This window comes from Ammospiza nelsoni, chromosome 16, assembly GCF_027579445.1.
Source record: "Ammospiza nelsoni isolate bAmmNel1 chromosome 16, bAmmNel1.pri, whole genome shotgun sequence".
Taxonomy (NCBI): Eukaryota; Metazoa; Chordata; class Aves; order Passeriformes; family Passerellidae; genus Ammospiza; species Ammospiza nelsoni.
Window position 1 is genome coordinate 8667216 of NC_080648.1, and position 143249 is coordinate 8810464.

A 143249-nucleotide genomic window follows, 5' to 3' on the forward strand; every position below is an offset into this window, starting at 1 on the left:
GAGCAAAGGTCTGAGCACAGCAGACTGGCATGGGATGGAAGGATGTGAATTTACAGTCAGGTGAGGTGGAAACAAATTTCCCACCTATTTTTGGGAACAGAAGGAAGGTTGGAATGTTGGATGGGCACATCAGGGGCTAAAGGACAGAACCAGGGAAGATGCCATCCTCTAGTAATGTTACTGTTCCAGTGGCCAAGCAGCAGTCAGGGAAAGCATCCTACAGCCATTGCACCATGCAGCAACCTAATATCGAGTCATGATAACTCAGACAGTTCTAAGCCTTCCACAGCACCTCAATTCTTTTATTATAAAACACCCAGCCACTCCTTAGCAGAATGCAGTGAAGCCATCAAGTCCACCTCACTTCTCCTTGAGTTCTCAGGCCCTGATGTGCAGAGCTCTCCTTCACATCAGGAGCGCTGCAAGGGCCATGACTGCCACAGTTTGATCTGGACTTAATTAAAACACAAATGACACTGAGTGAACTGAGGGTCACAAAGTGTGGAGAGTGTACTTGGGCTGTGTATCATGACAAGAATTCCAACACTTATTATTGCAGAGGAAATGGAAAAAAATACCCAAGACTGGAAAACCCTCCTATTTGATAGCTAAATGAATTCTCATTTCAGAAACCTGGAGTAACTGAATAAAGTCACAGTAAAAAAACATGAAAATAAGAATTTGCTGGGCCAAAATGAATGTGTGGGGATAAATTATACCATCTTCCTCTTGACTTGCTATTGTTTAGAGAGGCTTTCTTGGGAGAGGTCTGATACTAGAAACACTGTTTTAAGCCTGTTAAATGTTACATTACAATTTGTGTCAATTCAAAGAGAGTACAAGATGATGTCTCTCCTGCCTTTTCTCTTCCCTCATTCTCCTAGCCATGCAGTAACAGTTCTTGGATAATACCAACATGCTTTCACAAACCTCTGCAGTGTTTTACAGCCCCAGAACCTGAACACAACAGTTTTGAGCACAGAGAACAACTGAGACTAAATCTATGAGAGAAATTGCACAGCATGGTTGAAAACACCCTAACATTGACTACAGAAGTTCACCAGCAGCTCAGGAGGAGCTATTTCCACGAAGGTGGGCAACAGTGCAAAGGGCTGCATGAGCCTGGGTGGCTAAGGATGCTGAAACAGGGTCTGAGCTGCACATGGGGAGGCAACAGAGGTTTGGATGCTGAGAGTTTGAGTGACAAGAGAAACTGTGCTGAACTTGGGAAAAGACCCACGGCACTCAGGGATGGAGGGTGCCAGGGCTGCAGCACAGCCAGGGTCAATGGGGCCTTTGTAGGTGCTGGTGTCACTGCTGCCCTGCCAGGCACAGCTCAGCCCTGCCTGAAACAAGGGGAGCATCTCCAGCACATCCTGTAATCAGGATGGGCTTTCTAAAGGAGGTACTTTTTTTTTTATGGGTATAATCTCCTATTCAGTACCTCATGTGCAGCTTCCTGGAAGCTCCTGGGTCTGCTCTGCCACAGGCAGAAGTCACAGTGCTTATGGGAACAGCTGGCTGTGGAGTGTAGGGTGGGAAGGACCACCCTCTGTAAGTACCTCCCTCCTTACCCATGACAGGCAGCTGATGGCTCACTTAAACGAAGAAGCTAAAGTCTAAGTTAGTTTAGATTAACCCTGCCCTTAGAACCAGCCTCAAGGCTGCGGGGGAGTGGCAGCACTGCTGCCAAGTGCCCCAGGAATCTGCCTCTGCTCCCTGGCAGGCACAGCTGAATGTGCCCCTCTGCTCCCTGGGAACCACAGCTGCTGTGGCAACTCTACCGAGGAGGGATGGCAGAAGAGACAGCCCAGTGGGGTTGGGCCAGCAAATGACAGCTAACCCACTAAACAAGCCTAATGGCACCAGGGAAACCCAGTCCCCTCTCTCAACAGAAGGAACATTTGTCCCCTGGGGTGTTCCTGGCCCTCCCTTCCAGCTTTGTTTCTGCTGAGCACTGAGACAGCATCCCAACCCACGTCCAGCTGTGCCCCCCATTCCCAGGGGAGCTGGCAGATAAATTCCTGCCTGATCAGAACCTGCACCTCTGTGCTACACAACACCCATGTGTTTCCACAAGGATTTTCAGCTTTACCCAGTGCTGTACCTCCCAGCCTTCCCATGGCAGGCATTTGCTCCTGCTCCATCAGCTCCACACTAGGATTAAACTACCAGGACAGTGGGAGCAGTGGCAATTGTGACAGCAGTGGCAGGAACAGTTACAATGGTGATGGTAACAAGGGATCTCCCTGCTGACAGCCTGACCTTAACCCTCCTCCCTGTGCCACAGGCAGCAGTGACTCCTGGCTGCCTGGGGACACAGTGCTGTATCCTGTTCATAGCACTGACTTCACTTTATGCCCTTCTCAACTGTTTTTTCCCCCATTAAACCTCATGGGGTAGGAAAGACCAGCATTAACTAGTGTTGTACAATTTTAATCTAGCTCACATTACAATCTACAAATTGTAATGTTGATACCAGGGGTTTAAAACCAGCCATAAATATATATTTATACAGACTTTAAAGACAGCAAATCTCAGTTTCCCCCCTGAGACCTGCATCACTCATCCCCATAATCTGCCCATGCTGTTGCCTTTCCTGAAACCCCCGTGTCCAGTGGGAGCCTCTGTGGGGTCCCCTTCCCATGGAGTCCCTTGTTCCCTGCAGGGTCCCCAGGCCATGCAGCTGCTGGGTCTTTATTCCTACACTCTCCATAGTAAAGAAAGCAAAAAATCTTCCAAAACTTAGGTATTTATCACTATCTCAACATTAAGAACAATGATTTTATGGCTAATGGGGCTTTGGCACCAGCCAGCTCCTCTGCTCTGGTCCCCCTGACACTCATAGTACCTGGAAATTGCTGGTTTGCTCCAAGGCTCTGCACGCAGGTGTGCACTGACCTCTCTGCAAAGGGTGCAGAGGGAGGCAGAGATGAACCCAAATGCCTTCTGTATCACAGACCTGCTGCTGCTAAACCCTGGACACTGCCTTGAATGTTTCCTCCAAAGAGGAATGAAATGGATGTTTATTTAGATTCTTCCTGCTCTCTTCTTTTTCTCTAAACCTACAGAAAATATAGGCTTGAAGAATCACAGAGCAAAAAACCAATCGTTCTGGCCTAAAGTAGGAATTTTACCAGTGCAGGTTTACCACTGTCTAATTAAATAATCCAGGTTCATAGGGAAAAAAGTAACAGTACATTAAGCAAACATTGAATCTAATGCAAATATATTCATACCCAAAATGAAGGCCACCACGTAGTTAGAGATCTGTCCCATCCCCACAATGAGAAAGAGCACTGTGAACATCTCCCAGCTGGTGGAAAAGATCTGCAGGAAGCTGAAGCCAGTCTGCACAGCCATTGTCAAAAAAAGGATATTCTTCCTTCCAAACCTTTGGTAAAGAAAAAGATTATTAGTGAAACAGCATGGATTTACGATGGGGGCTATGCAAGAGGGCACATGGGAGAGCAAACATCCAATCTCAAGTTTGGCATCTTAGCACAAGCTGAAGTTCTGTTCATCTTAAAGAATTTTATTATTTTCATATGCACTAAAGAATATTAAAATTTCCAAGACCCACAAGACAAACAGAGAAGAAAAGCCATGAGCAGAAACTTCAGAAAGCCACGAGACAGAGATTAAGGAGACCAGGCAACAGTACAATAGGGAGACCCATGCAAACTGCAAGCCACACACCTGAAAGTGAGGAAATGATGGATTTTAGGCTACTGGCACCTATACTTTGCAACACCATTATGCTTTGAGTGTGCTAGGTAGCTTTGTCAGCTGGTTATGGTCTGAGTTGCCAGACACACTGCCCCCTTTGTCTTACCTGTTTCTCTGCATTAGGATTATGTGGCTTGTGGTCCTGGAGAGGCAGGACAAGCTCAGGTTTTCATACCTGTGGGCACAGATGCTGCACAGGCTGCCTCACCTGCTGCCTGCAGCAACCCCTCACTTGGAAAGGGTGGCAGGCATGGGGAAATCGCTAAGGGACAGGCTTAGATCACAACTCTTTACTGACAAAAGCCCCAAATAATCCAAGGAAGCTCATGTGGGAAGGCATGAGCCAGGCTCTCAGTGGCTGTGCTGCCACCAGGGCACACACACTTCCTCAAATGCTCCCACTGGGAAATGGCACCACTGGGATTTAGTGATTATCTCATCTCCCTTTCAAACAGTAACACCATCTGACTTCTGCACTGGGGCAGGAGTCAGGAGATTAAATTCAGATCACATGGAATTTAATGCTGGAGGCTTTAGGATTAAGACTCTCAGTGAGTTTTGAAACCCCTCCACTAAGCACCCAGAGGAACACTGCTACCTTATGACATCCTCATTTCCTGAGAGCAGTCAGAGCAGGACCAGAGATCTCATCATATGGCTATGGACACAGGACTGAATGGAGCAGAGATTTGCACAGGAAATGTATATTCTGCATTCAACACTTGCAAGGCCAAAACCTCCACACTGCTGAGACAATTATCAAATGCCTGTAATTACTTTTTTACATTTATATCTAGTGAGATGCTATGACAACTGCTATCACTTTCAGGTTAACTTTTTTCCTTCCTCTCACATGTCCTTACTCTGTTTCCACCAAACCATCTCTCCTATGCAGATTCCATTCAAAGGGCAAATTCCTATCTTGCAGCTCTAGGAAGGGATTATCAGTTAATGTGCAACAAAACCAGCATCTCTAAACTACTAAAAAGACTGGATAAAGAAACAAATGGGAAGTGGGTTGTGAAGGGAAACCCACTGCATCAATCTGCAAAGCAGCCACATGGGCTCCTTGTGGAGATCAGTCCCTGGGCTCTGAAATGCCCAAGAGGGAGAAATCCTTCACCTGGGAGAGACCAGGATGGGATTTTTGAAGAAGCCAGGCCAGTAACCTAATTCAGATCAGAACTCAGAGCACTGGACATTTCACTCCCTTTGTTTCTCAAAACAAATGCCCGAGGTGTGCCCTGCCCATGGCATTACCTGTCTGAGAGCTGCCCCGAGATGAAGGAGCCGATGAGGACCCCCACAAAGAAGAGGGAGGTGGTCAGTGGGGCTTTCCAGTCGTCCTCACACACCAGGTTCCACTACAAGAGAAAGTTCTGTGCTCAGACACAGCCCCAGTGCTGTGCTGAGCCTCATCCAGCACAGGGGCTGCTGGCTGGAGACACACATATCTCCATGCAATGGAATTCTGTTTCCCACACTTCCACCCATCACCAGCACTGTTTTCTTGGCCAAGGTCACTGCTGGAACACCCTGCTTAAAGCACAGGAAAAAGAAGGGAAAGTGATTTTCTCCCCAGGCAACTCCATGAGAGCACCAGCAGCTGTCTGACACTGCCCCATTGCCTCTGGCCAGCAATGCCAAACCTGATGGGAGCCCATGTGTGCAGCTCAGGGGCTGTCCTGGACCTGCTTCCAGTACAATCCTCCCATCATGTGCCCACCAGACCCCTGGAGCTGGCTCCCCATGGTCCAAGATGATTCCACCAGTGAAACAGAGCAATGGAGAAGGGTAAAGAACCACCCCAGCTAAGGACAGCTCCCAGTTTACCTCTGCCAGCACAACACCAGCTGCATCTCTATAACTTCTGGGTCTGACAAAGCATGTGTAAGCAGACACACAGAATGAAATCTCTTTTCTTGCACTGATGTGTTACCAAATTCTGTTCCACCCCACCAGCTGCACCATTGACTTGCCACCCATCACTCACAGCCTCATGACTGCAGCTGGCTGTGGTTGCAGACTTAGGATAGGAGCCAGTGTGGAAACTTCCACCTAAAACTACTCATAACCTCAGACAAGGTTTCAAAAAAATAAAAATGGCATCATGAGCCTCTGTCCACTGAAGTTAGAGCTGAGCATGTCTCTGCCAAGGCTTGCTCCCTTGCTGGTGACTAATCTCCTGGCTAAGGCATGTCTGCCAGGAGCACTTAGGGAGAGGCTTCAAACATGTCACTCTCAGATCAGATAATTGTACCACAATGGTAAGCTAGTTAGATCACAGATTAAAGCATGGCATCATTTTAATAATTAGCCACGCTATCAGAGAGCAGGGGCATTGCCTGTACCAGCAGCCACCGTTTCCTCAGAGAATGGATGGGCCAAGCACAGGCAAAGGCTTTGTGATGGAGCAGAAACCTGCCATCAGAGCTGCTCAGCCTCCTCACTCAACTGCAGGCAACAAGGAGCAGCCCTTGTGTTAGAGAGACACCCAGGTGCTGTCTGATGGCACCACAGCCCTGCCAAAAACAAACCACAGTGCATTGGTGGGTGAGCTTCACAGCTGCTGCAGAACAGGCAGGAAAACCCCAGAACAAGGGGGAAGGTGGTGTGCTTTGATGCAGTTGGCTTTGGACTATAATTTAGGCAAGAGATGCAATTAATGCCTATTTTCAGACAGAAAGAAGTACACTGCCATCAGAGGGGAGTCAAGTTCCTCTGCCCTTTGCCCAGCCTGCAAAGTAACACCAGCTACACAACAAAAAAAGAAGTTGAGGTTAAATACACAGCCCATACCTCTTCCTGAGAAACACACATGTCTTCAATGCAGGAACAAGGAGACCTGTGGACTAAAATGTGCCTCCAAGACCTTGATCTGATTAAGAACAAAGAGAACCCTGTGGCAGAATTTTCTGTAAGGTATTTTCTTGTCCCTGCTGGGAAGGGAGAAGTGGTGATGTGTGGGCCTGTCTGGGCACACACCTGCACTTATCTGCACTGTGTTTTGAGTAGGTGGAGGTTAGCATGTGGGTCAGGGGGCTCTGGTACATTCAAGGATGCTACCTGTGAAAAACAGATGCAGGGATCTGCTTCACCTGTGAAAGGAAACAGATTTCTGTAAAGAAAGTCAGTAGAAATCAAGTCCAGTATTTAAAACAAAGCAAAATTCAGCAACAAAAACCATGGCATTCAAAGTGCACTGCAGAGGTCTTTCACCTCATCCTGCTGCACCTTCCTTGCCCCTCTCAGGGAAAGCTGTTGAGTGACAGCATGGCAGAACCTGCAGCTCATACAAACTATTGTCAATTATCTGTACTGAGCACCTTGCTCTGGGCCACCAGCACAGCACCTGCTCCTGGACCTTCAGACTTGAGTTGCTCGAGGTTAAGGATCAATGTTTTCAAAATGTCTCCATGGTGCCAAAGGCACTTTGGCTGTAAAATAAACCCAGCTAAATAATAACTTGCCCATGAAGCTGCATTACCTCCTTGGTGCCAAATGCCTCCTATCCAGGTGTTTGCTCCACTTTTTCCCATGATATACCCAGCAAAAATTCACTGTACAGGGTCAAGTCTTCCAGACTTGGGGGGATGTATAAAAAGCACACAGCAGCTGGCTGTCCAAAGAGGGGTTACTGTTTACAGGAACTCACTGCATTTGGCCAGAAAACACACAAACACATCAAATCCATCTGACTTTAAGTATACTTGAAGCTGCTGAGTGAACAATCCACCTATTTTAGCTCCAATATCACATGGTACCTGAGCAATACAGCCCTACCCTACAGCTACACCTCATCTCCCAAATTCCAGCTTCCCATCCCCACAGGCACTCACTCTGACTGAGGCTCATGCACAGTGATCAAACACATATAAACATGGTAAGGTCTCAGCTGTGCTTCAGTGTGTAGGGAAAGGTGAAATGTAGCTTGTTTTACCCCTTCCTCAGAGCTGCATCCTTCACAGACAGCACCAAGCACTCCACAGCTACAGGAGCTCCAGCCCAGCCACAGCAAAACTGCCTACGGCTAGAACTTCCAAAATGTCTCTACTGGGCTGGCTAATTATACATTAACCAGAAAATAAGTAATTCTGTAATGTCCCTAGTAAAGCAAACTGGGGAGCAAAGTTCATGTAAGATTCCAGGCAAGGCCTCTGAATGCTAGGAATAAGAGCTGTTCACGAACACTGTTATTAAATCATTTTATTCCCATCAAATCCCTACAGCCCTCTCTGACAAGCTCCCAGGTACTGCAAGAGCCAATTCTGCTAAGTGCTGCTGCCAGGAACACTGTAGATGGAGGAGCTTTCTGAAAAACTGAAATTGCTGGAGAAGGTGCCCTGACTGCCCCAAGTGCCCCCCTGCCAATCAGAAATCACTAATTAACCCCCTGAGTACAGCCCATTCACATCAGAGGAGAAAACACTAGTGGAGCCTTGTGTAAATGGGTGGGGCTGCAAAGCAGGGAAAATCTGAACTTGTTTCCAAGAGTAAAGCTGACCATGAATAACTCGAGAAGTGTTAATTATTCACAGATGGCCCCATCCTGCTCCCTGGGTACCAGGTCCAGCAATGACACCAGCTCTGTTCAGTGCACAAGTGACAAGCACCAGCACCTCCATACCTGAGCACAGGGTGGGCTTCCAGGGTGGGCAGGGCTGCTCTCCACTGATGGAAAAAACCAGAACAGAACAGAAAAGACCTTCAGATGCCTTCAAACCACAGCAATTTCTACCCAGTCTCTTGCCTCTGCCAGTCCCAAAGGCTTCTGGTTTCTACCATCACTAACATCAGGGCCAGGGCTGGGACAGGGACTGAGCAGGACGACCCAGGTGACAGAGCAGTAGCCCCAGCAGAGCCTCTGGCACTCCCTCTGCCCCTTGCAGGGGCTCCAAAGTGGTGTCTGGGATACATGCCATGCCCCAGTGCTGGAGGCAGCTCAGGGGGTCCCCAGAGAGCAGTGCTGGTGACAGCCTGGCTCAAGGGAACTGACTGGATCCTAATGCCTACTCTGAAGGGCAGAATCAGTGCTTGTCCTTGAGCCTCTAATTCATGTTTGATCTGAACATCATTATCTGGAAGTAAAAGAGAAGCAGATTAGTTCCAGAAAAGAATACCAATGTAACAGACCCCAGGAGCCTGCAATAGGAAAAGGAAACCCTGCAGCCCCTTCAGCTCAGCCAAGGGATCACTCTGGACCCCACAATGACTCACATTTCCACTTACTCACCATTACTCTTACAGCCCCTTTCTTACATCAGCCTGTCCCAAAGATCACCTTCACTTCCCCCCATCATCTCCATTTTAATACCACCAAAATGTCTCAGTCTGGGATTCTCTGGTCCCAGGGTTTAGCATGTCCTCACAGACCAAGTAACACAGGTGCTGAGCTGGCATCTCCCACTTGCCTTCAAGCAGCATTTAATAACAGGATTAAATGCAACTGAATGAATCAAATGAAGTCTCCAGCACTTAATCCTGTACCATCAAGTTCTGTTCTTTAATTGAGTTCTGAAGCTATTTCTTCACTAAGCTCTTCTGGTGGCCTGTCCTGGCTTGTCTTTCCTAATACAGAGAAAAATGTTTGGTACAAAAATAAGCATCTCAAATTTGTCTAAACTGCCCCTTTCCAGCATTTAATCAGTGCCTGTTTTCCTTGTTTTGAAACCAAATTCTGCATTTTTTCCAAACGTCCATGACAATTTTGAAACAAAGCAAGTATCCTTTTCCATCTGGCTTACAGATGGGAACCTGGCACTTGGTTTCCATCTCTGAATGTGCTATTGCCTCTCTGGCACACCCCAGGCCCCCAGGCAAACCCCACAGCTATGTCCCATCCGAATACTGCACAGAATGCACTTGTCTGGCATCTTCCAACATAAATGATTTACTGTTCATTAAGAAGAATCACATTTCTCCTCCTTTTGCTTCATTTACTGCCTCTCCCAGAGCACGCACTGACTCTAAAACAGAGATAACAAGTTCATAGAGACACCAGGATAAACTGACCTCCCTCTGGCAGTGAGAGTGGCATTGTCTGTGCCAGTGGTGGCCACCAGGCACCTGCCTGGCAGCCGTGCCAGCCTGTGGGTTATGTGGGCAGCAGCTGTGACAGCCAGGCATGTGGGCAGCAGCCAGGTTTGCCCATGGCCAGGAGCAGGGCAAACCTCCCACGAACCCCTGCATTGATCTGATAGTGTGAGGGATCTCCAGAGACTGAGTACCAGTGCCAGCACAATGGCAAGTGTCACATGCGCCAGTGGTGCCCCTTTGAGCAGGTGACAGGAGGCTGACACCTCCTGCCCATATGCCAGGCACATGGCTGAGCCTATGCCTGCCCACCCCTGGCACGGACCCTCCTCCTGTGTCCTCAGGGCACAGACTCCTCGCCTCAGCACCAGAACCTTTCCTGGCTGTGCCATCCTCCGATGCTATTTTGGTGGCAGATGTTGCTGCTGAGTCACAGGGACCCGTGGGGAGGGATCCCCACCCTTTCCCTGTCACGCTCCCGAGGATGAGGAGGGTGGCCCCGGGCTGAAGGATCGCGGATCCTGCCTGCTGCCACCGCCTGCCACGAGGGCGAGCCTGTTCTTCCCTGAAACCCCTTACACAACGGGAACAGCAACAGCGCTCCTGCAGCTTCAGAGGAATCATCTCCCTCCTCCAACGGAGCTCCCCGCTCCGTGCCAGCGTTACGGAACAGCGCGGCTCTGCCTCCACACCCTGGCACGGCCGGAGGACACAAACAAGTGCTCACATTGCCCGGCACCACTGATGTTCCCCCGTGACACTGTGCACAGATGATGCCACTGCAGACAGAGCCTGACAAGCCGAGGGGACAGCCAGGCCAGGCTCCCGCAGGAGTGACCGCGGCACCTGCCGCCCGCCGGTCCCAGCGCTGACCGCCACGGAACACCGGCGCTCCAGGGAGCGGGGCAGCGAGGGTCCGCTCTGCTCCAGCCCCGGACAGCTGGGGTGTGTTTATCTGAACCTATCCGTGTCCCCATTCAACGCTGCACCGAGGACATGGGGCCATTCCATCACATAGAAAACTACCGGGATGGTCAGCGTGCGGCAGGAGGAAACTACCGGGCTTCAATTTTCAGCCTCTGCCTCCCTCTCCACACAAACCTGTCCCAGAGTAAAACCAGCTGACAAACACAGCTGGAACGGCGAGGGCGCGCAGCTCTTTCCTCAGCCTTTACCTCTCTCATCCCTCCCGCCCCTCGCAGCATCGTGCCCACCCAGACCCCTTCCCACAGGCACTTCACCCGATGGTTCCTGCTCCCACTTCGCCTTCCCCCGGGCAGAATGACAGGCCCCGGCCCCAGCACGGCCCGGGGTAGGGGTGTCACCGCACCTCGGTGATGATGGTGGAGCGATAGACATCGCGGCTGTACTCCCAGCCGTCCAGGCACGGCTCCTGCTCCAGCGCCTCCAGCTCCACGTCGGAGCCGGGTCGCAGCCCCAGCGCCGAGAAGTTGGCGAGCGCGGCCAGGCGGTAGCGGCGGCAGCGGCTCGGCACCTCCTGCCCGTCCCGCAGCTCCAGCGGGATGCTGGCGTTGCGCCACTCGCCGCTCAGGTTGGCCCCGCGGGGCACGACGCACCGGTGCTCGGGCGTGCCGGCCAGGAACACGACCGACATCCCGTTGAAGCCATTGGGAATGATGCTGGCGCTGAGCAAAAAGAAGACGAGGCGCTGGAAGCGGCCCCATTCGCCCAGGAAGGCGGTGGCCGCATCGTAGTCGCGCATGACGAGCGCGGAGCTCCGCGGGTCTTCCCCGGAGCCGCGCTCCGCGGAGGCGGCGCGGGCAGCCCCGCCCAGCCCGGCCCGGCCCGGCCCGGCCCGGCCCCCGCGGGGCGGCGCGTCCCGGCCCGGCCGGAGGGCACCGGGGGGGCTCGGCCGGGCCCGAGCCCTGCCGACCCCGCCTCCCCGCGGCGGCATCCCCGGAGCCTTCCCCGGGCACCGCTTCTGCTCCGCCGCCGGCTCCGGAGCTTTCCCTAGGAGGCGTGTCCGGTTTTTTTCCATTTATTTGCCTGGGCAGCCGCAGCCGGAGCGGAGCGGGTGGTGCCGGTACCGGCACGGCGGGACCGGGCTGCTGTCTCGGCAGCTGCTGCCGGTGCGAGATCAGCGCCTGGTGGGAGCGCGGCGATGATTCCGCCGCCCCCAGCCTTCCCCGAGGCCCGAATCCCTCCAGTCGGCGAGCCAAAACAGGCTGTCCCCTGTATTGGTGCTGCAAGATGGAGGCACAGCATCGTACCACCCCCGCGGGAGCGGAGCACAGCCGGGCATCACCAGCACCGTTAATGGACGGGCAGCTGGAACAGGAGCCGTCAGCTGGGAGCTGCCGGGCCGGCGGGGTCTCTCTGCCCGACTCATCCCACCAAAGGTAGCGACGTCAGTAATGGGAGCCCTCCTCCACACTGGCACAGAGGAAAAACAAGGACCAGACTGTGCTTTAGGAATCGAACGTTCTCACAGCCCCTGAAATCCCGTCCCTAATGCATCCCAGTGCTTTTTCCCAGCAGTGTTTACCCTCGGCAACAGACAAGGTCAGCAGCGTCTGCTCAGGGAGCCTGCAGCAGCTCTGGCCCCGAGAGAGGAGCTTTTAATATTCCCGTCTCCTATCCATTTACTATTCCTGCTCCACACGTGACTCTGGCTTTGCCCACAGTCCCATACGTGGATAGCTGTCAGAGCCATTTCAGAAATCCGAACAACGCTGTCATCTCCTGAAATGACTCAGGGAGCCCTCAGAAACGCGGTGCTGTCTGAAACGAGCACAGTGCTTGCCCTGCTCGGACAATGCAGCTCCCTGGAGCTGTGAGCAGGGTGCCCGGGTCGGGCTGAGCCCAGAGGAGGATGCCCCTGCGCGATGTGCGAGGGCAGGCTGGGTAGCATCGCTCCAGCAGAGATCACAGAGGGCGAGGGGGAGTGTGGGAAGGAAGCAGGGAGTGGAAGCCGCGCTGCCTGGGGAGGAGAAGCTTTTGGCAACATTTATCTGCCAGGCAGCGATCTGCTGCTGCTGCTTTGGATGTGGGCGAAGAATTCATGTCATGGGAAGCTTCAGATATCTCCTGTTTGGAGAGGACATCCTCGTGCCAGGCCTGGGCTACTGAGCAGTCTAAGCTGTCCCCAGTGATAAGAGCAGGGTGGTGGCCAGCTGGGACGGATCAGGCGTTCCCAGGCAGCAGCCCTCCACCTGCCCTGCCCTGCGGCTGTGCAAGAACCACAGTAAAATGCAATGCATGCCTGCTCCCGTGAGGAAATTAGGGATGTGGAGTGTATTGTCTTAAGCATTAATGTTAATGCAATCTTAGCAATTATTCAGTCAACAGTAATTTATTACAGAGGACTAATTCGCAGAGCTCAGAAATAACTGTGGTTAGGCTGCAAACTTAGCATATCAAAAGCGGTAGACACAGACTCAGTAAGTGGTAGATGATGTGCTTAGGTTTATCTGGTTTGCAGATGCATGCTTAGCATATTAAAATTGCATGTGTCTGACATGAGAACACCACAGGGTTTTCTCTTATACTGTGAACCTGCATAAATTAGCAGCAATAGAATCCCTTGTGTTCTAGCCAGCTCTGCCACAGCACCACAAGCTCTTGCTGCAATCACCATAGACCAGAGCTTTTGCTGGGTGTTCCCCAGCTTGCAAAACCCACTTGTGATCTAACATCAGGGATGCTTTAAACCAAGCACAGAGATTATGAAAACTACATGAAACAGTGGCCAGTGAATGGCTTGGACTGTTGTGGAGCAAATTCACTGTAGGGGAAGGACTAGTCCTGGTTCTTGCAAATGACCCTTCTTAAAGAGGTCAGTGCATGTGTCCAGAGAAGGACAACAGAGCTGGGAAAGGACCTGGAGCACAATTCTGATGAGGAGCAGCTGAGGGAGCAGGAGGGGCTCTGGAGTATGGGAGGCTCAGTGGGGACCTTCGTGCTCTCTACAACTCCCTGAAAAGAGGAGTTGGTGAGGTGGGGGTTGGTCTCTTCTCCCAAGGAACAAGAATAGGAGAGAGGAAATGGCCTCAAGTTGTACCAGGGGAGGTTTAGGTTGGATGTTAGAGAAAATTTGTTCGTGACACTGGTAGTGGTGTAGTCACCATCCGCAGAGGGATTTAACAGGTGTGAAGATATGGCACTTGGTGGCATGGTTTAGTGATGGGGGCTTTGGTAGTGCTGGAGGCTTTTTTCACCAAAACAATTCTGTGATTTTACCACAGCCTTATAAAACACACTTTCAGCTATTAGGTAAAGAGCAGTGTGTGGGAAATGAGCTCAGATTTAAATCCTTTAAATTGAACCCATATGCCAAGGAGCCAGCAGAGAAAAGGAGGAGCACTTTGTTATAGGGGGAGATGAAACAAATCTTTGAATGCCTGAGACACCACCTCTAGTGCAGGCACTTGGTTCTTGTGGAGGCAGGAAGCTGCTCCAATGGCTGCTGGATGCCACAGCTGCCCCCAGCTGTGGAGGAGCCCAGCTCCTGCTCGTGCAGTCACATTACCCTTACCCAGTGTCCCACTGCTGGCATCAGAGCTCCTGCTCTGCTCCAGAGTGGGGTGGTGCTGCCCACAGCAGCTCTGCTCTTTCTGCCAGGGCAAAAGCCCCTTTGAAGGGACCCTCTGCTGTGGTGGGACAGCTGTGCCACTTTCCCAGTAGCCATCTGGAGAGATGGGAATTAAGAAAGCACAGGATAATTTAGAGTTCTGTGGATTGCCTAGCACTGGGATCACATGGAAATTTGCTTATCAACAGGGCAAATCAAGGCCCATTTTGTATGTGAGCTGCAGTGTCTCCTCTGAGGGGCTCTGTGCCACATGCTGGAGCTCCTGTGCCACTCTGCTGGAGTGTGGCACAGCCCTGCTCTGGCCAAAGCCCTCCTGCCTACCTGCTGCCCATGCTGGAGCTGGTGATCCCATCCATCAGGGTCACATCCCACTGGACCAAGAGGACTTGGGAAAAGTAATCTTTGGCAGTCTTTAAAAAGGCTCTTGGCTCATCTCAGCCTTTCTGCTCTCCCAGCAGTTCAGTGCAGGTACCCCTTGCAGCAGTGCCAAGAGTTGCCTGACGCTCACTTGAATCCAGCCTGTGGGATTTGGAGCTCTCAGGGGCATTATGGCCACCACTTCTCAGCTCCTGGTAGTGGTGAATGAACTTCTCTCCTCCTAAGCAGGGCCCAGCAGACAAACATATGGTGTGAATGATTTTTCATCTTATTTGTGGTAGGAATCCTGTAAAAGAGATGGAGTGAGGATGCCTGTCTTTAGCAGGTGTGTGAGGATTTGGTATAAACCCTCCCAGAGCCCACCTTCTCAAGGGCAGTCAGCTTTCTCAAGGCTATCCACCAGGCAGGAAGGACTTCAGGAATTTTGCCTGGTGCAATGTCACTCCAGCAGGGGAAGGGACATTGCTTTGGCCCTGGCGAGGACCAGCACTTGCTTCCTGTGCAGCAGGAGCACATCCTGCTTCCCTGGCCCCCAGCCTTCGGGTCGGAGTCAGTGATGTGGGTCAGGGCTGCATCGGAGCAAGGAACCGCCAGAGAAGAGAGGAGATGCTCAAGCCCATCACTGCGGTGTGAAACGACCTCTCCCGGAGAGATCATTGCCGGACGTTTCCCGAAGTGCTGCCCTCTGGGTGGATTTGGATGTTCTCGCTCAGGAACTTCCTCACCGTGCCGGGACTCCTCACAGAGCGGGCTCTTGTCCCAGCCTGCTGGAAGCCGCTGGATATTTCAGTTTTCATCACTAGATGGAGCAGGAGACAGCACAGCGCAGGGATGGAGCTCTGCCTTGTCCCATGGCCCTGCAGCCAGACCGCTCCTCTGCCCCTCATCCTCTCCCCACATCCTTTACAGCCCCCTGCAGCCCATCTGCCCCTCATCCCCTCCCCACATCCTTTACAGCCCCCTGCAGCCCATCTGCCCCCCCACACCCTTTATAGCCCCCTGCAGCCCAGGCACACCCATTTACCACCATTTCCCCTACAGATCCCATACATTCCTCTGCACATCGTGTATCCAACGCCCTCCTTTACATCCCCTGCACTCCCCCAGATGTGGGGAAAACCCCTGGGATGTGCTGCCTGGGGAGCCGGGATTGTCCATTCCAAGGACAGGTTGGACACCTCTTGGGAGGGTCATGGTAGCTGGTGCTGCCTGGGGACAGGAGCAAGGTGTAAGTGGTCTCTGGAGAGCCCCTCCAGCTGGATTTTCCAGTGGTGGTGTCCATGCCCCACTGGTGAGCCCAAGCCCTCCCAACCCACGGTCCCACAGTGCCAGCAACTTTGCACCTCCTCAGGGTCCATCAATTTGAGGAAGACACACTCATCACTGGCCTCCTGCAACCCTTCAGGTTTGGGAGTGCAGGACTAAGGTGCTTCTTCAGAAAGTAGTTATTAATAAAGGCAAAAGCCTGAACCAGGCTTGAGCAGAACCTTTGCAGAGTAAAGTGTGGCCCTGTGCACTTGAACTGCCCTGAAATCAGTTCTGGCCCAGCCCAGGCCCTCCCCACTGGGCTCCCTGCACGAGCAACTGCTTTAGGACTACCTAAAAATTCAGAATATTTAAATGTCCTGGGGGAGAAGCTGGTCCTAGCTGGAAGAGCTCTGAGAGTGTTTGCTGGGGAGAAACAAACAACTTGCAGATAAGTTTCTCTAGAATCAGGAGCAGTTTTCTGGGTTTTACTATATGTGTAAAGGGAAGATTTTTTTCCTCCCTAAAGTAATGAAAATAGCTTATTTTATACATGAGAAAGGGAAGAGAGGGAACTTTTCCAAAGAGCTACTTCCCCTCAATCCCCCTCCTATGGCACAGGACATTTATCCTCAGATAAATGGACAAGCTGAGATTTTTTCAGTCCCTGGGGCAGACCAGTAGTAACAAAAGCAAAGTTAAACAACTCCAAACAAAAGCTGCAGCAGAGTGGGGTGTGGTGGTGGAAATGATGCCTGGCTAAGTAAGAAACTTTAATGATACATGGAAAAAGCTAAACAATTAAAACTTGCATCAGTCTGGCCCTGGTCCCACCTCATTTAGTTAATAAATGCTGTGCTTCATCACGGTGGAGCTTGTGCTCTTTTTTCCTGAAGAGAGGAGGCTCCCAGTGTTGGGCTGGTCAGAGTAGCTGTGTGGGCAGCAGAGGGTCTGGGGGGCCCCAGAGCTGCCCAGGCTCTCTGTACCCCTCAGTCTCACAGTGGGGATCACTCCAAGGGGCTGAAGCCCCCTAGAATCAATGCCCAGGGGAGAAGGGCTGGGGATGGTGGAGGCTAAACCACAGAAATACATCCAACACATGTGTGTGTTCAAGGGTGAATAGAAAACCACTAATTGGAGAGTCATAACCATATTAATTATTTGAATATGTGTACAAATTAGACATAGAGTCACACAGACCCACACTGGAAACTTTTTCTTTCCCCTATGGAAACTTTTTCTGCCACATGCAGAGCCTCAGAGGTTTTGTCTTTTAAATGTTTTAGGCACATACAGACAACAATTTCCATATGTGAACAGTTGCCAAATCAAACCTTTTAGGTTAAATATTGGAGGCACTTACCTCACACCCCTTCTGACTTTCCCATACACCAGTGGTTTGAATCCCAATCAACTGTTAAAGCCAGACCCACAGAGACTGAGCTACAGAAGCAAACATCCCTCTGACACAGCTGCTAACCCCAGCCTGCCCTCCCCTCCCACTCCCCCACACTCCCACCACCCAGTGGGCTTCTGTACTCCAAGGGCCAGCAGTAACCTCTCCTTGGGAAGGCCCAGCTCACTCCAGCAGTGACAGCAGCAACACCCCAGCACTGCAGAACTGTGGATTCCAGTCTGGTGACAGCCTGGGACATCAGGTGGGAGAAGGATCCCTTGGAGTGTCACTGTGGCTGATTAAACATCACCAAAACCACCGATTCTTCAGCCTTGTGCAGGAGTAGAGGCAGCAAAGCTCTGAACCATCACAAGGTGAGCTGGGTCCCACTGGTGGAGAGGAGCCAGCCACACAGAGACACAGTGGCCTTTCCCACCTCCACACCTGATAGGATGTAGGATCCCAGGAAGGTCTCAAGTCAAAAAAACCTCACACCAACTCCCCCAAAACATAGACCAAACCTCAAACAAGGTCTCAATGAAATGTGGAAAGCAATTCACATTTGCAATGGCATGGAGATGCAATTTGTATCTCCAAGATGCTTTTTGAAGTTTATCCAGTGTCCTTCTCACCTGGATGCCAGGGGACCCCCACACATACAGACCAGGCAAAGGCCAAGTGATGTGAGACAAAACCCATAATACAATTTTATTTTTTGTTTCATACAAACAGTACCCTCCCCACATTTTACAGAGTTTAACAGCATTATCTGGTGACAGAGAAGGTGACACTTGTGGCTGCTCCTGCAAGCCTCACAACAGGAACAGGGTGGCCTGAAGCCAGGAAACCATGTGCCCTGAGATGGGCCTGTGTGAGGCAGCTCCAAGCTCTGCAGGGGGATCAGGTGAATGTATTACTCCTAAGAAAGGGTATCATGAGATGCCATGTGGAAATATTGATTTGAGGGAACTTGGGATCATTAGAAGAACAGCTCCATGCCCAGCATTCCCACTGGTGTGGCAGCCAAGCAAGACCACCAAGGGTGCGCTGGCAGCAGCCTGCTCAGCTGGGTGTTTAAAATGAGGGCAATGAACCCACTTATGAACTTCTTGGTGCTCCCTGTATCAGGGCTGCAGATTCCTGGCATCCTGCAGGACATGGCCACCATGCAGATGGGGACAAGAGCCTCAGGGAGTGACAAGCACCACTGGCAGCTCCAACTGCCTGCCTGGAAACAGGGAAGGGCATCCTGTGCCATTCATGTTGGGAGTCTTCCATCATGCAGCTGGGCTGTATTCAGTCCTGGATTTTGGTGAAGCCTGAACTCTCAAGCTACAGGCACCAGAGCTCAAACCAACAATGTATAAGGATAACAGAGGAATTCAGAATAAATGTTTCTGACAAGGGCACTCCAAGGAGCTCCAAGCAGAGCCCTGCAAACCAGGGCAGTAATACTTCCCACCTGATTACCACCTCCTCCTTTACACTTGTCCCAAACATTCCCCCCTTCAGAGGGTCCAACTGACCAAGCAAGGCCATGCAAATACAAGAAAAACGTGGTTCAGAACTGTGATAAAATTTCCACATTTCTTGTACTTTAATAATTAAAAATTCCTGATGGCAGAAGGAGGAGAATGTCCTCTGGATGTCCCCCTGCTAGCAGGAATGCACAGAGCCAGCATCCCTGTGGTACCCAGCTGGAGGGGCGGCAGGACATGGGGCAGGAGCTGCTGTGTCTCTGTAAAGCACTGCATGAAGAGGTCTAGATGAACACCAGTAACACCCTAAAATCCCTTCTGGGGTGCGGAACCTGTAGGAAGAAATTACCTGCTCATCTAGGATCATGCTCCCAATCCTGTGCCAATCCCCAATTTTCCCTCTTATGGAGAGCCAGGAGAGAAAGGGGTGCCTTGCCCATCACTCCATTTCTTATTTTCCTTTTCCATGGAAGGAAAGCAAGCACAAGCATTTATTTTTCTCCCCCACATCCTTTCTCTCTCAAAATAAGGAGGAAGAAGACTGAGGCTGTTGCAAAGCAGAAATAACCTCGTGGTACCAAAGACACAGCTCCCATCACTTTGCACAGCAGTACCCAGCAGCTGAGCAAGTCAGCTCCCTCTCTCCTTCCTCTAACATGAAAAAAAACCACATTTCTCTAACAAAGAAACATTTCAAGAGCCACTAAATCTTTTCCCTGTCAAATAAAGTGGATGATGGACCTGGCTGAAAGCACAGCCTTAGGAGATGGGTATAAACACAATCCTGCTGCCCTGGGACCTGGGGCTCACCCAAGCTCTGGTTACTCCCTAAGTGCCTGGAGGGATTTTATCACCCCCTCTCTGCTGGGAGGCAGACCCAGATAGTAGCAATCTGAGGATTTAGAAATAAAGGACTGTAAAATTACAGCAAAAATTGGGGAATAGTCACAATGGCCAAAGCAAAGGCAGCTGTGGGCAGAAATGTAGGAGGTGGGGATAATCAAAGGGTGCTCCAGACTGCTGCAGTGTCCTTTCAAGGTGTGCTTGAGTCATTAGATAACAGAATAACAGAACTAGGAGTAGAAGGAGGAAGAAAAAGGCCTCATGACACACTCAGTGTGGAGATCTCTTGGGAACTTGAATCAGTCCTTGGCAGCCTCAAACTGCACTGCCCTGGTCCAGAGAGTCTCACTGTAATTACTGTTTTAAGAGACCACCCTTCCTTGGCACATCTGCTGGGATGCAGCTGAGTGAGGCACCCACTGGTATTGTCCTGACTCTCAGGGGTTGGTTTTTAATCACTGGGCAGCCACAGGACAGGAGATTAGGGTCAGGACATAAGAGACAGCTTCTTTTGTTAAAGTGCCTTATTTTCTTTGAGCTTTTTAAAACATCTTCTAAAACATCTTCAGTAGAAGGAGGGCACAAAAAAAAAAAAAAGGAAAAAAAAAAGGAATACAGGTTTTATATGAAAGAGAGTAGAGAATTAATCAATATTTACACAGATCTTGGATAAGATTACAGCACAGACTAATAACCCAACACAGCAAAAAGCAGAGTGTCAAAAAGAAGGGCAAAACCTGTTTGAATGCTTTCAACACCATTCCCCGGAGATCCCAAGTGTAAACGGTTTTATCTAGGAAAAGGCATTTGAACTTGGGCTTTGGTCATGGGGGTTGATTACAGCCCCAGTGCTTGCAGCTGGCAGGAGGACGTGGGTGGGCCACTCCACCTCTCCAGAGCACAGCCCAGCCTTAGACGAGTTCAACTTTGGCATTTGGATAAACAGCCACCACGTCATATCCTTCGGGGGGCTTAACCCTCTCCTTGGCGTGTGTCTCGCAGTACAGCTGCTCCTCGATGAAGAAATACCCCCTCTGCTTCAGGTTGAGGCCACAGTCGTCACACATGAAGCACTCGGGGTGGTAGAGCTTGTCCCGAGCCTTGACGATGGTGCCCCTGCGAGAGATCCGGAGAGCTCGAGTGAGGTGGAGGAACGAGGAGCATGAACAGCTTTTCCCGCTGCCTCAAGTGAAACAGTAAAGTGGAGGAAAGCAGCGTGCAGGGACATGTAAGGGTGTTATCAGGGGTTCTCAGCCCACCCAAAGCTGCCACCTCACTCCAGGTGTGGCTTCACTGTGCTTCTGCAGGCAGGGTGCTCCACACCCAGCAGCACTGCTCCACAGCTTGGTGCAAAACAGAGCCCTGAATATCTACATTCAGCCTGGATCTGAAAATCATCTGCAAGGACTGGGGCTGAGCACTTGCAGACACTGACTTGTGGAGCAGACCCTCACTCACAGCTCCAGCAACAATACCACTGCAGGCATGTGCACAGCTCACACTCAGCCAGCAAATTTGGCTTGAGCAGGATGTAAATTACAGCAGAACATAAATTACAACAGGTCATAAATTACAACAAACAAAGCATAAAACCACCTATACTATCTGAAACAAACATCCATCTGACAGAGAGTAACTCTTCAAGAAACAAACAAACCAGCTTTCTTCTTCTCAACATTCAAGGTGTTTCTCCCACAACCCTTGTAAGGCAGTGAACGAGTGCTTGGTGCTGTGGTGCTATTCATAGTCCCTGGGCAGCTACTATGATAAGCAGGGCACAAACCATCCCATAAATCATCCCTTGCGAGATTCCCTTAAAAGGGGCAATCCAAACTGCATTGCTCAGGTTTAGATATGGTTAGAAAAAGCCAGAAAGGGATTCAAGGTATTCTGCTATAAATTCTAGCCACGTCCCAGTGTCACTGTCCCCACTGCACAGAGGCCCTGGTGAGGCAGGACACTTACACAATGCCATTCCTGCAGCGGGTGCACTCAGGGAGCATCTGCAGCCCAGACATGGGGCCACCAAGCTTTGGCACCGGGGACTTGATGTTCCGGGGGTTGCTCAGTTTGTCGAGTTTTTCACCTGCCAAGAATTATAAAGACACAGATTAAAAACTTGGCCTCTCAGAGCTGTTTTTTTCCCCTCTTCTTTCTTCTTCTTCCTTTTTTTTTCCTTTTCCCTTACAGAGTCAGATGGAGCCTGCATGTCATAACAGGACCTGCAACTCCCTTGGAAGTTCCAGGACAGCACCAGGTCAACAGACGTAGACCTTGTCAAAATGCAGAGCAGCTGTGATCTAGAGATGAGAAGTTAATTTGACTATAATAGTACTTAGTTAAAAATCATAAAGTGAAGAGCTCAGAAAAGTCACTCCTCCCCATCCCCCCACCAAAAAAAAAAGTTCCATCCATGAAAGAATTTCAGAGAATGAGGCAAATTGAACCTAACAATAATAGAATCACATGCACTTTTCTTCCTAGAGCACACATTTAAGCTCAAATAACATAAATCAAAATACTGTGATAGAAGATAAGGTCTTCTGAGGCACCAGACCTCCTTTAATGAAGGTCCAGCAACAGGAAAGGAAGCAATGAAGATTTTGTGCATATGAAAAATATAATAGCAGAATTTCCAGTGTTGCTGCTCCCACTCCCTACAGACCCTCTACCATCTGCCCTCCAATTCTGGACAACAACAACATGCTTGTTGCCAACTCCTGGGGTCCTTAAAAGCTTCCAGTATTGACTGCATGGTTTTCCACAGCTGACAACTGACTGGGGTCTGTTTGGCATATATTGATCTATGGTTCCTCTGTGATTGCCTAAGGTCATAGAAAGGAAAGGCTCATGAAGAAGGACCACCTGGCTCACAGTTTGGAAAAGCAGCAGAGGAGCTCTTGGATGAACAAGTCTTCTCCAGAGTTCTAATATGCCACACACTCCCTGAGCTTCCAAGGTGTTTCAGTCCAGGGTCCATTGTAAACATGGGCTTCAAGTCCTGATGCCCAGAAGGTCTCAGTAGGCCACAAGCACTTTCTGACCTAGGTACCTGCACATACTCTGTGCCAGTTTTGGCAGCTTCAGAGCAAAATCCAGTGTTAAGTGCCTCCCATGGCTCCAGAAGCATCTCTGCCTTTCCTAAAGGGAATTTTGAGTACCTGGAGCCTGATGCATCATCACTGCTGGTTGCTCACAGCCCTGAGGCAGGGTCACACCACAGATACATTCTGAAGGGCATTACTCAGAAAAGAGACCCCTGCTCTCCAGGAGTGTTTATTGTCCTGGGCCCAGATGGGAAGGAGGGTGCACCCCTGACTCATCCCCTGGGGTGCACAGGCACCTTCCCACCACAGCCCCCCTCTCCAGCCATGGCTCTGACACAGAGGCCAACGCTGCCAGCAGTGCCAGCTGAGGGGGTAAAACCAAAAGGACCAACTTCCCACCAGACCCCACCTCCCCAAAACACAGCACAGTGTTGGGCAATGCTCTATGAAAGAGCATGAATGCTCTATGAAAGAGCTTTCATACATGCAGGAGTGACTGCCCAAGAGCAGAGCAGGGCTACTCCACCAGAGGAGTACTTGGCTGGCTCCAGCCAAGCACCTTGGTGAATCCTTCCGCTGCCTTGCTGGGAATAAACTGAAGCAACTGCTCAAGCTGTTGGCTTCTCCCAGCATGAGACACAGCATGCTTGGACTAGACAGGCTCATCTGCCAACATTTAACAGTTAAGCTGTCACTGCCTCTCATGCAGAGTGCTTGCATAAGCTGCTTAAAAAAGGAAAGAAGGGAAAAAAAAAAAAAGGGATTTTACAGCAAAATGAACCCTGCAGAGAAAGCTGCTTCCCATCTTCTTGAACTGTGTATCATTTCCTTCTATTTACCAGCCCAGTCTCATGGTGATTTATGGTCTTCAGCAAGGCAGTAAAATGCTTTAACTCCACAGCCCCCATCATGCCATCCATGTTATGGTTGGAGTTTTTTGTCCTTTCTGGGTTATGGGTGTATATGAGGGTGGGTGGGCACTGCTCCCTAAGGGTGTGGGATAGGGCTAAAATGCTTCCAGTAGGAATACATTCTATATAAAACAGATTGTTGTCCAAGACACTCAGCTCCTTGGGAGAGGAGAGCTTGACTTTAAAAGGACAATGCAGAGCAGGCTCAGGTCAAAATGTGTAATTTTAGGCTTAAGGATAAAGGAGCAGGGGTGGCAGCTGTAAAACAAACCCAGCAGGAACACTTAGGATTGAAAACGTGCTGGAACATCACAGAGCTTCATGCCAAGCAGAGATGCTTTTCACCTAATTTCTCATCCCTTGTGAAATAAACAGAGTTGGAATGACCAAGGCATAAGTGAGGCTGTGCCAGCAGCAGTCACACATCCCCTTCACACTACTGAGAGGAAGAATGGTGGAACCCAGGTGACAGTGACTGCTCCAGCCTGTCCCATACTGGCTGGTACCAAAAGCAGCCTGTCAGGCTGCAGTCAAACACACAGTGTTGCACTGGTGATAGGTTAGAGCCAGAGAATGCTGATGAACACATATCCAGGACTGGCTGCACAGTCCCAGGATGTGGGGATTTGTCCTGGCACCTCTTTGTTCCCCAGCCTTTTCTTTCTCCCTTCCTCTTAGCACTGGGTTTCTGCCAGCCCAGTGCTGCAGGATGCAGGGGGAGGCAGGAGCAAACCAGCAAAGCTTGAATTTTGCTCCCTTTCCCTGGGACAGAGAAGGGAGGAAGGCAGCAGCATTACTAATTGGGATTAACACAATCACTTCCTATTTACTTCTTCCTAACAAGGTGACTGGAGAAGAAGCAGATTTGCCCTTGCTCCTGGAGGTCTTGAAGGACCTGAAGGTCCAGCTGAGGCTGGTATTTAACATCCATCCAAGGGCTTTAATACTGCCAATCCAGGGGCTGTATTACTAATATAAAATACAATAATATACCCAGTGCTTCTGAGGTTGATTCTATCTCATGCTTTGCAACTATGGCTCAGTCCCACTGAGAAAACCAATACTGGTGGAATTCCATGATGATCAGAAGTTACCTGCAATTGTGCTTCTTGTGAAGCAAGAATCAACATCCTTCTAGTCAAAGAACAGACTTCTCCAACATTTGACACAAACAAACTGAAATGCAACAGCCCAACTCACTACCTCTCACGGCTCCATAATGAGATTTACAGCAGTTGGTCTTTTCTCATAAAAGATATGTTCCTGGATTCACATGATTGCAGTATGGGGCCCTTGGAAGGAAACAGAAAGAGGGGTCTTGCCCTGTAAGACTGTAAAGCAAAGCCTAAAAATTTGAACATAAAAGCCCCAATAGACTTGATGATGAAAGGCAAATAAAATAAAAAAGAAGCTGAAAGGTATAGATTGGGGATCTTATTATTTAATGTGTTAACAACATGGGCAGGAAGCTGTGACAGACCTGAGAAGTGAGCCAAGAGCTCCTGATCTCTATCCCTGCCTTGCTGAGGACCATCCCACGTCCTTATGCAAATGCCATTTACTTAACCAGACCAGGTTCTCCAACAGTGATCTTACACAACTGCTTAGGGCCATCACATCTCATAAACCATCTCAGAAAACAGCTGCCACGCTGCTTACAAATCCAGCTTTCACATGGTGCTCAAGTCAGCCACAAAATCTGGTAAACAGGAGTATGTGAAACACTGATTTGAAGCCTGCCATCCCAGTGGGTCTCCTCACAGGAGGGTGCTTGGGTGCCAACCCCCTTACCATTCTCACTGGCCTCCAACATGCCCTGCAAGTACCGGAAGGATCCAGACTGCTTTGGCTCTGAAACAGGCTTTTCATAATCCTGGAGCATCTTGTAGACATCGGACTCCACATCAATCCCATTTCTGTTCCGTGGGAGAGACTTCACGGGGTCAATGCTGGTTTAAAGCAAAGAAAGAAAGGCTCAAGTCAAACAGAAACAGCTACTGTCAGCTCATCAGGGAGGTACTGAAATGTCCACATTCCCACAGATTCAATTAAGCACCTCTGTTTTCATGTGTTTCCCTGCCTGGAGGTATGTCTGGCACAGGAACAGTTGCTGAACCGAGGAGGTTAAACTTGTTCCCTGTTGGGCTCCCATTGAGCAACACAGCAAGGGCTGGCCCAGTTACCAGATGCCTTCAGGAAAGAAGGCAGCTGCTTGCAAATGCTGTAAATTGCTTTGCTACCCATGGAATTTATTGATAAAATGGGAAAAAAACATGCATTTCATTAACTGTGTAGGGCCAGAGCATGCACCCACCCCTTGTAAGGGCATCTGGAGAGCATGTGCCACGCAGGACAGCAAAATCCCTCACCACCCACAAGTGCTTCCTATGAAGCTGGTGTTACTGTAGGTACATCACAAACACAGAGCACAGCTTAACTGAGAAAACCACCTCACCAGGGAGGGGGACACTGGGGCTGCCCTGTAACCCCCACCTCCTGCCTTCAGCCTGGAGCTGCTCCTGCTCTGTATGAGGAGCGTTTGGGATGCACAGGCAACAAATAGCAATTTAAACCATTATTTCAGTCCAAAACATCAAAAAATGAAAAGCATGGTCTGGAATCAAATATATTTCAGGTATATGCTTAAATGTCCTGCTGAGAAAAGCTGAATCCAAGTGCTGTTGTGCTCCAGAGGCCCCAACACACAGCACAGCTCCAGGGGAAGGGGCTCCTCTTCCTTTTTATAGAGCAGGTCATCAAGGTCATTATAAAACCAGTAAAAACAGCAAGAGCCCTGAACTCCATCAGCTTCACATACTTTAGCTATCATCTGGATCATTTTCTCCACCAGTGTTATATTCATGTCTGCTTAAACAAATAAACAAAAGAAATAACATTCACTTTCAAAGAAAGAAAGAAGGAAGGAGAAAAAAACTTCCAGCAAAAGTCACTTTCAGAGAATGGCTACAGCTCCATATTCTGGTAGTGACTCTCCAGCAACTCTGCTCCCTGTGGGAGGTGAGGACCAGCCTGGGTGGTGCAGAGCCATGGACCCATCCCTGTGACTCCCAACCAGTCCAAACGCTGCAGGTGTGCTCCCAGCAATTCTCTACCCTGCTACAGCTCACTCCTACGTCAATTCACACATTGTCAATGGCAAAGGGCAGGTTTTGGCCAGCTGTGTTAATTTGGCACAACCTTGTTTGTTGGTAGCGGCAGGGAGGGACCCCACAAGGGTAGCATCTGTGAGAAGCTGCTGAAAGCTTCCACCATGTCTGACAGAGCCAATCTCTGATGGCTCTGAAGTTGGACATGCTGCTGGCCCAATTAGAGAAGTTGGTAACACCTCTGTGATGACATATTTAAGTAGAAAATCAAAACGATGCAGGGGCAGATTTTCCAGGGATAGTGAGGCACTGCAATGGGGGTCCATCCCTGGCCCGGCTTGTGGCGATACACGGCCATGGCTGCCACCATCTTGGCATGGCCCGCGGTGAGCCCTCCCCTGCCTGCCCAGCCATGCTGTGGGCAGGGGGGCAAAGGGGCACCAGTGGCTTCTCCTTCCCCGTGCCCTGCAGGCATTAAACAGCGCCGGGGCCGCGGCCGCCACTGCTGGAAACATGGCGGCAGGGCCTGGCCTGCGGTGAAAACACGGCCAGAGACTCCCTCACACAGAAACTAGACAAAATCGACCTCTCAGTGCTGTGGGATCCTACAAAAATTTTTGAATTAGTGGAACTTGTTGGCAATGGTATCTATGAGCAGCAGCTTTTCTTCTAGTCAGAGAAGAGGAAGAAATAAGGACGCGTGAGGGAAAACAACATGGCGGCACCAAGGTCAGTGGAAAAACAAAGAGGGGGAGGAGGTGCTCCAGGTGTTGGAGCCAAAATTCCTTTGCAAGCTCTGGTAAAGGCTATGATGAAACAGACTGTCCCCCTGTAATGCAGGAAGTGCACAGGGGTGTAGAGATCCACTCACAGCCCATGGGAAAAGTGCTCACAGCAGAGTGGGTGGATGGCAGAGAAAGCTGAGATCCAGTGGGAGACCCGAATGGAGAGAGGGCTCCTGCTTGCAGAGACACAGAGAGGGGCCTGGCTGCCAAACTAGAGCAGCCTATCCTTAGGACTGCACCCTGTGGATGAGTGACCCAGGCCACAACAGTTTTGGGAACACTTGTTTGCCTGTGGGAGGGACTCACAGCATAGCAGAGAATAGACTTCTCTCCCTGAGAGAACAGAAAATCTCAGGTGATAGGTGATGAGCTGGCCAAAACCCCCACACCCTGTTTTGTCCTGTGCTGTCACTGGGAAAGGAGGGCTGGGGGGGGGGGGGGGTGGGAATAGGTGTTTTAAAGGCTTATTTTACTTCTCATTAGCCTCCTTTTACTCTGTTAATAATCAATTTACTTTATACCTATAAATTTGAACCTGTTTTGCCCTTAGAGTGTTTTCTCCAAGTCCTCATCTCAACTCATGAGCCCTTTGTTATTTCTTTTTCCCTCTCCTCTACCCAGCTGAAAGCAAGAGAGGGTAAGCAAGTGATTTTAGTGGTGCCCGGCATTTGGCCAGGGTCAAATCATGACACCAGCCCAGCCTCATCAAAGAAAATGTACTGCAATTCAAAGAAAATGCCCTCCTACCCCAATTCTACTCAAAGACCCAAGTGAATGTCCTTGCTTTAGGCTCATTTGAAGAAAATACCAGATTTTGTCCTCTATTTTTTGTGCAGTTCTCCTCTTTCCAACTTCAATAACTCTCCCAGAGCAGCACAGGGAATGAGCTGGCTTGCTGCATCACTGAAATGCAGATTCATGCAGACACAGAGTTCCCAAGCTGAAAATAAACTCTTTTTGCGATACAGACATTACTTTCTTGCAGGATATTTTGCCAGTTTGGAAGAACATAAATCAGATCCTCATAAGCCATGTGAAAGCATCCCAGTCCACAACCTGGCTTGTCTCAAAGTCTGAGTTATTCACCCAAACCATTCTTGGCTACACAAAAGCCTTTTCTTTCCTAGGAGCATTATTTATTTCTCAGCCTCCCGGACAGCTGCACTGAGCAGATCTTACACTTATAAACATCCCAGTTACTGGAGTTCATCCTTTCAGCCAGTATCTCCAGCTTCCAGAGCAAGTATTGGCTCCTAGGTCTGTGGCAAGGTGATCCCCACTCCTAGGAGCACAGCACCCTCCATCCTGCCTTGGAAATACACTTTGAAAAAACAAAGTATAAACAAAATATTATTGTCTGTGACACTCACAGAGCCATGGAATTGTTTAGGTAAGAAAAGCCCTCTAAGATCATCAAGCCAAACCATTCCCCCAGCACTACCAAGGCCACCACTAAACCATGTCCCCAGGAGAAACACCCACATGTTAAGTCCTGTTAAGTCCCTCCAAGTATGGTGACTCCACCATTGCCCCAGGCAGCCTGTGCCAGGGCTTGACAACCTTGTTGGTGAAGAAATTTTTGCTAATATCCAATTTAAACCTGTCCTCCTCTTGTCTTTCTTGGCATTAATCCCAGCTGGGAGACTGTACCTAGGGGACACTAATCTGCCTACTCACATCAGCAAAAGAAGGATCTTAACAGAGATCTGGAGAGTGAGCACCTTCATCAAGATGCAAACCTGAGCATTGCTTCACAAGCTTCAATTTAATGTTGCGGTTGCTACCTATGTAATTGTTCAGAAATTGCCATCTCCAAGCCTTTTGATTTTTGCTTTGTTTTGTTTATTTGGCTAGTTTCTTTTCTCCTCCCACCTACACTTGACCAGCCCATCATCCCGATGGACTTGGCAGAATTAAGTCAATGGTTAGAGAGGATGATCTTGAAGGTGTTTCCAACTGAAGTGAGTCTAGGATTCCATGACCTCAGGAGCACAGCAGCCTCTGTGCACTCCCTGAACCTTAGTTAGCAGGAGCAGCAGCAGATGCAGAGCCAAGCCCTGCCCTGCTCCTACCTGTGTGCAGGAGTGATGTGGAGTCCACTCAGTTGGCCTGGAAGGGCTGACTCAGAGCTGTTGTTCGTGTACAGCCGGGTTGGTTGGTGATGCTGCATGTTCAGCATCTGCTTGCTGTCCACAGGGCTGCCCCCAGCTCCATGGGGCATGGACCTCCTGCTCTGGGCAGGGCCACTGTCCTGGAAGAGAAAGAAAGCAGAAAACATGAGATTTATAGTGTGTGATACACATGGAGGGGCTGTGTTTGGACATGCAGTTTGCAGTAATAACATTTTGCGTGTGCTGTGGAAAACAGAGATGTGCAGCAGGAAAAGGAAAATTCAGCCTTGACCTGCAGTTAAATTGTGCTGAATCTACACAGCTCCCCTTGGTCCCCAACCAAATGAATTTGCTGTTTCTCCATGGTGAGCCACTGCCAAATATTCTGCATTTATTTCTCCTGTATTTATTATATATTTAAAAGCATATGTGCTGTTTCTTTAAAAGAAAGGCTGTGAGTCTACTTCTTATTCCACATTCCATCACTCTGAGCACACCTGCTGTGCTCCTGACTTCAGGGCCATCCCTTCCATTTCTATCAGCCAAACAGGATAAACCCAGGCTAGGCAGCTCCACAGGCCGGATGGGAACCCCCGAGGCCAAGGGATCAGTCCTGGGATTTTCACTTGCAGCCACCCTTGTCCACACAGATCCATGTTCATTTAGGAAGGTTTTCTCCCCAAATAAGATTAGTCATTTACAGTGTGAGAAACACATCAATCAAGGGTTTAGCTTGATATTCATATTTCCATTTGCTTTTTAAGTCCCAATGTAAACTGTGGAAATATTTTTGTCATATGACCTCAAGTCAGGAACTCAGATGCCATTAAACGACAAATTTTCCACATTATTTTACCATTTTACCGATGTCAAACATTACCTATGTGTTATTCCACACACATGGAATTCCACATACATGGGTGTGCTATTAGTCAGTCCCATCCACACCCATAAACCAAGCAATACCTACTGCTAATGTCACCTGAGCCAGGCTTTGCCTGCAAAAACTCACTATGGGGAGAGAAGCTAACCCCAGCAACTGGGAAAAGCAGCAGGAAGCTGGACACAGCCCATGGACACACGTTGGCTGCTATTTCCAGCCATCTGAGTCACAAACATGCCTGGGCTGATGAAAGACATAGATGATGTGTAAGAGGCAGGAATCTATTTAACCTGGTTTAATTTGTTCTAGGGCAGCTCCCCAACACAGCTGCCTTCCACCAGCTTTTCAGTAGATTGAAGCTGATAAAAAGCCAAGCAGGGAAATAAAACACCATCCTGTGAGCAAATAATGAAGTGTATATTGTGAGGCTCTGATACAAAGCTTATTTTTGACTAAAATAATCCAATAAATACTAATTAGAAACAAGTGTCTATCCCTAGTGCACAGGAGAACACACTGGCACTCACAAACCTTGTAAAAACCAACAGCTAAGAGAAGTAACAACCAGATCCTGCTAGAAAAGGAGCTTGAAAGTCCAATTCTTCAGTTCTTCCTAAGGCAAAATGTCCATTGATACAACCAAGCTTACTTAAGAACAACAAGATGGTGTCTTTGAGGTTTTTTTCCTACCATCAGCTGAAAGCCTGCAGCCTTCAGCAAGCTCCCAGCAACTCCCCCTGCCTCAGAAGCTGCCTGGAGCCCTCTTGGCACAGTTCCCTCCACACCACACATGCACAAACACGTGGGGAAAACTGCTTCCAACATAGTAACTTCAAATTGTCTATTAAAAAAGGAATTTTGCTGCCAGGAATAATATAATTTTAACTGTTCCCCAATTTATAGTCTTGAAAAAACCCAACCATATGTATACACACACAAGCAGGCTATGTGTTCCCAATTCCCAGATTTTGATTATTATTTCAAGGGAAATAAAGAAAACACTCAACTATGCTGCAGAGAGGAAAAGAAGGATCATAAACATTTTTTTGGGATAAAAGCAATGGCCCATATGGGTGGAAGCACTGACAGCAATGCTTTTAGAAAGCCATCACCTTTAATTATCTGGGCCAGATTCACACTCAGTCCAGGGTGGCTGCAGGAGAGGGCTGGGTCCTCTCCTCTGACCTCACATGCACATTGGTGTCATCCAGACCATGGAACTGGCAGCTGTTTCCAGAATGGAAACCTCCTCCAGACCATCATCTCCATGGACTTGCTTAAATCCAGAGTAGTTTGTAAAGCGTTGCCCCTTCGTCCCTGTTAAGCTCAGCAATTTGTACATCAGGACCAAATGTTGCTATAAAGCTAAAACTTATTGCTTGGGCACTCTCCAAAAGGAGGCCCTTGATGGAGGGGAGGAAACAGAGCCTTCCTGCACTGCCTGGCAGTGCCACCAGCTCCCTGTCCCTGTGGGAGGAGGATGCTCATGGTGGTGGCAGCTCACCTTTGCTCAGCCATGTTATAAAGCCACAGGTGACCCAGCAGCATCCAAAGGGATCAAGAGGCTCCTCCTGCACCACAAAATGCTGCTCCCAGGCCAGAGCTCAGTCTCCTCTTCCTCTCAAAGGCAGTGAGACCTCTGCAAGGTCTGAGTGCAAAACACTCACACATTCACCCTCAGAAACCCAGAACCAGATGGATTTCTTTCCAGTTGTCAAATTCAAGATCAGTTCAGATTTCTCCCTTTCGAGGCCTAATTTGCTTTTCTTTGCTGGATTTTCTTCCTGCTTTTTATGGCCTTTCTTAAACTGTGCTTGCAAACTCTTCTCAAGAGCTGGCCTGTGAACTCTTACCAAGGAGAAATCTTTCAGCCTACAAACCAGAAACTCCCAATTTGTTTTCTCATGCTTGGCTGTTTTTGCAAAAATGCATATTTTTGCAAATGCAAAAATGCATATTGCATATTGCAAAATGTCCTATTTGTCTGTGGAATTCTGCACTCTTTGGCGTGCAGCAGTGTGATGTGGGACCCACACCACCACAGACCAGACAAAATGAGACAAGACATTGTTGGGACCCCATTGTTGGATGGGTGATAGTTCCACCTAACCCCTGTCACTCTCTCTCCCCCAACCCCCCCACTTCTTTTTCTCTCTTTCTTTTCTCTTTCTTTCTCTTTGCCTCTTTTACTATTAAATAAAAAATACATCCATTTTTTGGCACCAATATCTAGCCTCATTTGGTTTTAATCTAGTTTTTGGGTATATTTTGAACCTTCAAAGTTCTTTGTGGTTTATACACAGAGACTCAGCTTTCCTCACTTTTCTGGGTTTAAACTGGATCCTAACAAATGTATACCACAGTCTGAAGGAAAGCCTTATCCATCACATCCTTCTCACTACACTCCTTTCACAGCTGTCACCTAAATATCAAATAAGTTTTTCAGATCTCTCTAAGTAAGAGACCAAATTCTTAAAATCAGACGTTCTTTTTGAAAAAAGGCTGCAGACAATGTTCACATGAAACATAACTCAAGCTGGAGCCTGGTGGAGCCCCAGCCTGCCCATATTCCCAGGACAGGCTGTACTGCACAAGGGCATGTAGTGACAGGACAAGGGGGCATGGCTTCACACTGACAGAGGGCAGGTTTAGAGGGGATTTTAGGGAGAAATTCTTCCCTGTGAGGGTGGTGAGGCCCTGGCACAGGCTGCCCAGGGAAGCTGCGGCTGTCCCATCCCTGGAAGTGTCCAAGGCCAGATTGGACGGGGCTTGGAGCAACCTGGGATAGGGGAAGGTGTCCCTGGGCATGGAAGGGGTGTGGAACTAGATGAGCTTTAAGGCCCCTTTCAACCCAAACCATTCTGTGATTCTGCATAGCACAAGGCATAGCCCACATTTAACCCAGGGACAAATCTCTCACACACAGAGCAGTAACATTTCTCCACCTTGGAGCAGCCATGTGGATGGATGGCCATCAGCAAGGCTCCTATTGATGTTTCCTCCCACAGCTCCAGGGAGAAGCTGCACCCTCGTGCAAATTAAAGAGCTCAGGAGAGACTCGAGCTGTAATGCCAGGGCTTTAACCTACCTGGCTCCCCAGCAGTCTCTTAAAAATCCTCAGCAATGGAAAAAAGTTACCTAAGACTGTCAAGATTAAAATGTGTTTGCATTTATTTTGCCCGCACAGTGCAGAGAGCACATTTCTAACATCAAGTGTGTGAGGGGCATTTACCCAGCAGGCAGAGGAGAACTCTGTATGAATGTCTTGGTAGAAGAGCCTTGAAATTTCCTCCTTTGCCCAGCAGCAGCAAGCTCCTGCCAGGTGACCACCTCACTAGAGCTAGGCTGAACAACAGCCTAAACCCTAGAGAGGACTGTCCTAGATCCAGGTGTTCAGGGTCACCTTCCAAGCTCAGGAACAGGAGGGCATTGCTCAGTGCAGGTGTTGGACTGATGCCCAGATTAACTTCCCCACTGACAGAAAATAATGCCCACTACAGATGGAAAAACACCCTGGAACCATCACAGCAAGTGTCCACTGCCCTCCTGTCTGCCTCCTTTCTCCCACAGAAGAGGCTGCTGCTCCCATTCCAGTCTGTGTTTCCACTGAATCACTTTACTCACAATCTGGTGTTTGCCTTACAGGACAAACCTGGTGAGCTTAACACTGACAGACTATGCCCTGATCTGTTTTCCAGCTTACTGTCACTCTCCTCTCTCTGAGTTGGGGAATTGTTGCATTTTCAGGTGTTACCATATCACACGTTATGATTTTCTTTCCATAATCATTATCAGCTGCTAATTGAAACTAAAAATTTCACTGGCAACAAGCTAAGCTTCAGGCTACAAAAATATTACATGCTTAAAACCAAAAGGTGCCTACTTCACCAGCATGGCTTATCTGAACACTTCCTTCTGTAAAAGCCAGGATAAGGTACACCAGAAAACACAGCAAAAGCAACAGGATGATATACTGTTTCATTTTGGATTGTCCCAACCTTTTGCTTTTCCTTATTAATAAAAAAGATAAATTCAGGTAGATTCAAAAACATGTCTCAGCCTTTCCCAGCCCTCTGTGGCATGAGCTGCTTTAGGGGATGGAAGCAGCTGCTTCAGCCTGATCATCCTGAGGGACCACAGTGAGCATCCCTCCAGCATCCCTCTTTGTGCCACTGGGGATGGCTCTCTCCACTCAAGTGACCTCCAAGAGCAGTTAATTCCTCTTAAGTGAGACAGAATGAAAAGTGAAAGGGGATAAGCTGTTTTTCCTGATGGACAAGAACAGAACCACTGAGCTACACCTGTGCTTCCAAACACCTGGCACTTCTGAGTACACAACAGCAGTTTCCTTAGCTGTGTTAATGCAGTCATCACTGAAACTGATGTTATCAAGTAAATAACACAGTATATGTCTGTGCTAGCACTTAATCCAACAGCATTTTGTTTTGTCCCAAACCAACCCCCACTGTTATCATTTCAGGATAATTCCTATGTACCTTCGATGAGAACAAATTATTCAAGTTACCTGGACAGAAGAAAATACTATTTTGAAGTTTCCATTCCCATTTTTTCCCTCCTTCATCCTAATATTGTTTTTGCCTCTTTCATATATCAGGACTATCAAAACTCACTTAAAGATGCTAATTTACCTATGACACACACAGAGAATTTCACATAAAAGGTTACAGCTTCAAGATGTTACAATGGTACTTGAAAACTCCTTTGCTTTCAAATGATGCAATATTATAAAACAGCCAAAAGAAAACACAAGTGCACATGCTATGTGTGTGTAACCTTTTCACCCAGTAAATTAGATTAGTGTTTTTTGTAGCGTAAAACCCCAATATCTGGGTGTGAAATGCTGCCTGAGCACCCAGAGCTCAGGGCTGATGTACCCACAGTGGCTGTCAGCATTCAGCATGCTTCTGCTATTGAATCAGTCCTCAAACAACGAGCTGCAAGTTCCCATGGAAGGGAGCCGGGTTTGTGCCAGGGCATGAGCTCATCCTTTGTTTTCCCCAAAGCAGACATTTTCCCTCCTTCCTCAGGAGAGTGCTGGTTGGTGTCCCTGCTGGCTGGGACTGGGGGTCACAGCAGGAGCTTTCCCAGAAGCAGGCATGGCCCATCCTGCCCCAAGAGCAGGGGAGGAAGGATGGTCAGTCTCCCTGAGAAAGGAAATTCCATCTCTCCAGCCAGGAGGCTTTAACCCCCAGCTCACAGAACTCAGCATGGCTCATGCCAGGCTTTTGCAAAGAAGTACATAGAAGTTTCCTGCTTGGCAGCAACCCACAGAAAACTTAAAACAACACTCCATCTAATTAAAGTTAACTTAAATCCATTACTCAGTTAATTAAATAAGGAGACATTCACCCCTAGTAAAAAAAAAATAAATTATATATAATCTAAAAAAAAGTAAATATGAGCATATTTAATACATTTTAAAGGTGTTAAAATCAGTTCTAAGGCACAGGATAGCAGCCAACTACCCTCCCTGCTCTACCATGAGACACCACTGCTGTCCCTGGGTGCCCAGAGCTGGGGCACCAGAGGCTCAGACTGCCCTGAAGCCCACATGTGATTTCATTTATGTACTTAGGAGCAAGCAGGATCAGCAGTGATACTATTTGTGAAGTCAGGGCAAGTATGAAAAGCTCCCAGGAATGATGCTGCAGAGCCCATGCTGGGTGGATGCCATGTGCAATGAGAGGTGGCAGGTCCTCAGCCCTGCAACCACACACACCTGAGCCCCTCTGACAAGAGCAAACAAAGGTGTGTTCACATTTCCACTGGCCTAGCTCACACCCAGCACTGCCTGGATTAGGCAGCTCAAACAGTTACAATAGATGCAAAAGTTTATCCCAATTCCTCTTCATCCCATTCTGGCTGGCATTTTCACACAGCAAGCCACACACCTTGCACCTGATTTTAGTCAGAGCAAACTAACAACAAACTTCTGTGGACTGAGACCTGGGTGTCAAGAACAGAGTAACACATAGGAAAAATAATTGGTATATGATGAGCAGAAACAGCCTTCTCATTGTTCCTGTGCAGCTCCCCTGGGGCTGTGGCTCTTCTTCACTGCCCAGAGCTCACCCTCCCTGTCAGGGGGTCAGGATGGGAAAGCTCAGGACAGAGCACAAGAGAGGAGCAAGAGTGCTGCTGCACCTCCCTCATCCATCCCCTGAGAATGACATGGGGCTGCTCTGCTAGCTCAGCAGCACCAGGACACCATTCCCCTGGATAACTGTGGGAAGTGCCTCTGCTGTCTGCACTGCCAGAGGAAACCCAGCCTTTCATCCCATGGAGTTATTTCAGCCAAGCATCCAGGTTTGGGAGGACTTGCATCCTATTCCAGCTCTGGCTACGTGCTGCCAATTTAATTTCTGCTGCAATTATTCTCCCACCCACACACTTGATCTATTGTCAGTTAGCACTGACAGAGTCCCCAAAGCCCAGAGCCCACATTTCCAGCCCCCCTGGGCCAAAGAGCTGCCAATTCTGGCAGTTTGGGAATGAACAACAAAATAAACATCCTCTGCATGGCAATATTTTGACTAGCAAGCCCATGCTACAGGAAGTCAATAACAATGGGATCTCCAGAAACTGATGGATGGGTGCCACCACTCCCCCTGTCTGCTGGGGAGGAGTGGCTGGGACCAGTGCCCACAGGGACACCAACACCAGGCCAAGTGAGACTGGGATCCCAACATGTCAGCAGTGATGTCATGTCTGAGTGATGGAAATCTTGAAAGTGGAAAGCTCTGAGCTGTGCCCAGCATCCCTGTAGGTCCCACCTCCACCCATCTCTGGGTCCAACAGACAGGCAAGCCCTTCTTTAGGTTGCAAGTCTGAGCATCACTGCATTTGTGGCCTCCTCTGTAGGTCCCTCCTGCTAAGGACAGACTCATCTAGCAAAACCAACTGATAACCAAAGTCTGCTTTTAAAAATAATATTTCCCCAAAGTGACTCACTCACCTTGTTCAGTGCTGTTCCTGCTCATTGTGAAAAAGCAGCTCTCCAGTTCCTGCTTCTACAGTTTGAGGGCAGCTATTTCCCACAGTCATGGCAATAACCAAAGTTTTAATAAGGAGGACTGATCACATTCTTGGACTCTGAGTAGGGGTTTACCAGAAAGCTCAACTGAGAAACCACAACAGCTTTAGAAAAAGGGGAGAGGAAAACTCACCAGCTACTCCACACCTTCCAAGTTCTCTTGCACAGAAGGTAACTACAAATTTCACTGCCTTCAAGACAAAGATTACACCTAAAAACCTAAATTGTAATAACAGAAATACAGATTTTCCTACAAATCATTCAGACTGAGGCATTCTGCTTATGCTCACATGTTTCAGTCAAGAGTTACTGTAGTCATAAGTCAAGATTTTCAACAGATCTTTATCCAGTATGATGAAAAAGCATACAGAGCAAAACCTGGAAGAAGAAAGGAAATGTGCTCCCTATTACTGCAAAGGCCACTTGGGGTAAAAATCTCAAAACCTTTTTCAGGGACAAACCCCCAAACTCTTTTTGTGATTTGAGGGCAGAATTCCAGCAGAACTTTTTCCCTGTTTTTTAAAGCATATTGCTTTTTTCCAGATGCAAGGAAGTGCACCTAAAGGTTGCACATAGTGAGCCAAGTTATTACTTTACAATGAGATTTTTCCTTCTCACAATCTCGTACGTGCCTTTGCCAGAGGGGCTGAATGAACACAGCACAGGACAGCCCTGGGTCACCTGGCACTGCTCCACAGGGACCCCAGCCCTGCCTGTGAGCTCTGCTCCCAGGGGATTGGCACCTGCAGCAAAGATTGGCTCTCTCTGGGGGCTGATGGTGACCCTCAGCCTCACACAGGTCAGAGGACATCAGTGATAACACTGATAAGATATGCACAGCTGCGGGCATGTGCTCCAGGCTGCCAGCATGAACCACACTGGAGGCAGTTTGGGGGAAAGAGTCAACCAACACACCTTGGCTGCAAGCACAGCAACGTGGAGGTGTGCAGGGAACCACCTTCACCTCCTCTCTGGGAAACCCAAAAAGCCACTAAGGAAGACAACACATGGATATAGGCACAAAAAAAAAAAAAGAGCAAGAGCAGGAATCTGCTGCCTGTAGTTGTGTACCCTTGTTCACACACCTCTCTCAGTGCCCTACCACAAACACATCTGCCTTGCACACCTACTCCCCAGATTTATATATATTCAGTGTAGGTCTGGATTCAGAATAGTCCATCCCTATCCCCTTCATTATATTCTATAAAAGTGTCTAATTTTTAAAAAGATCCATATGTAACATATATTAATAGTCAGATTCAAATCCAATCTGCATTAAACCTCAGGAAGTTGTAGCTGGCAGTGGAACTGCTGCACATTTGTTCCTCATTTAATATTCTTCATAGGTAAAGCCTAGTAAGAAAACATATCTGTCAAAAAAGATGGCTGTAATTGATAAATGAAGCAAACATGGCCAGAATGCAGGGCCCAAGCTCACACATCAGCCAGTGCTGTGAGTCAGGGAAGGAAAGACAAACAGCCCCGTGTGCTGCTGGTGTGTGGTACCAGGCAGCTCTGCCATTGCTGCTGGTGTGCTGTGCCTCTGTCCTGGGCAGAAATGCAGAATATCTGCAAACTCCTCATCGCTGGAATGGCCAACAGACCCAATGTCCTCACACTCTGGTCCATTTCTTATGGGGTTTGGGGGATCTCACCCTCATCCTGATCACTCAGTGGGCTCTCTGCTGCCAGGACTTTCTCCCCATTCCTCACTGAAGGAGACTTCACACCTTACAGCATCATTCCCTCTCTTCCACCCTTGCAGTTCTTGTAATCCTTCTGAAGTGAGCCAAGGGAGGGCTGAGGGGGCACCCTGGAGCCCTCATCAGGACACTCTAAAAGCCTCTCTGGAAAGCTGAGCTAAACCAGCAGACCCTGCACACAGGCATTTTGTAAGGGCTGGAGAAAAAGCATGGAAAAGCACATGACATAAACCACCTCTGTGGAGGAGACAGCCATCTGAGCAATATTTGAACACTCAGCATCAGCCAAAGGGAGCTCACATGCTTTGGGGGCAAGCACAAGGGATTCTGTCAGCCTGAACTGACAGACTCTGATGTTCTGAAGGCTGCAGGCAGCCCCAGGGCCTCTGCCCTGCCCTGGGAGGGGTGGCCAACCTACAGCAGTGAGAAGCCTCAGCAGGCTCCTGCCCTGCCATCCATGACCTCAGTGCCCTGGGAAGGCTGGCAGCATGTGCACCAGCCCAGCACACATTCAAGGGGGAGCCAGACTGCAGGAGCTGCCCTCTGCCCATCTGTCCTCCTGGTCTCCTCCTTGTTCCCCAGATATCTCCACAACATGGACCAGCACATGCAAAAATTGACAATCTGGTACCTTATAAGAAGAGAGGGAGAAGAGAAACCCATTCCTCTTTCCATCAAGAAGCCAAAGGAGAAGAATGAGAGTCACCTCTGACCTTGCTAACAAGCCATCAGAGATGGGTAGAAAAGATGGGAAGACCTGCTCAGCTCCATCCACCACTTGGCTGCTGCAGGAGACAGGGCAGTAAGGCAGGGCAGGACACAGGTAGAAGGCTCCAGGGAACAGAGCTGAGGACAGAGGAAAGAGAGAAGCTGCAAAACAGAGAGAAGGAGTGAGAGAAAAAACCCAAAACAACACAAAAGATGAGAACATTCCAAAAAAAAAAAAAAAAGAAAAGAAAGCCACCATCATGGGAGGTGAATCACTGTCACGGGATTGGGAGGGCGCAGCAGATGTTGGAAGCAGCCAAGGTAGAGGCACACCAGCTGAGGCAGATGCAGACAGACCCTGGACATGCTGAACCCTGGGAAGGGCAGGCGCTGGACAGTCAGAGGACTCCCAAGAGCTCCATCCAAAACAACACTAACTCTGAGCTTGGTCACAGCCTCACAGGGTCAGTGCTGGATGCCACCCTCCACGTGCTGCCCAGCCATCCTGTGTCCCCAGCAGGCTGATCCAGCAAAGCCTGGCCTGGCTGGAAGGCAATGACACAGATGAGATCGTGCCAGTTCTGCTCAGGATCTGGCTCACCATGGAACCAGCTCAAGAAAAGCACAGATAGACCTGCAGAGAACTTCAACATCACACATGGAAACTCCTTCACTTCTGGAAGGAGCACAGGCAGAGCACAGGGCTTTCCAGCCTCCAGACATGGATGTCCTCTCCCCAAAGCAAGCTGGGAGAGCAGCAGAGTGGGGCAGGGCTGCAGCTGCCATACCTGTGGGTCTGGCTCGATGTTGATCCGGTATGCTTGAGCCTTGCCATCTTCCAGGACAGGGGAGGACCAGGTCTTCCCTTCAGATCTGCAGTGGGAAATAAGGTAAACTCTACTTGAATTGCTTTTGAGAAAGCCCAAATCAAAGCGCTCCCCCTCAAACAAACAAAACACACAAAAATCCCAAAGAAAGAAACAGGCTCCTTAAACAAAACAAAAAAGCAATTAAACAAATTAAAAAAAAAAAACCAAAACAACAAGCCAAAAAAAGAAAAAGCCAAATATATATATATATAGCATCTATTAATTCCTTGGCAGGTTTATATTATATTTGCAATTGTGCAAAATTATCCTCAGAAACATTACAATGATAAATAGAGAAGATGACTTTCATTCTATTAAAGCTCAAAACCATCCTTGAACTACAAGGTTCCGTCTTAGTTTGAGGTTAAAGAGACAAACTTATTTTGGTTGAAGAAATCAGAACACGAAATCAGAACACAGGCTCTTGGTGGCTCCTGTTTTGCACATTCCTGGCTTTGTCCCTTTATTCTGGCCCTGAATCCAGAAAGTATTCTGATTACACATGTGTATAGATTATATATATATATATATATAATATATATATATATATATATATATATATATATATATATATATATACACATGCTATCCCTGGCAGGCCTGTGTACTAGACCACATCAGGAATTCCATAAACACCTTTCAGGGAGAAGGCTTTCACCACCCTGTATGAATCATCCTGACCCTTTCAACAGTTGCCAGATAGAAAAAGCCCTAAAAATACAGTTTCCATTCCCAAATGCATCTTCAGTCCTGCCAAGGCAGAGCAGAATACTGTCACTGTCCAAAGATTTTCCATGTGCCTGATCATTTTTTCCCCACAAAGGCATCTGGGGACACAGCTGGAATGTGATCTCCAGCACTGAGGGTATGAGGGAGTCCCAGGGGCCCGGGCAAGGTCCAGCAGGTACATCCAGACTTCTCAGGATGCAAGAAGGTTAAGCTGGAAGATGGAAACTCGAGTAAGTTCAAGATAAAGCTTTCAACATGGAAACTGTTCTATTTATCATCACACTCTTTACATGCACCACTTCACAAAAATAGCTGTTGTTCCATGGGCACAGATGCATCCAAGCATCCTTTGTGGACTCTCACCCCTGCCACATACCATGTTTGCTTTCAGTTAAATTATCTGCAGAGTCCAAGTTTGAAAAATAAGGAGCATGATTTTAACCCAGGAATTCTCGAGGAGATTTTACCTTTGGTATTTTGCAGCTACACAAGTCAACATACAAAGCTGCCTTTACAAATCTACCCAAAACCTACCAAATGCAGGGACTCCCACTGACTTGAACACACTTTGGATCCAGCCCCTGAGGATTTCAGCTTTTTTTCCTCACTACTGCTATTACAGCTTTTTCAACAGGGAGTGATTACTCTCATAGCTAGGTATCTTGTTCTGGTAATTTATCTTTAGTGTTATTATTTGATTTTAGGCTGGGACAATTCACTTATAAATTAGTCTGTCCAACTGGGACAAAGGAAACTGTTTCTCCCAGGAACATCAGCATTCCCAGCAATCCCCACTTGCTGTTTGCCATGATCTGGTGCTGTGTACATTGCTTCCACATTGAAAATCAAATCTGGAGGCCCAGAACAATGGAGATGCCTAATTGCATAGGCAGGGATCACCATTATTATTTCTGTGCTTTCCCCTGCACTGAGCAAGCCTGAGGGGAGCTCACAGTGCCCTGAGGAGGGTCCATGACAACTTCCCCCTCTCAGCTCTGGAGCCCACATGCCAAACACAGCTTAAAGCATCCCCAAAGACTTCAACCTGCCAGTAAATAAGAACACAGCTTCAGCAAGTGATTCTGATTGCAGAAGATAAGAGCAATAGCAGTAAATTCATTCTGTGTGAAGGTATGGCATTTAGTCACCAGCACTGCCAGCACACCCAGCTCCCCATATCCCTGACAGAGATCACACTGTCTGAGCAGAAAACAAATAAACCTGTGCTTTCCAAAAGGCATGATGGGTATGTTTACACTTACTGACAGACATGGACAGACTTCAGTTTACATGGAGAAGCCCATTCATGGTTAATGCTTTAATGATTAAACTCAAGGTTTCACTATCAGTTCTGCAGAGTGAACAAGTTCTTGGTATAACTGAGACCAACTCTGACAGCTTCCAGCAACAGTGTGAACAAAGCCAGGCTCACATCAGCCCCAGCTTCCACCTGAACTACACTGAAACAAGCTGATACAGCACAATCTGGGCTCCACCTGGCACTTTGAAAGGCAAAGCTAAGGCGAATGGGAGAACCACCAGCCTCACCAAAAAGAAAGTCAAGTTGGAAATTTAATGAGCATTTATGCTTACACAGAGAGACCTCCCTCTTTTCCCTGGGAACAGCAAAATACCATGTAATCTGAAATAATCCAAATAATTAAGAGATTACTCTGCCTGAGAGAACAACGCTACAGACAGCTACTGCAGGAGGGGCTGATGCTTGGAGCTCACACCCCAACCCCAGCTGCCAGGAACATCCATCCCATACTCACAGGACCAGCAGTAGGGGGGTCTCCTGTACCCTCAGAACACGCCCCAGGGCAGTGGGGACTTGGGGGCCAGCAGAGACCCTCACCCCAGGAGCAGGTTCACCCTACCAACAGTCAGAGCTTTGTGTTTAGGCAACAGCAAAATCCCAACACATTTCTCATACGTCACAGGCAACAGATCAGGCATCACTCAAATGTTCCAAGTTGTTTAATTTACAGTTCAAGGACAGGAAAAGTGTTCTCAGATGTGCTATAAGGGATTAAAGGCAGTTATGTGGAAATCATTACCCTGCACTTACACCACTCTGCTCTCTTAATGGCATCCAGGACAATCCCAAGAAAAATAACTTGACCTAGGTTCGTGCAAGGCCTTCCACACAGGGCTTGGTAGGAAATGGACCCATAAACAGGACATCACTAAAAAAAAACCCCAAAGTTGCAGACACCTTTTATCCCACCATTTGCTTTCTAAGAGTCTCAGTCATTCTCAAAAGATTACTTGCATATGCTCACATATTTTACCAGAATGTTTTTTCACCTGGTAGTGATCTGCAAGCCTCACTCTCAAGTTTGTCAAGCTGCTTTTAAGTTGCAAGAATTCCTGTGTCTTACCAAATTTCTTATTTCTCCATCCCCTAAAAACTAACATTTATCACCTGGGGAAGTGCCAACCTGGATCCAGGTCACTGCTGTCACCATGCAGCCACAAAACACCAGAATAATCACATTGCTATTTTCATCCCCTTTCTTTGGGGGTGGCTCCAGGGTCCTGCCCACCTCCTGACTGCTCTTCACCTCCCACTATGGCACATCACTGTGCTCACAGCTGATTGTTACCACTGATATGGCCATCAGCCTTCCAGAAGCAGAACTCAGTCCAGAAGCAGCTACAGCTGATGCCTCAAACTTCCCAGGCTTGTGAACCTCCCCCAATAACTGTGGGGTGTTGGATCCATCCTCTGCAGGGCAGCTGAGCAGCACAGGAGCTGAGCTCTGCTCAGCGCCCCAAAGGACACAACTCCTTCAGTCATTGTGAAGGAACTGCAGGATTTCTCCTTCTTCATTCCTCTCAGCTGAAACCATTGTGTATTGCTCTGGAAAGCTGCCGGGTTTCCTCTCTAATAGTCTTCAAGGAGCTCCAGAGGGGAAGCTGTGATTCACTTTTTCAGTTGTACTTTTACTGGAAACTTGAGAACATACATTGTCATCCTTCCCATCTTCCAGCAGCTTGCCTGTGCTGCTTACAGCTAACAGACCCCAATAAAATCCCCAGGAACTGGGGGAGATGGGAGGAACATCAAGTACGTGAGGTTCCAAGTCCTTTTGGGGCTACATGTCCAGCAGATTCATTACTGGGCTGTCTTACACAGAAACTGTCAGAGAAACTCCTTCTTTTTACACAGAGCAGGAACAGATAATCTTAGTCAATTCTCCAAGCAGACTCAGCAGTGGCATACATACCAAACCAAGGGGGAACAAACTGCTTCCAGGATTTAGTTTCGATAGAAGGAATCAAAGCTGAATCTTTAAGGATTTATTCTTTGACACCACAGTCAGGAAATAAATTCATCTCAACTACCCTGGGGTTCTTGGCTGCACCTGGGGCCAAGCAGATGCTCCCAGTTGTCCAGCACCCACCTGGCCCTGTGCACAATAGCCCCAGGGCTGTCACCAAACCAAAGGGCTGGAATTGGATTGGACTGGAAATCATAAAAGTGTGAAAGTTGAAAAAGCCTCTTAGACCATCAAGCCCCACTGCTACCTGAGCATTGCCAAGCCCACCACGAAACCATGTCCCCAAGTGCCACATGCACATGTCTTTTAAATCCCTCCAGGTATATGAGGTCCCTGGGCTTGAAAATCCTTTCAGCAAAGAAATTTTCCCTAACAGCCAATTGAAACCTCCCCTGGCACAACACACTAACTTGCCTCTTAAGGAATTTGTTGTGTAACTTGGAAGCAACTTCACAGTGAGTAAAAAGAACAAGTTTTATACCAGGTGTTTGTGAGTAATACTTCATGGTGCTGCTCAACACCCCGGATCTTTCTCCAACCAGCTGCCACGTAACTGGCCTGACCCTTCCTGCACTAAGGCAGGCAAAGTACAGCTCGTGCTACCTTGGCTTGAGATTCAACAGCTGGGAAGAAGATGATGGAACAGCTGCCTAATTTATCACCAGAGCAGCCTGAACCATCCTGCTGGATCTTTATCAGCACCATCACTGCCTTCCCCACAGCCTATGTGAACTAAGCCCATGTGAACTCCTGGCCTCCCATTCTGGAGCCATTAACCACAGCCTGAACATCCAGCCCTTGTTCCAGGAGTGCCCACACCAAGTAATTCCTCACATCTTACATCAGTGCCCACATAGGCATCAGTTACATAAATCAACTCCTTTCGTAAACCAATGAGGATTTTCAACCACTTTGTTTCAGAACAGTAAGGCCACTGTGCTGCTTTGCCTTTCACTGCCCAAAGACAGACTTGCACATGTTGGGGAAAAGCAGGATCCAAAAGATCCAGGGACAAAACACCCACTGACTTCAGGGACGTCAGGGCTCTGGCCAAGAAAAGGAGGCAGAAAATGGAGGGTATGAAGAAGGAAGCAAAACCCCCTCAAGAGATTTGTCCTTGACAAATGACAAAGAGATTTGAAAAAAGGAAATATCTGCTAGTCCAGCCTGAGAGCAGGGGCAGCTTCACAGACACCAACACTGACTGTGGCTCCAGGGGCACAGGAGAGCCATGGAGCCCAGCATGCTCAAAAACCTGTGACACCCTCTTGCCAGCAGTTTTCCCAATGTGGGCACAGGGCCAGTTTCTTCAGGAAAGCTGCAGCACAAGACTTCATCCTCCCTGGCAGATGACAAAAGGTTCACAAAAAGCTGTGGGGCTCGCCCTGGCCCTCTGGCACAGATGGGCAGGTCTGGACAGTGCTGCCAAGGGTTTCCTGGTAGTCTGTGTCAGCAGGAACAGCAATGCCATGAGGTCTCCCATCCCACACCCAAGGTACTTTCAAGCAGTGATTTCAGCAAAACACAGCTCCAACTCCATTTTATGGCTGCCTTTATTTGATGCATGACACTTGGTCTGGTCAGGCCACTCAGTGACTCCCCTTTCTTGTTCTCCCCACATTCTGACTTTCCTACTGAAGTTCCTATGTTTTCCTACTGAAGTTCCTATGTCTAAGGGCATTTACTGACCAGCGACTGAAAACAAAACCCATCTTGTTCTCTGGCTCAGTAACACAAAATGTCAAGGGTTGATGGAGAAAGGGCATGGAATGAAGCAGACCAGAGGGCACCATGGGGATGGAAGAACTGCACAGTTCCCTGCCCTCCCCTTCCCTCATGCCTGGCTGAAGGAATCCTGCTTTGACAAAACAGCTCCTCACTAAAGACATGCAACAAACAGGCTTCTAATTGCAAATGTATTTCAGACAAACACATTTAAAAATAAATCTTTTGTGTTGGCTTGCAAACTGTATTTTGTTGAAGGCAGCATACAGAAAAGATGTTTGAAGAGCAACCTCAGCCCAGAGGAAAAGATACTAACCCACACCACCACAGGCAGAGCTTTGTTGAAGCTCAGCCTCAGAGCAGGGTCCAGGGTGTTGATCCACAGCTGTGACAAACAGCAGTGGCTGGACATGCAGACAAACCAACAAAACCCCTCATTATTGGCCCAGGACACACCTCCCTGGGCAGTACCAGGTCACCCCATGTTCTAGGAGGCAGATCCTGGAGCAGGGATCTACTCACACTAGGAGGGAATGCCAGATGTGCTTCCAGCAATGACTAACAGCTGGGCAACAGGATCCAACAGGTCACTTGGGAGACAGGAGAGACATCCAAGAACCAAGTGACTGTGCACCCACTTTGGGCCAAACTAAAAATAGACTAAAGCTCACCACTGGAGCTGCTGTCCCTACTGCAGAAAAAAACCAAACTACTCAGTTTTTCCTGTCAAGAGAAATGCCACTCTCATGGACATCTCTGGGCGCAGCCAAGGTGAGTTCTGCCCTTGGAGAAGCCACCAAGCAGTGTTACCTCCAAGAGGAGCCACCCCAAGCTGAACAGCTTCTCACGTCACCATCTGTTCCTGCCTTGTAGAACCTATGAGACACAAAAGTCTTTAAAATCTGTGCTTATAAAGACTTTAAGGCCTGACAAAACCATTGCAATCCTACTGCTTAGCAAAGGCCAATCATGTCACCCACAAACCCTGCACCACTGAAAGGCTGTGGGCGACCACCAGCAACATCTGCTAGAAAATTCACCTCCTCTGGACACACCACAAGGTCTCACTGCTAAAAATATCCACACCTTGCTAGGTGCAGTTGGGAAAAACAACCTGAAGTCACAGATCCTCCACACAGCATCTTCCAGGTCACCCTGAGGTCATGAATGAGCATGGAAAGGGAAAGCAAGCAGACAGATCATCCCTAACCCCAGCAAGGCACACACCAACACTGCTGTGACCTCTGTGACCACAACCTCTGCCCTGGGCAGGAATCACCGCCCAGGAGAGGAGATGCACCCACACAGAGATATTCAAGGGTCCAATCCAAGCCAAAAAACAAACATCAGTTGATATCAGGGGCTAAAATGTAAAGGTGGGAATTCAGTCCATCAGTTCACACAGCAGAAACACTCATCTGTGAGAATAAACACCTCCATGCTGCAGGTGAAAGCTGCTTTCAGGAAAATGTGGTTCTAACTCCCAGTGAAGCTGCTCTGCTGCCAGACCACCACAGCAGTGGTGGCTCACCAAAACCTCCTGTCACTACACAAGGATTTTCACCTCGTCTGAGAGCTCCAGCAGCCTGCAGGCAGTCAGGAAGGGAACTCTGGTCCTGCCCTGGGCACAGGTCCTCCTGGGGGTAGAAAAATCACCTGTCTCCCTAAAACTGCTCCAGACAGAAAGCAGAACTACTGCCCTCCTTGGCTATGGGAAACTCCACCTGTCTGAAGGGGTTTTGCTTGCTTTTCTTATCTTCTTCCTTTTGTAATACTGAAGCCACATCATCTGTACACCATGAGCTGAGCTCAGGGGACTCTGCTTTAGCCAGGCAGCTCAGAGATGCCTGTCTGAGGAACCATGAGGAATCACTGAGGGTTTGCTCCATTTATGGCAGCGCTCCTTCCCCACTGCCCAGGCATCCAGTCAGAGCTACATGGTTTTCCAAGAAAAGTATAAACAGTAAATGATAGCTCTTTATATCAGGAAATGCCTCTTTAATCTGAAGTGGAAAACTATATTCACTTATTTTAACTTATGCCAGATACTATTAGCCATTTGTGAACCTTATAAGGAGTGCTCATTTTGCTTGGGTAATTTGTGATTTTGCTATAAAATTAATTCCAATAGAAATCCAAAAAAAGACCAAGAAAATGAAACCAAACAAACAAAAACCTACAACACACACACACAAAACATCCCAACTATAAAAAAAAAAAAATAAAAAACCCAATACCAAACTCATGCCTTCATTTTGCTTTGAAATACCCTAAAAAGCAAATCTGGCAGGACCTTCAAATGTTTTTTTTATTGAACAGATGCTTAAAATGATGGGTGAATGTTAATGAAGCAGAAGGGTTTGCCCAAAGGACATTTTGATTCCCATGCTAGTCTTGCTTGAGTTGACACAACCACAAAGACTCAACTCAGGCCACAGCATGGAAAAGCTTTCCAAGGTACAAATGATAATCCACATGTAAAAATGAGCTGAACCCACTTTTTCTACCAGTGAACCACTAAAAATAATTTTGTTTTACTGTTTTTGAAAACACAGAACAATTACCCAGGCCATGGGGATGCTCCAAGAACCCAGCCTGAGAGTTCTTCTGCTCCAGGGCCAGCCAAAAGCCCTCTGAACAAAACTGACACAGGAGCACACCAGAGAGAACCAACCTGTTCACAGAGAGCAGCAGCTGGTCCACACAGGCTTTGATCTTGTTTTGAGCTTCTAGATGTGTCATGTTGTCTGTGTTCTCTCCGTTAATTGCCAGAATAATGTCTCCTGGGCACAGGTCTGCCATGGCTGCTTTACTGCCAGGGTTAATCTGGGGAAAAAAAAAAAAAATGTTACTTAAAAGAATGCTGGGGTTTTTTGAAAAGAAGTCCAGTTTCTTGGAGTAAGATGCAGGTAAAGGGAAAGATATTTCTAGAGATTATGTGTTTTCTCTTCACCAACAGCACCTACCTGGGGTTGGATGTCAGAGCTCTCAGGTCTCCAAGGGCCATGCCCTATAACAACACTCTTTGAAATAAGGAATTTCAGTCAACTCCAGCCACTGTGTGACCAGGTCCCCTCTTCACATTTGTCTCCTGCTTGAAATAAATGCAATATGCTCTTTCCAGAGAGATGCTTCACACTCCTTTGGCTTGCAGGCCTTTCATGATGCTGCAAGAGTCTGTCCCTAAGCAGCACATGAAACCCTCCTCTGGTTAACCACCATCCCCCTGGCTGGGGGAGAGGTTACGTTTGACATCACTTCTTCTGCACTGACATCCAAATGACTTCTCTCTTTCTAGCCCTGCGTGGTCACAGCCCCAGAGGGATTCAGCAGATATGGCACTTGGGAACATGGTTTAGTGGTAGCCTTGGCAGTGGTGAGGTAACAGCTGGAACTGAGGATCTTTAAGATCATTTCCATCCTAAACGATTCCATGATTTTATTCTATAAATACCACACAGCTCTTTAAGCCTCCACAATTCTTTCCTTCTGGTTTTGTCAGAGTGCCAGAACCTTATAAAACTTCTAACTTCTTTCCTGAGGAACTAATGACAGGTCCAGGTACAGTCTGTGGTCAGCAACAAGACCAATCCTAGTGCCCATAAAAGAGGTTCTTGAGAAATTACCATTTCATTTACATCATTCTAAATGTGGTTTTAATTTTACAGTAATAGAGAATGACGCAAGGCATATTCAGAACAGGTAAACATGTCTGGTTAAACTCTATGCTATGTGCTTTCCCCCTAATTTCCTCTTCAGTTTATTCACAGCATCTGCTAACCAAACACATTTTATCAACTGAGAAGTTATGGCATGCCTGACTTTTGGTTCTTCATGTGTCACTACACTAAAGCAAGCTGGTGCTTTTGTTCTGTTTACTCTTGATTTACACAAATGGAATTCCCTGTCTTAGGTGCTGGGTCTCTGCCCCACCCTGCTTGAGAAACCCAGACAACAGGAGCACTGCTGTACCCACCACCTGCCCTTGGCTTGCAGCAGTGCATGACAGCAACCATGCAGACCTGGCGTAGTTATTCAGGCAGTAAGACCAAGTGGGGCAGTTCCCCAGTGCCCAGAAGCCCCCAACCACACCTCATCATTAAACAGATGGTTTTTTTAGAAAGGGGGCATGCACATGTACATCCCAGCTTTCATCTTGATTTCATACAACCCTACAATGGCTTGCAGGATTAAAGATCACCTTGTTCCAACACAGAGCACATTCCACCCAGGTTGCTCCAAGCCCCATCCAGCCTGGCTTTCAACATTTCCAGGGACAATTTGTTCTGTTTTTGTAAGGAATTAGAAGAGGATTTAGTCTTACCACAACAGCCCCAGTATAACACTGCACTGCTCCCTGCAAGAGCACAGCTCCTGCACCACAGAAACACAAACCTGAAGGTGTTTGGCAAGCTCCAAACCACTTCTGACAGTTAAGCAGAACTGGCAGCCCAAGTTACAGCTTTTGTTGCATTGTCAGAGTAAATCAGTATTTGCCATTTGCCCTCCAATAGTTTCAGCTGGGCTGTTTGGCTCCACCAAACCCGCCCAGACCAACTGCTCAGGGGCAGCCCTGTGACTCAGCTCAGAGCAAACAACAGGAGATGGCTCTCAGCTCCACACACATTAGCTCTGACACAGGACATTTCAAGCCAGGACAGGATTATTTTTCCCCTGGCATTGTTAGGGGCTTTCTGACCCCTGTATCCATTTACAGGACATTAGGGTCCTATTACAGCCACAGAAGCTGCCAGACTCATCAGAAAGTCAACCTAAAGCTCAACCAGCACCTCCAAAGAAGCACCTCCATACTCTTGCCTGCTGTTATCTGCTTCCCCCAGTGTTCATCACACAGCTCTGGCTGCCAGCAGGCTTTTAGACCTTCAGCTTGACCCAGGACAGCTGTATTTTGTTCTTGTCTATTCGGTGCTGTCTAGATGTCTGATGGATTTTTCCCCCTGTACTGATCTTAACCACCTTGTAGCTTCCTTGAAGAATAAGCTGTTCACAAATGGGACTTTTAGCTGTTTCCTAATTTAAGCTTCTGCTGTATTTCAAATTGTTTTGGCAGTATTTTCATATTAGCATTTTATGTTTGCTGTGGAGATGACTGAGGGCTTGAAATGGAGCTGCACTCCAAGAATTCATCTGAGATACAGCATCAGTGACTAAACAGCTTGGGAATCATTACTGTAATGTCTGTCAGGCCCCAAGTTTGTATTTTAGTGAATAATATTTAAAATACTGTAGACTAAGTTCTCCTGACCCACAGCTGTGCAAAGCCATTGAGACCAAACACTGCACATAAAGCCTGACAGGTCTGGTTATGGGTCAGTGCTGTGCCTGAATCCAAGTGCAGAGGTTCTACCTGCTTTGGACATGGCTTAGTGGTGACCTCAGCAGTCCTGGGTTAATAGCTGGACTCAATGTCCTAAAAATCTTGTCCCACAAAGGACTCTGTGATTGTATGACATTGGAGCCTGGCAGTGCGCAGAGGTGTTGGGATGGAGCTTGGATCAGAGGCATCATCTGTGCCTCCCTCCAGAGAGCCCTCAGGTCTGCCCTGAGCCAGAACCACAGAGTGTATGACTTCAAGGAAGCACACACGAATCTGAGAGTAATCAGGCAGGCTATGAAGCGAAAAACAGTGCAAAGAAAACCTGCACCAAGTCACTGCAGCCCTGTGCTCTTGAAAGGCAAACATAAACCCAAAGCCACATACAGCAGACTTGGGGTGAAGTTGCCCAACACAGACATGCCAGTTCTGCAGAAAGGGGAGAACACCATCTCTCTGTATCTTCCTGCCCCAGGAGTACCATCCAGCCCCTGCCTGTGTGCCATCCCTGGTGCTCAGCAGTTCTGAGGCACAGCCTGGGATGCAATCCAGAAGAGCTGAATGCTTTACAGAATCACAGAATGGTTTGGGGTGGAAGGGACCCTAAAGATCATCTTGCTCCAACACCCTGCCATGGGCAGGGACACCTTCAACTATCCCAGGCTGCTCCAAGCCCCATCCCACCTGGTCTTGAGCACTTCCAGGGATGGAGCAGCCACAGCTTCTCCGGGCAACCTATGCCAATGCCTCACCATGCTCACAGAAATAATTTCTTCCTCATACCTAATCTAAATCTTTCTTACTTCAGCTTAAGGCCATATCCCCAAGTTTTCTGTAAGTGAATCAAAGCAATTCACAGGAACAGGTCCAGTGCAGTGGATCTATCACCAGGGACCATTGCAGGGCTGGGTGAGCTCCTTGTGAGATGGTTAAGCAGATCCCAGTGCTACCCACCACCTTAGCACTGCTCCATTTTCAGCAGGAAGGAACCAAGCATGAACTATGTGCAGAAGCAGTTCATGTGCTGGGAGGTCATTGGCACCAGTGCTTTCCCAGCTCCTTTTATGCCCAAAGAAGCTCTGGGGTGTTCTCAGCCGTGCATGCACAGCACAGTCGCCGCTCTGAGACGCACGCCTGCCAGCTTCACTGCTCTCCCAAAATTAAATAAAGAACAACCCTCTGAGTTTAACCCCTCCACATAAACAGCAGCTACTTCCTCGCTTCTTGCTCTCAAAAAATGAAGATGCTTCAGAAAGCTTATAAACAGAAAAGACTAAAGAAACAAACCACTTGGCCAGCAATGCTATGGTAGAGCAGAGCACAAGGGGGTGTTTGCAGAGCACTTGCCCCAGGTAAGCAGCTCCAGGCTCTCCAGATCCCAGAGAGCAGCCCCTCCTCACACAGCATGCCTGTGTAGGGTGTGTCCCGCAGGGATTTGTTCCCCTAGGGAGCCAGAACTTTTCCCCTCTTTTCTAATAAAAATATTGTTCTTCCTAATCCCCTTGGCATATGTCTCATTTGTGACATCTTTCCATGTTCTCCACATAGCATTGTGCTTCAAAAAATACCAGAGGTCCAGTACTGGTGCCTCTCTCAACCCCCTCTATTGTTCCAGGAAGAAAAAGACGAATTTAAAGAAAGAGCTCCCAGAGGACAGCACTTCTTTCACTGCCCTCTGCCTCTTCAGCCACCACAGAAGGTTCAGTGACAGCACTGCAAGCATCACCTCCACACCATGCCTTTTGCCAAATCATCCACCAGAGAACTCTATCTCATTTTTAAAAATTGGCTGTGTTTATTAAGTTTTTTCAACTATACTCCTCACTGCTTTTTTCAGGATTATCACCCACCTCTCCTCTCAGGCAGTTACCCTCCAGCAGCCCCTTCCCCAGCCAAGTGCATACTCTGATGCTATGAAACAGATTGGGATAGTCCCAAAGGCAGCAGCAGCTCTCTTATCTGACCACTGGAGCATCACCAGGATTTACTGAGTGCTGGCATCTGACAATGACAGGACATTAAAATAAAGTACATTGGGGCAACTGCCTTGTGCTTAACCTAAATTGGTTGGTGTTGGAGCCATGCAGTCTAATTTAGCAAGCAAGATTATTTGCACCAAGAGAAGTTTGCTCTTGAAACACAGTGTTCTACCATGTGCCCTGGAGCTTGGCCACAGAAGGGAGCCAGGGCTGGGAGAGCATTCAAACCAGGGTGAAGTCCCCATGCCTGCATCCCTGCCCTCACAGGGATGGGAGCCCTGCCCACCACAAGGATGGCTCTACTCAGAAACAGCTTTGCTCAAGCCAACTTCAGAACTGGGCAAATACCACAAGTTGAACCAATCAATAGTTTAGTAAAAGGTTAATTTGTAATATTAACTTAATCCCTTTTCATTTCTACTTTTTCCCCCACAAACCTGCATCTGAGGTCACCTGTGTAGGACTGAAGGATGAGGGATGCAGCTCCTCACTCCCTGCAAGACCTCAGCACAACCATGGGAAAGATTAGGTTAGTCTTTATTCTCACAGAAATTTTTTATCCAAATCAACAAAAGGTGCCTATTCAGGCCATTCCCACCTACACAATGAAGGCAGCTTTATCTCTGCCACATCTTCACTTTATTAAAGGTGTACTCTAATGCATCCCATCAGTGAACAAAGCCAGGATTTAATGGGTTAAAAGGTGCAATCCCAAACAAGCCTACACAGACCACAGCACTCTTCTCTTAAATCAGTGGTAGTTTGTTGTAGGCAAGGCTGGGGGAATTCTCTGTTCTGCAACTGTGATCAAAAGGACCCAATTAAAGTCTTTGAGAGACTTTCATGACAGTGTGACAAAATTCTCAGCTTTTAAACAAAGCCTGTCTGTTCCATGCTATGGGGAAGGGAATGATCTTACATAGCTACATCTTTTAAAACAAGATGAACCAAGAGTCAAACAATTAACTAATGAAAATAAATTCTCTAAACCCTTTAAACATTCTTTCCAGGGATTCTCTTCAGCTTTTCAAAGCATCCTGCCTTGAATTCCTTGCCAATTCATTTGCATTTTTCTAGTTGCTTATATAAAAGTCTGATGTATCAAGGCATTATTTAGATAAGCTCACAGCCCAGTACATGAAGAACACTGTTCATGGAATCTGAATTCATTTAACTACTGGAGAAAATAAGTTTAAAACAATAGAAGGGAAAGAATCAAGTATTATAAAAGGCAAGACAGTCAAAAATCCTTTTGAATCCAAGTACTAATGGATCCAAATCCAAATTTAGAAATAGTTTCATAGGGCAGATCCTAACCCAGCCCAAAGTACGAGGTCTCTGTACAAAGAAGAGGCTGAGAATCAGTGAAACTGGACATGTGTTTTAGAGCACCAGCCACTAACCCATGTGCAGAGCTCAGAACATGGATTGAGAAAAACAAGGAAGGGATCCACAAGGATCACCTGGTGTATCTTGTCACCAGCTGTCTTGCTCAGCCCAAGGGCACACAGCACAGCTCTGGGAGCACTCCCCATGGTCACAGCCACCAGGAGCCCCCTCCTCCACAGACAAGTTAAAGGTTCTGTGTTTCTTTAGTGCACAGAACAGCCCCACTCAGCAATACAGCTGCCACTACACTTAAATCTGCTCTGTGTTTACTCTGCCTTGTTAGGGAGCAAGGCCAGGGAGGGAGAGCTGCCCTGGGGACACCAGTGAGCCCCTGGTGTGGGTGTGCTTGGAGCACCACCCCAGTCCCTCAGGTACCCCACCTCTGCACAGACCAGACTGAGCAGCATCACAGAAAGTGTTTATGGCCAGAATTGCTTCATCTCCTTCAGGAGTTTAGGAGCCAGCTCTCCAGTGAAGTTTTGCCCCTCAGACACCCCTCAACAAGCAGCAGGGCTTCTCGAGCCCCTCTCAGGAACAAGCCTTAAGCACTGTACAGAAGACATAGAGGAATTGCTTAGAGTTTGCCTTCCAAACCATCTGCCTCTTGGCCAGAAAGGCAGGCTGACACTTTCCTTCCCATCAAAAGCAAAGTGTACACACAGTGATCTCCAAAGAGAAAAAAAATTCTTCAAGATAAAAAGTTTCATCCAGTTGGTGAGCATACCTGAAGTTTCCTTCTTGCAGCACACTCAGGTGTTAATCACAGAGTGAAGAGATTTGTGCCTTTGCCAAACAGCTGCTTTATTGGTCAATGTCAAGTAGTTTGCAGGGTTTGGTCTTTTGGACCAGAACCTTTGCATATGCTAAAGGTTTTTGAAGTGTTTTGTTGCTTATGGTAGACAACAGCTTTCAGAGCAGGGTCAGCATCCTGCAAACCTCCCCTCTGACAATCTCCTCTGTTATTATCAACCAGTCCTGGAGTCAACTGCTCAAAACAGCTTCTCTTTTAGCTGTGCACTGCCCATATCTAATAATTAAGAATATCAACTTAAAATAATCTTCTTTACTCTGGTATATTTTGTTTTCTGAAGCTTGGGCTGTAAAATGTCATTGCCACATAATCTGCTATCAATCCACACAATATGTAAAACTACTTAAGGCTTAATGGGTGTGAATGCAAGTTTCTCTGGTTGTCAAGAAGGATTGAGTGTGGCTGTGAGGCATCTTGATGGTGTTTGGAAAACTCATTGCCTGAAATCCTGTTGAACAGAACATTTTTTTTAAATACAGCTGTGTTCTCTGTGGGGAGAAATCAAAATTTGTTTTGGGCTTCTCCTGGCTGGAAAAGTTCCTCAAAAGCCACACTGGCTTGACATCTTTGCTGTTGCTCAAGTAAGATAGTGAAACCTGTGTTTGCTTGAAGTTTTTGTGTAAATTCTGAAGTAGAAACCAAACACAGCCTTATCTAGCAGGGCCTGGGGCAAGTGGGGTGTTAGGGGCTGTGTACAAACCCACTACACGAACAAGCTCAGTGAGATACGGGGTTTGCTCTGGCACACATCTGGCACTGATAACAAATCAAGCAGAGTATTTTTCTGTGAACTTGTTTGTTTTAACCTTTTCTATCAACACTGCTAGATCTTGAGAGAGCTACTGTTTTCTTTCACACTTCAGAACCTGTGGTTACAGATGACTTAAAAATAAAAAATGTTTTTACTAAGTGGGGATCTGAGAATCACAAATCAAGGTATTTTGAGAGCTCAGAAACTGGAAAACAAATTCAGTTAGAAATACTATATTGCTCCTTCTAGGATTTCCTGTGACAGGTGTTTCATCCTCAAGCTATCAAAAATGAAATTAAATTGCATTGGTCTGCATTAATTCTACACAGCTCATAATGACATATTTGTATAAAAATTAAGGGACTTACCCAATTTCAGGGGAACCAGGATTATAACCATCTGTTTTGTTACATAGCAAAAAGTTTAGGAAAAAAAAAGAATAATTGCACATAATTCCCCCTGTATACCTCTTGCACCAACCGGGCTGTTCTAGTAAGCCTGTTATCTAACTATCCCCTTTAACCCACTTTATCAAGTGGGATTTAAATGCACACTTCTATGAAATAATTTTGAATACCTGTCCCAACAGGCAATCTTTCAATCTTCAAGGGAAGCTGACATCACCACCATTTGAAACAAAAAGAAGGGGGAAGGAAGAAAACCCCAAATCCCTAATCCCAAATACCCAGGGACACTGACCCTATGCTGCTTTGTCCAGCCTGGCAGGGGCCTGGTGTTTTCACGGGTATGCTGGGTTTATTTTGTTAACTTGCCCCAAGGTCAGAGCTTGCCTACATGGATCTACATGAATCATTCTTTCCACCTGCTTTCCCACTCAGGATTATCAGGGTGCTTAATTACGGTAATTAGTATTAGGTTTTCATTCCAGTACGTTCCACCACTACTGTCTCCTGAACCAGCACAAGCATTTACTCTTCTCTTTCAGTTATTAAACAAAGCCTCAGCAATAGAAACACTTCAGCAGCAAATATATTTGTGACATATTTCTGTTAGTTCTTATGTGTAGGTCAGATTAAGTGTTCTGTACCAGCACAGCTTCACACTTAAACACCCAAACCTCTCAGCCCTGAGTTTATGGGAGTGATGAGAAAAACAAAAACTGACTCGCAAAAGATTATTTCCTTCCACTTGAAATAATCATCCCACTTGAAATACTGTAACAATTTTACTATGCAACAAAGTGAGGGACAGCTTTCATCACTCAGCTCCACACAGACAGCAAACCCAACAAAAGTCAGCAGAAATCGGGGGGGGGGGGGGGGGGGGGGCATAGCTTTGGGATTCAGCAAACAGAGAGGCTTCTTCAGTCTATTTGGGAGCTCTGAACAGAGTGCATCATTTCCATCCAGTAAACTATCAAATACATGAGAACTATATGAAACAAAACCCCCCACCTTAAGGAAATTGAAATCCTCCTAACTTGTCTCAAACAGAGACAAAATTCCTGTTCCTTTTGCTGCTGTCTCTGATCCTTGCCTTCTACACCAACACAGGTGGAGTTCCTGGGGTAACCAAACCTGTTACTGCCAGCCCTGGGGAGCCCCTTCTGCTCAGCCATCCCACCCACACAAGAACAAACCTCCCAGGTATTATACCACTGAGTTCCCTCTGCATTCACACAGGATCACAGCACAGACTTGGGCATTTGCTGGCTGCCCTGACAGAGTCAACAAAACCACTTTTACTGGAATTCCTTCCTCAGCAGAATTCTTTCTCGAGTATCCTAACCTTTAACAGGACACGTCTCTGCTCAAATGTGAAAGCTGCTTAAGTTTAAAAGTCAACCTTAACTCAAACAATACCTGGATAATGGATTGCAGACCAATTATTTCTCATCCTTCTTGTGTTACATTTCCAAGCCAAAACTGAAACTTGCATTTTTGCTGCTCCTCTAGAGACCAGCAGGTAAACTTATGTTGAAGCCAGCAGATAAAGGAAAACTTGTGTTAAAATCTCATTAAAAATACTGGAATTGGTTCATTTGTGAATTATCTGTTTAGCCAAGTAATTTATCTATGATTTCAAAAAAAGAAAGTGCATGGATTAACACTGGCAGAACTGGGCAGATGATGACATCAGCTGCTCCAGGAGCAGGACAAGCAAGTTCAAATGATTAAATGCATTCAGCTCCTCCAGTTACGCTAATGACTGATTATCTTTTAATCCCAGGCAAGGGGGTAGATCAACTGTGATCCCACACAGAACCACAGCACTCACTGATGTGGTTACAAGCACAACACTGAGAACAGCCAAGTGAGTTATCCCATTCCTGTTCCTGAGCCATGGCTGCTGGTCAAAAGGAATGCTGTCACTGGAGTCAGAGCCACAGGGAACCCCCTTTCCCACAGAGGGCAAACACAGCACCCTGTATTAGCCTGCTCAACCAAGGAAAAGCAGCTACCAGACATTTAATTAAATCTTAAAACCACTCTCTATGCAGTCATTAAGGTCAACTCGAAGCAGATCTTTTGGATAATTTCCTACCCCCATAAATATCATTAGGAGGAGTAACCATTAATGATGTGATGTCCTACACCTAGTGTTAGCTCACTGTAACAGTGGCTATAAAACAAACTGTGCCCTGTGCTGACAACACACCAGTCTCACCCTCAGGGCTGCATGCCCCCAAACCAGTCCAGCAAACTCCAGCCCTGCTAATGTGGGTCCTCCTGAATACACAAGAAGGAACAGGATAAAAGGGTGGCTATAGCACACCTAACTCTTCATGTGACTGTATGAGAGAGACGCCCTAAGCATGCCCTTCTGGATTTGCATTTATCTTTAATACCAAGGAACACAACACCCCACCTGGAGCCCTGGCCTCTCCAGGGCAGAGTTCAGCATCAGCTGCTCAGCAGAGCAATCAGATCCTTACCCCTTGTCACTTAAGACTTACCAAATCACAGAGAGAAGTGGCCTGCTTTCAAGGAAAAAAGACCATTGCTTAATGTCCTGAGCCTATTAGAGACAGCTGCAAGGGACAGACTGAATACCATCAGCACCTGCACAGCCACTGCCACCTCACAGGGGCTAAAGGCCAAAGTAAACCCTTGTGAGGGAGGCAAGTTCCATCCCAAAGCAGGACAGGGTCATTGTCATGTTCCATGCTAGCAATCCATATACTGTCCTTTATCTCTTGACAATATTGTCACAAGACACTTTTGTGGACCACCTCCAGCTTTGTCCCCTGCCTGACACTACTGTGCCTCTTTCTCAGCTCACCCTGGCAGCTCCTTTCATTATTTCCAGCCTCCAGTACCCAGAGCTGAATGTGGGTGGCCTTGGATGCCTGAAATCCCAAACTGCACCTGATTTCCCAACATAACCAGGTAGGATGCTTGCAGAGCTGTACAGCCCAAACACCTTGTGACGGGTTGATCCTCAGCCTCCTTTGGCCAAGCAATGGGACACAGCAGTTCCACACCCCTCAGGCAGACCAGCACACCCAGCACATGTTGGCTTCCTGGGCCCACAGTTGGATGTGAGAATCAGAGTGTGGTCCTGCCTTCCAGCAGGGTTTCTGCTTTTCCATTTCTGTTTTCCAAATGCCATGTAATTTAATGGCATTTTAGTATAAAACAAATAAAACCAAAATTAAAGAAGAAAGGCACTTTGAAGGGAAGCAGAAGTCAGCCAAAAGCCTCCACAATTAGCAAGAGTCTCCTGCCGTGAGCCAGGCTGGGCAAAGGGGATGGAGGCTTCTCATTCCTGGAGATGGGAAGCCCCCAGCCCCCTTGCCAAGATTTAAAGCCAGAAAGAACAGACTTCCTGGCCAATTACAGAATAAAAGGGAATATGGGACCACAACAGCCATGATCAGTGCTCTGCACAGTAGCAGGGTTGCACAGAGCCACCACCAAGCAAAGCCCAGGCTCCCCAGGAGCCCTCCAGCAGCCCCTTCCTACATCCCCACAGCCAGGAGCTGCAGCAGAAGATAATTCTTACCCAGCTTTAACATTTTCAGGTACTGTTTGCAAAGCAAGTAAGGTCTTTTCTTGTGTTTAGAGACTAGAGCCCAAGCAGAGCGCCCTACATCTAGATTTACACCCTAGTGATTTGTTTCCCACCCTCTGGGAGCAGCTGTTAGAGTACAGCACATCAGAGCATCAGCCCACTCCTCAGGGGGAACAGAATTTTAAAAGGATCCAATTTAAAAGGCTGCCAAATGGAATAACACCCTACATCTGCTTCTTGCATTACAACTCCTGGTGATCCACAGCAAGACTGGCCTGAGGAGAATCATCCTCCTGACACCTCCCAGGTTTGCTGAATCAAACAAGAAATCTGGCCAATTACCTATCTAGGCAGAAACAGACTTAGGTTTTTCTTGTTTAATATTAAACCAATTGGCTTTTTTTTTAAGTAACAGGAAAACTGGCTACCTCCACTGAGTTCAGATGTTCACTTCCACAACAAGAACATTTCTACAATTGCCGGGAAGAGATTTTTGATACATGCCATTTTACCAGGGGAGAAATAGAACTCTCCATGTCCAGGAGGTTCAGACTGAACCCCAAAAGCCGAGTGCCCCTCTCACAGCACATTCCCCCAGCTGTATGGAATACAGCTCCCCCGTGCTGCACAGCCAGCCCCACCTGCACCACCCCATCTTCCCTCTCCTCCTGCTTCTCCCCAAAACAGCCCTCGCTGGAGCACTGGGAAAGGGACAGGCCAAAGTAGAAACAGAAACAAAGCCATGCAATAGACATGTTTGAACTCAAAGACAAACTAAACCTCTTTAAAACACATTCTCTTCCATAATTATTTCTCTGAAACTCAGGATTCGTGTTTTCGCTTTTCTGTCACAGCTTTGGCAGATGAATTAAAAGACGGCAAACAGCTTGTGCGCATTACAACAGTATTTTTAAGTTACAGCTCCTTTCAAATGCACTCAGTGTTTGTTCCAGAAATTCAGCAACAGCAGCAGCTGCCCAGGGGTGCTGGGCAGTGCTGCAGAGCCCGACACGCCGGGCAGGCAGAGCAGGGCACGGACACATCAGCGCCCCAAGGAGCGTGCCCAGCTCACACCCAGCACCTCATCCATCACACAGCCATCACACCGCCGCGCCGCCAGCCTTCCTGCACGGGGGATGCTTTGTTTGCACATGTATCTACACACAAAGCCTATTTCAAACTATCTGCGGCGTCTTAGCGAAGAATTTTCCAGAATACGTATTTGTGAGGTCAAACACAAGTGTGAGTACACTTACACAGTAATTATTACCAGCCCACATAGACCCCAGAACACTGCAGCCTGCATGGAGAAACTTCTTGCTGACTTAACTCATGCCTTCTTTAAAAACCCCAACAGCCTGTGAACTCAGTCCAGGGCACGAATCCAAACCCTGCGAACACTAAAAACTTTGAAAGCAGATCCTTATGAATTAACATCCAAAAAACTAAAGCACGGAGAACGCTGTAACACTGGGGAAAGCAGCTGAAACAGTGCAAAGCTCAGAGGGGAGCACTTATTTGAGTGCATATAGAATAATTTGGAGTTGCAAAGAACCCAAGCGCTGCCACCCGCCCGGCTCCGGGTACCACCCGCCCGCCCCCATCACCTGCGGCCGTCCCGCTCCCCCTGCGGGCTCACCCTGGAGATGGTCAGCGGGGCGCTGAAATCTTTACCGCCCACCAGACGAAAGCCCCACGGCGAAGGGCCACGCAGGACCACCGAGTGCGCCATAGCGGCGGCGGCGGGCGCTCCCTGCCCGCGGACTGCGGCAACTCCGAGCGCCGGCACCGAGCGAGCCCCAGCGCCGGCACGGAGCGAGCCCGCCTCCCGGCACACCCCGCCCTCAAGGCGGGCCGGGGAGGAGGGATGGACCCGCTCCGACTGGCCCTGGGGGAGCTACAGCGCGGATTTCCCCCTGGATGCTTTTATAAGCGGGGTTCGGAGCGTTTACTCGCCCTGGTAAAGTTGCAGTCCTTTACTAGTAGTAAAGTACTTTGCATACTACCAGTATGCAAAAGTGAAGTTTGGTGTGGTTTTGGTCAAAGTCCCCCTCACTGCAGTTTCATCCTCTGCAGTGCAAGGAAAATGATGCAATAGGTCACTAAACGTTTGGTTGTGACTGTTTTATTCATTACAATAAGTCTTCCGAATGAGAAAAAAGTTCAAGGAAACAATCAGATTTGGTTTAAAGCGCTTTGTGAATCATTCATGGTCGTCACTTGGGCAAAAGATAAACTTCCAGGAAAATAATCACAGAATCACAGAGTGGTTTCGTTTGGGATGGACCTGAAATGTCATCTCAACTCAGCCCCCTGCTGTGGGCAGGGACACCTTCCACTATCCCAGGTTGCTTCAAGTCCCATCCAATCTCGCCTTGGACATTTCCAGGGATGGGGCAGCCACACCTTCCTTGGGCACCCTGTGCCAGGGCCTTACCACCCTCACAGGGAGGAATTTCTTCCTAATATCCAACCTACCCCTGCCCTCTGTCAGTTTGAAGCCATTCCCCCTTGTTCTGTCTCTCCATGCTCCAGGTCCCTCTCCAGCTCTCCTGGAGCCCCTTTAGGCACTGGAAGAGGCTCTCATTGTCCCCAGAGCCTTTTCTTCTCCAGGCTGAATGCTCCCTGGTATCTCTGTCTGTCCCCACAGCAGAGATGCTCCAGCCCTCAGAGCATCTTCATGGCCATTGTACCCCAACATTACTGTGTCCTTGCAGGGGTCTCTGGAGCAGCACCTGGCCCTGCAGAGGATCTCAGTTTCCTGGTGGTACAGCTGGATCAGTGACTCTTGGAGCACCATGGAGATGTCCATGCTGCCCGTGAGTGTTTAATGGGAGGTTTGCAGGCACAGAGTGGTGGGTTGCAGGTGGGGTGGGTGGTCAGCAGAGCTGCAAAGCATGTCCCCCAGAAGCTGAGAAAAAAAATCTCCAAATATCTGTAAAATTTCCTTTTCTTCCTGGAAAGGGCTGGACCAGAATTTACCACTTGAAAAAGAAAGACCTAACAAAGGATTCATTGTTTAAAAAGTCCAGTTCCATTGAGCACCTTCCCACTGCCTGGTTTCTGCAAGTTTATGTGCCATTTGCTGTGAATGCTCTTTGCTCGTGACACAGGAAGGTTTGTGTGACTGCCTCATTGCTGTGCCCATTTTCTGGGCTTTGGTCTGGGACAGGGGTCACAGCTGTGACCCTGAGGTGTCCTGCAGCTTTGGGTATAGCAGCATGAGTACAGTCTGCATTCTGTGTCACAAACCTGAAACACAATACTCTTGGTTTGCTCTGCTAGAAAGGTGCCTGCAGAGGAGAGGTCCAGCTGCAGCCAATACCAGCAGAGCTTTCCCTGCTCTTTGTTCCTCACAAGAGTCTGCCTTCACCAACAGAGGCTACACAGGCTGACTTTGTCTGGGTGATGAATCATACCTCCTTATTCCTGCATGATATCACCCAGCTTGCAGAAGCCTGGGAGTAGGCTGGTCTGAGGTTTCTTGCTTGTGTTAGAAAATCCACCCAGCCAAACAGCAAAATTCCTCTCACAGAGAGCTGGACTGGTTGTGTCCCACCTCTCCTGCTCTCGCTGTTCAGTTATGAAGAGGATTCTCTGAAGGACAGAGCTAAAAATGTGCACAAATGCAGCGTGCCAGCAATGGCATCTCCTTCTTCTTAAGAGGGAAAAGAAAAAATTCTTGCAGTGAAGGGCACTAAGTTTACTGGAAAGTAGCAACAATAAACCAGAGCTATGGGAAAAAAAGAGGAAAAACCGAAACCCGCGGTTCTGTAGAGTCAAACATTTCCCACTGCCACTCGCTCCATTCCCTGGGTGGGTTCTGAACTGCACCCTGCTGGGAAGGGCAATTCTGCTGTGCAGCAAAGCTTCAGGGGTTCCAAGTAATTCGCTGGCAGAGGCAAAAGATGATCAAAACACAGAAATCCCCTCCATTAGAGTATTCATTTCAAAAGCAGACAGGAAACTGCTGGCTCCGAGGCACTTTCTCTTCAAGGCTTTTTGAACGCTCAGCCCAGATCACTCCTTATGGAACTGATGCCTCATCTAAGACTTAACCCAAGTAGAACAAAATAGCCAAATTGGTATAAATTTGTGGGTGTGTTTATTCCAAATGAGACTATATTCCAGAATATACTACACTCTGTGAAGCAGTTTTACTATGAAGAAAACGATATGCATTTGAATCGCTCCTGATTGAAAGTGTTCACATGCAGAGCAGCTCTCAGGATTCAGAACTGTATCAGGAACTAATTTTGCACCACTCTGCCATAGATGTTTTTCCCCAGGATGCAGGGAACGAGAGCATTAGCTAAAGAGGTCCATGGTTCACAGGTGCCCCGTGTTCTCTCAGCTGCTCACACACCTTTTCATATGTGCTTTCTTTGAGCAAAGCAAACATGACTCTGCAGTCTACAAAGGACCCAATCAGCTCTCACTTCAACCACCTAAAGTTGGCTCATAAATTTCTGGTTTTGTCTTTGAGACAATCATAGAATCACAAAATGGCTTAGGTTGGGTGGGACCTTAAAGATCAGCTTGTTCCAACCCCCACTGATAGGGCCACATCCCTCTAAAACAGGTTGCTCAGAGAGAATTTTTCAGTTCTATTTTAGGTAATTTCTAAAATCTAATTGGAACTAATTAAGAGAAATTAACAGGACCAACAGCAGCTGAACCTTGCTGTGGGAGCAAGCCTCAACTTCCAGCTGAAATACAGAATTGCCAATGAGTTCATTCTTCAGCTGAGTGCTGAAACCTGACATCGAGCTCTAACAAAGACCACACATTATTCAAAGGGAGGTCAAACATGTTCATGAATTCAATCTCATTACTTTGTTCACTTTATCTTTCCCCTCCCCGATATTTTCCTCGATATTTGTTTCCAGTAGTTTTCCACCCCAGTGACTTATCATCTCTTTGTTTCTGTTTTTGACTATTCCATTCAGGCTCTACTTCACCACTGAGAGTGGTGACACTCTCAGTTTCCTTCCTTTGTTATCACAGACTGACTGGGTAAACTATGGATCTTTGTGTCCCATTCTGAATGAACATTCAGGTTTTCCATCTACCACCCTCCCAATATTTAGCAGAGGTCTGTGTTTATCTGAGAGTCCTGATATGACCCTTCAATGCTTTGTTTTTGAACATCTGTCCATATGAGGGTGATTTAAAGCATCATTATGGCTTGATAGCTCTTCTTCAGGTCAGGAGATTTTCTTGCTTGTACCAATTGCCATCAGGGCTCTGGTTGTTTCTGCTTAGACCATTTCAGTGGCTGAAGTTAGTCATGAGTTATCCATCCCTGCAAGTATTCAAGGCCAGGTGGGAAAGATCTTGGAGCAACCTGGTCTGTTGGAAGGTGCCTCTGCCCATGGCAGGGGACTGGAATGAGTTTTAAGATCCTTTCCAATCCAAACCATTCTGTGGTTCTATGATTTAAAAGTAGCTTTAAGCACCAAACTAGCCATTAGCCTGTGGGTTGGCCTTACCAACAGCCACACTTCTGTTAAAATTGTGTGTCAGAAGCACATGGTTTGTGTTTGGAAATCGTTTGTTGTGAATGGTTATTTTTATTTTTTAATGCTGGTTACTCCTCTTCATATTTTTGATTGGAAAAGGTCCCTAAAAGTGATGCTGATCACATGAGTTCAAAATCCTCGTGGGAATAAAAAACTCCAAGCAATGTTTCATGGCATTTGTGCAATTTGCCCTCCAAGTAGTCAGTGCTTCTCAGAGTACAATCTCTTTTCCTTTCTTACATTAATCAGTAATCCTTGATTTTTTTGTCTTGATTTCCATTTCCATTGCCTGAATGAGTCCTTTCTGGTGCCTTCCTGTCCCAAGAGGATTCACATACAACAGATTCTCAAGGGTTCCAGTTTATTCCTTTACTTAATAGATTAAAAAAAAATAAAAATCCAAAGCCTCAACATCCTGTGAACAATTAAATTTGAAACTCCTTACTTGGATTAAATACAGGCAAATCTCAACCCTATGGCAACTTTAGCTGCAGGTTTCCAAAGGATTATTTAATTTATAGGCTTTGCAGGATCTCTCAGATCTGAGTTATTATTTTGGCTTTTGAAAGTTCATTGGCAGATGCCCAAGTGTTTGGAACTGTCATTCTGAATTCTGTTTAATTCATTTGTTTGTCTAAATCATTTCTAAGAAGTTTGTCTCATGGATCTAAGCATCCCACAGAGAAAAACCCAGCTGTGATAGAAACCATTAGGGTAATGAAAGAAATCTCATTCCTCCAGTAGAGTTTTTTCTCTGTAATCACGTTCAGGTGAAGAAGCCAGCTGCCTCCCAGGGCTTTGGAGATTTAAGGGATTCTAGCAGCCTGGTCTAGTGGAAGGTGTCCCTGCCCATGGCAGGGTGTTGGATCAAGATTATCTTTAAGGTCTTTTCCAACCCAAAACATTCTATGAATCTATAAAAACTAAGAACCTTCACTGTGCGTGGTCAGATTAAGCTTTGATTTGCAACACTGTACAGCAGGAGCAGAATCACAAAAGGGACAAAGGCAAATCCTTTGTTATATGCGTTCAGAGAGTAAAATGCAGCAGGGCCTGTCACCAAATGCAGTTTATTCTTCTATTCTGGCAAATATTCATGGGTCAATATTCTAAGTCTTGCTCATCAGGCTACCAGTCATCTACCAGAACTTCATGTCCTGGGGTTTTGCGACCCCCTAAGCAGCAAGGACAAGTCCCTACCTCCCTAACAATGCAGACTAAACACAAGATAAGAGCCTGTGATGGATTTCCCAAGGGGAGCACCAGGAAGCAATGACACAGCGTGGCCAGCTCACATCAGAGCTCAACAGCAGCCTGTCCTTGATAATGGCAGCTCTGCAGAAGGCTGTGGACAAGGACAAGGTTGACATCAGGGCTCAAAGAAAGGTCACAACATGTTCAAAAAGTTACAAACAAACCACTTAAAAAAAAAAAATATATATATACATATATATGTATATTCCCTTCCTACCAATTTTGCTGGAAAATGAATTGGTTCATGTTCACCCTATTCTCAGTCTCACTTTCCATCTCAGAAGTCAGAGCAAACAGATGAGCAAGTGCCTGTTAGGTCACACCTGACCTCTCTCACCTTAATCTCCAGACTGAGACTAATGCTGTGACAAGCCAGGCAGCCCAGAGCAGGCAGGGGACTGTCCTGCTGCCCTGCCACACTCACTGCTGCCACACCACAGCAGATCCCTGGGTCTTTTTCACCTCACCTGTGTAGCTGCAAGCCTGTAATACAGGAGCAGATGGAAGGAGCTGGTGTGTTTGCTTGGAAGGGGCATGACCTCCTCCCGGCGGGTTCGGCTGCTGCTGACAGCAAGGGCAGGATTAACCCTGGCTCTCACCCTGCCAGAGCTGTAACCTCTTCACAGCCATGCCACTGTGACCAGGGAATGGCAGTTGAGAAAATCAAAACAAATACTGGCACAATATTGCAAGCAGAAGATGAGATTACAAGTGATTTGCTGTTTCTGCAAGGATAATTGTTCCCATTATGGGATTAAACTGATTGATTTCCCATCAGAAACGGTGCCTGGAAGAACAAAGTCAAAACCTCTGGTCTAATGTGAGTCACTTCACTGAGCAGTTAAACACTGAGATTTTGTTGGTTTTTCTCTTGTGAAATCATGACAGATGTCAGCTGTTGCTATATTCTGCAAACAAATTTGGCACATTTTTCTTTCACACAGTAGAATCCAAGTGACTGTACCTATCCACAGAAGAGCTCCCCAGCCTTTCCTGAGGATCTCAGCATTTATCACCCTCTCTCTTGACTCTGTTTACATTGATGCATCCTTTTTTGGGTGTTGTACAGCTCCAGAATGCAGACAACTGGAGAGAATTAAGCTGAATGTTCCCAATTTATGCAGGTCAAGGAGAGTTTGCCTTTTATCCTTCAGAGATAAGTACAGCAAACTAACTCTTTTTGAAAGGCTGAGTTCCACAGATGCCAGCATTAAGATTCAGTGATCACAAAGATTCCTGTAGATGGATTTCACAGGAGTTTCCCCATTCATTTCAGCCTTAAACTGATAGGGACAGAGGAACAAACAGTAGGCTAAGAAAGAGGGAACAAGTTTTGTGATATCTTAACCCAGTATGTTCTGCTGGAATTCATTTAGCCCAGTCCATCACTGCTGTCTCACCCCATGTAAAGCATTCCTGCTGTGCTGAGGGTGTTCCATACACTCCCTGGGGAGGATCCAGAGGGATCAGTTCTCATCAGTGTGAGAGGCTGTGCTCTGCAAAGTGTAAACTGCATGGTAAGGGCAAAGCAGTGCTGTAGAATAGCTCAGGGTGTGAGAACAGGACACAGCTCAGCTCCTGGAGCAGATCCTTTCTCCCTCCACTCAGGCCGTGCTTCATCACTTCCAACACTTTTTCAGAAGTGTCTATAGAGGCCCAGGGCATCTCCTCACATCGAGGTTCTACTCACTAATGCATGTTTATATCACATCTTAGGGAAGGGAACATCCCCCAGAAGGACATGGAAAATGCAGTGCATAACTGGGGGTGTTTATCCTGGAGGAGAGAGGTATGTTTAACAGTTTGAACTCTCCCAATTTCCTGAATTCATTGGTTCATCAGAGGAGGATTTCCAAGAATCTTTTGAAAAATATTGTGCTTGAACTTTGAGGTGAAATGCTAGGAGGTGCTCACACTGGACAGAAGATTAGGCATTCATCATCCATGAGCAAGAAATGAAGAAACTGAATAATGCACAATGAAAAAACTCCTTCCTGATGTCATAGGCTTTTGCTTACTCCTTATTTTTTTTGGTTACTGTAAAGAAACAAATACACTAAGCCTTCATCTCATTACTAGGGCTTGCAGGCCAGAATTAAGATTCTTTGGTGTCCAAATCCTGCCATTTCTGGGAGAGAATCTCTTGGGCACCAGCTGAGACTAAAAGCAGGCAAATAACATGACAATAGAATTTAAAATATTTCTATAACAATTCAAGATTGGTTTTCTGAATTAGTATGTCTTGTCTTACTTCTCTTTTAATATTCCTGAAGTTTGCACTTGTGCACCCAGATTTCACAAATACAACAGCATAAATTCCAAACCCTGAACACAGGCGGTGACTTTATTGAATAGACAAAAAAATCAAAGTAATTGCCAATATTTATGTTCTAGCATATAAGTAGGAATTCATAAATGCTTGCAGGAATGTAACATATCAGCCTCCTTAAACAGCCATATCCTGTTTCTTTTGTTTCCTTTTCTGCCTTTGCAGTGACTGTTGCTACAACACCATCCATCACTGCTCCTTTCATCTGTCAGGCCCTCCAGCCACCCGCCCACAGCTCCATACCTGTTTCCCCAGGTCTGAGCTGTCTGGATTTCCCCCGTGTTTGCTGTTTCAGGGTGTAGATGCTCACCCTTTGCAGCTGGAGCTGTGTGGGCAATGCAGGGACTGCTCGGGTTCCTCAGCACCCTCCTGTACCTGCTCAGCTGTTTGCATGAACTGAGTTCACTCAAGCAAAGTTAGATTTGGCAGGTTTTGTCACAGGGCATTCACACTGGGGACTGAAATGATGGTTAAATGGTCTCTAGGCTGAGACTGGGAGCATGGTGGCTGCAGTCAGAGGACAGCATGAATCAACATCCCTGTTCAGAGAAGTTCAAGCACATCTTTCCTCTGCTTTATTAGCTTCTCAGCACATCAGTTTTGTGGCTGATCAGCTGCAGGATCCTGCTGCTGAAGATGCTCCTCTGCTCTCTCCAGAACATTGCCCCAGAATATCTTCTGGATCATATTCCTTGAAGAAACTGATGCTGCACAAATGCTAATTTAATTTTCCTTTACCCCTCATTCCAAGTATCCAGTTACTGGGTTGTGGAAAAGCTGAGCCTGAAATAAACCTTTAAAGTACTTTGAAGGATTTGTCATTACTCAGAGAAATAGGTCTGACATTCACTTGAGTGCAAGAAGTGGAGGGAACAAAATGGGTTCCTCAGAAGCTGCCTCAGCCAGGCCCAAGCTCTGTCTTGGGCTCCATCTGGGCAGCTCATTTAGGCTGAGAGAGCTGTGTCACATGATTTGGAGGAGGATTTGCCCTTGGAGCTTAAAGAGCCTGGATGATATTTAAGAATCTGCAAGGCTGTTTGGTGATACTGCACAAAACCTTATCTAGCAGCACTGCAAACTTTGATCCAGGATTCAGTGATGTCAGTAGAAAAGATCCCACCAGTGGTGGTGGGAGGTTGAGTCAGTGAGCACTTTGGCCATTATCCTAAGTGCAGTGGGCATTAGGATCACCAGGGATTCCACCTAAAATAGGGTCAGGTCTCACTGTTTCTTTTATAACACATGCTGCCCCTTACGTTCTTCAGCCTATTTCTGCTTTTCTTAGGAAAGGGTTTGACCTGACTATGGAATAAAATGCCTTATGTCTGACAAAATAATAAAAGTAATTTAAAATCCAAGGAGCATGAAAAGTAAATGTTATTAACATTGAACTGTTTGTCTGCTTGAAGCACGGTATTACACTGTGGTAATGAATATAGGTCTGTACTTTAATTTATTGTTAAGAAAATAGCACCCATCTGCTTCTCTAACCAAGGCACTTAAGAGCCTTCTGCAAACATTAGCCCCAAATTTGTCCTCACACATACAATAAATTATGTTTAACAAATAAATGAGACTGTGGCATCAAATGGTTAAATAACCAGTTCCTAGACAAACAGTCATGCTAGAAATTGTACCAAATCTCCTAGTTCACTCTACTGTGGTTTAAGCAAATGATGGATGTGTCTGAAAAACCCACTAAGGACTGAGGGTCCTCTTCTGTCCTATCAATTGTCCTGAGGTCCAACTGAAGATACAACCAGTTAGCAGAAAGAGCTAATGATGTTCCACCAAAAGTATTTCATCTGTTAAAGATACCACAGAAATAACACTTGGTTGCCAAAGGATAGGATATTTATGAGTGTTTAGGCATGCAAGGTGAGGTGTCACAAGATCAAACAGAACCTAGCAATTCTGATGCTCGTAAAATTAGCAAGAAGGATGAATCACTCAGCTTTTTTAATTCTTCCATGACTCTAATTTAAAGATTTAATGTGGGGTTTTTTGGGGTTTTTTTGTGGTTAGCTTTAAATTTTCACAGTGCTCTAAAACTCTTATTTATTCTCAGCAACCCCAACATCAATCTGTGGATGGTTCTGCTGAGCTCAGCCAGAGGGTGCCCTGCTGTGCAGCCCTGTGCCATGGCCCCAGCTTGCCTGTTCCCAGGAAAATCTCACCTGGATCAAGATCCATTTTTTTGTTTAGTTCACCCCAAAACCTTTCACTGCTTCCTTCAGTATCTTAATTTCAGTACTACTTTTAAAACCATCAGTGTCACTGCCTAGGGAAAGAGAATACAAATACTTGGCACAGATGGACATTTACTTTTCTGTTTTCATGGATGTGGAGTCAGTTGTGCCTGTTCAGAATGTCTCAGGAGAAGCATGAATAGTTTAAACATGTGTTCAAGGAAGATTTTTAGTTTATGGGTCCCCAGGTATTATTCCAAGTTGTGCTTTGGTAAAATTTTTCAAATAGGTATACTATTGTTCTTCTAAAGGAGACTGAAAAAATAATTGAGGACAGAAGGAATATCCTTCAGAGCACACTTTGCAGAGGAAGTGAAATTGCTGAGTTAGTGCTGGAGGCAGCCCAGCGTGGCTCCAGCCCCTCACCCTCCTGGCTCCCCAGGAAGCCTCAGGCCAGCCATACTGCAGCCACACGAATCATCCCAAGAAAAGGTCAGTTCATATTAGATATTAGACAGAAATTCTTCCCCAGGAGGGTGCTGAGGCCCCGTCACAGGTTGCCCAAGGAAGCTGTGTATGCCTGATCCCTGCAAGTGTTCCAGGACAGGTAGGATGGGGCTTAGAGTAAGCTGGTCTAATAGAAGGTATCCCTGCACATGTCAGGGGGTTGGATTAGATAAGCGTTAAAGGTGCCTTCCAACCCAAAACATTCCATGATTCTGTGAGGGAGAGAGGTATAGTGTTCTTGGAATGCTACAGAAAGCTCGAGCATCTTAGTGGTTTGTAAACTGAAGCTGGGATGGAGCAAGCACATAGCTGAGTTAACAGCAGAGAGCTTTGTTTGCATCTGCAGCCACTGAGCTCAACTGCTGATGAGTCACTTGGAAATGCTCTGCTGGCAGCTTGTCCCCAGGCAGCACAAAGGCTCCATCCCACCACTCCCACTGCCCCCCTGGCTGCACACACGTCTCCATGGTGTCGGGCAGGGATGAGTCCAGCTGACAACAATAGATACCACAGGAGAAAATCCCCAAGAGTTTCTGCTCCTGTGAGGTATTTGACAATGGAAATAGGGGAAGTCCCTTCGCTGGACTTGGCAAAAAAAAATTGGACAGTGCTGTCAGGAAAATATTCCTTGCTGAATGAGTGGTGCAGCTTTTTAGGTCTTTTCTGTATTTTTGTAACTATGAAGACAGAATTAATGAGTAAGAGGCCCTTACAGCTGGTGTCCAACTCAACAGTTACGACATGCTGAGGGAAGCACACGTTTTCTTTCCTTTTGGACAACCAAATGTGGTATTTTTAGCCTAGCCCCATGGAGAGTTTTCTCCTCTGTAATGATGTAAGGTTCCTGTTAGCTCATCAGATTTGGTTGCCCACTGTAAAAAGCCAAAAAAAGATAAAATTGAACACCCCATCATGTCTTAGCCTCGGCTTGATGTCAAGAAAAGACTTTTGGCTGCTGAATCAATCACTCCTCCACTCCTCTGCAAGTGGAGGAGAAGGCAGGACACAAAACCCAAACAAACCACAAAGCCTAATTCTGGTTTGAACAGAACTCCTGCTAATGTATCTCTATTTATGGGATTGTTTGATGTTAGTCAAAATATGAAGCTACTTTATGGGCGCTTCATTTGAGAGGAAATATGTGATGACCTAAACAAATACCAAATTCCACAAATTATACCCAGGTGGCAAATTTATTGTTCATGTTTTCAGAGACCTTTTTTCTGTAATCCTCCTAATGGGTGGCTGATTGGCTGGTGTCAGCCTGTGTAGTTGTGTCCAGTGTATTCATCTCTGCTGATTTGTGCTAGCTAACAATTTGCCCAAGTATTTTCATGTTCTAATGTTGGATGGGCCTTTGAGCAACCTGGTTTAGTGGAAGATATCCCTGCTTATGGCAGGGCTTGGATTGAGACGATCATTAATGTTCCTTCCCACCCAAACCATTCCATGACTCTGTGATTCTTTGTAGCTAGAAATCTAGAAATCTCCCCTTCTCCCAGCACTGTGTAACTCCACTATAAAGTGTTATTAGGAAAGTTTTTTCTGTCTTATGTTTTTTCCTCTCATAGGCAACCAAATCACATTCACCTACATCATTCTATGCAAGAAATTAAAGTAATTTCCTTTCGGCATTCATTTGAGGTGTGTTAGTTTATAAAGAAATCTCATTCTCTTCCACTGCCCTTCCCAGGCACTTCCTTTGCATTCCTGGGTGTGTGTCAGTAGGAAATGCAGGTGCCTCAACCTTTGGCTGCTGGCAGCCATCACCACAGGAGAATGTAAGTGTGAAATTGAGTGCCTAAAATAGTCAGCCCAATGGTTTTTTAAATCTCCCCAGCATGAAAAGCTTGCAACTTCTAATTATAGATGCTAAGCACCCTTTAAAAAAAAAAAAAAAAGGTTTCCTATTGATGTATAAAACATATAGGGTCAGTTCCTGATGTGCTGTGAGCCAGCATCAACCTGGGGACTTTTAACAAATGGCTGCTGTGGCCTGTCATGCATGGGGACATTTCTATGATGCTTTGTATAAAACTTGGATTTTCCTTGTTGGACACATGGTCCCTTTTCTGCTGACCCACTCACTAAAACTGACAGGACATTTTAGGTGGATGTCCACACGCAGACACGAGTTCCAGGTGATACATCCTGCAACAATGCCCCCAAGTAATTCTGAGGCGTAGAAAAAGCCTTTCTGGCCCATTGGATGTGCCTGAGAATGAAGTTTCTGAGTGAGGCTGGAGCCTAAATGGGGTTTACTTTGCTGAATGCTCTGAGGGGCCCCTAAAGACTTTGCACTGGCTCCAGTCCAAGCCACATGAGCATTCCCGTCAGTGTGGCTTCTGGAGCAGCCAGGAGCAGTAATGGATTGCTTGCAATATTTCCCAGGCATTTGCTTTATAGTCACTGAAGACAAAGTGTATTTGGTTTCTAATGAAACAGGGATGTTTCTCAGCATAATGAAGTTCCTGCCCTTGTTTTGCCTTTTGTAGCCCAGCATTACGTGACACGTAAAACCAGCCCATTTGTTTTGCATTGACTGGAAATAAATTCCCCCATAAGACCACCACTGAGCAGATATTATCACAGAGGCCAGCCCCTCTCTACATTCCTGTCTCCCTGGACCCCCAGCCCTGGCTTATCCTGCTGCAGGGCATTAGTATCTGGGTGATGCTGGTGTGTTCATGCAGTGTCCACCCTGTGCAGGCACAGCACACACTGCCTGCCATGGTGTAATGGTGTGTCCCATACAGGCACCAAGCCCCTGTTCTGTCAGGAATGTGTCACTCTCCTGCCACAGCACATGTTTACTCCTAATTTCCATGGGCCTTTTTCAGCCAGATATGCCCCATGCTCTATCCCACAGTACAGCTGGATGTGTAAATGCCTGTAGCATTTCTGGGTGAGTGCAAATGCATGTGCTTTGTTGAAAATAGTGCTTTATCTCCTCCAGAAGCAAAACACAACTATATCATAAACCGTGATCATAATAAATAATAAATCATATGGTGAATAAAATCATATGGTGGGTGTGAGTGGGATATTCTGGAATGGAGCTTTTAGTGTAAGGAGATTTTTTTGTGGCAATAGTTCCTCTTTCTATGGCTGACAGAGTCAGGGTTATTCAGCTTGGAGAAGAGAGTCTAGGGAAACTCATTGCAGCCTTACAGTATTTAAAGGATGTCCATTAAAAAAAGGGAGAATGACATTTTACAGAGGCAGATAGTGATAGGACAAGAGGAAGTTGTTTAAAATTAAAAGAGGAGAGTTTTAGATTTGACATTAGGAAGAAATTCTTCCTTGTGATAGTGGTGAAGCCCTGGCACAGGTTGCCCAGAGAAGCTGTGGCTTCTCCATTGCTGGAAATGTTCAAGGCCAGTTGGGTGGTGCTTAGAGCAACCTGCCCATGGCAGGGAACTGGAACTGTACGATCTTTAATGTCTCTTCCATCCCAAACCATTCTATCATTCAATGATTGTCCATCTGCCAGGCTGATGGTGGAGTGTTGTGTCACTGGGACAGCTCTGTCAACCCTGGTGTCAATAGCTGCAGTCCTGGCTTTTCTTCCTGTCCTGCTGGAAGTAATTCAAGCCAGGACAGATGATAGATCTAGCCCCAGGCTGGAACTGATGTGTCCCCCTCCCTGGTGACTCCAGGGCCAACAGATGGAGACTGGAAAACTTGTGAGGTGGAGAGAAGGAAGAACTGTTTTCCAGGTTGCAAAGCTGAGACACATAGAAATGAAGTGACCTGACAGAGGCCTTTGGGGACAAAAGCATGGTCCACGTCTTTCCAATTGCAGTCCTGTGAATTCACAGAAACCCATCTTTCCTGTCCCTGTGTCTGGCACTAGTGGAGCCTTTAGGAGGAGCAGCAGGAGTCAGCCTGGAGGGAATGTGCCTGGAGAGGTTGGCAGCTCCTCTCTCAGTGCTCCCTGATCTTTCAGCTGGGTATTTCCAAAGCACACAGAGAATCAAGCATGCTGTTGTGGATGTTTTCCTCACAAAGCCTGCTTGCAGAACTCACCGGCTGTGCAGGGTCTCCATTTCCTCCATGTCTGGAAGTCACGTTAGGAGCACCTGCTTCTCTTCACAGACAATAGCTAACATGCAATCCTATATTTTGCTGCATTAAATGAAGGGATTACTCCCTAAAGGACCCAATACAGAATTCCCGTGTTTTTAAAGATGTGCCAACATTTTATTCACAAATCCTTGGTTCCCACCAAAGTCAGTGGAAAGATGGCTTTTAACTTGCTGAGGCCGTGCTGGGGCCCTAAATGGAGTTCACTTCAGGATAACCCTGAGAAAACCTTTTTTTTTTTTTTTTATGTGAAAAGAATCATATATTCCCTTGCTGTGATTGCCAAGGAAAAAATATTAGTTGGTTTTTTTTTTTTTTATTATTCTATAGCTTGAGGCTTATTGCTTTTTTGCTCTAGGACAAGGTGCTCACAAATGTATGTAGGCTGGTCTACACTGTTGGTATAGTGCTACTATTAATAACAACCTGGCCAGAAAAAATAATCTGATCCTGTTAAGAAACCTGTTACATAATTCTCAGTGTATTGTGTGTATCTTGAGTTGAATCCAACCAATCTTGATTAATCTGTGTTTGACTACTAAATCTGCAGCTGGAATTAAATTCAGCACAACAGCAATGTCCTACAGAATCTGAGTTACTAATAAATTCATATAAATGTTTCATTTAAATGAATGCATCTTCAGCTTGGATGTATTTTTTTTTTTTTACTTTTGAAATGGACTTTGAGGATTGTAAGATTTGCTCTTTATTTATTCATTCATTGAGCCTAACCAGCAAAATTTGTGCCTTTTTTGCGTGACAGTAGCCAAAAGGGACGTTATAAGTCTCAGACTGCAGCATTTTGGGTATCAGAGGCTGTTTTTACTGCAGAAGACAAGTTCAGGTTGCCATAGGGGTTGTTTATTAGGAATCCTGCCAATTAAATGCTGAAGATATGCTTTGTGTTTACATCACTTGGTTGTCCTGGGCTGTGCTCACCCTGGCTAAACACTGTTTATTTTCAGCTGCTGCCCTCTCCTCCCCTTCCAGCTGTTTGAATTGCTGTGCCCCAGCGTGAAATGCATGGAGGCATTTTAGCCAAAACCCCCAAATTCCTGTCACCACCTTCATGGTGGTGGCAGCTGTGAGTCCTGGCTTGGAAGAACAACACTGAGAGGCAGGAGCCAGCAGTGCTGACCTCAGGGGACTGCTGCATCCTGAGGAGCAGTGCAGGGAGCAGCTCCTTCACTGCCTCCCACGGCTCCTGTGAGCAGCTCACTCACTCTTTGCTTGCTTTAGTCTGGAGAGTCCCTCAGTTAATGAGGTTTGCCAATCTGTCTCAGCTCACTGCTGGCCCCACGCAGGGACTCGCTGCTAATTATCCCTCTGAGGAATCAGAGGTGGTTCTGACATGTGGATTTTTACTGGCACAGACATCTCCATTTCACCCAGGAACCCAGACATGGCAGAGGGGACAGGCTCAGACAGGAACCCCAATCAAGGAGGGTGTCCATCTGTATGGGAAACAAGCAGGCTCCTAAAAGGAGCCCAGTGGGTGCACAGTGGGGACAGGACAGGTTGAGGAGGGCAGAGGTGCAGGGGGCCCCAGCTGCTTGGCATGAAAGAGCAGGGAACACGTCCTCACTTGTCACCCCTCCTCTCCAGAGTCAGCATCCTTGTCAAAGGGAGCTTTCTGGCTCTGCTGCAAACATCCCCTTGTGCAAAGAGCTCCACACAGTCAGGCTGCTCTGTGTTGTGCCCAGTGCAGGATAGTTGTGCAGGGGCTGAGGCAGGTCACAGCCCTTTGCCCTGCCTCCTCCTCCCTGTCCCCGTGGGACACGTGGCTTCCTCCTGATAGTGAAGGAATGATTTGAGTTGGAAGAGACCTTAGAGATCATTTCAATCCAAGCCCCCTGCCATGGGCAGGGACACCTTCCACTACTCCAGGCTGCTCCAAGCCCAGTTCAACCTGGCCTCCCCACTTCCACAGGGATGAGACAGCCACAGCTTCTCTGGGTGACCTGTGCCAGTGCTTTGACACCCTCACAGGGAGGAATTTCTTCCTAATAGCCAATCTAAAGCCAACCTCCATCAGTTTGAAGCCATTCCCCCTTGTTCTGTCACTCCAGGCCTTTGTCCAAAGCCTCTCTCCAACTCTCCTGGAGCCCTTTTAGGCACTGAAAGGGGCTCTGAGGTCTCCCTGGAGCCTGCTTTTCTCCAGGCTGAACAACCCCTGCTCTCCCAGCTCCTGAGAGCAGGGGGACTCCAGCCCTTGGAGCATCTTAGTGACCTCCTGTGGACCTCCTCTAGCAGATCCATGTCTTCTTGTTGATAGGACCTTCACCTATGTTCTCATCTTCATCCTCTGCAGGAGCAGAGCGAGGCTTTCCATGCCTCAGCTCTGCACCCCAGTAATTCCCAGCAGCTCTCCTTGGGTCCCAGCTCCCTGCTTTGTTTTCCAAACTGCTCCTTAATAAAGTCAGGAACACTTAGAGAGATAGAAATGCACTTGACTCCACCTCCAGACAATATCTTAGGAGCACTGGAACCTTATTTCAGCTCTCTGAAGTGGACAGCAGATGTGAGCAGGGACTTCAAGCTCTCCTGATAATTTAGTGTAATAATAATGTTAGCAAGAACCAAATTGCTAACTTGGTTGTGAATAAAAATAATCACCCTGCCAGACCATTGCCATGAAAATTCTAAAAGCAATGAAAACAGACTGGTCTGGAATGAAACCCACTCATTGTATCAGAAGCATCTTGTGCATATTCATTGCCAAGTATGTTGGCTTTTGGGTTGTTTTACAAAATATGGCCTCAGCTGCTCTCTGCTGTTTGGCACCATGTCAGGAAAACATGGAGAATAGGGGATCCTATTCCACAGACTTTAAGATAGAAGGTGAAAAAAAAAAAAAAAAAAAGAAAAGAAAGACAAAGGGTATTTTATATACATTTTTAATAATTTTTTATAGTAGCAATTATGCAAGCAAGCAATTGGATGGATTTTGTCTGATTTTTATTTCTTGGCTACAAATGGGATTTTTTTGTGGGGGAGAAAGTTCATAAAGCCTCTCTGCTATTTATCCCTTTGACCTCTGCATTACCCCAGCTGTGGCTGGGATGACAGATATACATCCATGCAGTTGGAGTTGGGAGGTTAAAAGGAAAAGTGACTCATTCAGTATGAAACCCCCAGGAAAAAATCCCTTCAGAACAATAGAGATGTTAGACCAGCAGCTGAATTTTGGCCAGTTGCTGGACTGACTGATGGGTTAGTGCTGTGCATCCATGGCTGCTTTGGGGTGAGCTTTCTGGACTAACTCTTTAGGGCACAGAATGAGTGGATAGGATAGCAAGCAATCCTATCTGCACAGGTCCTGCCAGGACACACAGCATGGTGCTGGAACAGAAGCAGAGCTGGATGTGAGAGGACTGAAGGAACCCTTGTTCTGTGCCTGCTGTGGGAGAGGCCCCAGCTGGTGAGGATGTGTGTCATGCAAGCTGGTCCTTTTTAGGGCAGAGACACAAAGCAAATGGACTTTGACAGTTTTTCATTGACAATTCCACTTTTTGAAACACCAGGCATGATCTCTCAATTTCTGTGGTTTGTAACTAGTGCTTGAAATCAGGCTTTTCCTCTCTGTGCTTTTGGGGTTTTTTTAAAATCTGTTCTTTAGGCAGCAAAAGTGGCATTTACAGCGCTCTCTGTGTAAATCAGTTTTATTATAACCACTCTGAGGACAGCTTAATCCTCTTGGTCACAGTTCTGTGCTGGGGATGTGTCATGTCATAACACATTCCCAGCTTAGTGGAGGAGGGAGCATCTTGGACTAGAGAACTATCCCAAGACAGATTTTTGTCACTTTTCATGCTGTAAATGAAAGGACTGGAAACAGAACTGCAAGGGCAGAACTGACCTCCATCTCTTCCATCTGGTTTACACTTTTTAATCCATTGTTTTCAATTCTTTGTCCTCATGTAAGGCAGTTCTCAGCTGCCTGAGCAGCCTGGGCTTAGGTACCAACATGAGAAGCCTCATGGGCTCTGCCTGTCTGCCCAGCGTGGTGTTAGGATGTTACCCCATAAAGCTGATCCTTTAATTTGTTTCTCTCTTTGATCCAACACTTACAGTATTCTTGCCTGCCCACATGCTTGGATCTCCTCGTCAGTCACAGACAGAGCCCTCTGTGCTGGGCACAGGGAAAATTGCATGTTGAGATGGAAAATACCGATAATGTTGTTGAATTTTGTTGCTGTGGGAACAGGGGCTGCCCTTTGTGAAGGATGCCCAGAATTCTGTCTTTAAACAATGACATGGAAAAAGAATGAGACACGGAAGGCCAAGAACTGCTCTGTGGGTTAGTTTTCTGTTTGTTTTGACCTTTAACTATAAATTGTCCCTCTTATGACTGTCTCATAATATAATTTTCTATCTTACATAATTTTTCATGCTCTTGCATTAATAAATGGGATGATGTATTCCCCTTCTTCTCTCTCTGTGACCTTCTATGATTAAAATACTTTCTTGAGAGATGAAAGATACTATTTGCCTTCTGCCCAGATAAATATCTTGTGTTAATGCACTAATGCACGAGCATCTGCAGTCTGGACCCAGATGTCAGCCATGATGGCTTTTTATCTTTCAGTCTGATGACTGGGTTGCTTTTATTTAGGAATGAGTAGGACTCAAAGAGGAGGTGAATAATTCTGTGGTTAATGAGCACATCTGGAGCTATAAAAAGCCAAGCTATGAAGGAGTAGGAAGGTCAAACTGCTCCACACATGTCCTGCAGACAGCAGGCCTCTGCTGATCTCCCTGTGCTCGTAGAGGTACTTTAAATAGCCAGGGCTGATTCCCATCAGTGCTGACAGAATGGAGCTCAGTCTCATACCCAACTCCAGACCCAATGTTCTCTGTCTCCAAACTCCTTTTCCACCACTGGGAGCCACCCTTTGCTAATGTGTAGCTGGTTTGATGTGTTTAGAACAAACTAAGTTCCACAACTTTGCAGCCAGGCCATGGCGAGGAGCCAGTTCCCATAATTTCTGGGGCATTTCCACCTGCACAAATGAGAGGCAGGTCAGTGCAAGGCCTTGATGCTCCAGTTCAGCTGCCATCCCAGCTGTGTCAGGGCACAGAAAACACCCAGCAAGCAGTGGGTCCCAAGGGGCCCATCATGAACCCTCAAAAGGACTGTTTCTTCAAAGCTGCTGGGAGCTTGGTCTTCTGCTGGCTTCCAGCATGCACATCTGTGATATATCCCCAAAACACACAGCCAAACACCGCAGCAGTGGAGGAGGAGGAGCACAGAGCTTGTGTCAGCATACAGGAGAGGTTTCCAAGGCAGGGTGGGGTGATTACACCATGAGTCCCTCGGCCTGGAGCCCGAGGCTGTGACAGGCGCTGAGCGGGGCCTGGGCCCTGAGTCAGCCTTATCATTGGGGCCTTGCCCCAGGGAGCAGCTCAGGGAGGTTATGGATGGGCCTGTCAGGGCCTCCCGGCACGGCCTGCCAGCACCAGGCAGCGTCACAGCTGCTGGCCCCTTTCCACAGCACTTTGGAGAATGCTTTTGAAAAATGGTGCAGGGAGGTTGTATTAAACACACTGCCCAGCTGACAGGACTGTCTGCTCAGCACCACCCAAATTCCTGCTGTATTTTTAACCTGTTCATTGCCCATTGCACTGGGTACCTGTGTTAGCTGTCTAGAGCTGTGTTAAATTTCTTTTGTACTTGGTCCCTCAAGAAGGATTTCAGCCCTGGATGCTCTGCTCTCTCCCCAGGGGTGGGACTTACATACAGAGTGTGTGTTTTGGGTTCTGCTCATGATGAGCAAGTGGCTGATGGTGACCATACTGAGAGAGGAGAGAAGGGAAGGTCTGAGCCAGAGCAGGGAGCAGTGGATCCTCCCAGCTCAGTGATGATCCAGGATGCACACAGAGGGTGTGCAGGAGATCCCATTCCTTCTACCTCTGCATGATTGCTCTCTGCTTCCTTCACACCTTCCTTCCACAGCCAATCCAAAATCAAAGCCAGGAGGAAGAGGAGGGAGAGGGTTCTGGTCAGCTCACAGTCAAAAGAGGCATTGGGATGCAGGGAAATGTCCAGGCAGTTATAGGATGAACTTTGGTCTCTACTCACTTTGCCTTTCTTGAGAAAGTGTCTCTAAAACTATGAAAATAAACAGTCTTGCTCTGTCTCAATTGTCTTTTCACCCAACAGAGTCTGTGATGCAACTCCTGGCTCACTGGTGTGAGGTCAGACACAGACCAGCTAATGCTGACTTCCTGCTCACCTGAATTCCCACCCAGAAAGTGACTGTGCAATTCAAACAAATTAATTTAGAAAGAGATTCTTTCAGGCTACATAATTTCTGTAGGTCCCTAGGGAGTGATGCCAAAGGGGAACTCATTCTTTCCTGCTCATTGTTTCACGGCTGGCCTGTCAAAGTAGAAACAAAGGCTACATTAGCAGGAGCTATGACAGCAACTGATGCCATCTGGACCTCATTCTGCTTGTCCCAGTGATTCACAGGGGCTGTCACAAACCACCCTCCCTTCATGGCCAGCAGATTTCCCTTTCAACTGAATCAAAATGATTCTGTCAAGATAAGGAGAGTAACAATGGCATTACCTATCTGGATGGCTGAAAGCCTATTATTAATCTTGCTAATTCTGTGTTTCACTGTCAAGCTGCTGAGTCAGTCACTGGTCCGTATTTGTGTATATTTAATGCTTTTAGGGATAAAGACAAGATCCTCGGGTTTTTCAGAACACAATTCCATTTTTTTACTTTAAAATAATCATGCCACACATCCTAAATACAGAAATACCCATTGTTTTCCAGTTGGGTTATAACAGCACTGTTGGAACTGTTGAATCTAATTTCTGGGTTTTTTCCTAGTTACTTTGTTACTACCCAATTATATGTGGCAGATGCTGGTATCGTGTTAGATTTGTGTAATGAATAGTGAAATATATTGCTTACATGTGTAGCCACAATATATTAGCAGAATGTGAGTTTTTATTTCAGTTTGATGTGAGGTAACAAGCACTTCAGTATTACCCCATGCTGCTTCCTTGGCTAGCCAAGACTCTTCACTTTGAGGGTAATAACCATTTTACCACCGGCATGTGGAGTTAGTACAGTTACCTGCAGGGGGGAATGGATTTATTCTGAGCACCTACAGCAAGAGGAGTGTGGTGGGGGTACCAGTTGAGTGTTTTTCTGGGTCTAGATTGAAGGCACTTGAGGCAGTATTTCATGTTTGGACTCAAGTGTTTGTTATTTCTTATCAGTAAAACAGTCTCATTACTGTGAGTTTGGCAGCTATTTTTTAGAAGGCACAAAATGGCCAACAATCTCTTGGTACAAGGTCTTTTAAGACTGAAGTATCCAATTAAGAACTGACACCTAGATTATTTTCCCTTTTAACCCAATAACTGATCCCAAAGAGCTCCAATGCAGACTTTTCTGCCCAATTACAAAATGCCACCCAAACCCATGAAGAAGAAGGAAGAAGAAGCATGAAGAAGAAACCCAGGACAACACCCTGTGCCCTCCATCTTGCTCCCATCCACAACATACTAAAATCTCCAAACCTAAATTTCTCACCAAGTGATACACCTACACTTCTCTCTGCAATCTATTTCACAATTCTGTGGATTCTAATCTATCTTGAAGTCTAGGAAACTTTCTCCATGAATGAGGGTCAAAGTCAGTGCTCCCCTGGGGGTCAGGGCACTGCAGAGCAAACAGATAAATATTCCCGGTACCCTGGGTTTCCATAGAGTGTTTATTATTTCGATGTTGAGTCTCAGCTGTGGAGGCTTTTAGGCTGGAAATGGATTCACGGGAATGCAGGGCTAGAGAAAGGCACGCAGCCACTCAGCCTGATCCAGAGGTGAAACCGATCCTGGACCCGGCCGGTCCTGAACCCGGTTGATCCTGGTGAACCGAGCCGATCCTGGACCTGGCTGGTCCTGGGTCCGGCTAATCCTGAACCCGGCCGATGCCGGTGAACTCGGCCGATCTTGGATCCGGCCGATGCTGGAGCCGGGCTCGGCGTGCTCCCTCCCGGCCGCTCCTGGAGCCGGGCTCGGCGTGCTCCCTCCCGGCCGATGCTGGAGCCGGGCTCGGCGTGCTCCCTCCCGGCCGATGCTGGAGCCGGGCTCGGCGTGCTCCCTCCGGCCGCTCCTGGAGCCGGGCTCGGCGTGCTCCCTCCCGGTCGCTCCTGGAGCCGGGCTCGGCGTGCTCCCTCCCGGCCGCTCCGGGAATCGCAGGCAGGGCCGGGCCGAGCCGGAGGCAGCGCCGGTGTCCGCCCCGGGCACAGGGCCTGGCTGTCGGTCACCGGTGCCCGCCTGGGCTGGGCTCGGGGGGATGGCGAGGCACAGCCAGCCGGGCTCACACAGACGATACACAAAGCGTAGAGCAGTGTTCTGTCCCGTGGGAAGGGTGGGTGAGCTTCCCTTCAGGAAGGGATGGCAGCTGAAGCGCTTGGTGAGGACAGAAGCCGGGGTGCCACCGAGCTGGAGCAGCACCAGGTGAGCAAGGCTCTCTGCAAGCCGGGGAGCTGGGCAGCAGCTGGGGCCTCAGTGCGAACCACATGGCTGCTGGAAACTGCTCCGGGAAAGAAACAGTGCCACACCGAGGCACCAAAAGTCGCACCGAAACTGCTCCGGGAAAGGAACAGTGCCACACCGAGGCACCAAAATTCACCTCGCACAGCCACATGGCTCTGGCTTTAACAAGACACAACTCTTTAACAAGAGTGCACAACGCTCAGATACATCCTGGGATTTTTGGGGCTGTCCTGTGGAGGGTCAGGAGCTGGATTCCATCATCCTTGTGGGTTCCTTCCAGGTCAGGATATTCTATGATTCCAACGGATTCTATAATTCCAGCAGCCCAATAATGTCCTTGAATCTCTCACAGCAAAATGATGCTGAAAGGGCAGCTCCAGGCATGAGACTCTGCCGTGGCCACGTTCCTGGCTGCCTTTGGCAGCCCATGGGCAGCAGGGTGTGAATGTAAATATGTAAATATGACCAGGGTGTAAATGTAAATGTGTAAATGTGTGCAGCAGGGTGTAAAACCACAGCAGCAGAGCCGTGCCACAGGCTACACCCTCCAGGAAGACTGAGCACAAATCCTAGCTCTGCCCAGGGTGAGTCATTTCATTTTTGACTTCCCAAAATCATTACAGGGACAGCAAGTTAGGGCACAATGTCAGGGTTGGATTTTTAATTTTTTAAAAATTATTTTTAATTAATTAAAAATAGCTTCATCTCTTGGGACCTAAAACTTTGCTAATTAAGGTCTCTCTCCAGAAATTATTAGGGGTTTACAATCTGTATAACCTGAGGATTTGTCTGTAGGGCCAAAATTATTTACCTTGTGATAAATTTCCTCTGTTACACCCATACAATTCAGTACAAGCCAGACTGAGCAGAGTGAAAATGAATATTTATTTTATGATCTTTTAATGTGTTTCTTGAATTACAAATGAGAAAATACAATTTAATTTTTTTCTGAATTTCCATCCAACTCTACAGCAAGTGAAAAAGTCAAGGGACATTTTTATGTTAAAGGAAATATTGTTATTAGCCTCTTTGTTGCATTACATATTTTCCAAACATTTTATTTTTCTGTTTTTGTAGAGGTATGTTGGGTTTGTCTGGCTCCATTAACCATGGAGCTTTAAATCTTCATTAACCAGAAAAGCTCAGTTCAGTAATTGCTCAACAGAGCTGAAGTGAAGACATACATAAGAAAGAGCAGATTAGAACATAAAACCACAAAATTACATCATTGCAATTATATCAGAAGTTATGAAAATGCCTATAAAGAACACTGGAATCTGTTCAAGTGACATAAATTGTTAAATGTCTATACTCTTTAGAGATATGCAATTTCATTTCTTTATAATTTAATTTATTTATTTCATTTCATTTTCTGCAAGGGCAGTTTAAATCCATTGCCTTTCTACTTATTTTTTTTCTCTTCTTGCTGATGTTCTAGTGTAGGGGAAGAACAGAGCCCATACTTTGAGTTATTTAAATGTGCTTAGAAAATGTGGAGCTGAAGATGCTTCCCCACACACTATTTACTGCAGAACCAGTCATTGTGGGAGAAATCTCTGCCTCTGCACTTCCCCAGATCATGCAAAAATGAACTGTCTTGCGTATGCTATCACAGGCAGAGCAAGAAAAAGCATTTGCTCTGGAATAACACCAGCAAATGAATGGTGTGACTTTACTTATGGAGTTGTAGCATGGGTATATGCAGAAGATGTATTTTCCCTTCCAGCAGCTGTAGTGAAAGGAGTTCACTGCCCTATTTAATAGCTCTGCATGAATGCTCATGCTCAGGTATTCACTGTTTACTTATGCTGAGTATACAGTGCACACACTGTGCCTCTTCTTCTGCCTGGGAAGGAATAAAGATCTACTGTTCAAGTCAGACAAATATTTTTAAAATGAAGCCATGTGCCAGAAAGGATTTCAGGAACTCCAGAAGTTAACAATTCCACCAACTGCATTTTGCTGTGCAGATGTTGCTGCTCAGAGGAAGGATCAGGACTCATGGTGCCAGGGTTGCCTTTACTGAGCACTGAAATGGGAATTCAAAGACACTTTGCAGGAGCAGCTCCAGATCAGGTAGGAGAGGAGGCACCTCTGGGAACAAGACTGACTCTGTCCCCCCCTGGCCTGCATGGCTGTGCACGAATCATGAATGATAAACACTAATGAAGGGATGTTATGTGAGAATGATGAGAAGCTAAAAGACAAAGTATTCAGCAGCTGGAAGAAAGATATGTTTGCTTTGCTTGGCTGGCTACTGGCAGGACTGGAGGCCATGAGTCCGTCAGAGTGGAACTTACACCTCTGATCAAATTTAGGAAGGATGCTGTCATCCTCCCTAGGATCTCAATTCTAAGATCTGAGATTTCAGAATCTCTGCACAAAACTAACCAGCCCTCTGCACAAGCATTTTTCACCAGCTGGGTTTCCCTTCCAAAGTGTCTGTAAATTATATTTACAAAGATGGGATGTGAAAAGCCAGCACAGGCTGATGTTGAATGAGTAAGGACATGGAGCTGAGAGTGCTGGAGCCAGTCAGCAGTGAAACCACAGAGCTTGCAAGCAGCATTTGCCCAGGCTGCTCTCTTTAGTACAAAAACCCAGATGCAGTGACCCTCTCTCCGTGTGAGGAATCTTTTTTGGATAAATATACCTCAGTTCCATGTGGAAAACCCACACACATAGCAGGAGCTATGCCCAGCAGATGATTGCCACCTAAAGTGCAGTGACTGCAAATTACCGTCTCTCCAGAGAGAAATACTTCATCCTGTCTGACTTCAGACTGATTCAATATGGGTTTTTTTAAGGTCTGTTTTTTCATTCACTAATTAGTAGCCTAAATAAAATAAAGAGATTTTTGTGGGGGTTTTTTGTGGGTTTGTAATGTCTTTTACCCATATTTCTTAATGACATCTTTCTCTAAACCTAAAAGGAATAATGTGACTGGCTGGCCTTTCCTATTTCTGGATTTGATTTATGCTGCAGTCTGTGAAGGAATGACTTACAGAGCCTTTCCACTGGCTGCATAGCCTTGTACAGAATCTGTGTTGAAATCCAGGGCATGCACAGAGAGGCCTGCCCAGTGCAGTGTGGGATGACCCAATCCTCTTCCCCATTCCCACTTGGAATTTATTATGCAGGAAATGTGCTTCTCCTCCACAAGCCCCTATGTTAAATGTGTCACAAGCTTAAATCCCTTGCAGTTTGCTTTCTGACCTTCAGGCAGGGTCATCTGTGTTACTTCAAAGTCTTCAGTTCTTTCACTGCTCTGTGGAGAGCACAGGGGTTGGGTGGGCAATGCTCAGAGGTGCCTGCTTGCAGCCACCCAGGTGCATTCCACTCCACTTACACCCCAGCTGTGGTGACACAGGGAGATGGGAATGTGTCTTTCTGCACAAATCAGCATCTTCCTCAGGCTCCAGCCATTTAGGGCATTTCCTTCTTAGTTCAAACAGAGAACACAGGGTGATTCATCATTCCTGCTAGCCAAGTTTACAAAAGAGTTTATTCATTTGCTGAGGCAGGGGCCAAGTTTTGGTTAAAAACCATGAAATGTGGATATGGTTAAAAAATTTTTCAGCCTGGACACTGCCTCCTTTGCATGCAAATGATGGAGGTCACAGTCCTCAGAGCTGTCTACCCCAAATGCTCCCTGACAGATCTCAAGGGTCAATATCAGAACATCTTTTATAAAAGCTGCCTCATGTCCTGCAAGCCCCTTGGATGCTTAGCAAGGACTGCAGTCTGCATCACTACATCCCCTGATTCTTTTGGGCATCCCTGGATAATCAAATTAAAACATGGGCAATGCAATTTTAAATAAAAAGGGGAGAATATGTGTCTTTTTCCATATCTGCAGTCAGACCCCTCAAATTCTGTATGGGTGCACTTGTACAGTTTTAAATAAGCCAGTCAGGCAATTACCAGTTTTTTCTGTGTTTGCAGAAGTTTAAATGGCCTTGTGAATGTGCAGCTGGGCACGTCTCAGAGCCCTGCCAGACCATAATTATGTTGAATAGGAGCAGGAGCTGTCAGGTCCCTCCCTGGGAGGATCCTGGTGAATCCAGCTTTATCTGCCAAGCCTGGCACAGGGACAGCTGGAGGTCCTGCTCTGTGTGCCAGACCTTTTCCATCTGAACACTGCGTGTTTATCTCACCTCTTGTCTAGATTATCTGCAGCAGAATTTAAGGCACAAATCCCATCCTTTCACTTCTCTCTGTTGCACTTCAGTGTCCCCAAGGGGTGCAGCCTTGAATAACACTGAGTTATTCATGACTGCCTGCAGCCTCCCTGTCTGCTCAGCTCAGCTGCACCAGCGCTGGGGTGGCTCAGGGCCTCACAGGGCTGGCTTCCCAAAACAGTCTGTCAGCAGAAAGCCTTCTGCCCATTCCAGGAGAATCCTGGCACGAGTCAGACTGCTCAGGAAACCTGCAGAGCAGGAGTTTGTTTACAGCCAGGGTCTCTGAGTTTTGTCAGAGGACAAAGCATGGTATAGCTGATACCTCTGTGTTTCACACACTGGGTTTGTTTAGCCTGTGCAGGCAGCCCCATGCAGAGACACCTGAGCTGGCCTGGGCTGGCCTGGGCTGGCTGCTGGACAAAGTTACCTGCAATCAGGACAGCAGATGCCCAGTGGGGAGCAGTGGGGACATGTAGAGCAGTGGGCTGTGTAACCTGATGTGGCTTTTTGTTGCTGCTGTGCACAGTGTGTTGTTCCAAGAGGAGGATGTACTCAGTCTGTTCATGGTGAGGTGTGTATCTGGCCATGTTAACTTTTTCCAGTGTTTGCATCTTAGTCCCACCTTCTTGTGACCGGGATGTTTCTGTAATGCTCCAAGGGTTTGATTCAGGATGGCTTCCTGACAAATGCTCAGGAATTTTGGTGTTTGGAAATGCTCTGTGATTTTGCTGTCAGGTACCTGGCAGTGCCAAGCCCTTAGGTACACCTGGCACAGGAGGTCTGTCCCAGTCCATGTACCCTTCCCTTGCCTCAGAAGCCCCCTGGCTTCTGCCCATCATCAGCAATACAGTTTGTATTTCCTTTGGTACACCAAATCCTCAGCTTGTGAAATCCACCTGTACCCAGGAAGATTAAAAATGAGATGATACTTCAGCAGACAGCACCTCCTCGGCATGGCACAATGTTTTATCTACAGCTGATGTAAAGAATTGCTCAGACTTCTGGCTGGATCTTTGAACAGCAGACACTGGATGTTGGCATGCCTTGACTTTTGGCTTCCATCCTTGCTTTTCTAGGATCTGGTGTGATTATTTTTTCATTCATGAAACAAAAAGGAAGCACAACAGACACAGCTAATTTTAGAATTTGTTCCTGTACAAGGCCTTTTAACACATGTAAGTTTTAGCTTCAGTTTCAGGGAGAAACCCGAGCTCTGCTGAGGTCAGAAAGAGTTGTTATCCAGGCATATTCCTGCCTCCTCTGTTCTGACTCATTGCATTGTTTTATGGGAAATCCTATATGGCATGACATAAGTGCTCTTCGGTTAATTTTAATATTTCCTCTGCCTAGGTCTTGACCAAACCCTTGTAATATGAGAGACAAGGGGGAATCCAGAAATACTTGTGTGCACTTTCTGCGGACAAGCTCTCTACAAAGAGATTTTTACCTTAAAGGAACGTAAGAGCTTCCAACACCCACAGGATGTTTGATTCTCCTGGTTTTAAAGCAGAACTCCAGGTTCAGTTGTTCCTCTCACATATTCTCACTCCTCTCTCTGTCTGCAGTTGTGCAGGGCTTTTTTCCCTTTTAAAGTACATTAATACAGCTGCTGTTGCCAATGGGCTCAGCATAGTCCAGCAGCAGTGGACAATTGGCTCCATCAGGCATGGGGGGAGCTTCCAGCAGCTTCTCACTGATGCCACACCTGCAACCCCCCACTACCAAAATGTTGCCAGACAAACCCAACATACCTCTACAAAAACATATTTTAAATTCTTTCTGCTAAAAGAGGGAAAAAAGATCTGTATCTCCCAAACAAAAGAGTGAGAAGTCTGTAGTAAAAATAGGTTCAAAAAGAAGCATCAGAACTGAGTAAGAAATCTGGCTCTGACTCATGTCATTGGGTCTGAAGACTAATGGTGTTTTTGCAGTCTCTAAAATGTACTAATATCTTTAATGCCATCACACACTCACAGCTTGCTTCTCTCATGGATAATGATGCAGTCATTTCTGAATTCACCCAATAAATGTTAATGTACAAGGTGTATGTATGTGCAACATACGGTACTGTGTTAGTATGCTCTGGTGTCAGGACAGCTGGACCCTTTTATTATGGTTTATGATATTAGCAGTTGTTGAAAGCCTCAGTGAAATTGCCCCCTTATGTTAGATATTTATTTCCCTATTTTCTATTTTTCTTATGGATTGTGCTTCAGTGAGTCATCTCCCACAACCTTGTTTTTGCAATTGTAGTTCACCAGATCTCTCTTTAGAAAATGGACTTGTGACGGAGTGAATTTGGAAAGCAAGAGGTAGCTTGTGCATGGTGTTTTGCTTGGTCTGATGAGGTTCCTGGTTCTATTTAATGTTGGAAAGTTTTGGTAGAGGTGACTGTTAGGGTGATTGGCAATGATGATGGTCACTCAGAATTGGTGTGAATACTGGTTTCTGGAGAGGAAGCACAGTAAATTAGATGTTCTGGTGAGCTGGGGAATGACTTTCTCTTTGTTTCAGCTCCACCCGTGCCTGTGTCGGGTCCGTCCTCGCCCCAAGCGGTGCCGCGGTCCGGGGAGACCCAGTGGGGCCCCGGCTGCTGCTGCCCTCGGCGGAGCCAGGCCAGGTGAACACATCACCTGCTCATTCGGCCGTGCCACGTTCCGGCACTGAGACTGTTTTCCTTCATTTCCATAATTTTCCTTCATTTTCATCATTTTCCTTCTGCCCCGAGCCCGGCGCCTGCCTGGGGCTCCCCCGGAACTGCTGCGCGCTGGCTCGGCGGCCCTGTGAGCAGCGCCACCGGCCTGCAGGGAGCCCGTCCAGAGCCAGGCGGGCTGCTCCAGGGATGGAGCGGGGGCTATAGCGGTGTTTGGGTTCCCTCTGGATCCGCTCTGCACCGCGGAACAGCCGCTGCGAGACCCCGGCACAGCCCGGGCGGCGCTACTGGGGCGCCGCTACTCGCGGCATTACGGCGGGGGGTGGGGCTTCGGGCGGGGGGGCCGTCCGAGAGGGGCGGGGCCGGCGGGAGGTGGGGCTGGAAGGGCCGGGGCGCTTCTAGAACGGGCGGCGGGAGCGGCGGCTGCACGGTGAGCGGGGCTGGGCGAGCGGGCAGGGCTGAGGGCACCGGTACGGCCGGAGCCCGCGCTGAGGCGAGCGGGGCAGGGCTGAGGGCACCGGTACGGCCGGAGTCCCTGTTGAGGGCACAAGTATGGCCGGAGCCCGCGCTGAGGGTTGGGGCACAGGTATGGCCGGAGCCCGCGCTGAGGGTTGGGGCACAGGTACGGCCGGAGCCCGCGCTGAGGGTTGGGGCACAGGTACGGCCGGAGCCCGCGCTGAGGGTTGGGGCACAGGTACGGCCGGAGCCCGCGCTGAGGGTTGGGGCACAGGTACGGCCGGAGCCCGCGCTGAGGGTTGGGGCACAGGTACGGCCGGAGCCCGCGCTGAGGGCACAGGTACAGGTAGAGCCCGCGCTGGGGCGAGCGGGGCAGGGCTGAGGGCACAGGTACGGCCGGAGCCCGCAGCACGCCGTGCCCGCTGCCGCAGCCCCCCGGGACTCACGGGGGTCCCGCTGCCGGAGCCCTGAGCGCGGTCCGATCGCGTTGCAGGCTGCTCAGCCCTGGCGAGACGCGGTTCGATCCTCTCCGGGGTCCTGGCTCCGCTTCTGGGGCCGGCGGTCCCCGCGGGCCGGGCTCGGGGGGATGGCGGTATCACAAAACATCCCGCGTCTCTGTAAGCGTGTTAGAGCTGTCATCGCTAAAACAGTGCAAGAGCTTGTTGCCCTTCTCCGCGCTGTTTGGGTTTGATAGGACTGGCATTCCCGGGTAAATCACTGCCAGCTGACTCTGCCAGCTGCGTTAACTGGCTGTGCGTGTTCCCTGCCTGCCACAGGCTCACACAGAGCAAGCCGTGGCTTGAGCTTCGTAGAGGTGTTCAAACCCCACTTGTTCTGCTCACGTCTCATTTTATATTACTCTGAGCTTTGTTTACCAAAAAAAGCCTGTCCCTGGACAGTTGTGCAGCTGAGCTGGGGACAAGCCAGGAGAGCACAGGCAGCTGTGTGTGACCTGTGCGATGCAGCGACCGAAGCCTCGGTGGAAGAGGCTGAGCAAAGGCAGGGGAGAGCAGCTGGTGTGAAAACTGAAGGCACTACTTAAGTGTTACCACAGCTCAGCTGGGGCACAGCAGCTTGGTGGGTCGTAACATGGCAAAACATACCTTTGACTAGACAGGAGTAATTTTATTTCAGGAAGCAAAGAATGTCCTTGTAACCTGGAAGCCAGGAGGAGAGAGGATATGTAAATAAAGGCTATTTTTGGGACTGTCTGACTTTGTGATGTTTGGTGTTTCCAGCCAATAATCATCCCTTTTCCTCAGTATTAAAGTAATGTTCCCCAGCAGACATTTTTGTAACAAAACCTCTTGTGCTTTAGCTTTATAGGTGCCCTGTGAGAGTGGAGTGGAGCTGGAAGGCTGCTGTGGCCATCTTTACCAGGGTAATATTTCATCTTTCTGGCATTAAGGACTTGGAAATAATCCCACAGGTATGTTGTGAATATATGTAGCAATCAATAACTGCCATTCATATTTCACAAGTAGAACGTTATTCTGCATTGGTAAATTGGCACTGCTGTGACACTAACAGACAAGAATGTGGCCTCCTGCTAATGCCATAATTTCTTGGGATTCATTTTTTAATATGACTAATCATACTTTGGGAAGCAGTGCAGGAATTACATACTTCAAAGAAAGTAACAGCAGAGGGAGCTGGGTTTACCAGTAAGCATAAGAAATTTTTCACTGGAGGTTTAAGTCAGGAATCCAATCTGTTTATAATTTCCATGCTGTATGCGTTGGCAAACTTCCAAAGAAGCAAGCTGTAAACATAGATATTTCCTATGACTAGTTCTGATTTTTGTGCATGGTTTTCTATATGTCAGAAATGTGAGAACATGGAGTGTGGAAGCAGGCATGTTCTAGGGGGATGTTAGAACAGAATCAACCTCTGAGATAATGCCTGATTTTAATTAAATTGAATTGAAAGAAACAGTTCACTGACAGCAGACCTTTTTAATATGAAAATAACTCCTCTTATTTCTGAACAAATACTTTTAATGCTTTATATGGCAAATGATAAGTTATTCCAAGTTATGTTAAGTATGATTATATACTAAAGTTATGGCCTTTGCACAGTAAAATGCAGTCTAGATATTAATGCTAAAAAAATAAGCTGTAGTGGAAAAAGCCCGGGGTCTTTTTGTCTCACCAACACTGTGGGATTTGACTCCAGGCTGCTTTATAAAGGCAGAGCTTGCAGAGTAAGATTCAAGAGGATTTGCTGTGCCTTAGACTTGCATCAGTTTTGTTCTCTACTGGAGTGTGGAAGAAATGTTTTGTTATAGCTTTAAAATTTTACTGGGAGGTAATCAGGATGATTATGGCTTCTAAGGTGGTTATAATTTATTTTATGTTAAAAGAAATGCCAGCAGTTTTGCATGACTGTGCTGTGTCCTTGTTAATGCTTGCAAATAAACAGCTTTTCCTCATTTTCTTTTGGCTTGCCTTGAGAAGCACAAGGCAATCACATTGCTGGTTTTGCTAGGTAATTATAATTGGTTTTAGATGCATATTAAAATGCTTTGTAAAGAAAGGCAGTGATGTTGGTATAGGCTGCTTCAAGCAGTAAAACAAGTGTGCTCTGGAGGAAGGGGCTGGATTGTACACTGGTGCATCTGAGTTCATGTGGATAATGAATTGCAGCTTTGAATTACTTGGTTCAAAGTCTTTAGCCAATGGTATAGGTTTTCCTTCCTTAGTATTTAATAACTTTTTAAATGTTTTATAGCTGCTATCATGTGCTGGGCAAATCTGCAAGACTTGAAATACTGCTACATGTGAATGGTTTTATGGCTGCCTTTCTTGATATTGAGAGGCTCCTCCTTGGCATCATCTTGAAAACCTGTTTGTAATTAAGCCTATCTTTTGGCTCTTAACAAATAAGCAGCCTTGCAGGTTTGGTTTGTATAATTTTCTACTTGGATATCATTAACCTTATTTATAGCCATTTATAGCATTAACTGATAGCAGCTTAATGCCTCCTTGTGAAGCTCCTTTGTTTGTGGAGAGGAAAGGGATGAAGCCATCTGCAGCCCCAGTTCAGTGCGTCTGAAAGCACCCCTTGGGGTGCCTCCAAGCAAGAGGATGGGGTGGAAAGCAGTGGCATTTGGAGGAGCCCCAGACAGATCTGTCTCATCCAACAGTCCAACCTCAAATTGCTGTTTCAGTATTGACCAAATTTCAGAGCCTCAACTTTGTGTGCACCTGTGGTATTTTCGACTAATTTATTATTTTATGATGTTATATTAAAGAATACTATACAAAAACTATACTAAAGAATAGAGCAGGGATACAGGCAGAGGGCTACAAAGATAATAATGAAAACTTGTGACTCTTTCCAGAGCCCTGACACAGCTGGTGGTGATTGGTCATTAAGTAAAAACAATTCACATAAAACCAATGAAACATGCACCTGTTGGTAAACAGTGTCCAAACCACATTCCAAAGCAGCAAAACACAGGAGAAGCAAATGAGATAATATTGTTTTCCTTTTTCTCTGAGGCTTTTCAGCTTCCCAGGAGAAAAATCCTGGGCAAGGGGATTTTCTCAGAAAATATGATGGTGACATGCACCAAGAGCTCATCAGTGGCCTGGGGTGATCTTGAATTGTGATTTGCTTGTTGGTACTTAAATGGAAGGAGCTGCTTTAAGAGTGGTTTCCCAGGTGTCTTTAACAGCACAGACAAGCACAGAAGAGGAGACAGGCTGTAACCCTTCCTTGTGTCATCAGCTTGCATGCTGTATTCCAGTAGCTCAGAAAAATGGTATCCTAATCAGATGTTGACAGTATCTGGTTATGTTACTTTGTCTCCCAAGCTTTATTCCTCTGCAGCAGGTTCTGGGTCTGTAAGCAGAGAGCAGTACTCTGCATTAACGGCTTAGAAGAAACCATTGCTGTGTGTGCTCGGAAAAAATTTTCCCCAGCTAGTCTTTGGAAGAAGAGGTGACTTTGCTGGTAGCAGTTTGGAGCAGTTAGATTGCACCCCAGTTCCCCAGCTCCCCTAAAGAAGCCCCATGGCAGAGACAGTGCTGCCACCTTTACCTGAGGAGTGGAAGGACACTGTTTGTTCTTCTGCTGTTAATGTGATCAAAAAGTGTTCACATGAGTACAAGTAACACTCTGGTCTAATTTACCACAATAAAGGCTATGACTTGTGTTCTTTATGTTGTACAGACTGGTCTTATGTTGGTTCCACTTAATTTTCCTGCATGAGAAGTCTGTGCAAATTTGGAGCTGGGTGAAGGACTTGCTTTTTTGTCCCTGTTTTTAGTTAGGCTGTCAGGAAGTGGAGTTCTCTTGTACTTTGGTGCATAAGGGAGACCATGGCATATCAGTGTGATCAGAAGTTGAGTCCTGAAGGCACTGGATGTAAGAGGTATTTGTTTCCTCTTCTGACCTGGAAAAAGTGCTCCCTTTTGGCCTATGCTCCCTGTGACTAGATATGGAATTCAGAGTGAATGAGAAACTGAGAACCATGGTAGATATGCAAGCAATTCCCCTTTAATAGGTCAAGTCTATTTTTATATCTTGTTGCTTATGAGGTTTTCAGAAAGCTTATTTAATAAAAAATTCAGTCTAACCTGTGGAGAAAATTTCCATCCTTGTGTATTTTGTCTAGGACTTTTTTCCCTCTGCCAGTGTTCCCTGGGCCTGACAGCACTCTTTCCATAGGAGTAATGATTCACTGAGGTCTTGTACTGTAAAGAAGTAAGAAAACCCAAAACCCACAAAAGAAAAGCCAGAAATGTAGGCAGTGTTTGTTATACAAAGGCTTGTTTGGCATTTCTGTTTGAATAAAACACACTGCTTTACAAACATTTGGCTCCTTTATTGAGGCATGAGCTGCTCATGCCCCTTCTGCCCTCTTGCCCTCCTTTCAGCTGAGTGGGGTGGGCACAGGTACGTGTTGCTGTGCACACACGCTCCTGCCAGCCAAGCCTGTGGTTATTCAGCCTCCTGTAATTCATTATTTGTGCTGGTTTTCCCAGTAACAGCTGTCAAAAGAATGTACAAACCATCTGCCAACCCTGCAGCCAGGTGTCCTGCTTGTCTGAGCAAGAGCTGCTTTCTCTTTTTACTGAGGTCTCTGTTTATTGACTCAAGTAAAGCTGAGTAGGATGGTAAAGCTGTTGCAGATCTGCTATGAAGACAAGCTGGTAGCTGTAGTACTTCTTGGCAGATTTCCTCAGCCATGGGAGAACATGGTGAGGAGGTGCAGCAAAGTGTACAGTTGTTTTAACTGGAATATTCACTTGTAATTGTTCTCCCAGGCTTTATGTTGTGCATCCAAAAACCCACTCCATTAAATGATGGCAGACTATTCAGATGGACAGATGAGGCTTAATATATCCAAATTAATGTACTTCCCAAGTGCACTTGACTTGCTGTGCTTTCTGCTACATCACTTACTGTGGCTTGCAATGTTGGCAGACCTCTGCATGGCACTGTTCACTCAGCTTTATTCATTTCTCAGATTACCCATGTACTAGTTCTTAACTAACTTCAACAAGCAGTTGGGGAATATGTGGTTTGCAGGAGGGTGAGAAACAAAAGAGGGAAAGGAGAAGACTTTTTATGATACTGTGAGACATTTTCCTGCTTACTCATGCTTGCAGACTGTTGTGGTGAATGATTCTGATTCCTTGTGTAGTCTTGTAAAGTAATCAAAAGAATAATTTAAAAATAATCATCTTGTCTTGTGATAATACACAACAGAGGACAGAGCTATTCCTGATGTTTTTAGTGGTGGTGGTGTCACTGAGGATGTGTTTGGTCTTTGTTTCTGTGGCACTGGTGAGCCCAGCTGAGGGTGAGAGTTTCAGTTGTGCTGTGGGACTGAAAAAAAGAAATATTCATTTTTCATCTTTTGCCTTGTGGGTATTTCATCTTTTGGAGGCAGATGTGTGGAGCCCAAGGGAACAAGAGTTAATGCAGAATTACCTTGAGTCCTTCCTATTTGCTACATTGCTTGAAATTTCAGGACACTCCATGTATTTTTCTTTCATTTTTCCCTTCCATTCCCCTTTCTCAAGTTGATTCCATTTTGTCCCCAACAGTTGCATTTTTACTGTATTTCAAGTTACTGGGTTGCATGTGGTAATTTTGAGCTACCAGTTTGCCCAGTTACATTGAGCAGGAAAAAGCAATAACTGAGCTGAGGTGGGGAGTTGTCACCTCCCTGGTGACACTGTGCAGGGCTGTGCCAGGAGCTCCAGTTTGAGCAGCAGTGCTCCTGCATGAGGCTGCCACTGGGGGCTGTTCCTGCTTGCTGGGCAGGCAGCTCTGGGGTGAGCTGCGAATGATCCCAGTGCAGTGCTGCTCACAGAGCCCCTGGGGAAGGTGTTCTGGTCATCAGGGCTCCCAGGGGCTCTTCTGTGTGCCCCTTGCATCCCTTGCTTCTCTTGACCCATCTGCTCACACTGGCTCTCCTCCCATACCCCTCAGGCTGTGCTTTTGGAAGTGGAACAATCTGCTTTCAACATCCATCTCTGGGGCTGGGTTTCTAAACTGGCACAGCCTTTGAAATACAGGAGTTATAAGGGCTGTGCCCAGAGGCCAGTATGCTGAGATAATGCATCTTGAATAAGCAGAACTTGAAATTTCGCTTCTAACTTTTCCAGCCATTGCTGCCACTTCTACACTACAAAATGTTCTATTTCTCTATTTGGCTTTCTCAATATTTGTGTTTCTAGACAGTTTTTAAATAACTGAGTTTTATAGAACGCTATAAACCCATTTAATTTAGACTTTTATTATTATTGGAATATAATTTGTGGATCTCATATTTTCCAGCTCTAGTTATGTCTGACATGGAAGGTGCTGAACTGCTCTTGCAAAAGAGCTTTTTCTCACTCTCAGTGGACAATGTGTATATAGTTTCCCTTTTCTCATGTGGGCTTTCCAGTGTCTCCCATGTAAATCCCAAAGAGTATGCAAGATAGCATTTGATACTGTTAAGTAACAGCTCCTATGGTTGAAGAAGAGTTTTTTCAAGCTTTACTAATTAAAATTTGGAGTGTCTAAATAATTTGCATGAGGTTAAAATGACTGAAGATAAAGGTTAATGCTTTGGCTTGTTTCTCACAAATAAGTTAATTATTTTTATTCCTCCTTTTCCTTTTAATTTTTAACAGATCTGGAAGATGAAGCCCTGGCTGCAGTTGATGTTCTTCCCTTGTGTTTTCCTGATCTGGCACGCAGAGGCAGAGTTCTTCACCTCCATAGGTGTGGGAAGAATCAGTGCATGATGATGTGATGTGGTTATTGTGATTGCTGAAGTTATCATCTGAAGCATATGCTTTTCTAAATGTGGCCCTGGCCAACACTCTCTATTAGGAAAAGCTGCTCTTCTGCAGCCTCAGTGCAATTTGTTTGCAGTTGGCTGACTTGGAACACTGACCAGCATGATCCAAGTTTCTCTGGGGCCTCTGTCAGTAAAATAGGATGGGCTCTGTGTTCTATTAGGGTTTGTGTATCTGTTGTCATTTTAAACAGAGCACACCACCTTATGCTAGAAAGCTTAGTCTCCTGAATTTGAGTTATGAAAATAGTTTAAGTGGTAAATATGTGAAGTTTTTCTTTTTCCCCAGCAGCCAAAATGTCCTGTCTTCTCAAAAAGCTGAAGTTAGGTGTCAGAAGGAAAAATCAGTAACTCCCTTACATTGTGTGTTTTGCTAGGCCTGACTAAATCCTAAAGAACTTGCATTGTACTAAATCTGTAAAATAATTTGATTTTTATGACAAATTAGTTCCTGTGTTCTAATAGGATCCAATAATGTATGATTGTGGTAGAGCTTCAAATGAGCACAAACTGAGTTTTCTGCTGTTAATTGCTGTAACATTTTCCTGTTGAACAGTTTGGGGACTTGCACTCCATAAGGGCATTAGAGGCTGATTAACTGCCACTGGCTGTTCTCCAGAATGTTCTTTGAGTCAGTGGAGCTGGTTCTGAATGGCAGAGCTCAGAGCTCCTGGTGGGTTGTTGTGCACCACTGTGTGGAACTGCTCAGCCAGTCCTGCTGCCAAGCTCCTCACGTGCCCTGTGGCTGGCTCAACAATATTTAACTACATGTGTATTATTTGCTTCTGATTTTCTACGTTAAGTAGCATTTTATACAAAGCTTCCACAAAGGATCACCTTCTCTTTACACTTACCTATTTCTGAACCTTTGCTAACTCTGAAAACAGCACATCCTGCTGCCTTCTATCTGCTTAATCATGCCACATTCATAATTACTTTGGAATGCTGGAACTGTGGTTGCATTTATGAATCTAATAATGTTCTTTCAGTTTGGGCTTTGAAAAGCCAAGTTTGTCATAGCAATTAGGACTGATATGTTAGCAATTTCCACTAATGCTAATCAGGAGAGTGTGTGTGAGTCTATGAACATTAGTCTGAAATTCCTCTCTGTGTAATGTTAGGCTGTTCCCATGGTTACCCATATTGTAAAGCTGTAACTTTAAATGATGTTAGTGGTTACACTAGCAATTTGTTAGTGTGACCTAATCTGTGTCCATATGTAGAACAGATGCTTTGGCAACCATTTGCATCTTTTGTTGCTTTGTCTCCATAGCTGTATGAGTGTCAAACCTTTCTTTTCATTTTCTTGCTTGCACTTGTAGTACTAAAAGTAATTCAGAGGCAGAGGAAGGGTCAGAGCGAAGCTGCATGAACTGTTGAAGCTGGGACTTTAAAAGCCCCTTGAAGCATTTGAATGCCAGACCTGTGTGTCTGATAGCTTTTGTGGGGTATAGGCATTGAAGTGCACATCCTCAATTTGTCTGTGGTTTGTGATGGTTTTAATAGCCCTGGAGCATTTAAGGTTTCTTTTCTCTGCACTTGGGAATTGTTACTTTTTTAGGACTGATGAATATTTGCTCCTACTCTTTTTAGGTCAAATGACAGACCTGATTTATGCAGAGAAGGACTTGGTACAGTCTTTACAGGAATATATCCGAGCAGAAGAGAAAAAGCTCTCTCAGATTAAAAGGTAGGGGAGATTTGTGTAATGAAGGGTGACAAAATGGCTCATTTGTGTTCAGTCACACCCCACCTTTGTCACCACTCTCTGATGCTAAATCTTGTTGGTATTTCCTCAGTAGATAATCGCAGGTGTCACTTAGAATTTACTTCTTTAGAAATGGTGCTCTGGTGGGATCTCCCCACTTTGCCCTGTCCTTGTACCATCACAGGACTCCTGTAAAGAGGACACATCAGAGTCATGTCAGTCTTGTCATGAGAGCTGAATGCCTCTGTGTGCCAGTGCTCTGTGCTGCCTGTTGTTTCATGCCACCAGCCCTGCTTACAGGAGCCAGGTGTGCCAGTGGCATTTACCAAATCTCTGGGTTCCTTCCTGTGTTGGCTTTGCCCTCAGGGACAGTTCTGCCCTGTTCTCTTCAGGTGCCAGCCTGGCTGCAGCACATCTCTGATGTTGTCCTGATCGCTTGGATCACTTGAAAGGCCCTTGCTGACAGCTGATACTTTGTGTCATGTAGGAAGATTGTTAATTCTGCTCTAGCCAAAAGCAATATATGCTAAGGTATGACAGGAGGATAGGCTGCATGAGGTCCAGGTTCAGAAGAGCCAAGTGCCTCTGGGAGGAGTTGTGCTTTCCAAAAAACTTCTCAGCTCGAGGCTGTATGTGTCAATCTGACCTTCCTGTGGGAGTGTAGGATGAGAATAGAGCTATGGAGTAGTGGAATGGTAGGAGTTCTGGTCACATAGGCACAAAATGTTCTTTTCCTGAAAAGCTGCCCTTCAGAGGCAAAGCAGTATCCTTTTCAAGTATTGGTAAAGAGAATATCTGTTCAGTCTGTGAATACACTGGTATTTTTAAGGCTTGTTACAACTGAGATGCATGCCTGCTGAAGTTTAAAATACTAAGCAGGGAAATACTTTCCCTTTGAATGAGACTATTGTAATTTAAAAAACCTCCACTTTATCCTTGTGAACTTGAAAGGCTGAAAGCCAGTTTTGACAGTAAAAGCAGCAATAATTTGATCTAGATGTGTAATTTGAATGATTTAAGAAGGAAGATGTGCATTCATAAATGCCTGAGAACAATTTATGAATGCACATCTTCCTTCTTAAATCATGTGCACACTTCTCATTCCAGCTGGGCTGAAAAGATGGATGTACTGACCAGCAAATCAGCCTCTGATCCAGAAGGGTACCTGGCACACCCTGTGAATGCATACAAGCTTGTCAAGCGTCTGAATACTGACTGGCTGGAATTGGAAAACCTGGTTCTTCAGGACACAACAAATGGTGAGGAGTTACAGGGGACTGCTGTCAGGAGGCAGCCTTGTGTTCTGGAAAACCACAAGCTTGGCTGTGGTTTAAATATTATTGCCAAGTTTGTTTAAAAAGCAGCTAAGGACTTGACTTGTATGTACTGATTACCCAAGTGAGTGAGACTTGTAACTGAACACGTCTTAGTCAAGACTCAAACTGTTTTGTTTGGGGAAGAAGGGAGAATGGGACATGCTTAAAGCTGTGCTGGTAACTGTTAAGTGTTATTGTTCTCTTGTATACAAACTGCTTTATTTGCTTTCCCAGTCTGCTGCTTCTCTTGATGATCACTGTTTTTTGACAGTGTTGATCAGAGAATAGGATTAAGAATCAAAATGAGTCCCATATTGAACTGGTGGAGGAACTTGTATCAGCCTCAGTGTTAGAGTTGGCAGATGCTGTAGTCTGCCAAAACCAGGATTGCTATATGATTGCTGTCTCTAAATCTATCCTTCTAAATCAAATGTTTCCAATACTAATCCTTGGGTTTGCATCATTTTTTCACATGTCTGCCTGAATTTGCTTGCATACCTTTTTTAAGTGGAGGTTTATTTTTACTGGACTCTTGGATAGTGAGGAGGAGGTGGTTGTGTTTTTCAGGCAGAACACCACATGGTTTCCCCTTCTACTCTGCATATGCTAAAGTTTAGGTACTTGAAAGTTTTTTTCCAGACAAGGCTTTTATTGCCTTTTGGAATAGTTATCCTAAATGGAAATAAAATACTCATGTCTATTGAATGTGTCTGTCGCTAATTTTTTCTAAATGCTTCTTTTTCCAGTTTGGCTTTCTGTATGATTAGAAATGGTTGGGCTGTTTTCCTTCAGTTGATGGCTTCCTCTTCTGCCCAACCAACCTGCTGTGTAACCCTGACATGTTTACTTAGTGCATTTAATTTTATTTCTGAGTATCACCTGGTTTACTTGTCAGGTTTCATTCTCTCACTGAGTAAGGCCCTGTACTAGTGAGGGGATCCTGAATCAGGGTCTCTGCCCCTGGAACTGAGACTTGAAAAGCTCTTGTAGCTTTAGATGTTGGAATACCAAGCTGGAGATCATTGACTAGTACTACAACCTGACATCAGTTGTCTCTATGGGTATTGCAGGAGATATGATCAAAGCTGTTAAGTTTTCATGTCAGAAAGAGATATTGCAGGACAATGAAGATCATTAGATTCACATTGTACATCAGTGATTTTGTTGCACAAGAAAACTGAGTTTAGATATTTATTACTTATTTTTTACTCGTGAGCTGTATTTCTTGAAAAGGGACAGAAAACAATGTGTTTGTAACTTTTGAGCCTAATAAGAGGCTTTAAATCTGGATTATTTGAAACTTAATTCTCAAGCCAGAGCAGATGTTTCCTCTTCTGTGTCAATCTTGTGCTGATATTTATTCAAGCTTTGGAAGTAACATCTGCCCTTTTACTGCAAAGGCTTTATTGCAAATCTTACAATCCAGCGTCAGTTTTTTCCAACTGAAGAAGACGAGACCGGAGCGGCGAAGGCTCTGATGCGCCTGCAGGACACCTACAAACTGGATCCTGAAACCCTCTCTCGAGGGAACTTGCCAGGTAAGTGCACCAAGGGCTCCTCAGCTTTAATAGGAAGGAAATGGTAACATCCTCAAACTCTCTCCAAAAGTCCTTTATAAAATGAGGGTTAACTGTTTTTGCCACAGATGTTTCAGAAAATTTCAAAAAAATACTGGGATGTCTGATTATTAGCAAAGTCCTGATTAATGTTTGCTGCTGCTGTGACACCTACTGAAACAGGTTATGGTGGCTACCAACATGGTGTTTACTAACTGAATAGTCTTTGTTGATGTGTAGGTAAATGAGCTGACACAATATTTTTATTTGTTGTAAGTATTACTAGCCATTAATAATTAACTAAATTTTAAGTCTTACATGTGCGTCTTCTGAGCTGGAGCAACTGGAAATCAGTGCAGTCAACTGGACACTCAGTTTGTTTAAATCAACATCAGCTTGCTTATGCACAAATACAGATTTATAGTAAAGAGAAGCTGCACAGTCAGCATGTAGTCAGGCTTCTCTGATCATCTAACGGTGTTAATCTGTAGCTTAGGTGAAATCTGTTACAATGTTAGTCTGTTCTTCCTTTGTCTACAGCAGAAAACACAGTAGCTTACCACTGTAACTTCTGTTAACTTCCCTTTGTTTCCAAAGGAATGAGTTAGAATAAAATTAAGGTAGTTTACTCTTTAATTCTGATGGTGATCATTTTAGTACTGAACCTACAATATTGTCAAAGCATTGTTTCTTAGAAACATTTTTGGATGATAAAAGTGTGTGTTTACAGATACTTCTCATTGTATCCCATGTATTTAAGGCAAAGGTGCTTGTGTGGATTGCTGAAAGCTGTATTTTTGTTTTTAGGAACAAAATATAGATCCTCCCTGACAGTTGGTGACTGCTTTGGCATGGGGAAGACAGCCTACAACGATGGGGACTATTACCACACTGTGCTCTGGATGGAGCAGGCCTTAAAACAGCATGATGAGGGGGAGGATACAACAGTCAGCAAAGTAGAGATCCTAGATTATCTCAGCTATGCTGTTTTCCAGTTTGGGGACTTGCACAGAGCCATGGAGCTCACCAGGCGCCTGATATCCCTCGGTAAGAGCAAAGACCACGTTACTTTAGCTGCTTTAGCAGAGCTGAGAACAGTCATGGCCCATCCACATTGGTGAGGTGATTGGAAAGGATATCCTCACAGATCACTTTAATAAATGTGGGTCCTCGAAAAAAGTCTATTTATACATGAAGTATCTTTAACAAGCTGTCTTATGGTCCATGGTGTTGTTACCCAAGGCCCTGGTGTGTCTGACTGCACTCACTGCCTGTGTGCTTTGCTGGACTGTACTGAGATGCTTTGTTTGGCAGTGGTCAAAGCCTTGCTTGTCTCAAGTAGAGATCAAGGCTACCACAGATATGGGCAGTGCTGCACCTTCTGTGAAGTCCTACTAACTTTACATGTACCTCTTTATTCCTCAGTGCAGGTAATCATGGATGCTGGAATACTTTGCCTGAGATCTTGCAATATTTCTGAATATTCAGAACAAACTGAGTTTCTTAAAACCTCTTTTTATTTCTGAACTGTTTTTAGTTTTCCCTTGACTAAGCAAATAAGCTTTCTATCCAGCTTTGCCTACTTCCTGCAGTGGAAAGGTCTGTCCTCTTCATTTAGAGTTAACATTACCTGTGTTAGGTATTTGATGGGGTTTTTAATGAACTTTGGTTGTTTAGATATAAGCAGCATCCTGAGAGTGGGTGAAACTTTCCTATTGAAAAATATTTATTAGTCTAATTTCTGCAGAACTAGAATTCTTTATTTAAAATTTACAAGAATATGAATATGCATTGAATCTAGCTCTAGGGGTTTAGCACTGATAGCAGAATGCAAATCCTGATCAGCAGCAAACAGTGGAACACAGTTGGCAGTCCCTTCTGAAAGCAGCAGCTTCCTCTGCTCTGGGCTCAATTTCCCTATCTGGCCATTATTACCCTGTGCTCTAATGAGTGGTGACTGGAGTGAGCTTTTGGGTTGGTTCCGTGAGATAAACACAGTGAAGTTGGGAAGGCCAGAAAGGAAAGAATCTCTTGTAGGTTGTAGCATCCAGAAACACAGATGAACAAGGAATTGTTCCTTCTTAGTTATCTGGGATAAAGGTCTATTGATGATAATAATTGATTCTTACCAACATCATTAGTAAATCACTAGTATGTCCAAAGATGCTCCCTCCCATATAACCCTGTTAGAGCTGCAGATGGGTGCTGTAGGTGGGCTCAGAGCTTCCCAGCCTGAGAGAAGTGTTTGGGACTGAAGACTGTGGCTGGACTCCACCACAGTATTGGCTAAAGTCTGCTTGTGCAGTGTGGGTGAGCAGCATGGAAAGGAGGGGTACAGCAAGTGGGCTACCTTGGTCTCTGCTCATGAACTCTGTTGATCTGCTCATCTTGGGTAGAACTGGTCAGAAAAGTTGAGAGAAAAGGAGGAATGTGAACAACAAAAACTTTGTATTATTTTTCTTGGAATACAATTTTCATTATGGGTTCTTCCAGAAAGGATTCTTTTGTATCCTTAGTGCAGCTCTCCTTTGCAAAGACAGAAGCTTCCTGGCATGGATTTTCAGTGCAGACTGAAGCCAATGCCTTTGTTTGCCTGATAATGCTTTAGGAAGATAAGAATTGTTGCTGTCTTGATACAGGGACTTGTTTGTCCTAACAGTTTGCAAAAATCACCATTTCTGTCTGGTTTTCTCCCAATGAAGACAGCACTCATGAGAGAGCGGGCAGTAACCTGCGGTACTTTGAGAAGCTGCTGGAGAAGGAAAGAGAGGAGAAGGAGAAACAAAATTCAATAAACAAGACTGTGACAAGCACAGAAGCTGTGGTGCAAAGTGGAGCCTATGAGAGGCCTCTGGACTACTTGCCTGAGCGTGATATCTACGAGGCCCTGTGCCGAGGTGAAGGGGTGAAAATGGTAAGGGACAAGAATTTCCTGACGATGCTGCCTTTGCATAAGGGTGGTCAAGCTTGGTGGAACATGTTGTTTTTTCCTTCTGTGAAGCTCTTTTTTTAAGAAAAATTTAAGTTTGTTTCTGTCCAGGCTGAGATTTGTATCTTACATCTTGACTTCTCAATCTTCAGCTGTTACACACAACTCTTAGCTGTACCTCTTAAGGGTTGTTGAAAATTGATTCTCCTCAGTCTGTCTACTCAGCTTTTTCAAAGTCAGCCATACAGGGCTTTTTCCCCTGAGAGCTGATTATGCTTTACCACACTCAGGGAATCACATTATTCCTTCCCTTTTGCATCTTAGACGTGTATTCTGGAATGACTATTTTGACCAAGTGATTTCCAGTACCTCTCAATAAATATCACTTCAATTCTTAGTCCTGGGAAAAGAAGCAATTTATTTCATCTGTATAGTCTTAATTATGGAAACCAGACTTTTTTTTTTACAGCTCGCTGCTTGCATAGTTCTTAACCTGTAACCTATTATGGTTTAATTCCCCTAAAGATGAGTATTTCAGATGCTGCTCAGTGGTATTTGAAGCAGGATATCTTGTTTTTAATTGCAGTGAATTGCAGAATTGCTCTTGTTTACCTCTTCTATCTTCTGGTCACCTGATGGCTTTTACAGTGTGTGTGGAATGAAGCTCATCTTCTTGCCTTGCCTGTTGGAAGTTCAAGTGTTTGAGCAAACAATGCTTTGTTTGGCATTTTGTTTCAGACACCTCGAAGACAAAAAAGGCTGTTTTGTAGGTACCACGATGGAAACAGAAACCCTCATCTGCTGATAGCTCCCTTTAAAGAGGAAGATGAATGGGACAGTCCTCACATTGTGAGATACTATGATGTCATGTCTGATGAAGAAATTGAGAAGATTAAACAACTAGCTAAGCCAAGGGTAAGCTTCCCTTTTTCCATCTCACTAATAACTGCCAATTCCATGCTTCAGTCTCTATTAGCAAGGACTAAGCTAAGGATTTGAAAGATCTGGTTTCATACTACAGATGGTACACTGCAGCTGTGAGCCTAAAGGGAAAGATTTTGAAACTGCCTGGTGATGTAGGACCATAAAGCCCAGGCTCCTAAAGGTACTTATACATTGTTGCACTTAATTATGCAAAGTTCTCACTAAATGGCTTAGAAAGCTTTAAGAAATTAGAGACTAGACTTGAAAAGATAAATGGCTGACTTAAAATGATGGGAGTAGGTGTGCAATGTGTCTTGAATCTGCCTTTTGAACCGGAGCCAAACTTAAATGATATTTAAAACCCCCAAATCTCAAGAGAAGTGGAAAGATAAAAATGTAAGTTGTGCTAGAATAATACCTAGAGGTTTGGGTTTGTTCGGGTTTTTTTTGTTTGTTTGTGTATCCTGGAATCCACTGCTTCTATTCTAAACCATAGATGTTTCTTGTTACTCATGATATGAGTTCTGGTGACAGCTACCTCATGCAAAGCTAGTAATTATCTGGTTTTTCTGGAGGTGGAATTTTCTGTCACCTTTCTAGCAAAAAGTAGTATGGCAGTGTGATAGTAGTAGACGCCCCCATAGATTTTCTGTCAGGTCTGAGCAGAATGTAAAACAACAAATATTTGCTTATAGAGGAGTGGTTCATTTTAGCACTCTTCAGGCTACCATGTGAAATATGGTACAAAAATTCTAGTGAAGACTTAGCTTTCTGTATTTCTAAATGTAAGCATAAATAGTTAGAAACAGATTGAGAAACTGATGCTTCCCCAGATGATTAATGATTTGGGATGTTTGTGAAGCTGGTCTTCTATGACTATCAGCCAGCTAGGGAAATGTTGGCTGAACACTCCTGTCTCAGTGAGGGATCTCACCTCCTTAAATGGAGAATTTTTCCTATTACATCATAGTAGAAAACTTCAAGAGCTTCAGATAAAATGGAAGTATTCACATAGAGCATATCACTTAATCTATTTTATCAAATAAAAGCACTGTCTAAAGACTGCTGTTTTTTATTCAGAGTTTTATGGAAAGTCTTAATGCTTGGTCTCTGAATTTTGCATATATTACTAATGTTAGAGGAATTTTTCATGTAATCTGTGTAGTGTAGAACTGCAGTCAGTCCCTAGAAGAGTAGATAAATACTATAGCCTTAAGATTCAGATGAAAATTGTCAATTTTAAAAAAGCAACCATTTCTTTATGAGTTGTTTGTTCTAAACTTCAGCTGCTGGAGTAACTTTAAATTCTGCACTACTACTGAAAGAATGGAAAATGCAAGTCCTGTGGTGAGATGGTCCTTAATAAATACAGCTTAATTTTAGCCTGGAAATTTTAGTTGGGAATCATGGAAGCTTTCAGACAGAACTGTGAAGTGTTATTTTATTTTAGGCTCAGAAAGGTGACCACTTTGTTTATTCTAAAATGCATTTGCAAGACAATTTTACTTTTGAGTCCAAGCACTTAAGCATTATCTGCAGTTTACACTTGCCAATACTTTTTGTAGAGAAAGAACATCTGTATGTGATTGGGAGTAGCTGCAGTTGAGTTGCTTTTTATGCTTGTTTTGCAAAATGCAATCACTGTTATTCCACAAAGTAGATCCAAAAGTAGATCCAGCTTTTCAGGCAATCCATCAGAACTGGGTGGGGAGGATCAAGAAAATTCTTAGCTCTGTTGGTGTGGATAGCATTGAGGCAGGTCCATCATAGTATGAGAAACATATTCCTAAAATCTTAGTTTTACCTGCAAGCCAGGAATGTCTGAACAGGCAAGAACATGGCATGAAGTGGGGAGGCATAAATATCTGAGCTCATGCTACAGGGTTTCAGCAGTGCAGAATTTCAGAAGGAAATAACAACACAGATTGCTAAACTAAACAGACTCTGAAACAGTCAGTGAAGCTTCTGACCAATTTTCTGAAGGGTGTTATGATGGTTTTGGAAAGCAAATGCCTCTTACAAGGCTGATTTCTCCACCCTGAGAGAGGAAGCCTCACATTTATCAGTTGCTTGTACCAACTGAGACGTAGATTGGGTGTCTTAAATGACTATCTGTCAGAGCAGATAGGAAATAATATCAAAGCAGTCAGGCTTATTTGAGTTCTGATTTATTTATATCATATGCTAGGTGCAGAAATCAAGCAAGCATGTACAAGCTTGAAAATGGCATCAGAATGAAAAGTCTGGGAAGCAAAATATATATCCCCAAAGCTATGCTTCACTGTACCAGTGAAGAACAACATCCAGTCAGTCTGGCTCTTCTGTTATAATTTACACAGGCAAAATCTGGAACAAAATAACAGTGAGTCAGAATTACAGCAACAGCTGAGCCAAGAACTCTTGTATAGGGACAAGACAGCTGACAAGTAGTGTAAAGCTGGCTGGAGACTTATTTGAGGAAAAATGAAGGAAATAATGACTGCATTCCCTGAAGAAGAGGCAAATAAAAAGGCCTTCTATGACCTATAATTAAGTGGAAGGAAAGAGGTATGATTTAGAGTGTGTGTGGTTAGCAGGAGTTAAATTTAAATGTGGTCTTAGTTTACAGTCAAAGAAAAGAGTATCCCAGTTCTTGTTCTCAGCTGCAAGAATGAAACCAAAGTGAGCTGGTGTATTGTTAGCAGTCATCTGTCACTCTGACACCACAGCAAACTATCAGTTTTGCCAAGTTCCATTTTTTTTTCCCTACAGATCTGGTCATATGGCCTACATGTCATGATACTGACTGTTTAAAATGTCTAGGTGTGCTGTGCTTTTGCAGAGTTACCTTCATCAGAGCTGGATGTTCCAGGCATCTCTCAGCTGGAAAATTTAAGCATGGAAATGTTGAGAGTTGTATTTGGGAGTTTTCTACTACTGGGGGTTTGCTTGTCCCATAGTTTGTAACTTGCTCTGTAAAAGTTTTCACTTGTTATTTTACATCTGAGAATGAGGTTGGAGTTTTAATCAATATGAGGAGCAGGCTGATTAAGTTCATGGACTATCCAATGATTTTCTCTTTGCCAGGAACTTGGACTTCATATGTTGTTAACTTTTGTTGTTGTTCCCTCTTGCTAATATTGACTTCAGCTGTTTAAAAAAGTGCCTTCAAAACCTGTTAAGCAAGCAACTCATGGATTTAATCAATATCATGGCTTGGGCAGTCCCTCAGACTCTTTTTCCAGGGTCAAATACAGGTGATGGATTGTACTTGTGATTCTGCATGTGTTGTTTTAGCATGAAGTCAGATCATATTCTCGGTTGAAGCTCTTTTATCCAGTGAGTTACTGAATTTGGACAAATCAGGTGTTGCTTTTGGTAAGATGTGAGAAATTTTCTCTCCTGTAGCTGATGTATTTCTTCCCCCTTGGGATTTTTTTTGGCACAGCTGGCACGAGCCACAGTACGTGATCCCAAAACTGGTGTCCTTACAGTGGCCAGCTACAGGGTATCCAAGAGGTAAGCAGAGGCAAGGGCTGAGCTTTAAGGTTTTTGTGTTTAACAGCTGTTGTTTGCTGCCTCCTATGTCTGAAAACCTGAACTGCTTTGCATGTAACCAAAGCTTCCCCAACAAATGCATGGAAAATGGCTCTTTTAGCCATCTGACAAAGGGCAGGAGAATCCTTCTGCTTTGGGAAATGGGATGTGGTGATTGGTATTGTAAAATCATGTGTTGCTGTCCTTCCCTTAGCTCGTGGTTAGAGGAGGATGATGATCCTGTTGTGGCCAAGGTGAACCAGCGAATGCAGCAGATCACAGGGTTAACAGTGGAAACAGCTGAGCTCTTGCAGGTTGGTGCACTGGCTTCACCCTGGTTAAGGTGGAATGGTGCAGACAGATGTTTTCTGTGTGTGCCAAGCAGAGAAGGGTGGAGAGACCAAAGCAATATAAGAAAACTTAATGCAGAAATCTGATATTTATCAGTTTGTTCTGAGGGAAGTGCCTGCAGCTTATTTTTCAAGTTTGCAAAAGCTTATTTTCTGTCCTAGTTCAATGTTTCTAAGACCTAAGTATTTTTTGCTATAGTCTGATATGAATTCTGATCTTTGGATGGCTGTTGGGAAGAAGAGTGCCAGTAGTACAGCACTGCCAGAATAGCTGTATGTTAGTCTATTCACTGTTTCTCTTCCTCCATGCTCCTTGAATTCCTGTTTCAGAGCTTGATAGAAATACTCTCGATTACAGGCTATCCATAGAAACCAGGTAATTGTGTAGTGGTCTGAGAGACACGTTAAGTACAGCCTCAGGGTAACTAAGGCGTGTTATTTGATTATAAAGTGAGGGAAGAGGTGCTTTTAAGTTAATTTTCTGTGACACTGGAGAGGCATTAGTTTGTAACAGATCATACATGAGTGGCACAGAGTCCAGTTCTGTCCCCTAGACTGAACTCCCAGGGAGTTGCACACTTTGATCTGCCTTTCCTTCAGAGGAAGGAATTAAAAATGTGGTGGAACTATTGCTGCTGAATGTTAAACAAGCTGTTGTAGTGATAAGTACAAACCCTCAAGCTACAAAAGGGAAAAAGCACTCAAGTTGTTTCTCATCTGTGTACCTCAGTTCCGGCAATCTAAAAATAAATCCAGTGTACTCTAGATAATCATCTTGCCACAAAGTGCTGTTTCTCAGAGCCTGCTTTGGATTTCTGAGAGCAAGTGCTGTTCTGCAGCACTCACTTGCAGTTCAGTACATATTTATGTGCTTCCTTCTTCCATGCTGTAGGTTGCCAACTATGGAATGGGAGGGCAGTACGAGCCACACTTTGATTTTTCCAGGGTAAGATCACACTTGCAATTATTTCTTAATGGGGTGGGGAGGAGGGAGCAGTTTGGTCTGAGAGAAATTTTGGAGGTGTTTTCTTTTAGAGCATTTAATATGTAGCCCTGTTTCATGGATGAATTATGAATCCTGAAAAGCCTTTGCACTGCTTTCTCTGATGCTGCAGGTTCAAAAGAATTATGAACAAACCTCCCTGCTTACTTTGGGACCTTGATTCCTTACACAGTACAGAGACTCTAAAACAGTCATGCAGCACTTGAATGTGCTCTTTGCATTGTTTTATTTGTAAACTGAGGTCTGCAAGCCCTGGGTTTTGAGTCTGCCTTGTTCCATTAGGCTTCTGAGTGCAGTGATGTTGTCCAAACCCTGCTTTGCTGGGTGCTTTAAAGCATTTTGCAGGAGCTGACTGAGGAGGCAATATCCTTCCACTTTCCTCCTGAAAAGTAAACATTATGGAAATCCTCATGGGTTGTACAGCCCTTCTGGCAGACCCCTGAGAGTGGCTGCAGCACTGGGATCTGAAAAGAGTTCCCTGGGTTGGTTTTGAGGGCAGTGCTCCAGCGCAGGTTGCATGAACAGGTGCTGGTGCTGGGTCTTCACGAGGCACTAGAGGGCTCTGCCTGGCAAAGAACAGCTCTGCTTTGCTGTGGGAGAAAAGAAGAGCAGATTGTTAATAATGACCCTCAACAAGTTCATGGCTGTGCTAAGCATACTGAGGAGCTGTGGTGACTGTTAACTTCAAATATAAAATCCATGTGATGCCTTGGTTTCCGTGGTATTTCAGTGGGATCTGGCAAATTCAGATTGTCCCAGTGTTTTACCTGGTAGGAGGGATTGCTGCAGCCAGAGTATACAACCCAATAATTGAGTGCAGAATTGAAGCCTCCCAACTTAGCACTGTTTAAAAAATAAAAAAATTCCAAGTTTTAACACTATGGAAGTTTGTATTCATTAGCTTTGGCCCATTCTGAGAATTTTCCTCTTAACTTCAAGTCTGCTTAGTTTCCTGAGTTGAGCAAGTGTTCTTAAATTCTCTTCAAATCCTTTGAACTCAAGGACCTCAGGCATCAAATTGGCCACTGTGGACTTTACTTTTGGATTAGGAGCTGGAGCAGAGCTCCACTTGGAACATAACCTTGGCTGCATTTGTCAGCTGAGGCAAGGCACTTGCAGAGGTTGCCTGAGTTCTGGTCTGGTCCTGCAGGCTCTCTGTGGATCACAGACTTTGTGTTGAAATAGAGGTGCTGCTGTGTCTCCCCAGCTTCTGATCAGCCTTGAAGCTTTTTATTCCCTTGCAGTTCTCAAATAGAGGCACTTCAGTAGCTGCCTACTACAACTTGAAGATTTTATTGGTTGTTCAAGTTAGATTTTTGCTGTTAAAGTTCAGAAATTCATAGTTGGACCTGGGTTCCACAGCAGTGGCAGTAACCAGGGAGTTTTCTGTATCTGTGTTCTTATGTTGGCTTTTTTGGATGGGATTTGCATATGCAAGTTTGGGGTTTTTGTGAACACATTTCAGGAAAGACCACTTGTTCATTAAAACATGCTCCAAGCAGATTGAACTACAACAAATTAGACATGGTCACTGTGGTTTTCCCTGCTGTTTCTTTTTCAATACTGATTTATTGTTTTCTTTAAATGTTGAACATAACTGCTTTTATGTGTAAAAATGCAGCTGGATGTCTCCTGACTGGAATGACTTCCTGACTATTAGCAATGTAAATAAATTTCTAATTTCATTTTTTTTTGAAGGAAAGACACTGGTATTCTGGATGTTCTTTCTGCTTCTACACTGGCACCAGTATGATCTCAACTTCAACAAATGAAACTCAATGTCTTTTACAGACTAAAGACAATTTGATCTTTTTGATGTGGTCTTTAGTCCTAGACAGGCAACCACCTGAAACTACTCTATAGTTCTGTCTGCTGTCAAAACATGCATTTGCTCTTCTCATTATAGTATTTCTTTGAGTTGTTACATTTACAAGACTGTTATCTAAAGCCCACTGAAGATTAATTTTTTTGTATTCATGTCAGTTGTTGACTTTGGATCAGTGCCCAGAACAATAATGGCCTGTTGTTGACCTTACTGGGATAACATCTGTGCCACAGGCCCTGAAATCAGTGCTTCCATTCTCCCTCCAGAACTGTTCAGTGCAACTTCTCCTTGTCACATCCCAGTGCTCTGTGCATGCAGCTGTGCACCCTGGCTGCAACTTGTGATGGCTTTAACATTTCCCTGTATCACTTATCCCCTTCCTGTTCCAACTCTTTAAATTGGGCTTGAGGATCTCCGCAGAGCTGCACGTGGGTAGCTGTGTTGGGAACCTGGGTTAAAGTTGTTGTCTGTTGCAGCGACCCTTTGACAGCACACTCAAATCGGAAGGAAATAGGCTAGCGACGTTTCTTAACTATGTAAGTACCTCTGTGTGTCTGCTGTCTGGGAGCTGGAAATTTGCAGTTATTCTCATTTAATTTTATAGAAAGATGAGCCAGATGCTTTCAAGCGGTTAGGGACTGGAAATCGTGTGGCCACTTTTTTAAACTATGTAAGTATGATGATCCTTTATGCATTGAGTGTAACTTCAGCAGCATCTCTTTAAAGCTTGTGCAGTTGTTATTTGTAGAGATTTCCTGGCATCTGGCAGTAGGGATTTCATTATTCCTGCAGCATCAGGTGCTGTCCCATCTGAATTGATAGAATTTTGGTGGTATTTAACGTCAGAGCAGAAAATTTGAATACAGGACCCATCTTCTCCTTTCGGTCACTCTGCTATGGAATCTTTTACCTAAGTGGATTCCGTGGGGGAAAGGAGACTTTGGCTTAATTCTGAGAGGGAACTAGGTGGGGCACTCATGTGGTGTGCTTTTGGAGAACTTGACTAGCAGCCACTTCATGTGAGACAGTCATATTTTTCCACCACTGTTTGACAGCACGTGATGTTGTGGTCTGTGATCCTCTTCCTCAGCTGTGTGGCAAAGCCAGAGTTGCTCAGTTGCTCAGCACAGGTGCTGCTTTAACGAACAAAGGCAGGCAGAGCTGACAGACTTGGTGCAACTAGGTTACAGTGTAGATTTGAAAGATTCATTAGTTGCATGCATTATGCAGCCTACAGACCATGTACACTGGAATCCTAAACAGCTGCCACTGGGAATAGTGGCCTTGTTTTCACAGTAGTCTTCTGACACTATTTTATCTATCAACCTGTACCCACTATATCTTTAGGATCACCTCATGTTCTGTGTTTAAGATTTTAGTGATATAGTTTAAATATTTTATCATAGAAATTTTAATTTGTTGGCTGATAACATATTTGAGAGTGAAATACAAAGGTCAAAACAGAATCAGAAACACTTTCAACTTGGTATAGTCGGGAGGGATATAATCTTCAAAACAAGAATTGGAGTAACTGTGAAATATTCTGCTGCAAAGAAATTTTAAATTGAGTCAATATTTTGTTTGCTTCTTGGAATTTTGGATGAGCTTTGATTTAGAAGGAACAATTCACATCTCTGCCAGTTGTACATGGTCAAAGGCACTTTGCCTTTGTTTGTCCAATACAGAACTCATTACACATCATACATGTACCACCAGCCTTACTAAAAAGAGTCATTTTTGGCTAAGACGTGTATTAACTTGCAAGGCTGCATGCACACGCTTTCTACCTGGAATGGGCAAAAACCTGTGCACCTGTGGCATCTGATGGTCCTTTTATTGGACCAAGCAGGAGGACACCAGAGTGGTAACAACATTTCCTATAAACAGAAATCCAAGTTACAATAGAGATTGTGGGGATTTGGGGAGTGTGTTAATAGTAGTTTTTAAATTTGGGGAGTGTATTAATAGTAGTTTTTAAATTTGGTGGGAGTTGGATCTGACTAATTTGTTTCTTTTAATTAGAATCTGACCCAAAGCTTACTGATTTCAGTGGAAAGACATTCTGTTTTTAATGGGATCATTTCTAGAAACTTTGTGGTTTGAGTCAAGTCTAGAATTTACAATAAATCCATTGTTCCTGATGAATACAATAGGGTTAAATTCATTCCAGTGTAGAAGTGTAAAACATAAAAGATACATGGTTTTGTTTAGAGTCACATAGCTGTAGCTGTTGAAGCTTGAGCTGCCTAAAGCACTTGAAATTGCATAAGACTATTGGTGAACAGCACAGAAACTGCAGAAAGAGATTTTTCTAATAGTTTGTGTAGTTTTTGAAGTGGTTGACCAAGATGCATAAACTAAATTATGAAAATGGGTTCCAAAGGCATGGTTTCAATTTACAAGGAAATATGTGGTTTAACAGACACTTGTTTTCCTAATTGGATCATAAAGTAGAATGAAATTCTTGAAACCAGCTAACTCTGAAGTCCTCTCTGTTGTTCTAGAGTATTAGCTTATTAACATTGCAGGTACACAACTTCTAGTGGCTACTTGAAGTAGAGGATACATAATCTAGGAAATACAGAGCAGATGGACATAAGCTGCACAAAAGCCTTTAGCTGCAATAAAATGCTTCAACAGCAGGTACTGCTTCTTCTGCAGTTTGTGCTGGTTGAAGTGCACCCTCCTCATCAGTGCTGCTTGTAGAGGTGCAAGTGGAAATGTCAGGCCTTGGGACATTTATAGCTTGTGGGACTGTATAAAAAGCCTTGTAAATGTACAGTTTGTGGACTTTGTTTTCTCAGATGAGTGATGTAGAAGCTGGAGGAGCTACAGTTTTCCCAGATTTTGGGGCAGCAATATGGCCCAAGAAGGTAAAGTCTGTTGATGTGTTTGGGTTTATTCCTTCTCTCTCCACTTCCTGGCTCTCCCTCAGCACAGTCTGTGTCAGTCAGCTGATGTGACAAGTGCAGTTCATTGCAGCTGCAGTGATCTTGCAGACCAAAGGGCATCTCCCTTTGTTGGTAATTTGTGAAGTGACAAGTTTCTCTGTACAGCTGTTTTTCACAAAGTAAACTTGTGTTCAGTAGAATTCCTCTGTCCCCTGAACATGGCTGTACTAAAACAGGACTAAGAGTTTTTCATGTGCTGTTGATGGTGACCTGTTAAATTTCTTGCCTGCAGCTGAATCCATGGGCATCTTCCTCCCCTTACTTTAACCTGGTTATGTTGACTAGGTTGTGACTAATCCAGATCTGATCTCACTTTTCAGGGAACAGCAGTGTTTTGGTACAATCTCTTCAGAAGTGGTGAGGGGGATTATAGAACAAGACATGCAGCTTGTCCAGTCCTAGTAGGGTGTAAATGGGGTAAGTAATTCCTATTTTGAAACAAATCCTGAAGGAAGGCTCATGTATGTGAAGCTGGGGGTACATTGACCTCTTAAAAAAGCATTTAATAACCTGGGCACCCCTTCAACTTCTGGAGTCATTTGGCCATAGTGAAATTTCCTGCCATTGATCTCATGAAGTATTCAGCAGCTGCATTGTACAGCTACAGCTTTTCTAGTGAGTTTTTTTTCGTCAGTGACAGCACAAAGTGTCTGTCACTGGGTTTGTGTACTGCATCAGAATGACTTGAATTGTCACTTGACTAGAATCAGGTCTATTCCTACAAAGATCTGCCCATAATTTGAGCTGCAAAAGGATGAGAGCTCCTTGTAAGGTAAATGGGAGTGTCTGGACATCAGGAGTTTCTGCTTCCTGCTGAAAGCTTATCAAGCTTTGTATCATCTATTCCCATACCTATATCCCCTAGCCCCCAGGGTATGTCCCTGGAGTGCCAGAGATGCTTACTGTCAGTGACACAAGCCCCAGAATACACTGCTCTCTTAGTGTTGGCTCCAGAATTGTGCATTGGGGTAGATCATTTCTTCCCCAGCCTTTTACATCTTTCTATGTGTTTTCCCTTGGGTGAGTAGAGAAGTATAAGCATGGATCCCCAATGTGAAAGATTTACCTAAAGTATCCATCTAGGTTGTGATGATATCCACACTGGCTACATGGTGATAACTAATTCCAGTTCTCTGTTTCCACAGTTTCAAACAAATGGTTTCATGAAAGAGGAAATGAATTCTTAAGACCTTGTGGGAGAACAGAAGTTGATTGAACTCCAGCCTGCTGCAGACCTTTGTTTCTGTCTCCTTTTCTACTGTTGTTTGTTCCAGTTCATTTCTAAGAAATGATCCATCTTTTTCTCCAAGAGTCCTGGCACTTTACTACAAAAGAACAATAAAATATGTAACACCTGTGAAAGAAAGTAAATGGCATTGTACACATTCATGTCTTTTGGTTGCAGTTATTTCCACATTTTCCCTGCCTTCCTCCCTACAGTCTCCCTCTGTAGTAGTGGTGCAAACAGTGCTGTGATCAATTCTGTTTGTTTGGGTGCTTGGTCTTGTGCCTTTTGTACCTCAGATTTAGATGTTAAATATTTCTTTGAACCAAAGTTTTTTTTAAAAAAAGTTTTGTGTACATGTTGATTTTATTGTATTTCTGTGGATCACAAGTTTTAAAGCAAAAATAAATGTTCTTTCCATAAAGTGATTCTCTATTTGGAGTCCTTGATTGGCGCATCAGTATTTGGATGTAAGGAACACTGGGCTTTTACTTTTTCTCTGAAGGCCTGTTGCCTTGTTGCCCTTTTCCTGTAGAAAATACATCATGATTTTGGACAGTGTTCTGTCTCAACACATATGGAAATCAGTAGGATGTCTTGCAAGCAAATCTTCATCTACTTCTGTAGACTGGAGGAGGGTTTTGTCATGCCCTTCAGGGAGGCTGGGAATAATCATTCCCTGTGATTCTCCTTTGCCCTTTTGCTCTGTTAACATGTGAGTATTGGCCCCTTGCCAACACATGGAGGACTGGAATGAGTTCCCATTTCTGAATTATTTACAAAGAAATTAGAGTTAATTGCTGACAAAAAAAGCAAAAGTTATGGAGGAACAAGGCAATGTTTCAGAAGTATGGGTGCTGGGTGTTAGTATCAGGCTCTTGTACCAGTATGTGGCTGTGCAGCTGAATTGACTTTGGAACCACATCCTGCTGTCTTCTTGGGAGAGATTGGTAGTATGGGAGAGTTTTATATGTTAGATATAACAAATGTCATTAATTTATTCAATCAGTATTAAAGCAGTGTGCCTCAGCAATGCATCTTTGTGTGCTCTTATATTTTATATGTAAAGAACTGATGAATTTGAGGGTTATTCCTTCATGTAGGTGCAGCATGCACCTGTACTCACTAAAGCTTTAATTTTTTTGTTAAACATGCACAACTGATTGAAGAAAGAGGCCTTGCATTGTCCAGACAGAGACTTACTGAGCTCAAGTTGTTAATAATACTGAAATGAGAATTCAGACTTGTGACTAAGCTTTGTGTGAATACTTAGTGTAGGTAGCTATAGAAATTGCACCATTTTTTTCCTAAAAGATTTGTAGACCCAGAACAGCAGAGCTCAATAATGCTCTCTAATCTCCCAGGGCCCTTCTTTGCTTGCCATGAATTTTGTGGTTGCTGGCTGGCTGTTTAGAATTCCTCATTGTTGACCTCCAGTTTTCTTAGTAAAATGTCTGAGCATAACATAAACTTGGGAAATAAGGAGTTTTGCCTTATAACAAAGTATTCAATGTATGACAGTCTCGCAGATATGAAGAAGTGATGATGAGCCAAAGCCACAGTCTCTGGTTGGAGCACTCTGGGTTTCAGGGGAAGAAGAGGAGCCTGCTTAGGCTTTGTCGACGTGGTATGTTGACAGATAAAGTTTACATCAGGACTCTGGCCAAAAACTGCATATCTCACTTCTGAAATAGCATAGTTGGCTGGGAAACACCATTGTTAACTGTGTGTTATCATACTGAACTTGTAAAGATAATTTTACTTGCTTGTTTTCTCTCAGAAAAATCCTATTCTGTCTTCCCAGTTGTCTTTGACCTTGCTCCCACCTAAAGTAGGAGGCAATGAGTGTGGACGCAGAACTGCTTGAATGCCAAGCTGGTTTTGGTATTTTATGCAGGATTTGCTTACTGCTAATCTGATCTGAAGAGTAATAGATAATAAATATCATAATTTGAGAGAAAAGAGCATATGTGGCTTTTGAGATTCAGTAACTTCCCAAGCATATTTGTGTAGTCTGTCACATTATACTCCCTATTCTGTCTCCTGTCATTGCAGAAGATGAACAGCATATGGCAGTTAACCTAAATTTGAGCCTGAATTTGTTTAAGGGACAGTTCTCAGACCTAAAACAAAGAAATTTCAAACTCTGGAGCAAATCAGCCTTCCTGCATGTAGGCACAGGGAGTTCCTGCCAGTGTATTACTGGTAAGGGAAATACTTAGTACTCTCTTGTTGAGACTGCAGTGGTTTTTCTCCTGCCATCATGTGTGTTCTTCTTTATTTCACAGGGTTAGTACTTACTGCACAGACACTGCAGAGGCTGACTCTGGACCAGTGGCTACCGGTCATTTTGAAGTGCTTTGGACCTTTTCTGGCCACATCTGGTGGAATTAGCTGGAGATGAGGTCTGCAAGGTGCTGCTCTGCATGACAGATACTGGTGAAGGCAGACACCATATGAGCTCTTATGGAAAGGTGATTTCTTATTTTCTGTAGATGTTGTAGTCATAGGAGGAGCAACCACCCCAGCCCATGCCAGTAATCCACATTCTAGCCTGAGTGCTGCTTAGGTGGATATAAACTGGGTCACTGAGCAGTTGTGCAGCCCTCCAGCTGGGTTGGGAAATGACCCAAAATATTCATGTTCAGCTGAACAGACTCAGTGAATTGCTTATCTTTTTTTTTTTTTTTGCCTGCATTAAAAATTATTTGTCTTTCCTGTTACATTGGAACAGCATGTGAAAACCATCAATTTAATCATCTTAGATGGAAAAACTGGTATCCAGGGTCAAGTGTGTGGAGGGAGTGGTGAAAGGGTCTGGCTGGGATGGACGTGGGAAGGGGTGCAAGCCCTGGCAGAGAGCAGTTGACATACTCTGCTCAGAGGGGGACCACATTTGTGTTATACAAGACAGTTCTGTACCTTGGCTGAGCTGTGGACTGCCTAATTCAGGAAGAGGAAGGGTCCTTTTTCAGTGATGCTAAGCTGTGTTTGAGGTCAGTGTGGTGCATGTGTAAAAGGCAGCCTGGGATCTAGCTGTCCTCCAAGCCTCTTTCTGTTCTTCGGCACCCTGAGATGGTGCTGGGGTGGCTCAGCACAGCAGGTGACCTGTCACTAAAGCCAGGCAGTTCATGCCCAAAACTTACCCCTGCTTGGTAAGGATTTCCCCAAAGACAGACTTGGTTTGCAAAGCCCTGGGAGAAATGTCCCCCAGTTATTTTTCAGCTTTCAGAGAAGCTCTTAGCTTGAGCATGCACATGCTTCTGAAATTCCTGATGAGGCTTTGAGAGAAAGTCAAGGATAAAACCAAACCACTCACTCGATGTTAGGATCAGCTGGTCAAAACTCACACAGACTGATAATTATTTTTCCTTGAAATCTGTTTTTCTCTCATTCTCTAAGGCCTCTCAGCTGTATCAGCAGCATGTAGGGAACTGGGGTCATGGTGCCTGAGCTTACCTGGCAGCAGCTTGCTGTGTAAGGGCACGTGTAACCACAGTGAAGCCCAGCTAACAAAAGCAGCTGTGTAGCTGATTATTTGCTGGCCAAGGCGAGTATGAGTGAAGCTATTTGGTGGTGTGTTGTTTTGGGCTAGAAATATACTTTATCAGATGTTTCGCATCAAGATTTGGGTCACAAAAAGCAGACCTCATGTCCTGATTTAAAGGACAGCTGTCTGCCAAGGAAGGCAGGAAGCTCCATTGGAATAGGGAGTTTGACTCTCTTCCCTCTAAGTTATTATAACTTTGCATTTAAGGGGCTTTCAGGCAAGAGTGTGGGAAAGCAATAGCAGCTCTTTGCCAGTGTGTGTGTAAGAAGGCAAACCAAGGGCAGCAGCACCAGCAGCCCCAGCCAAGAGCGGAGCCGAGCGCGGCCTCCCCTGGGCTCAGGGCTGTCCCCGCGCTGCAGTTCCAGGCACGGCCGGCAGGGGCGCTGCTGGCTCCCGGCCGGGGCAGTGATTCCCCCGCGCTGCAGTTCCAGGCACGGCCGGCAGGGGCGCTGCTGGCTCCCGGCCGGGGCAGTGATTCCCCCGCGCGGCAGCTGCTGGACCTGAGCATGGTGTGAAACGAGCCAGGAGTGAGCTGGGGGAACACCAGCATCCCCCCGTGTGATTGCTGATTGTTCAGGACATTGGGCACTCCCTCATTCCTTATGGCTTCGGAGGATATTGCTGTCAGAGTCCATATCTGCAAAGGTGATGGAAGATCGATGTATTACATTGAACATTCAGACCCGATGAGACCTAATGAACTTTCTGAATTTTCTCTGCTTGTCTGGGCTGGGGTGGAGTGACTCACCCACCGAGGTTCAGCTGTCCTGTGACCACATCCATTTGTAGACCTGGACAAAGTCTCCAAGTGATTCATCGCCTGGAAGAGGAGCCGGCTGACCCTGGCACTCATCCCTTCCTCTGCAGAAGATGGATTGCATCCATGAGGCTCCTTCCTCTGGCCCTGGAGCAGATGTGTGGGATTTGGTACGAGAGGGGCAGCTGCAGTCAGCTGTGAGCATTACCCACCTGCACTCCAGGTGTGCAGCAGCCCCAGTGGCATCACTGAGCCATCTATGGAGGATGCAGCCACTGCTGCTGCACCCCAGGCAGGCTGGCAGTGGGAGCTCACCTCCTCCTGCTACAGTATGGTTTTGCTTGTTTGCGCACTGATTTCCTCCTCTTTGAGTAGGAACAGACAAGTGAAATGTTTCTGACTCAGTGAGGTATGGGAATCTGTGAGCCTTAGTACCATCTGTGGCCTTAGGCTGTCACTTCCTAACAAGTGTTAATTTAGTCATGCTCTCCTCTCAGCTCTCACTTTGCCCCCAAATACGTATTTTGGTGGGAGAAACACTGCAAAATGTGTTCACTCACCCATGCCTGCAGGATGGAGGCAGTTGCTGGCTGTGCTGTCCCCAGCCTGCAGGATGTCACCCTGCTAAAATGCAGCCACATCTGGCTCTTGCAGGTGTGAGAGATGAGGTAATATTTTGCTGCAGCCAGAAGGTTATTAGGTAGAAGAACGAAAGTTCTTGGTTCTATGTGTTGTTATTTGTGGTTTGGATCTGCTGTAGTTAATTTTTTGGGTGTTGCTGTGAGCTGGGAGAGGGGTGGAGTTGAAGACCTGACCAAAAGGAAGTGGGATGAGAGGGGAGGGGACACAAAAATAAGTGGTCAGGAGAGAATGTGGGTTCCTGAGTGCCCAGCTGATGGGAAAGGGGACAGGGACCGCCCCGGCCCCAAAGGGCATAAAAAGTTGCCATTTTGTTGGAGGGTGTGTTCGGTTCTGGGGTAAGAGAGGCTCACAGCTGGCTCAGCTCAGTCAGTACAAATAAACAGTTTTCTTTCACGACTTTGTCCCGAATTAAATTGTATCTAGAAGTTAGTTTGTTTCTAACACAGGTGTCATTTACCGTGTGTTTGATGTGTTTCCAGCATGGCTTTCTCCAGCCCCTCCAGCAGCCAGAAGCACATGCTCTTGTTCTGGATGTACTGGGTACAATTGGATCCCCACCTTCTGCAGCTCAGCCTCTCACAGGGCTTGCTGTAGCTCGACTTAGAAGGAGAGAGCTGTTTCAAATTAGCAAAGAGTTTGAGGTAATTGAGCTCTTATTAATGTCGTTTTACCCTTGCCAAAATAAATGACAGAAACCTCCTAGCAAGCCCTCTGGCCAGCTGAGGCTCTGCTCACTGACCAGTGTGGCCCATGGACACTCCATACACAGAGAGCCAGCTGGGTACAGTGGCCTGGTCTGACACATTTTTGGGCACTGTCACTATGTGGAAATGTTGTACTATGTCACATTCAAGCAAGAAAGAGTTTGTACATCACACAGTTCATTTAAAAGAAACTATTTCTGCATTGACATGTTGCCTAGGAATTCAGACTGCTCAATGACTCAGGTTTGTACCTCAGTAAGATGAGCATCTGAGTTGTTATATGCTCCCAGCTTTGAATCTTCCTTCCCACAAGAGCTTGCCCATGACTGCACTGCCCATGAAAGAAGAGCACTGACAAAAAATCTCTTTGAGTCAGAAGTTTTGCACAGGCTGCACTGCTGTGGTTTTCATCTCTGTGTTTTGCTCTGAGTAAATGATAGCTTGGATTTTCAAGACAATTAGTCTGGGTTTACTCACAGGAAAGAGGAAATGGCAAGCTGGAGTTGGTTTTGAAGCAGTACAGAGGAAACACTTGTAGAACTTTGGGTGTGCTTAAAGGTGGAGGGGAGCAGCCATGGACTGCAGCCTCGGTGAGCAGAACCTCATCTAGCACCAAGTGACATTGCAGCAGTGTGATGTGCCCAAGGACTGACCAGAACCCCATGGCAGCACTGCCAGGACTGGAGTCAGAGCTAATGGAAGCTTTTGCATGAATTCAAAGTATTATTGCCATACTTTGTTAGTTGTGATTTGTCCCCAGTGGCTCCAGGCAGCCAAAGCAAGCAAAGGTGTCAAGGAGAGTCACCCTTGAGAGTACCAGACCTTTGTTTCTGCAAACCATTAAATGATGAAATGCCATTTTTGTTATATCTGGGAAGCCACAAATTTGAAGCTCCAGACTGATCAGAAGCTTCTTACTAACCCTTGTGCAATCAGTGCCTCTTTTTGACACTTGGCATTCAGTTCTGCTGAGGTGCTGCTCTGGCTGCTTGCAATTTGATGTCTTTCAGAAATAGCAGTTCTGAGTTCAGGAAGTCTGAAGTGTGCCTTATACCCAGCTGGGAAATTGGATTTTACAAACCCAAGTCTAGAGGAGGACTGGGTGATCCCAGGAGTGCTCCTCTACCTCATCTCTCCTGGTATTTTAATCCAAGATTTAACTTCATCTTCCAGCACTGCTCTGCTCCTGCCATCCTGGTGGGCTGCCAGATGGGGTTTGTCTCAGCCAGCGCCAGGTGCCTCCTTAGGGAGGAGGAAAGATGCAGGCATTGAGGGAACAGCAAATAGCTTGGAAAATACCTGTCCCTCCATTAGATGAGAAAAGGCACAATCAGGCTGGGGTGAACAAGTGCACAGTGATCCACCTAACTGTGAAAAAACCCCTTCCTCACTTTTCATGGCTGTTTGGGGGCACCTATCTGGTTTTTATTGAAACAGCATAAAAACTTTAAGAGCTGACATCAGATAAAACAGGCCAGGAAGGTTTTTGTCTCTCAGAATTCTTGCCCAAAGGCAGCACAACATGGGATGTTGCTACATGAAGAAACCACCATCAGGCAGTAAATGTTCTTTAAGAAATGCCCCAGCACAGCTCCAGGGCTCGATACACAGATAAAGGCAGCTACATCTTCCACCTCATCAGTCACAGGTGCACAGCTCAGCACTTCTCAGAGTCAAGGCCAGGATGTGTGGAGCCACTTGTGCAGCCGAGGTGATTGGGGGCTGGATAACAGCCAGTGAGCCCAGCAGGGCTGAGCAGCTGCACCTCATGGTTCAGGAACCCCCCAGAGCTGCCCCAGCAGCACCATGCTGGCTCTGCTTTTCTTCTAAATATCTCTCAGGTTAAATCCCTTATGTGTCCTGTACCACAGTGATGACCAAGAAATCCCTTTCTCAAAGAAAGGATTTACCCAGCCAAGCCTGTGTTATCAGAAAAACTTCCTGAGCTACTGATACATAACAGCTCCCTTTAGCTGGACACTTGAGATATCCAAATTCTGTTTGTAAAGTTACAATGAGTTTGAAGTTTGGGTTTAATCCTATGGGAAATAATAACTTGGGAAATTCTTCAAAGACAGCCCTGTTGAACATTTCCTCTCGACCAGGATTGACCATGGCTGGCTCTGAAGCCACCTTTGAGGTGTCCCCTGCTTTTCCTCTGGATGTGCCACCAGCTCGTGCTCAGGCTGCCACGTAGCTGCAGCGTGGCTGGAGAGCTGTGTGGGGAACTGGGAGGCTGATCCTGTGCAGCTGGGCCAGCTGCTGGCCAGAGCACCAGAATCGTGTGAGAAGGAGCATTTGGAGCTTGGGAGGGAGAAAATAATGGAATCATTCGGCTGGAAGGGACCTGCAGCAATCATTTGGTCCAACTGCTTGGCCACTCCAGGATTGAGTTGTTTCCTAGAAACCAACTTTATTAAAAGCATATTTGTTTTTAAAAACCCCAAACAAACAAAAAAAAAAACAAGAAAGCAAAAACAATTTAAAAATATGCCAAGTCTTATTTAAAAAACTCCTCTTTAATAAAATGCTGAATTCTCAGTTGTGAGTGATGTTTATCCCTTAAGTGCTTTGAGGAGCCTGTGCAGTGCTTGGCAGTGGGAGCAGTGGCCAGCTTGTTGTGGTGGCCCTGAGCCACAGCTGGGTGAAAGGACAAAGTGATAGTTGTGGATTCCAAAACTGGAAAACGTTATTTTCCAGAGAACAAGACAAAGTATCAGATAGTTGTGCTCAGTTTACACAGTAAGTTAATGCAATATCCTTTGGAGAGGGGCAGGAGAAACAAGTGACCTTGTTTCCTTAACATATTACCTGGAGTAAATATGGGATATTTTACACTTCCAGAAGCTTTTATAACTCACAGTGGGGTTTCCCTGAGCTGAAGAGGGTGTGGGTGGGATCTGAGGTACCTTGCAGTGGAAGCACACCTGGCACCTCTTATTCAGCACATCAAATCAAGGCAGAGTGGAGCCTAAGGAGTTTAATTTGCTTGAGAGCACTGCTCACCTGCACCACACCACGGTGTGGACCGTGTGGTTGGTTTGGGTTTTACTGACAAAACAATTTTTAACCCTTCTGGCCAAAGTAAATAATTCAGAGGCAAGGTGGTGTGGTGCAAAGGAGGTTTCCACAGGACTGACAGAGGAAGCTCTGCTCTTCTCCAAGAGCTTGGTCCTGTCCTTCCCCAGTCCTGCTGTTTGCTACAGGCTGGTAGCTCTGTTTCTAAGCCAGACCACGGTTTACACGTAAAAACTGGAACTAATATTTCATTAAAATAGCGTGGAAATTAAAATGAAATTTTTCTATCAAGAGCTGTTGTTTTGCTAGCATAACCTTGATCTGCACCAGGTGTGAAACAGCACCTGTATAAGCTGCTCAGAACCAGCCTTGGTGCTTGTTAAAGCTGGGCCTGGTGGTGGTGATGATTTAAGGGAGATCAGCTGTGCAGCTTCTGCAAGTGTCAGTCATTGGGCAATGCTTTCCAGCTGATCATCACCTCCAGGTGTGTAACTACCTGCCATGGACATTGTTAGCTTGATCAACCAAAGCTTAAACTGCCTTGCAAGTAATTAATCTTGGCTCTGGGGCTACTGGTTAGTGCTCAGATTTACATTTCAGTGCCTTTTTGCTTAACTGAAGGGATGCTGTTGTAACTGGAAAGCCACACTGGCAGAAGAGCTGCTTGGTACGGATGCATTCTCTAGAACTGAGAGGCTCAGTGAGTAACAATTGGATAAAGGAGGTTTCTGATGATTGATTTGAATCCTAGTGAGATCACAGAACGAGAAGCTCCTCTGAGCTCCGGGAAATCATGTTCTACTTTCTGCTGGATTGGATTCCAGCCTGCAAGCCAGACCTGGCACTGTGGGCCTGAGCCTGCCCTGCACTCACAGCCTGGCAGAGGATGGGAACCAGGTGGACACTGCAGCAAGATCCCCTGCTCTCAGCTGTGTGGTTTGGGGAGGCAGGACCTGTGCCTGGGATGCTGAGTACTTCATCCAGGGTTATCCATCCCCAACCTTCCAGCAGCACTCCATTCACATCAGAAACTGAAGTAAGCTCATTTAATTTTGGTTAATGTGCTTTTGGGGAATGAATTCTGGATGGGGCAGGAAGTGGGGGTGCAGCGATGACCACTGCCTGTGCTCAGTTCCCACCACATCAACCACAGCCTTATCTCACCCCTCCATCTCAGGGAGGGAGGTCTCAGTCTATCACACCTCTTTGTGTTTTATTTTCTATCTTCCTTTATAACTTTTCTAAAGCTAAAGCCCCCTTTACACTTCTTCCATTGCATGCTGTCAATGATCACAGGTGACTCTGTTCTGAGTAACACCTTGGCAAGAAAAAAGAAGCAATAAGGTAAGCTTATTCTTGTGGTGTACTTTGGAAATTACCAGATACATCCAGTAGCCTTATGGCCACCAAAAAAATGATTTGTTCCTCTGGCTCTAGCTGTTGTATTTTTTTCACAATTTATTTGAAATATGCAATTTTTAGAGAGTAACATTTAAGTTTAGGAAGAGCAACTATTAGAGCAATACATTTGTATTTGCCACCAGGTTCTGGGGGAACTGTGACTTTTCAAGGCTAATGTGTCTGGATTTTTGTAGCGTGGATCCATGCTGACTCAGTAGGAGGTGGATGGGATGTGCCTCCTGCTTCTCTGCAAGCAGGATTGCTCAGATCAGGAGAGAGGACAGGGATGATGCTGTTGCAGATAGCAGAGAGAGGCAGGGAGGGGGCTTTCCCATTCTTTCTGTTGTTTGCTCATGGGAGGTGGTTAAAAGTGCACTCAGGTCCCTCAAGCATTCTGTCCTGCACCCTAAGTTTAGACCCTTTGTGAGGGCAGATAAGAAGCATTTAATTGCAAGTAATAAAAATTAAGACTCCTTGCATGTGAAGTGTATCACATAAAATAGGATTCAAGACATGCAAGCCTGGTCCTTATGGAAGTTATTAGAACACAGATTGTGCTGCTGCCAAGAACATTAGATCCAGATTTCTTTTTTTTCCATTGCCTTTGAGAGTATTTAGTGCATTGCACTTGAGAAGTTTCAAAGTCTGGATGAAGATTCAAATAACTTAGGAAATTGTATATAGAGAATTAGGGTTGGTTCAGGATTGTTTCTGACCAGAATCAGATGGGGTTTCTGTAGGTCTTACATCTTTGGGAAATTAATTCTTTTATATCTTTTACGTAAGGTTGCAGTCAATGATAACCAGGCTTATAGTCTATGGATTGCTGATGTGCCATTAGTTCAAACAAATTATTTAATACTTGCCATGTGTTCCACTGACATTTTTAATATGAGCTTTTAAAATTATTTTCTATTCTGTGCTGTAGTTATTTCTATTATTGTTATTGAAGTTTATGGTTTCTTTTAATAAGATTACATTTTTTGTCCGCTCACAGCATTTGTGACTCAAGGATGTGGCTAACAGCTTTTTGTATCTTAAGACACAAAAAAAAGAGTTTCAAATATGTCAGCTATGGTAAACAGGTACTGTAGCCTCAGTGCCTGGTTTATTTCCGTGCTCTGATAAAGTCATGGGAAGAATTTACGTGCTGAAGTTATCTGCCTGTGCTTCCTTTGGGTCAAATCCTCTGAGTTAAACTTGTATGAGTCCTGTCATAACTTCACATTGATGGGTGATATCAGGAATCATCCTAAATTATGTGTTTTCTTTTTTCTATAGAAGCATTTGCATTAAGTATAGGCTTCATCAGAGTATTTTAAAAGCTTTGCCCAGGTTTGGTTGGTTTATCCTTATACATACTCTGATACCTGAAAAAACATCAGGGCGCTGGTGTAGAATTTTTTATGCTTGTTTGTAAGCTTTACTTGGTTACTTCATGTTGTAAAACATGAGGAATAACTGAGCATGGCTTTGACCTTGAGGACCTTATGTGAGAGGGCAACATATGTGTGCAGGAAACATGCAAGATAAATGCATTCATAAAGTAGTGAGGAAAATGCTCTGCTGCCTACCAGTTTGAAAGGTCGGATTTTAATTCTAATCTGATTTCCTTTCCTGCATTTTATTGATGCAAGGGCTGCAAGTAGATGTATGGAAAAATAAACATTTATACAGGAGGAGTGACCTGAATTAAGAGTGGGCATAGTAGAGTGTGAGTAGGTGAGTAGGGGTTTTTCCCTCTCTCTTTATGGACTTAAAAAACCAAATATGAGTCATGCTGGGAGTGCTACAGGACTTTCTGATCAGGTCAATGGAATACTAAGCCCTAATGCCATGCTTGGGATTTTAAAAGTTAAACTGAATTACATTAAGGTTGAACCTTGGAGGAGCTGCTTGAGTAGGTAGGGCTCAGTGGGAAAACCCAACTGTATCTCAGCCAACTTGACCACAGGCAGTAATAAAAAGATGTCCCCTGGCAAGAGCTCCTAAAAATCATAGACTCCTGCAGAATAAATACCTTCCTGATGATAATGTGACTTTTCTGTTTACCATCCCAGTTCAAACACTGACTGGTGCAATATATCTTATTCTGTGGGGTTTTGTGAAACCCTTAGGGTGTGTTTGAACAAGGCCAGCTCCAGGAAATATTGTGGGCTGACTTGTTATTTTTCATAGGGTTGGACAGGAGCACTTTGGTCATCTCTAGGGTTCATGAAACTGAACAAAGTTCTGTTCAATTTCTTTCTGTTTTTAAACTGAGCTCTGCTTTGAAATGGTTGGGCAGAGAAAGGAGCTGCATGACCTAGAGGAAAACCTCAGGGCAAAGGTGAGATCACACATACATCACATTAAACAATGACTTTGAGAAAGAAACACACGAGGCTTAAAACAACCACTATTAAACTGGGTATCTTCTAATATTTTTTGAGATCCTCTGGCAGTTGAGGCGAGGCTGAATATATGAGCAAATTCATATATTACTCAGCAGCTGCTCTGAGAGGAAGGCCAGGAGCTGGTTGCATTTACTGTATGTTCTGTGGGGAATTTAAGACAGCAATTCAGCAGATTTGTTTCTTTGTGTAGTCCCATCCTTTCTCAGACAACCACAGAAACTCATCCTTCATGTGGCTGTGTGGATATGCCCCTACAGAACCCTGCTGCAATTCAGATCTTGTTGGGATATCAGATGTTTTCGTAGACTTTGAGCTTTATAATTTTGTTTCAGTTTTCAAGGTTGTCTATGATGTGGGGCTTTCCAGAGTGCTTATCTTGCCTAGGATGCAAAAAGACGCAGAGAGCTTCAGCAAGACCTGTATGACCCCATCACCACTGCTGTTTTAACCAGGAGATGCCAGATGGTTCAGGGCTTGCTGAGCATGGTAGAAAACTCCTTATGTTGGGACTGAAGTGTGACAATAGAACAGATATTTTTCTCCACATGCTTTATAAATGCTGTCTCTCTCCCTTCCTCTTACCACTATTTCATCAGCTGCAAAAATTAGTTCTGATGGTCCAGTCTAGATTGGGTATTGGTTAGTGATCTAGACATGATGGGAAATGGTGCAAACCTTCTGGCTTGTGTGTACGAATTACAAGGTTTACATCTGTGATGAATTGTACTGCCATAACAAGGAATTTCCATGGTTGTTAGTGACTTTAATCAATTGGGTCCTGACCATTCCTTGTCCAAAGCTCACCAACCTTAGGTAGGCTGTGAGTGGGAGGGGTGAAGTGTGTTCAGTGGTCTAAGCACCAAGGTAAGATTCATCTAGCAAAAAAATATCTGTCACGTTTCAGAGTTAGAAAACCAATTAATGGCTCCATTATGTTTTATCACAGTAGTTTCAAATTTAGGTCCAGCTTTTTCTGTGCTTAGAAGAGCTATGGATTTTTAACTGATGTTGGCTAGATTTGTTATTATACAAGCCAATTGTTTTTTGGCTCAATTTTATGGCAAATTGTAGCTCTATCTGTACTTAGAGAAGTCTGGGTTGCCCCCTCTTTTCTAGCTGTGAGGACACAACCCTTTAAATCTGTGGTGCCTCTGAATCTCATGGGAACTGTTGTCAGCAACCCTTGGGAAACCCATCATCCACGACCTTTTCTATCTGTTACCTTGGTGTTGCTAGTGCAGACTAGGAGTGCTGGTATTGCCACAACTAGAACTGGCCTTAACCACTACCTTGAGGTAGTCTGCATTTTTAAAAACTTCTTCCCATTTAAGTCTCTACCTAAGACTTGTTCAAAAATACAGATATATAGCAGAAAAAACCAGAATATAACAGGAAAAAACCCCACAGATATATAACAGAAAAACAGCATTGGCATCCAGTTTATACTGACCTACACAGAGCTGTGTGAGATCTTGTGCAAGGAATATTATGCTCAGTATCTTTTTAAGGCATGATATTCAGCACCAGTTTGGACCTAGTCATAACCTGTACAATTCTGTATAGTAAAAAAGTGAAAAATTCAAAGCAAAGTCTGTTAAGTGCACTGAGAGAAGACACTGCAGCCACAGTGGCACATGGAGCATCAAGGTTTATTAAGCTAGGCTCATGTTAAAGCTCATTGTAAAGCAGTGGAAACTAGAAGCATGAATTTTGTGCTCAGGGTAAAAGAACATGGAATGGTGGCTGTTGGGTCTCTTCAGCCCTCCTGGGGGTTCTATTTCCTGGTCTGTGGGTCAGTGTTTGGTTTTCTGTTCCTTTTTTCCCCTCACATGTGGTATAGGGCTATGGTATATCCTTATACCATAAAACTCTAGTGACACAATACACTTCACATTTGATAACTGCACAAAATAAATGATGGCTTGGTCATGCTTGCTATATGAAGTTTTAATTGCCGTGTAGAGTTTTAATTTGCCTCCTTGCATTAGCCATCAAAATTTAACATTAATTAGCATCAGAATATTTGCCTTGATTAGTAAAGACTCTACTTTATAACAGCCATATGTCCCCCTCCCCTTCCCAGCCAGCCCCTCAGTGCCTGGGCAGCTCTTCCCTAGCCCAAGGCTTGGTGGGATTTCCAGGGGTCATGGCAGCTGCATTTACCATCCAGGTTTCTATTAACCAGGTAGAAACCAAACTCGCTTCTCCCAACATTCCTGCATTCCTGCTTGTGATTGATCCATCCCAGGAATTCTTTCAGACTCGCTTTAAATTCTGAGAAATCAGTATTTGACTTCTTTGAGCAGCTCTTGTTGGATGAAGATTTCTAAGAGGAAAAAGGAGGTATTGATACATGAGTTACAGATGCTGTACATTCTGTCTCAGATCACTAGGATGGAGGAGGATGTTGTCCTTTACACCCCCAAAACCATTTCACACAATTCTTAGAGATCGCTAGTCATTAGCTATTTCTCTGTGACTTTCACAGTACTGCAGACTTTTCTGAGTTTGGGAGGGCAGAGGAGTCATCTGCCAATCAAGAAGGTGAAAAACATTTCTCTAACAATACCAAATCCTGGGGATGTGAGGGACACTGGCTGGGTCCCAGCACACTCCCAGCTGCAGCAGTGTGGATTACTTAGACATGGCTTATTCTGCAGCTGCAATAGATAGAAAATTTATGCTTATCTGGTTTTCTTCCTAAAGCCTGCTTCTCTATTGCAGGCGATTACCTAAACACAGTTATTGTTGGAAATTTAGCCACTGGTCCATGCAAAACAATTTTCTATCCCCTAACTTCTCTGTCTTTCTCTCTTTTGGATTCAAAATCCAATCCTTTCTCTGTAGTATTTCTGATATGGTTTTTCTGCTATTAATTGTCTTGTTCTTTCTGAAGGACAAGCGGTACAGGTCATTATTAACTGCGCCTAATAGATAATCTTCATTACTGCAGGTCAAACTGAGCCATATTGATATGGTCTCCATAAGAATGAATTTGTGTGTGGGAGAGAAAGCTTGATATTCTTCCCTAGGGCTGTAGCTGGTTCAAAATTAAAAATGAGTGATCATTTCTTTGATAAAAGGTGAGAATGGTAAATCACTTGGTTTTAAAAACCCTGGATAAATGGATAACAATGAGAAAAAAGTTTGAAATGCAAATGAAAAAATAGTAGAAGCTTACCTTGAAAATACTGCAATTTTTTTCTAGCTCTTTCATATCTTTCTCCACTTTTTCCATGCATGTCCATTTGTGAAGCTTTTTTAGTTCATGAATAAATACTTCAGCATTCTTATGTGCACAGTCTGGTTCCTAGGAGAAAAATGGAAAATATATAGTGTTCTCGTGCAACAAGAAAGCTTTTCTTTCTTATAAGAACTGTTAATAAATCATATTGAATACACCATTTTTCTCTGGAAATCTAAACTTCTTTCATTCTTTTTAGGATTTCCTTTTTGCTTCCTTCTTGCCAGAAGTGTTATAATGGCAGTTTTCTTAACTATCATAGCTGGAAACTTTGAAATAAAAAGGGTCCAGTTTCTGTCAGTGGAGGATGTGACCACATTGGGAATTTTATTTGATTCCATCTAAGTCAGAGAGTGATTAATTTTGTCTCTGCTTTGGAAGTAGGACACTTGGGGAGAACTACTTTAAACATTTTCTTAATATTGCCAGCCCTTTGAAGACCAGACTTTGCAATCACCAGCAGAAATTTCTCTGGAAAAATATCAAAAAGAACTGATAAAAATTGAGTTGTGGCGTGGTTATCTTTAGGAGCAATTAGAATGGTTAGTAGCTCTCATAATATTTTAAAAATAGGCCATTGCATCAGTATTTTGGGACACCACTTATATCTGCAACAATTACAACTTGCTTTAAAAGTCCTCAGACTTGCTATGCCAGAGGTTACACTCCAAGTACCCTTTGGAGACTCACTGAAAATAATAGAAGGGAAGCAGCAGGTTCTTACCTTTACGTAGACCGGTGTGGAGAAGTTCACCTGGAAACAATAGAAATTTGTTAGTCACAAACTGGAAATCATCTCAAAAATCTGGTGTGAGGGCAGCGGGGAAATTATTTACTTTTATGTGTGCATTTTCACCCTCCAGCAAACAAAGCATTTCATCAACCAGTGGGTATTTAACCTTGTTCAACAGACGAGGCATTTCCTTCTCAGGGAGAAAGTAACTGGACACCCCAGAACTCAGTAGTAGCAAGAATACATGAGGATGCATTTTAAAGGTGTTCATTTGGGAGCTTGACCCCTGATATCTGAAAAGGGCTTTGAATTCAAGCTCTTCTCTCCAGGCAGATAGGAGGCTGGCTTATATAGAGAAGATGAGTAAATGCAGGATGTGATTGCTATCTTATCTCATTCATAAATCATTCAAATCAGTCAACAACAAGAGCTTAAGCAGTTGAATTATCAGCATATCAGATTTGAGAAACTTCTATGCTTAAAGTTCTGGTAAATTTCCTAAAGCCTCTGACTTCATAGCAATGCTTTAATGCAAGAAAAAGTGATGTGTAAAGGCATAAATATCATAAAAGAATAACAATAGAATTATAGAATGGTTTGGGTTGGAAGGACATTAAAACTCATCTTGTTCCAACCTCCTGCCATGGCCAGGGACAGCTTCCACTAGCCCAGGTTGGTCAGAGCCCAATCCAGCCTGAACTTGGACACTTCCAGGAATGGGACAGCCACAGCTTGTCTGGACAACCTGTGCCAGGGCCTCACCACCCTCACAGGGAAGAATTTCTTCCTAACATCCAATCTAACCCTGCCCTGTCAATTTGAAGCCATTCTGCTTTGTCCTATCAAGGAAAATATCTGAGCAAACTTGTAGTAACACAGCCATGAAGGGGATTGCTTCCCCTCAGATAAGACTATATCTGTATAGCTGTAAATTTTTGCAGTTCAACAATTTCAGCACCTCTGGAGCTAATATCAGCTAAAGATGGAGCCCACAGGACCTAATTAATAATCTACATCCCTGCAGTGTGACTTGGGGGGGCACAGACATGTATAGCAGCCTTGCAAATCTGACTGCTTTTCTAGAGCAAATATCATCTCTTTGACCTGAAAAGAAAACAATAGATTGTTTCTTCATTGTGAGAGCTGCATCTTACCCTGGCATAATTAATTTGTATGATAATGCTGTGCAAATCTGCAGTCTCAGGTGGCAATTGCAGCTTCTCCTTCTCATGGGACAGGGAATGTTTGTTTCTTCATTAATGGCATTTGGGCCTTTATGTAACACTTCATGTAACACTTCATGTAATTTACATGGGGACAAGAGGGGCTGCAAGGACAGTGCCACATTGTCAGGGGTGCTTTGGGGTGGGACCCACAGGGCTCCCCCAGCTTTCAGAGTAACTGCAGCTTTCCTAGCACAGTCAGCTCAGAGCAGAGTGAACACATAAAGCAGTTCGCTTCCAAACATGAAGGCAATGCAGCTCTAAATACAAAAAAGAGTAATTTGTTCTATGCTAGGTAGCAATTAATGTTACAGTCAATCAAAGAGGTGTCATCAAGGGAGCTCTGAGTGTGAAGTTATTTCTGGCCACCAGGGAAAGGGAAATCACTCATCATCAGCATTGGTGCCAACCATGCCTGGCAGTGCAGTGGGAGGTTTTGTAACCTTCCCCAGGACAGCTGGGCTGCCTCACCTTGTTCTGTGCTCAGGAGCAGCCCTGGCTCCAGCAGAGAGCTGGGAGGAACTCCTTGTTCAGTGCCAGAAGCAATGAGCTTGGCAAGTGCTCTTTGGGAAGGGTGAGGGAAGAGCCAAGCTCCCAGCCAGAGCACCAAGCTTTGCCAATGTCCCTGTCAGCCTGGGCCAGCTGGTGTTAGGGTCTCTCCTAAATATTTCCTGTATAGGCCAGTTTCTATTCTAAGTCTATATTTGATTTTTAGATATGTAATTTCATAGAAAATGCCTGACAAAGCACAGAGTTGGTTGAAGGGTTTTTCCAGATTTGATAAAGGGAATTTTGTGTTGAGTCAGGGTTATGTTTCCTCCTGGATAGTCTTCTAAATAATTATAATAATAACATTACTACTAATAATATGAATATTTGAGACTGAATGATGTTCTCAATTCTTTGTATGAGTTTGTTTTGGTTTGTCCCTACTATAAAAATAAATCCACATTAACCATGGCCACGTTATTCACTGTTTATTTACCTGCTTTGCAAACTGGAGAAGATATTTACGTTGCTATGTGAAAGGTTCTTGTAGCAAAAAGCACATGGGAAATGGTTGTCATGGATGTACTTTCCAGCACTGCTTTGATTCAGCTCTCTGATGAGAAGCCTGAATCCCTCTTTCAAAGGGCAACATTTCAGTATCAAGCTGCTCGTGGTCTGTTGCTGTCCAGGCCCCCTCATTTCCCAACCAGGCTGTTGCAAGACCAAGTAGCTTTGGGCATCTCTTTTCAACTGACACCCTGAGGTAGAGTAGATTAAAATGAGTTACCAAGATGAAAGTTCAATTGTGCTAAACTGGCACACCAAAAGATGCAAAATATGTAAATAGTTAACTAAAATGCCTTTGCACTTTCTCCTATGTGAGTTTCAGCATCTGTTGGTAAAACAAGGAAGCCCATTCTGCTCCTCACCTCTGGAGGTGGGAGAAATCAGGGAAGGACAGTCCCTTTTACCTTCTCCCACTTCTGTCTGATATTTGCTCCAGGGGAGGCTGTGGGTGAGAGGTTCAACCACCACCTTAGTGTGTACAAGGATTTAATAACCAGACCCACCAAATACAAAGCCCTATGTATGTTCACCTAAGCCATTAGGCAAATACTGACTCCTTCTAAACCCATTTATCAAATTATTTTGGTACCAGATACCTTTTGGAACAGTGTCACTCCTTTTAATAAATGCCTAACTGGAAGACATACTCTGACTTTGTGTCAAATAGCTTTGAAGCTGCTGGAGAGAAGCAGCAAGATGTTATCAATAGGCTCCTGCTCAGAGACAGCTCCCTGGGCACAGGATGAATCTCTTGGTGATGCTGCAGGGGCTGGGTGTCAGTGCCCAGCCCTCATGCCTGCACTGACTCCTGCTCAAAGCCAGCCTTCTCTTAGAATCTGTAGGGCCTGACAGAGTTGTTTTCCTTTCAACTCTTTCTATATGAGAGGTGAAAATCTGCTGGGCTTTATTAAACCTTTTTGATCTATAGGTTTTTAAAAAAACATGTTCTATACCAAAAATACTCTAAACAGGAGTGCTCATATTTTTTTACCAGCTGAAGAGTTTCAAGGCTGTTGGCACAGGGGGTTTTGAGAAGCTGGGATAAACAAGCAGAACACCAAATTTCTCAAAGTGGTGAAAAATATCTGACAATCTGACATTAAAGTCTGACAGCTGCACACCTAGGGGATGCCTTATCAGTGCGTTTGGGAACTGAGGCACACAAGCCCTTTTTTTCCAGCTCGTTCAGAAAATAGCTCATCTGAACTCTTCCTTCACCTTTCTGTGACACTTCTGAGCTCTTCAGAGTAATACTGAGAAAAGACAATTAAAAGCCTGAGCGAGCAGCTCCAAGGCAGCGCTTGTTTTCATGGCTCTGCTGAGGCGGAGAACGGGCCAGGGCTGCCACCTAGAGAGCGACACCGCCACCGGCACACGCGGCCGGGGAGAGCTCCTGGGGAGAACATCTGGGGAGAAACCCTGCCAGGGCTCTGGGGACAAACCCCTGCCCAGTCTCTGTAGCCACATTTCTCTTCACAGAGAAAAGCAAGGCACAACTTCCCAAGGATACTCTGGGATTCATATTCTCAGAACCTCAGAGAAAGAGAACACAGTTCTGATCTCATTTGCTGCTCCTGTGTTGTTCACAAGTGGAATGCATTGTGGAAGGTTGTTCACCTGCAGGGAATTGGTGGTTGGATTCTGGTGTGAGTGTTGTGATTCGCTGCCCAATTGGATCCAGGTGTGTGTGTGTGTTGGGACTGTGGGCTGACAGTCATGAGGGCAGTTGAGTGGAGCTGAGTGCCTGGCAGGTTCAGTTTAGATGTAATGTAATATAATATAGAATAATATAGTATGATAAAGTAGTTAATTAGCCTTCTGATAAGATGGAGTCCTCCTCATCATTCCTCATGGACATCAGGTGAAAATATCACTGGTAAGCCTTGGCACAGCCCTCTGAGGGCTGGCCTGCTCTGCCACCTATCCCAGCCTGAGGGGTCGCCTGGGGGAGATGAATAATAGTGGTAATAATTGTATTTGTATTTGGGCAAATGATTGCTCTGGGAGTATGTGTGTCTGCTGCTCTCCAGGCTGTTCTAAGGGAAACATTATTGTAGGATCATGGAATCTCTGAATAGTTTGAGTTGGAAGTGACCTTAAAGCTGCTTTAGTCCCAGTTTCCTGCCATGGGCAGGGACACCTTCCACTATACCAGCTTGCTCCAAGCCCTATCCAACCTGACCCTGGGCACTCTCAGGGATGGGGCACCTCCAGCTTCTCAGGGCAGCTTTCTGCAGCGTCTCACCGTTTTTTGATCTTCCCTCCCCACCATGAGCAATGGTCCACAGCATTTCCCGGTAGTCCTGGCCCATTGCTTTATCTCCTCCTCAGAAAATTTCTGCTAAAAAATGTAAAACTTCCTTTGGAAGCAAACTTTTTCGATGCTTTCCTCTCTCATTCCACTGGATCATGGCCCCTTCCCTCCTTAGAAGATTAATTATTCCTCTCTTTTGCACCCAGTCCCAAGGGAGGGAGCAGCTTTGCATGCAGTGTGTGGGGTTGTCCTCCTGCTCCCCAAAGAGCTTTCAGCCTTTGAGCTGGAGGTCAGCACCAACCCTTTCAGACCAGCATTTCAGCAGGCTGTGCCAGGCTGGGGGTGATGGGACTAGAATGTTCCCTCGGGTCCCTTGTGAGTCCTGTCATTACAGGAGCTACAAGCTCCATCCCAAAGCACTGACATACCAGAGTCACCTTCCTCCCGCCTCCTCACAGGGTGAGCTGCTTTGACCTAAAGCTATTAAAAATGTCAAACCTTTATTTTCTGCATTCTATTTTTATTTTTTTTTTTGGTAGGTATCGGTTAATGTTTTAGTCCTGACTATTTTGGGGTGGCAGAGAGATGATGACTGAACCTATTGCTGAGTTGTGGTTTTTCCCCTGTTCATACAGTGACTACTTTCTTCTCCCACACTCAAGGAACTCCCCTTCAGGTGTTGTTACGGAAATTGGCTGAGTTTTCAAACATGTGGGTTGCCTTAAGGGATCCCTGCAGATTCCAGCAGGGATATCCCTGCCTCTTCAACCTGCCTTTTCCTGCAGGTGATATGGTGTTTGGGGTATCCCACAGGCACACCATGGCTTGCACAGCCATTGCTCTCTGCTAAATTCTCCATGAATCATATGTTTTAGGGAAATTTCTTGTAGGTGCTCAGTAATGCCTGCAAAAGTACATAAATACGATGGGCTAGGTTTGGATTGCTCAGAGGGGAAGGTGTGTGTCCAACAACCCCTGATGTCCCTGTTAGTATCCCCATCAGAGCCCCAAAAAGGAAATTTTTTTCTGTTGGCCACATTTTGATTTCTTCTGCATGGGTGAATTTTCCTGAAATCAGAATATCCAACTGGATGGGAAAGAGGAGATGCTGGAGGGAGATCTCCATCGTGAAGTGAAAGCAAAGAAAGAAACTAAATCCTGATGTAGTAATTCAGTGCTACTTTTACCCAAATTTGAAAACACTAGTGGTATTAGGTGGTATCTAGATCTAAGGATGATAATTCTATACACAATTCTTTGTCATTCATCTGTAGCCAATATAATAAACTTAAAGATTTCTGAATATAATACTCTGCTGACATTGTCCAGACCTCACGGGTAGGAGACATTGATTCAATCAATCAAAATTATTTTTAGATAGAGCCTTCCTTGCATCACCATAAATATATATTTATGTTTAAAACAATTATTCTATAGATAATATATCAAATATTGTGCCATCTAGATATTTTGCCATCTAGATATTTTATATCTAAAACATATATATCATATTATATATTTTATATATATTATATATAATGCAATATACTTTTACATAAAAATGTCTTTATGCTTGTGTTATATGTGCCACAAAAGAAAAGCTGCCAGTTCTGTTTTTGTGCAGGAAATTTATTTTGCATAGATTCTGTTAGAGTTTGGGTACATTTCATAGAGTTCTGCATACAAATTTCCCAAGTTAAAACTTAAACATAAAAGTTCAAACTTAAACATAAAAAATGTACAAGTGCTGTGCCAGCAGCACACAGCTGTAATGAGAACAGTCATGCTCACACAATTTTCACTTCACATGTTTAACATTTTAAAATTATTGTCACTGCATTTGTGCATAATAAAAGTCTTCAGTTAAAATAAGTATTTAGGTATAATTTGAAAAAGTGCATTCTTTCATAAGGCTGAAAGGGCCTCTGCTTCCTAGAGGGGAGGTGGAGGTGCTGAGTGACTTGGATGGCTCTGCCCCACAGGTTGGCTCCCAGAGCCACCTCTGAGAGCACGCGGGTGGTGCAGAGCTGAGCCCTGGGCTGTGGCTGGGAACAGCACGTAGGAGAAATAGTGTGACATCAACCCCCACACCGGATCCCCAGAGCAGCTCTTCTAAAGCAAATAAGTATTGTATTTCTTCATGGTAAAAATAAATAATTTTAAGTTTCTCTAAATAAATAGAATGAATAAATAAATAATAATACAGATGCAAATAAATAACAGCTCCCAATAGCAGTGCTTGAAGGAGTATCCTTCTGCTAAGCTCAGGTCTTCTAGCAATCTGGACAGGTGCCTTGAACTCCTTTGAAGCTTAGTTTGTGTCCTGTGGCTTGGCATTTTCACCCAGGAGCCTTAAGAACTCGTCCAAATTCTCGAAAAAATCAAACCCTTCCAGTGCCTTCCAGGGACGTTCCTTGAGGGCAGACTGAAAGGAGAGGAGCGAAAAGAATCAGGACATGTAAGTTGCATTCTGTTCTCTGACTAGTTTTTCTTTTTTCTTAATAATTAATTTTAAGACCAGAAAGAGTCTTCTGAAGATACTGGGGTTTGAATGGCTGAGGAATGTGTTACATGTTGCACCTTGTGCAGCTGTTTCTCAGCCAGCGCTCCAGTCCCCACCTGCACCAGGGCATCTCCTCTTGGTGGTGGGCTTTGTCCCAGCAAGGAGACTTTGGGAAGAGGTGACCAGAGCAGGGGAGGCACTGGGGCCACGTGCCAGCTGCTGGCTGGAAGCTGCTGCCCTTGCCACAGGACCAGGAGGCAGTGGGTGCTTTGGTCAGACACTTGTTCTCAGTGCAGCCAGGAAAAACCACAGAATCCTTCGTGGTCCTCTAAGACAGGAGGAAAGAGCGAGGAGGGAATCAGCCCAGACATACCATCCACCCGGTGCATGACTCTCCATAAGCCTGGATGTCCTTCAGTTTCACAAGTATGTGCTCCACACTTTCTTTGCTGTTTTTTAGGGCTTCAATAAATCCTTCCAGATAGGTGGCTGCATTCTCTCCCGCCTCTATCGTGTTGGTCTGGAATAACAAAGTTTAGTAATTTTGTCTTTTCTCTACTCCTGGCATAGATTACACCATGTTAATGCAGTCAAAATGCCTGCTACAAGAAATAATCTTGAACAATGATTTGAGGCCAAAATTACATAA

At 45.6% G+C, this 143249-nt stretch overlaps 3 protein-coding genes across 11 annotated transcripts in view; 1 reads left to right on the forward strand and 2 right to left on the reverse strand.

The window, feature by feature from the left end:
- The window catches only part of SLC22A4 (solute carrier family 22 member 4), a 24156-nt gene extending 12671 nt beyond the window's left edge, over positions 1–11485 (reverse strand). For both annotated transcript variants that reach the window (XM_059483833.1, XM_059483832.1), the window contains exons 1-3: positions 11093–11485; positions 4990–5093; positions 3240–3394 (exon numbers count right to left, since the gene is read on the reverse strand). In XM_059483833.1, the coding sequence (XP_059339816.1) occupies positions 3240–3394; positions 4990–5093; positions 11093–11485 (652 nt within the window). The remainder of the gene's footprint in view (positions 1–3239; positions 3395–4989; positions 5094–11092) is intronic.
- Positions 11486–18015: 6530 nt separating this feature from the next.
- On the reverse strand, positions 18016–62680 carry PDLIM4 (PDZ and LIM domain 4). Its single transcript, XM_059483688.1, has 7 exons — positions 62453–62680; positions 49248–49399; positions 40752–40836; positions 29577–29755; positions 25404–25561; positions 21620–21740; positions 18016–20770 (listed from the first exon to the last, which is right to left on the reverse strand). The coding sequence occupies exons 1-7, from the start codon at positions 62543–62545 to the stop codon at positions 20566–20568; spliced, it is 993 nt and encodes a 330-aa protein (XP_059339671.1). The 5' UTR covers positions 62546–62680; the 3' UTR covers positions 18016–20565.
- Positions 62681–92458: 29778 nt separating this feature from the next.
- Positions 92459–119552, forward strand: P4HA2 (prolyl 4-hydroxylase subunit alpha 2). 8 transcript variants are annotated; one of them, XM_059483554.1, is made up of 17 exons: positions 92459–92487; positions 93832–93942; positions 99650–99740; positions 101410–101506; positions 102632–102783; positions 104241–104378; positions 105204–105443; positions 107099–107310; positions 108064–108240; positions 111677–111747; positions 111980–112079; positions 113008–113061; positions 115420–115479; positions 115548–115613; positions 117748–117816; positions 118215–118311; positions 119040–119552. In XM_059483554.1, the coding sequence occupies exons 3-17, from the start codon at positions 99659–99661 to the stop codon at positions 119108–119110; spliced, it is 1686 nt and encodes a 561-aa protein (XP_059339537.1). In that variant the 5' UTR covers positions 92459–92487; positions 93832–93942; positions 99650–99658; the 3' UTR covers positions 119111–119552. The 8 variants fall into 8 exon arrangements, with proteins under 8 accessions (XP_059339537.1, XP_059339529.1, XP_059339536.1 ...); XM_059483546.1 differs by lacking the exon at positions 115420–115479; XM_059483551.1 differs by lacking the exon at positions 115548–115613 and having other exon boundaries at positions 92461–92487.
- The last annotated feature ends 23697 nt before the right edge of the window (positions 119553–143249 follow it).

What these genes read in the sequence shown, in the direction of transcription:
- P4HA2 (XM_059483554.1), top strand. Translation starts at nt 99,659, where the DNA reads ATGAAGCCCTGGCTGCAGTTGATGTTCTTCCCTTGTGTTTTCCTGATC. An exon ending in TCTTCAGGACACAACAAATG is followed by an intron (nt 102,784 to 104,240) that starts GTGAGGAGTTAC and finishes TTTACTGCAAAG; the next exon opens with GCTTTATTGCAAATCTTACA. An exon ending in GAGGTGAAGGGGTGAAAATG is followed by an intron (nt 107,311 to 108,063) that starts GTAAGGGACAAG and finishes ATTTTGTTTCAG; the next exon opens with ACACCTCGAAGACAAAAAAG.
- PDLIM4 (XM_059483688.1), bottom strand. Translation starts at nt 62,545, where the DNA reads ATGGCGCACTCGGTGGTCCTGCGTGGCCCTTCGCCGTGGGGCTTTCGT. An exon ending in ACATCGAGCCAGACCCACAG is followed by an intron (nt 29,756 to 40,751) that starts GTATGGCAGCTG and finishes TTTCTCTTCCAG; the next exon opens with GACAGTGGCCCTGCCCAGAG. An exon ending in CGCTGCAGGAATGGCATTGT is followed by an intron (nt 20,771 to 21,619) that starts GTAAGTGTCCTG and finishes GATCTCTCGCAG; the next exon opens with GGGCACCATCGTCAAGGCTC.